The following is a 144,179-nucleotide window of genomic DNA, read 5'->3' on the forward strand; positions in this document are numbered from 1 at the left end:
TGCAAGTGTGACTGCACAGGAGTAATATTGCCTTGTTTAGTTATGAGATTAATGGATGGATGGAGTACTGAAAAGAGCAGAAGGGAAGAAAAGAATCATTTTTTTCCATGAAAGGGAGGCATCCTCTCGAAGGGACTCCCCAGGCTTCCAGCCATATGCTTCAAAGGACTCGAGCAGCTCCAGCGTGACCTGAGGTGAAGAAGCCCGCAGTGCAGGGAAGCGCAGCGCGTGGAGGACGGCCAAGACAGCCAAGGCTGAAAAACGATGCTCCGAGCCCAGCCGCCAGATCCGGCCCGGGACCGAGCAGCGGACTTCAGGGCAGCTGGAGAGAGCCGGCCAGACAGGAGGCCATTGTGAGCAGCGCGCTGCTCCATAAGCCGTCATTCGCAGTGCCAGTGCGACGGCCATTTAACTGCGTGGGGAGAATCGCAGACACCAGTGAAAGCCCAGCTGCCCCTGGTCCTGAAGACCTGCTGTTGAAAAATGGAAATGAACCGGACCGATTTCCATCATTCTGCTTTTTCCAGGGCAGTGTGGAGTATTTCTGGTGCATTATACAGCTTTAAATTGCTTCTAGTCACCATGTTTTTTATATATATATATTAACAGCACTCACGAGCAAAAGTGTTTGAAAACCAGATCAGAGCAGCTGAGACCCTTTGAATGCTTGTGGTTCACAACCCTGGTTGCATGTTTAATTATATAAGTTTCCTTGAGCTGTCAGTTGCATTTTTGCAGATTGAAGTATCTCTACATTACAGAACTCCTTAGAGGAACAGTATGCTTTTTTACTGATAAGAAAGTTAAAAGAAATAGATTGCCCCATACCTGCCCCTCAAACACACTAGTAATACTTTAAAAATAGTAAATTACTGTTTAATTATAAATAAGCTAAATATATATTTGTAATATATTTTGAGTTGTACAAATATACTAAATCAAATAAAAAAATGTATTCAGAGTCAAATGTAACTATGTACAGTGCAGTCCACACATTTTTCTAATTTTTATTCTGGCTCTGTACAGCATCATAATGGATTTGAAATAAAACACTCAATATGCTCTTAAAGTGCAGACTGGCAGCTTTAATTTAAGGCTACAGGCAGCTATTTTGGGAAAACTGTGCAGGAATTATAACCATTTTCATGCATAGCCTCCTCCATTTTAAAGGACCAAACATATTTGGGTAAATTAATATTATTATAATGAAAGTTGTCACATTTAATACTTGGTTGCAGTCATTGAGAGTGTGAAGTTTGGAACCCACTGTGATTCTGCCCTGGTCATGCTCTGCCAGGCTTATAATACTGCTTGTTTTGGTGGCTTTCTGCCTTTAGTCTTGTCTTCAGCAAGTGAAAATGGTTGCTCACTCAAAATTAGGTCAGATGCTTGACTCGTACATTCCATTTTTTTCTGGTTGATTTATTTCATTGCCTTGCTGCAGTGTAAAGTGCTGCCCACTGACATATTTTGTTGAATCTGAACAAATAAGATGTCCATCTATAACAAAGAATACATCCTAATGTTTATTAGCAGTCACCTCATCAATAAATACACTGGAAACAGTTTCAGTGGCAGTCATAAATGCCTAGACTATTGGGCTACCTCCTCCGTGTTTCACAGCTTTGTCCATAATACATTATTCCAAAATTGAATAGTTTTATAATTTACGTCTTAGCAAATGTTACACTGGCATTTCAGTTATAACTTACCAGTGGTTTGCATCTTGTGGGATTGTGCAATTTTCTGATTACAGTCATCTAGAAACACAACTGCACCCACATCCTGGAAAGTGTATTTAATCTGGTCGATAGTTGTGAAGGCATTTTTCTTTACAGTGAAAGTATTCTTTTGTCATGCACTGCAGTTGCCCTACTGGGTCTACTGGCTGTTTGGGTATGTTATGTTCTTTCTCTTTAACCTAACAGTTGAATTTGCCACACCTAATCTTTTTGCTGTGTATTACATGGTATTTTCTTTAAATAAGTTTTCAGTTTCAAGACAGCCTGCTTTACTGGCATTGGCACCTCTTTGATCACAATGTTGATTGAGGTAACATATTCCAAATGAAATGGCAACACTTAGAATGTAGAACTCCGGAATTGAATTGTGCATGGATTGACAGTGGTCCAAATACTTTTGGTCCATTAAAGTGGGGGTCTGTGTATTATATGCCTTAGAATTGCTTCACAGTTCATAAGTGCAGCATTAAATTAAAGTTGACAGTCTGATCTTGAGTGTTTCACTTCAAACCCATTCTGAAGTGTACAGAGCCAAAATAATAAAAAATGTGTCACTGCATACAATACTTGGACTGCACTGCATGAGTTTGGTTGTTGGTACATGCAAAGTCCATTTTTTTCCACCACTTTTAATAATTTCTTCCAAACTAGAGATTTGTTATTCATAAAAATGTTTGATACTCTGTAGCTTTGCATTACAGTGTTGTTCGTCTGTGTAATATTGCAAAGCAATACCTCTTCTACAATCATTTAAATAGGGGATATTTAAAGTGACTGTGATCACCTCATTCCAGGATTCAGGTGAAGGCTCCGACAAAACAGTGTTTTTGTGCTGATGAACTGGGTTTCTATTTGATCAATTCTTTGTTCAGCCGTTATGAAGGAGTGGTCATTGATTAATAAAAAACATAAACTTTGCTTTACTCATTACGAGGTGCAAAACCATAGATGGAAACATGTAAAGCCAAATGTCAAGGACAATTCATAGGTTCAGGTATGATATATTAATGTTACAAAGGAAAACTAATTAATAATCGGTATTACTGAACAGTAAGAGTAGGACTAGCACCCAGGACAGCCGGTCCGGTCATAGCTTTTGGTTTCCGTTATTGGAAAAGCTGGGTCCATCTGAAGGTCAGACAGAAGGTTGCCTTGTTCTGTCAAACCACATAAAAAGTACAAGCAGGCAGCTTGTCTATATTTTTTTAAGAAGCACACATTTTATTTGATTCAATTATATATCCTTCAATGATAGAGGCTATTAGAGAGCAGGACGGAGTTGGCAGAGAGCAGCATCCAGTCTTTGACTGGTCCCCATCTCTCTCTCTCTCTCTCCATCAGCTCAGCAATGCTCAGTTCTCCAAAGGTCTCACTCTTCATGGCTCCTCTATGAAAATGAATGCTGTAAAGGTACTTCAGCGCAATGTCCATCACATATCAGTCAGAAAAAGCTCAGATAACAGTTCAAAGCACCAGTGTAAAGTCCTGTCTGTCACTGCCACAGCTCAGACCTGAGTAAATGATTCTGATTGTGTTGATCGTTTGCGTGGGAGACAGGAGAATCATAATGTTGTTCCCTCCAACTCGAGACTATAAGAGAGAGAACATCTATAAATATTGCTATTGACAACCATGTTACAGTCCAGTGCATTTTCCATGTGTCTGCAGAAGGTGGGGGGGGTCCATGCATGTGCTTGCAATGGGAAGACCCCCAGCATCGCCATCCAGTGACAATGATCCCCCCCCCCTCAGCTCTCCCTCAAAAAGTTTAAAAAGTAACTCTGTAGCTTGCCTATTTAAACCTAAACAGTGCACTGCTGGGGCAAACCTGCTTTTATCGAAAGGCCTAAGCTGCTCTGTGGCATAAAAACACCCCCACCACACCCAACCATTTGGTATGCTCCAACTCTTCTCCCTCCACAGCAAGGGTTGGCATAGGGAATCTGTCCATCACCCAGTCCTCCTTGCTAGGAGTCTCCCAGAAGTCTCTCACATGGGTTCACAAGCAAAGTGATCCTGGAATAGTGCTGTAGCACCCAGGTGTGCCTTGCTTGTGTGGTGAAGGTGTGGGGGGCAGGAGGGGGGGGGGGCGCTGGTGCTTCAGGCCTCACTGCTGCACTCATAGATGTTATCCTCCACGAGGGCGATGACCTGCTCAAACTTGTGCTGCAGCTGCATGCGGCGGGCTGTGGGGTTGGCGTCCAGCGCGTTCACCACCTGTGGAGATTGGGGGGGGTCCGTGCTCAGCACAGAGCTGCTCACATTCAGGAGGCTCTTTACACAGCGCCCAGTGGGCTCTGTGTTCACATCCAGCTCCTCTGCTGCTCCTGCCCTGTTGGCTTCTGGCATTATCTACTAAGCGACCATTGTTCGGTTGCGAAACATGCAAGCATGCAATTAATGGAACGCTTTTGTACATGAGAAAGCTGAAATAGAACCAGTGTTCAGCCTGGCATTATGGGAATTCCTAAGCATTTACCTCTGAACTACATAGCTATTGAATTCTGATCAGCCACCATGGAGGGCAAAGAATGTCAGTGAGCATGGTGCCCATATTCCAGTGAGCATGGTGCCCATATTCCAGTGAGCCCAGCTCCGATCCCAATCTTGTTTTATGTGAAACGCAGTGCTGCATGTGTGACACAGACGGCTGATCCTGCTACCTGATAGCACCCTTTGAACACATGTCACAACACCAGCCCTATTCGAGTAGATGTGAAAAAACCCTTACCTGAGTACGATATTTCTTGGCATAATTGTAGATCTCCATCAGGGCCAGGTTTGTGTTGAATTCATTTCTGTATTTCTGCAGGAAGGGAACGAGCAAGATAATGAGAGTCTGAGAAGTCACTGTCACGCACAATAACAGACACATACAACAAAGGCAGATGAAAGGCCTAGTGTGGAGATATGTAAAAAAAAAAGTTTCCCTGGAGATAAAACATTATTTTGCAGTTAAACATCTGACCAAAAAGGGAGATATATATGCATACAATTGCATGCTACATTTTTGGATAAAGGCAATGGAAGCGTTTTTAGGCTAAAATGGTAGATCTCAATTTAACGTGATTTTGAAACACATGTAACAATCTGGAGAAGGATAGCGAAGCGAGATTACGAAACCACGCTCTGTGCAAATTACAGCAGAGGGAGAAACAGCTTGAGCTTGACATGGAATGACATCCCAGGTCGACTTTCAGACGAATGCTATGATTCACCAGTTCACAGAGCAGAATCACAGAGCTTTAGAAAAAAATGTTGGTTTAGTCCCCAGGTAAAGAAAGTTACATCTGCAGCAAAGTGATAGAGCTGATGTGCACTGTCATGTGAAAATCATAACAGAGCATAACACAAAACAATTCAGCACAGTCAGAGCCTGAATGTATGTTTGTGATCCCATCTATTTAAGGATTATGTGCCTGTGAATTGTGTGGCTCTGTTTCCTACACTTTTGTTTAAAGTGATGAATTCCAGCTGCCTGGATATATATCTTGGACTGGCTTCCTTCCGTCCATGTACTACAGTAAGTTACGATCTCTTCCTTTCTCTCTTGTTCCAGTTTGCTACCTTACTTCCACATCCAAAAGTGTCCCAAATTTCGTATGGTAATTACAGGTCACTGAGCGTTCAGTGTGCAGCCTCTGATTGCCCTCATTACAAATCCAATCTCAGGCTCACGAACGAGACTATCTGGCAGCCGCGAGCAACACGTGAAAACGGCGTGAAGCACCCCGGCGTCTCCGGGACGCGGACCAGCTGCTCGGCCTGCATGATCGGGAGTGTGCCGGACCAGGCACGGCCCACGGGCTGACGGCCCCTCCCTCACCCGGGACTCCTCTGCAAGGTGTGCATTCATCTCCTGCTCACTCAACGGCGCCATCTCCTGGATCTGCTTGTAATACCACTGCACCCGTTTCTTGTACTCCGGTATCTCCTTGGCGTACAGAAGTTTGTTGGTGGGGGAGTCCTAGAACAAAGCATTACCATTAGCTGGGAGAGTGACAATAGCTTTAGCATTAGCTACGAGGGTAACAATGGGATTAGCATTAGCTGGGATGGTAACAACTGCTTTACCATTGGCTAGGAGTGTAAGAATGGGTTTAAGCATTACCTGGGATAGTGACAACGACTTTAGCATTACCTTGCATGGTGATAACAGCTTTAGAATTTGGTAGGAGGGTAACAATGTAATTAGCATTAGCTGGGATAATGACAATGACTTTAGCATTAGCTAGGATACTGACAATGACTTTAGCATTAGCTGGGACGGTGACAATGGATTTAGCATTAGCTGGGAGGGTGACGATGGCTCTAGCATTAGCTGAGAGGGTGACAATGGCTTTAGCATAAGCTGGGAGGGTGACAATGGCTTTAGCATTAACCGGGAGGGTGACAACAGCTTTTTAATCAAGGGTTGCTCCCACACCATCTGTCAGGCAGGGACATTCAATATACTGTAAATTAATCATACCAGGTGTCTAATGCTGGCTACGAAACACAGTATCCTTAGAAATGCAATATTGTGGCTGGAACAGCAATAACAAAAAGCGCATAAGTGTAGAGTTGAGCCCGACAGAGGAGCGGCAGGTACACTGCAGACTCAGCAGCCCCCCCTCACATGATGCCCCCCGCCGCAATGAGCCAGATATACAGTCTGCGAGAGTCATTCTGTCAGTCTGCGGTGCACTGCTATCCTGGGCTTCCCGTCCTCATGTCCACAGCCCATTTCTGTCAATGCTGCATACCTTTCGTGTAGCAACACCCACGCATTGTCGGACAATAAGAGGCATGATCTCTCCTCATTACAAAGGGAACTCACCCTAACTGTTTTCCATCGAAGAAAAAAAAAAAACTTAATTTAATACTCTGGGGTTACAAAAAAGAAATGGTCCACAAAACTAAGGCTTTCTTTTCCAACACATGTTTCCAATGTATTTCACGTTAAGTGTTTTGAAATTCCCATATCTGTTACCCATGTCTCAGTAACGCCGCTACAAGCCAACCCTTCCCAAAGTGGGCTCTTATCCAGAAAGCTGGTAGACAGACGTATGTAGGGCACATGGGGGCGGAGCCAACTCAGCGCTCCACCTGATACCCGACCCCTCCTTCCTGTGCACAAGGCCACTTCCTGCAGCTCTTCCATCTGCTGGGTAACACCTGACCATTTCCCGGCATTGAGAAAACACTGCTTCCTGCGTGAAAGTGGCCTGAGCTGCATTTCCTGCTTTAACTGCTAGTTATTGCTACCCCTACAGCCTCACACCCTGCTCCAAGGAAATTTGAGTGGGAAAAAACACATGGAATCATAATTAAATCCCCCCCCCACCTTAGTAAAACAAGGGCCTTGCACATGTTTTACTTTTAATAAGACCGCAAATCGGACCCTGGCAAGTGACATAAAAATAAACCTAGCGTCAGTGCTGATGAAAGGTGAACATTGTTCATGGAGCTCAGTTCCTGAGGGAGGAAGAGAGGCACTGAGACAGGATATTGTGTCTTGAAGGTCAGGGTGTCTACGGAATGAAGTATTCTGCCAGGCCTCCCTCAACTGTGCAAAACAAGGATTTCCATGGCGGGCCATCTCGTCTTGAAAAACATGAGGAAGGGTGGAAGCAGCTGACTGAGGCGTCGGGGAGCGGGGGAGGGGGGAGACGGTGCTGGGGCCTCACCTTGCCTAACTGCAGGTCGGACACAGAGCAGGCATCGATGAAGGCTTGGGCAATGACGGACAGGCACGCATCCATGTGGTCTGTCTTGTCGATGTCGAACACGAACTGGGGGTTTTTCAAAATGTTCACCCAGAACCTCAAAGGTAAGCTGCAGCAATGAAACATGAACAACTCAAACGAGAAAGGTCAAGAACACCGTGAATGCTATCGGTTATCGATGAGTATAATTAACGCTAATGGCTGCTGCCATGCTGATGTGGAACGCGAGGCCTCGGTCTATCTGCGCCCCACCTGTTGGTCTTCCAGATGTGCAGGGTGTCGGGGTCTGAGATGCCTCGTTTATCTGCCTGCTCCTCCAGGAAGTCAAAGAAATATTTCACAGCCAAAGGGGGCTTGTCAGATGGAATGCTGAGGATGGCCTGAAACAGGTCATCCAGGAACTTCTGGAGTGTTCCCTGCAGAGAGAGAAGATCACGGGTCAGCACCTCCCAGTAAACTCAGCATTATGGGCCATATCTGACCTCCCGAATTTGCTGGCGGACCAAATATTTAGTTAAGCCCAGGACAACTGCAGCAACGTCAAAACGTCTGCGGGCTTCAAATCCAAGTTGGATGCGTCAGGTATCCTACCAATACGCCCTGCAGGAGTCCCTCCCCACATCCTCCATGACCCATTTTTCCACACGTCACTCCCATGCCAGGCCCCGCTGTGCTGAGGAGATGCCCACCTTGGTGGAGAGCAGCCGCGTGAGGTAGATCTCTGGGAGCACCTTCTTGCGGTGGCTGTGCCTGTGTGACTTCTTGGTCTCTGTCAGCTCGTCGTGTGGGAGGACCTGAGAAAATGACACGATGGGACCGGCGATAAACTCGTGAAGGCAGCTCGTGGGCCTCAATCAGGTCTTTACAACTGGCCAGGATGAGGACGTGACGGCATAGCAATCAGCCAAAAGATTTTGGCAGATTTAATTTGCCACTTATACGGAGTTCAGGATCAGGTGCACAAAAGCGTCAGCAGCATCAACACCTTCTCCATGATGCGACAGCCCAGGGTTTAAGGTTTGCATCTTATGGGTTGCAAAACAGGAGAGACACCTGGAATGAGCGCCTAATTATTTGTGATAAGTTTTTCGTCTTTTCTCTCTAAATTTTCCTTATTTTCTCCTATTTGGGAATGGCGAGATACGGCGACTGCCAGAGGTCTCCCCGTCAGCTCCTGACACCCAGGCAAGCCAGGGAAGTGCAGAACACTGGGACAGGGCTATTGTCTGTGCTGTCAGCTGCCTCTGTCTCAGGCGGAGGGCTGCGGGTTCCGCCGGCTGATGGGACATGCATGCAGGAGAGCGGGACGAGGAGCCTATTTGGTCAATTCCACCCACAGCCCTGTAGGTGCCCAGCTGACAGTGGACTTTGCTGCGGAGCGACGAGATGGGGGGGAAACAGCTGTCTAAGCAGGCTGACAGAGCATGAGCCGCTCTCTGCGTTCCAGACCATCTCTGAGCTCTCAGCGCACAGTGTGAGTCAGGCCAAATCCCCACAGCCCTGTCTGACTGACGGTCCACCTTAGGAGCGCGGAAATATGCAATTAACCGAAAAATACAAATGTCTAATATATATCTATTCATGAGAACAGTCCTCAGTCCTTCCTGCAGCATGTTCCATGTTAACAAGGCAGCCATATCATGCAATTGCTTTCCTCACTGCCATGATTCCTCTTCCACTCTCCCAGTTGATTGCATCATTTCCATTTCTGCCTCATTTCCTTTAAATTCCAGACCTATTTCCTTTCCATGATATTCCACTCGCCCCTCATTCCCACCCCCCCCACTATATGCCTTATACTCTCACTTGTCCTGCCAGCCTCTCTAACCTTCTTGCCGGAGTCTCGAACCCTCCCAGGTGGTTGACGTGCCTGCGCGTGTCTTAGTGTCACTGTGTGTGGGTGTGTTTGTACAGGGTGAGGGCACAGTGCTGCTTACCAGATGAATATATTTCTCTGTGTCCAAATCTTTGACTGGAGAATGAGAGGAGAGATAGGAATCAGTCACAATCCATCACCGTCCGTCACTGACACATCGGTTACTGGGAGATGCCCCCAACTGAGATCGCTGGAGCTCAGCCTCTCTCACTAGTTTACATCAATAACTAAACAAACCCCCTTTGCTCGGAGTACACTTAACACTTCAGTATTTGTTTGGCAGGTAGGTCCTGTTTGGAATCTCAAATCCAATCACAATACTTACTAATACTGCCTCGTTATGTGACACTTCATGCACGACTTAATTCATTTTTAATGATACGTCACACTTGGCTCGCAGAGAAGCAAAAAAATTCAAAAAAAAAAAAAAATCAGTCCTCCATAAATCTTCAATTGTTTACAATTCAAAAAGAGACCATTTCCTATAATTGCTCTTACAGTTTCTTTTTTATTGTGTATTTTTTCTGGTGTCTGTCACTAAACGCTCTTTATTATATCGGCATGAAAGCAGACTCCCTGCATAATGGGGGCATAAAATTATTTTTGTTATATATATCAAATAGACAGGGTAACAAAACAAAGGTGTGTTTTGAAAAGATCCGCACATGAAAAGAAAAGAAATCAGAGAATAAGAGGAAGAAGCAGATCTTTGAGAAGACGTAATGAAGTAAATAAGTGGCTTGGAGTGACCTCACCTCTCCCCAAAGTGTTCTCACGTCTGTCTTTCAGGCTCATTGCAAGTGAGGCTCCCTCTGGAATCTGGGGGGGTACAAAATCACAAAATCACTGAGTGTAACTGAGGACGGAAATGTTGGCACTCACTAAGGTCAACATGGCATAATGAACTGAAGGATTTCCAGTGAAGTCCAACAGCACACGCGTTCAGTCACATTCACAGCTTGCTCACACTGGTGTGCTATAAGTGTCTCTTATCAGAGGTCACTGGTCATGCCTTGTCTGCTGAGATATACTACATGCAATACTGCCCGTAGATTGAAGGTGGGGCGGCTGGAGAGAGTTCTCACTTAAAATCCTCTGGAAAAAACCCAAAAGGTACACTGGAGGGTATTTACTTTGTAATGGAAGACGGTGTTGAGCTTCTTGCGGCCATCTTCCATCACTGACGTGTTGTCCAGGTCTAGGAGAATTCGACTGGTGCTGCCAGAAGGAAACCACTCTGGAGGATTGACAAGAAAGCAGCCATTGTAGCATCATCTCTAAGGACCCAGTGGCGCTTCTCTAAAGCCTCAGAAAAAGTATCTGGATAAATATAGCTTTGCTCTAGGAGTCAGCAAGGCTGAGTGTGACTCGGTGTGGGCTGAGGTCCAAAATCGAGGCAGCTTTTCACCTAGGTCCACGTCTTCGGCACTTGGCCACTGAGAAAAGGGCAAATTCTTGTAGAACGCCTCCAGGATCTTCTCTTTGACCTGGCAGATGGTGTCTGTGTTCATCACTCGCACAGTGAGCGAGTCCATTCCTAATCCTTGGAATGATACATTGATGTTCTGCAACAATAAAATGGAGGCAGTCACATGACAGCTGTGTTGTATTTCTTTGTTCCTCCCCCCTCTGGGTTGCTACCCGATTCATTGTTACACGGCCTGGGGCCCCTCGTTCACCTGGGGCTTGGCCTCGATGTTCTCCCTCAGCAACCACTCCTCATTCAGGGTGTAGCGGGCTTTGCCGGTGATGGCGTCGATGGAGCCCTTATTTATCTGCTGTTTGATGGCACAGAGCAGCAGAAAGAACGGCTCGCCCACCGTCTCCTGGAGAGAAATCGCAGCAGCCGCGGGCTGTTAGATGCCGTCAGCTGAGCAGCAGCTAGTGATGCTAAATCCGCACATGCTATATTCAACACGAACCGCGGAGAAGCTGGCAGCGACCACAAAGCAGCCCAGCTACAAGTGTTTCTTCCTGGAGAACGAGCGCTCAGGCAAATCCTCACCGACTTGCAAAAACACCTCTACGGTACGGCATTAACTTTTACAGCATTTTTAAGAGGCTGATTGGACTACAATGAGAAGGATGTCATAAAAGGTTAAGCAGAGCATTCTTTCTTCTGTATGCACCTTCAGGTAGCTGTACATGCAGATGGACATCCAGTTGGTGAGCATCTTCTCCACTACGGACTCGGTCCTCCGCAGCATCAGCTTGGGGTTCTTGGGGGCCGAGCTGTCTATGAGGTCTACCAGCAGGTCCTTCATGATGCTGGTGTAGTACTCCAGCTTTCCGTGCAGAGCGATGGTGAGCAGTGAGGCCAGGCTGCATCTGGAGTGGGGGAGACAGGAAACCCAACCTTCTCAAGAACCGAAGTCCCGCTCAACAGCACACAGGAGGTCGGCAAACATGCTGATACTGGAAAAATGCTTCACGCAGACAGGTTGCGACCGAATGATTTAAAGCGGCCGATTTGTGAAAACGCTACATGTTCCAGAATCCCCTTTTATTAATCACTGATTTAACTCCTTGGTTTCTAAGCATCTATATATATTGCTTGCAAACATCTATGCAGGATTTTCGCCTACCCCTATGTTGCTGTTCAGTGTTTTTCAAGAGCTTCTCTAAGCCTTCAAGGCGCTGGGCCACGTTAAAGTGTTTCCATAACAGTAGGAACTAGTTTATTACTCTATCAGTGTCTGCTAGGCTGGTCGGCCTGTGCCAGACTCCTGGCGAGAATCTCGATTCCAGTGGACGCACAGGCGTTAAGGATTCACAGACGGAGCGCGTCGCACTACAACAGGCACCAGGTCAGCAGAGCAGTGGTAGGCACAAGGTGCCGCGACATTCTCCAGCAGAGGGGCAAACGGCGACAACGTTCAGAAAGCCGCAATTAGGCTGATCCTCTGAACGGCGGCTTTCAGTCTCCGTGCCTAAACAGGACGGGGAAGGCGGGGAGGCCTCTTTGGGTCACCTGTCCCGTACGGCGAAGTCCTTCTGCTGCTCCAGAGCGTGCACGAAGGTGATCAGGAAGTGCTTGTTGTTCAGCAGAGTGGAAAACAGCGTGACCCCCTCCTCCATGTTGGGCTTGCTGGTACCTGCGGGCTGTGCCAGGGAAAACACACAATTAACTTAAAGGGCCGGCGTCACCGTGGGAATCCGCGCTTCACACGTAGCCGGCACACGCTTCCACATCGTCGCACCGTCGCCTTTGAGATGGGCTACGGCCATATGGTGACACGGCGTGGTCCTAACAGAGCCGTGTCCTCACTGCCAGCCCAGCGGCCGTCCGCGCTACTACACGTCCAAGCTACTGGGAGATGATCTATGCGGATCTGCTACCATGGAGGAGTCTGTCTCCAGACGATATTACAGCAGGCACTGAATGCCGCTCTGACAGAGCCTCTCGCGGAGAAGGAGCTTGGCAGACCTACATCAATGATTAATTAGAATTAGAGGTGAGGCATTCCTGGGGGAGCACGGGCTGGGCAACGGCGCCCGTTACCTTCCAGTCCTGCAGCAGGGGGTGAGTCTCTGGCACAACACGCGGACTCAGATTATCGTTCTCGTAGACGGGCTGCACCAGGCTGTTCTTCTCGTAGTCTGAACACATCTGTGGGACGGGGGTACAGTTAGGTGGTCTGTCTAAAGGAAGGAGTCCCTTCTTTGGACCAAACCTATTGCACTTAATTAAGATGGGTGTGCTTCCACGGTGCCGGGCAGCAATGCATCACGGTAAGGGACGTGACTTCTGCTAGTGCTTTTGCCGCATGGTTACGGCGGCTTGCTGCGAGTGTGGTGGGGCGCCGAGCCCCCGCTGTGTGGGGAACAGTGCTGGAGGACAGGCCGTGTCCTCGGGCTCCCACAGACTCAGCCAGCAACACTCCCCAGTGTAAATAAGAGTTACGCCATAAATTCAGAGTCCCGGCGCAATTGTGTTTAGACAAGCACTTTAGGTTGCAGAATATCACACACAAATTATAGAGACGGGGGGTGGGGGGGGGGGTGCTTTTGCAAGCAAGCTGGGATGTTTTCTTTTAAATGGGAACTGACTCAAGCCTCTGGACTGGGGGGGGGTTGCTGCTTGTTTCATGTTAGAGGCCCCAGCGGGATGAGAAAGGAGAGAGTGTGGAGGTAACAACATTTATGTTACATTACCAGCGATTTTCACAGCTCCTTCGCCTCACAGCTCAGCCAGAGCACTGTCCACTTTCCTCCCTTTCCTGACCTAGTTTGTGTTTGCCCCTGAAAGCAGTCGAAGTCCTTCTGTGTGTGTGTGGGGGGGGGTTAGGTATATATTACATGGTGGTGACCCAATGTCCCCACAATGTCATAAAAACCTTTCATTTGGACATTATGGGGACCATTTTTGTCTCCACAAGGGGAAACTCAATTTCACAAAAAAATCTGTGACTGCAAACAAAAAACTGAAAATCTCTTGCCTTTTGTTGGGTTACTTATAGGTTAGGGTTGCCATTGTGGGGATTAGGGCTTTGCCCATAGAAATGCATGGGCGGTCCCCACAAAGATAAAAACAAAAACGTGTGCGTGTGTGTGTGGGCCCAGTGACGGCAAGGGTGGGGGCTGTGAAATGAGACTCTGTGTGTTTGCGTAGAGAGTGTGATTTGTTCTGACTCTGTGCCTGCCATTGTTCTGCTCTACCACAGTCACCATGGTAAAATGAAAAAGTGGGCTGCCCACCTTTGGGAAGAAGGTTCGGGTGACAAACTGCTTGTACTCCAGGAAGGGGATGCCCTGACTGCGGTTCAGCTCCTTGGTGAGGTCTGTCATGTCGGTCTGCAGCTCAGCAAAGCCTGTGGGGGGGGTACAGCACAGCGCCCTCGTTAAGTCCGGCCTCTCCACATTCCCCCCCTTAGGCACAAGCGTCACGCGGCACGTCCGTCTGCCAGCGTACATGGGAACCGCGCACTGCGAATGTTTGCACAACACGGCCTTCACAGGCCAACGTTAACAGGAAACTCCTTTATTTAAAGCATGTGTAGAAGTCAAAGTTAGAACCCAAGGAACTAATTCAAACAAGGAATAAAGAAAGAGAAAGAGATCTGTCCTGTTTCCATAGCCTTTATGGCCTGAAGTGAGCCTGGAGCCCATGACAGACAGCACACTCAAAACCATGCAAAGAGGCTGATGGAGACACGACTGTTAGTTGTGGCAGGAAACCCACAATAACCGGGCTCCACCACGACAGCCCAAATACAGGCCAAACACTGAACTCACTACTCTCAAGGTGTGAGGACACGATGCTTCTGACGGCTGATAAGAGGAGCGTGTTGTGCTCAGAATAGCTTCAGATTAATGCATCAATTTCTCTTTTCTGCTGTATGTACTTTTGCCCTTCGCACAAAATGGACCTTCTGACCATCAAAACGTTCCTCAAAGGGAGTAAAGCAAGTTTTTGTGAAATTTCTGCAAAATTCCCCCATTCCCAAAAATGTCTGAATCACTCTGGGAGGCGATGGGACAGAGATGGGGAAATACCTCGCCCCTTGGCGTTATGTAGAAAGCATGGGTAACCATGGTGGCTGTCATGGAAGCATGCCCCCCCCCCACAAATCTCCTTAATGCTTGACACGCTCTGAGGATTTCAGATGCACCACTGCCCCGGCCTGTGAGTCGCCCTTCGCCTCCAGTCCCTCCCCCACAACCCCCCCTGACAGGGTAGCCATAACAAAATCAGCATGACCGCTGTGGGTCGGGGCTTTTTGTGAGTCACGCTTACAGTGCACAATCGCAGAGTCTTTCATCACAGCCTTTCTTTTGCACGCACACACACACATGACTATGCACGCACACGCACACACACACACACACACACACACACACACACACACACACACAGGAAAGCCTCTTAAAAGCTCTCCCCAGTTGCAGCCTCCGTCAGCTCACCTATGCTGAACCAGAGGGGCCACGTCACACGCCGTTTCTCCGCGTCTCCGTGTCATTAGACATCAAAGGCGGATCTGACCTTCCTATCCCTGAATTTGTACGGCATTAGCTGGGACTATGAGTGGCCCGTGGTCAAGACGGTGGGTGGAGGGGGGGGGGGGGGGACAGTCTGCGTCCTCGAGCCTGGTCACGCTGGATCACCTTTGCGGATCTCCTCCCTGATCTGCGCCTCCATTTCCTCCATCTGTAGCAGCGTCTTCTGCCAGTAGCGCTCGGCACGGCGGCTCTTCGTGCAGTACACCACCAGGGCTGATGGGCGGACAGAGGGCCAATCAGAGCGGCCGGTGGCAACACGACGAGACGGACAGCTCTAAAATAAAAGGCCCCATTATGCGCCGTCGCCCCGCTAATAAAAGACCCCTGTTTCTCCGGATAGAAGCGGCATTGACAGATTGCCCTGATCCACACACAGGGTCCCACTGAGAGCGTCTGCAGTTAATCCCAGACATGCTCGGAGCTCACATCACATTGTGAGTCCATAATGATCTGTGTAAGCTGCATAATTAATAGCAGCTACGGTTTAATGCAGAAACCCACAACAAATTCCATGACAAATATACACAGAGCACAAGCAGAGACATCGAGGCAGAAGGCTAAACACAGACAGCGTAAACACGCGTGTGCTTGCACACGGATGATGTGGGAACACGTGCACAGTGCCGCACAGCTCTGCTTCAGAGGGCGGAGCCAGGGCCGGCCCGCCAGGAGCAGGTACCGCTCATCTCCTCGCACATCTGGGACGTCAACCTGCTGCCAAGACCAGACATAAATCACAGCACTGGCACGGAGGAGGGAGCCCGTCGTGCCGCCACTTACCCACGGTGCACAGCAGCAGCAGGACGCTGCACACCACGATGGACACCACGATGGCCAGCTCGCTGCCTCCCAGCTGCACCGTGGCGATGACCTTGCGGAAGTTGCCCACCTGCACCTGTAAGCACAGATCATGACTCTGAGGCTCAGCGGGCACAGACACACACATGGCAGTGCCAGGCCTGCACTGGCCCGGCTCAGGAAGCTTCCAGCAAGGGCCGCCTCCACGGGGGGGGGGGGTGGGGGGGCTCAGATCCCTAAAGAAATATGGGACGCCGCCCCACACCCTGGGTCACCTCGCTGCTGGGCGGGGGTTACGAAATGTACATGAACATATGGAATAAGTCACCAAATAGTTTTAGAATAATCACTTTCTTTTTGGAGGGGGGGGGGGGGGGGGGGTACTGGGACAAAAAACAGAGAGGAGCTGACGTCTCCCTAAATAGGATCTAGAACTGCCTATGCATCCAGCAGAAATATGACTCAACCCCCCCCATCTCATTCACTGCTGTTGTTCCATTTTAAATGTCCTGATCAATTAGTCAGATTCTCTAATGTTTTCTGTGTGTTTACATTTAAAGACATTCATCTCTGTCACTGTAATGCCTCTGTAAATAAGCCTGTCCAGTGCCCCTTCCTGTCAGCGTTCAATGTGCTTCCTCTAAGCCCACTTTGTTTCCCCATTTCTCTGTGCTGAGCTCTGGCACTCAGTTTAGCCCAGCAGTGGATTTTCCCAAACTTTCCCATTAAAGCCCCTCCCCGCAGGGAAATGACAGAAGCACAGTTCGCTTTACTTTTTCAGCCCAAAAAAAATGCAGCGTAATCTGTTTTGTGTTGAACAGTGAGCTGATGAAGAAAAGCATTGTTCTGAGTTCCTTGTTTAATCTTAACAATAATTTATCTCTGACCTGCCTAACACACGTCTATTTCCCCGCTACAGTGGAGCCCAGGGATATAAAAAAAAGGACAGAAACGATCCGGTTCCCACCCAAACCGTTTCAGCATCCCAGAAACACAAATCAGGCACAACAAAAACGGTGCCCCCGCCTGTGTTATGACATTCCATCTGACCAATGACCTGGGCTACTCCTGCCGCCCTTCCCTCTCACTAATCGCTTTTGTTGGTTTTTGAATGTTCCTCCTGCCCCAAACCAGAAACAGTCCCTTACCACCATTACAGGCCACAAAACTACTAAACTTGAAAGGATCCCTGAGACATCATTAAATAGAGCTTCTTACTTTTCGCTCTCCCAAAACAGGGAACATAAATAGTGATCTGCTCCCTGTTGGGTTATTGCCAGCTTCAGCTCTTTGCACTGATTATTGCAGTTATTTTTGTCCCAGTTCCTGCAGCAAAGAGGCTGACTGTGACTAAGACGATGCTTCCTCATCTGAGACACATTCCACCATGACAGCCACAGTGAAATGCCATATTTTTACTAGCCACAAAATAGGTGGATTTATTTACACATTTTTACAAATGAATAAAGGCACTTAAATTCCGTAAGGGAAAAAAATAACACTCATTGGGCATGGAGAATAATATTTATGGTGAAAAGTATATCTTTGTCAATGAGGCATGATGGGTAACGCAGGTCCACTTACGATGACTGGCTGCTCTCTTTCATGTGAGTTCAGGGAGCCGTTGATAGTGCAATGAAACAGCTGATCGTTGCTGAAGCTGACCTCACAGGGGATGGAGCCAATCGTCACGGTGTGTTCTTCCGGAGCCAGATTCAGTTCACTGGGTCCTTTCTGTGAAAGGCAACACCTGCACATCAGTCCAGTCAAGCCATCATAAAATAAAAGACGTGGGGAGTTGCATGCAGTCAGAGGGAAACCCTTTTTAGGATCTGATGACACGTAAATGTTTGGGAAGGGAATTGAATATATGGTCTCATCAGAATTTCAGCAGCTGTGAAATATGAGGTGTAGTATTAGATAACAACAGGGTGCTCTCTGGGAGCGGGGGATACTGGTCTGGTGAGATGCCAGCAGTTGCAGGGTTCTTACACATCCAGCTGTCGTGCAACTAGCTGGAAACCAGCAGTAAAAAATTCGGAAATGCCAGGATGAGGGCCGCATGCGTCGGGGCAACCAGGTGGGTCACCACAATGCGAAAAGGGGAGACAAAGGGCGAGCTGAGCATGTGGAAAACTGAATGTTTATTCTGGGATGCTTCCCGTTTACTGATTAACGCCGAAATGCTGGCCCCATCTCAGGATGCGAACCTCTGTATCTCTGTCAACAACCACTTCCTTGCCATCTATTTTTTACTGAATGACATTAACCCTCCTGCAAACGCCTTCCTCAAACACGACGGGAGCGGCATATCTGATCCGTGCAGCCAAAGACTCCATCTTCCCCGTCAAAGGAGAGACAAAGGCACTCAGGATCACATGTCTCTGAGTTGCTGGAACATCCTTGTGTTTTCTTCCACATGCCCACGACTCAAGAAGGAAGTCTTAGTATTTATGAAAATTTACAAAAAGCTCATTTATGAAAGGTCATCCAGTCAGCCAAGAAATTAGCACAGTTTGGTCACAACATTTCTTTGGAGCAGCGCAGTTCTGCTGGCGAACTTCAAATTAGTGACTTGAAACTCACTAAGGGCACCTGTGTTTGTTGTTTCTAATGAGAAAAAGAGAAGATGCACATTGTGACTGACGTCTGACCACCACGCTTAAGCAATTCCCTTCACAGCAACAGAAAAATCCCCCTTCAGCTGACGATCGTGAGTCAGTGAAGGACACTGATTCAGACACACACACCAGCTCCTCGCTGGTCAAGAATCAGACCCCTGTCTTTAGTCCAGAGCACTCACATTGATGATGAGTGTGAGAGGCTCTCCTGGGTGGTGTTTGATGAACTTGTCCTTGGTTGCAGTGAAGAACTGTGGGTCCTCCAGGTAGTCCATGTAGAAGTGCACCCTGTAGGGCTCCTCGTCGTCCTCAAGGTCCATCTGGGTGGCAGGACTGTCCCCAGTGTAGGGGACACCATTCAGATAGAACTCCACTGTGGCTCGCGTGGACTGAGGAGAAGCTGGCGAGGAGCATGTGATGATCGTGTTTGACCGTACAGTGCAAGCCTAGACATAAAGCGCAGGACATTGTTATACAAGCTCAATTTGCTCATGACCAAACAGCATTGTTCTATCTTTAGAACATCCCCCATATACCTCATGCACATGTTTGAAAAGCCACACACCGTTCACAGTTTCAGTTGGCGGAGAACACGCCACAGCGCAGTCTCCCACAATCCCTACAGAACAACTGCAGAGGCCCGGCAGAGACTCACGCTTTGCTCGTCCGTGATCCCCCTGACCTTCATTTCCACATCCTGCACCAGCTTAAAGCCATGTCCCTTCACCGTTATAGTCCGGCCCCCGCTAGAAAACAAAGAGCCGGGAGTTAAGGCACACGCTCCAAGCCAGAAGGCGAGAACCCCGGGCCCTTTGAGCAATTGAATTAGCCCAGACACCCACAAAGGCTCTGCATGCTACCATGCGTCTGCTTAGCGGAAAAAAAACCCTGGGAAGGCGGCCCAGCGGCAGACAGCGCCTCTGCCTCTCGCAGGCTCCCAGACACAGCGGTTTGTTTGGCTTACTGACTCGCCGCCGCTGTGTGAAGAAACTCGGGCTGCTGTAAGCGGCGCGCAGAGATACGGGGGTGACATTTCAGCCGGCGCCTCTTGCCTATTACGCCGAATGCGGCGAGTGAGCAGGATACCTCAGGTAGCTCTTCTGCGGATGGATGCCAGTGATGATCGGATTCCTCTCATAGGTGTAGGAGGAATTTTGCAGGTTTTGGCATGGAAGTTCTTCAAACTCCACGCACACGGACACGGTGGTATCGGGACGCGTGTGCTCCGCCGGTGGCATGGTGCACTCGATGGTGTCGGCGTCTTTCCTGGCAGAGAAGCAGCACAACCATGAGACAACCTGTCAGAACATGCTGCATCACCAAAGAACGTGGAAGGAGGCAAAGCAACCCGATCTGTCGAGCCCGCAGCACGACACAACAGGGTTCGGAGGAGGAACCATTACGGGATGGGAACAAGGACTGAAATTACAACAGGGTCCCAAAGGAACCCCGTCGTGCATGACTATCTGCTTTTTGCTGATATTTTAGGCAAATGTTTAAGTAAAAATAGAATAAACTATAACAAACAGAAAAACCCCCGTCAGCCTAGCTCTCCCAGATCATGCCTCTAACAGATAAATAGCGTACTGCATTCACTAGTCACACTTAGATTTGTCTGCTGGTTGGTATTCTCTCTTGCTATGTGGAGCATTCATTCATTCATCTTGCATTCTGCTTGCCCTAAGCGGGGTCGCGGTGGTCTGGAGCCTATCCCTGGAAACAACAAGTGCAAGGCATGGAATAACCCAGTATGGGGTGCTAGCCCATGGCAGCTGCTGGTACAGTGGAACACAGTTACCTAATAATAGTGCAGTCGTGGGTGCCGTTGACCCTCACTCGCACTCGGGAGCCAGTATCCAGGTGTTCGCCCTTGAGAGTTACTTTCGTGCCCCCAGACAGGGATCCGTTCCTGGGCTCCATGGATAGTACTCTGGGACTCTGTGAAGCAGAGGGGCAGCTCATAATATTATAGCATTCGATCAGTATTAGTAACAAACAGGATTAATAAAGCCTTTCAGGATAGTTAGCTTATGTTAGGCTGGTTTTTTAATTAGTCATTAACTAGCGAGTTTTAAAGAATGAACGGCATTTCTGTCCCATTAAACATGTCCCCCAGAACACAAAGGCCTTTTCAAATTCGTCCTAACATTCCTTGGCCTCCACTTGTAACTATTCTGTTGCAATTGAAAAAGCAATTCTTGCTGACATTTTTCTGGTCCACGTCTTGCCCTAGAACTTCTTGGCCCTGAAGAGCGAGGACCTCCAGCTGGAAGGCAGACCATCTGCATTCTGGAGATTTCCGGAGGTTCATGTCTGCTCGTCACTCTGGGGATAGGCTTCAGAGTGGTTCAGCACACATTTCCACTTCCCCAAGACAGGATTCACTTCCTCTACGGAAGGTAGTGGGGGGGGATCCGGGGGGGGGGGGGGGCTTCCTATTGTTTACAGCAAGCTGATTGTTGCGGACACAGATGTTTCCTGAGGACTACACTGAGCTTCAAGGAAGGAGACATGAAGAAAAGCCTCCTTCCTGTTCCTGATAGGACAGTTTCTTCATCTAAAGAATTAGGAAATATCCCAACACAAGAGAGAACATGGTGTGGAGATACAGCATCGGACAATGATCCGTTTGTGACCAACGGTGTGCAAGTGAGGAGGAAAGGGCTATATGAACGGGGGATGTGACAGGCCGGCTGGAACAAGAACTGCTTCACGTATCACACATATAACTAATAGTCTGTGATGTAAATGATTACATTTCCTGAAGTAAAAAGGAAAGAGCCCCAGCGATGTAATAATCAGTGCTGAGTAATGTTTATCAAAGGCATTAATGATTATTTGGGTGCTACCCCATGCATGTACAAAGACTTTGTCTTTGGCAGTCTGGTGAGGTCTTTTATTCTGCAAATACAATTACAAGGACCACAGCAGATATTACCAGATCCCAAATAATACATGCTGAATAAAATGCGACAAAAACAATGCTATGTTTGAAATGAATGCCTTTATATAGCTTAATCAGGCATGCAAAAAGACCTACACTGACATATTCATTGGCTGAATAAAGTCATTTAATGGGATGGGCAGGAGATCAAATACTCCTGGCTAAAACATTTATTCTAGTTGTTATGTTTTAAAAGGTAGACAAAACAGAATACACACCAGGAATGAAAAGGCTTCTTTGGACTGTCCCACGCTGCCGCCCACGGTCACCGTCACCACGTTTGCAAACGTATCTCGTGACCTCCCTGTCACACAAACCAGCCTGACAAGGGCACAATGACACGGTAAGTAAACACAACTTTTTGTGTAGCCCAGAAATGTTTCTAAAACAAACTGCAACATTAAATAAATAGTTGCAATAGTCAACAGCTGCGTATTTGTTCACCACGAGATGTTTTCGGGGTGGTCACACAAAAATGTTTTGGTGGTGAGGAATAAGGGCTGTGAGGATTTGTGTTGGCTGTTGTGTGTGTTACGGTGAAGAGCTGCAGCAGAGTGATGCAGGGAGGGTATTTCCCAAAAAGGGGCACAACTTCCCAGCTTTCACTCATTCATATGCTTTACCAGGTGGCTATTTTTGCAATTCATAAAAACTCAGCTGACCTCATGTCCGATCTATGCCTGGCCAAGGTGACAGACAAAGGTTATTAAAACATCAGGTCTGAGTGCAAGATGAACTGAGACTAGACTTCAGAGAGATCCTTGACTTCTGAGATATCCTTGGGTTCGGAATTTCTTTTGGCAGGCATTTATCCTAAAGAATGGGCGGCATAGCAAGCCCACATTTGCCTGATATGATAAAAAACAAGCCTAAGTCACACCCAGACATCAACTCATATGCTGATTCAATAAATACATCCTTAAACACTGTGCCGGGTTATATACTGATAAGCCAGAACATTATGACCACCCCCACGTGTAGCAACTAATGTCCACTATCTAACAAAAAGAGTGCGTGTCAAGGTGTGCGATATTTTCGATGGTACCCTAACACTCGTAGTTGACGTGTTGGCTGCCGAAGGAATGGGAGCCATTCCCAGGTCTAATTTAAATGGACGTAAGATACGGGCAATCGGGCATGAATTCCGTTAGAAAACTATTGACATTTGCACACATATAGCGCAGTAATCCTTGAAGAGAATCCAAAGCCAAGATCTGATATCACTGCTCCACTGCATTGAGGGACAGATCAAGGAATCTATTCATCATTTATGCCTTAATTTCAACAAAATAAGCCATTCATGCCCAAGAGACCCAAAGATGGATGTCAATCGATATAACACAGCCTAGTTGTCTCCAATGTCTCTCATTCTTTATACCAAAACCTGAATCCATTTCAGTTTTCAGTTTCAGTTCAGGCTGCCTTTGTGAAGTGGAACATGCTAATGGTTGCGTTTGAGTCAGGCTAGGAGCCTGATGCGATGTGTGGAAGAACAGAGGTAAGAGATAAGTAGAGTTGAGAGGGAGTCAGGAATGAAGAGAGATGGACGGGAACCCAGGCCACTTACTGCACAGAGACGCTGTATCTTTCTGAGAGCAGTGTGCAGGGAACGCCGCCGATGTCCACTTTGACGTCCGCGGCCCTGCGGCCCAGGTTCCTACCTTGGATAGTTAGCCTAGTGCCTCCTTCCAGGGGCCCATTGAGCGGCATGATCTATGGTCAGGACGAGAGGTAAGACAGCCAAAAACGTTATGGGTACATCTATGCACATGTGCATCATCATCATCATCATCATCATCATCATCATCATCATCATCATCATCAACATCAACATCAACATTGTCATCATCATCATCAACATCATCGTCATCATCAACATCAACTTCGTCATAATCGTTATATCATTCTTACTTGATTGCTTCTATTATTATTTGATTGTACAATCCTTGCTTCCTTTTTAGAACAATAGCTAACCTAAGAAAGCTGTCAATCCATCGAATAGAGTGCCTAATAATTTTAGAGGTAATGATTTTATGGACCACTTTAAATAAAATGAACAGTAAATAATTCTTAACCGGTACAGCTATGCACTGTATTTACACACTTCCACCTAGTAAACTAAATCCACAACATCTATACTAGGATCTATCCCCACTGGATAGCTTATAGTGTTGCTCGAAGTACTGATAAAACCCACACTCAAAACAGTTAATACCTCCCTAGCATCAGATGTTACTCCTGATCTATAATAATTGGCGGTAATCAAGCCTTTGCTTAATAACCCAAATGTACTCTGCAGTCACCGAATGCAGACATTCTCGCAATTCCTCACATTAATAAAAAGACTGTTGGCAGTAAAATCCTCAACCACAGGGAATTGAGTCTATGGAACCGCCTGCTGACATATGTGATGATGACCCCACGGTCACTGTATTTAAATCCAGACTAAATCCTATTACTTCAGCCTACATAAGGCTGGACTATACGTGTTTCTGAGTCTGTTGCTCACCTATCAGCATCCCTACTGGCCAGCTATGTTGCTGACATTTACTTGCATTATTTAGCAAACGCTTTTGTCCAAAGCAATGTACGAGTAAATTAGTTAGTAATGTTGATTCTTAATGCCATGCCAGCAGCTAAGACTATATTCATGGCGAGACCACAAATGAGTAAACAAAGGCAATTCCGGAATGCATTCATCAATTCCAGTCCAAATAAAGGAAATAGAACTGGAATTCAAATCTCCCTGGAATTTCAATTAATTTCCAATTCTGTTCCCCATAGTTTTTTTTCTGATCCCAACTCCAGTTCCATTTCCTGATTTGGATTGGAATTCATGAATGCATTCTGGAATGGCCCTAACACTGGTTGGTATAACTGTAGTTACTATTATTATTACTATCAAAGGTTTGGCATGGTGCGTCAGTGGATACCATTGTCACCTCTTGCCATTAGGGTTGGCTGCGTTTGGGCTTAGCAGGGACTTCCCACAGATACGCTGGCATCCTGTCCACAGTGTAACCCTATGCCCTGCGTTGCCTGGCATAGGCTCCAAGCCCCCTGACCAAGATAAGCAGTTAGAAGATTGATGTATAGATTATTATTAGTAAAGGGGTAGGGTGACTGTCTGCTCTTGGAGCACGAGACGGAAAACAGCATGGATTTGCGAAATTTACATTCATTTTATTTAGCAGATGCTTTTGCCCAAAGTGATGTGAAGCGAATAGCGCGCGACAAACATACTGGCTGTTGAGGAGTCAACAAGGCATAAGTGCAGCTGAGCTGAGCGTCCAGTGGATGCCCAGGTATCAATGCAAGTAATATAGGAGAAAGAGCCACAGAGCATCGTATCTCATCCTCGGGAAGCCTGGCTCTGCTTGATCTATGTAATTCTGTTATAGTCATTCTCAGCGGAAATTGGCCTCCACAAAACCCCACTAAGGGCTGTTTTATGTTTTAATGTGCCTAAAATTAAGCTCAGGTTCTGTGCCTGATGTCATAAACAGGTAGCCCTATGGGAACTTCCTGTTTTTGTCTATGCTGTTTATATGAATCACTTCCTGTCACGGGAATATTAATAGTTAGTGGTATGTACAGGAACAGCAATTGTAATGTTTGCAGGTTCTTTTCACAGCTCACACCTCAGTTATTCTCCTCACTAGTGGCTTTCGCTAATGCGTAAGTGTGAAACTTACCAGCATGCAAATGACTAAAGGCAATGTCTACCCACACTTTTTGTTGTTGCAGAGCTAATGTCATCTTCTAAGGCAGCAGAGTTTTTACTCCCTGTTTTAATATTTAATTTGCAGACAAAATGACTGCAGAGTCAGAATCCTGGTTGTGCAGACAGCTACTGGCCACCAAGAAGCACACTGTCTTATTAAGAACTCAGTTCTTCAAAAGTCTGAGTACCTAAAGATATCAAGGATATATGAGAAATAGAAATTATTTGTAATTTGTGAATTTTGGATTAACTGATTTTCCAGAGTAATCTGGTCCTAGATATTTGATTGTCCTACATCACATTGTAGAAGTTTCTGCCAAATACTTATTCATAAACGAGGAGACAGATGCCCACAGGGAACCCATAAGCACCCCACCCGCCCCCCCCCCCCCCCCCCCCACACACACACACACACAAGCACATTATAACCTTTGATTGAACATGTTATCTACAGGAAGCGGTTAGCAGGGCCAAATCAGCTTCAGACGGACCATGTTTCCCCTTTAAGACCAAAAAAGTAGATAAACGTGTCAACAAAGATATCACAGCAAAATGGAGACCAAACAAGCTCCCCAAGTCATCCTGAGCAAATTAGCCAGCAAATCTGCATGCTGAATGAGCCAGGAGGTGAGCCGGAATAGTCGAGCAGCAGAAAGAAACGGTCCTTGTCTTCGAGTCGGCTTGTGGTGTGGAGACGAAGCCAGAGGGCGGAAAGGGACACTACACCGGAGGTTCATCAGATCAAGGACCGGAAACCTTAACCGATCTTAACTGACCATAACCAAGCGCGAGTACTGTGCTTCACTGTACTCTGACTTCCACCGAGAAGCGGGTCACGGCACGTGCAAAAGGAGGAACGAGGAGGACATGGTGCTCTGCCAAAAAGCCCATCAAAGAAAGATATTTTTCTGGGTAAATGTCTATGTTTGCTCAGAAAATGAAAAGAAACACAAATTAGCATTAGAATATATACAAACTATCAGTGACAATAAAAAACAAGAATTTCTTCTGTTCTCCAAAGACTTCCTGATATCACATTGGATGGCCAGAAGAACCCAAGGCTCTCCTAAGAGGCACCCCAGCTATTCCGCGGATTTGTTAAGATTCACCACCAGCCTACATTAACCCATTGAAATTAGTTTAAAAAGTCAATGAGATATTGATTAGCTATACAAAGCGTGTAAGTGGTTAGGTCAAAAAATACATAGGTGTATTGGACGGTTGCTGGAAATAGTGGGGTGACTTTAGGAGGGGTTTGGAAATGGCCAAGCTAACACACTTTGACAGGCGTAATATCATTGTTTTACACCACATTTACACAGAATTTTCTTTGGCCGCTTCAGACTTTTGCACAGTACTGCACATGAGTGGGTTGCTGAACCTAGGCTGCGCAAGCAGCAGGAGATAAACATGCGTTCTGGCTGTTCTGGGTGTTCTGGGCGTTCTGGGTGTCGAGCCACCTACCTTCCAGATCTCTGGGCCTGGACACTGGGTCTGACTCGTCTGACACTCATCCCGGGGCCTACAGGAGTTGTCACACCAGGCGCAGTAGTGTCCCTGGTCCTCCCGTCCCCAGCACTGGGAGCAATCGGTGCTGCCTGACCCGCAGTTGTATACCTCCACTGAAGAAGGGGGCAGGTGTCTACATCCAGCATTCATCTATTGGCAGGGAGGTCCTGTGTTTTGACACCCCCCCCCCCCCGCCACCAAGTGTTTGAATGACGGTGCCGCTCACCTGTCATGGGTCGAGGACTGTCGATGTACTTGTCCTTCAAGCCGACGAGTTTCAGGGTGAAATTGAACATGCGGGTTTTTTCCGTGGTGGTAAGCTGCCAAAACAGAGGCGGGCTGGGCTGAGACTGTGCCCCCCGTGTGGATGGAAAGCCCAGCTTTCACCTTCACCATCTATCGTGACATTGGCTCTCAACAGCTCCTTGCTTTCAGGTCTTAATTCAAACCCTGTCATCATTTCCCACCCAAAGCAACAACAGTAACAGTGAATTACACAATATTATCACCTTTTATTACAAATCTCATTTTCTCAGCGCTAATGGCCGTTCTCAACTGTTGCCATGGTGCAAGTAGGTGAAAAGTTCTTTTTAATATTGGTTGTCATTCAGGGCTGCTCAGCGTACTGCATCATTAGTGCCACAGTTATATAAAGCCCACTTCCTGTCCCAGGCAGGCATAAGTTGCGAAAGCAGGCCCAGGATGCCAACCGCAAGCTTCTCAGCGGGGTGTGGACAGTGGATGGACGCAAACCAGACGAGCTCTCCGCTAACTACCGACTGTGCCAAATGGCAGGAGCTCGGGGGAGGGGAGAGGTCCTGGTGTGCGTGTGTGTGGCAGGTGGCGGGCGGGTGGGGGCGGTGGTTCTGAGGGAGAACGCTCTCGTACTCACTGTCACATCCTTGCAGCTGAGCTCCGATGATCCGAGCCACCTTGCCTCATACTGGAGATCGCCCCCAAAATCACATACCAGTGCTGTGCCCTAGACCAAACAAAGCATCACACTTGACAATTAGGGAAATGAGCCTCCTGTTCAATCAGCCTCCCGCCGGCACAACCTTCAGCGAAATCAGGGCACACCTGAGCCCATGTGAGAAGAATAACCCTTATAAGCACCGCTGTGATGACAGCTCAAAGGTCGCTCTTTTAATGCCGTTCTTTTAGACATGTGCCTTTTCCTTTGTAAATGTCATCAAACCTTAGAAAATGTTTGTAGCTGGAAAAAAATCTATTACATAACAGGGTGAATGACATCTATCATCCATCCATCTAGCCATCCATTCATCATCCATCCATCCATCCATCCATCCATCTTTAAAATGCGTATCCAGTACAGGTTCACAGGATCATATATACAGACTAAGGCCAATGGACCCAAACGACGAGTCACATGATCACTCAGGAACCAGTTCCCTTTGCAGTGCGCCAGTTTGTTCTTACACCGAGCTCACCGTTCCCAATCCCACTCACCTAACACCCACACACCTCTTCACATTCTTAATCACCAGTCAGCCCAACTTCAAGCCGTATCCTCGGGTTATTCTGACTGCTCTGAAAGCAGTGACAGACCAGCACTGGGGGCTGCGGGTTTCCCCTGAGAGAAGAGGGCGCCGGGGGAGGGGAGTGGGAGCGGGGCACACAGCAGCCCGCACGCTCCGCTACGCGCTAAAGCACAAAGGCCCAGAACGGCAGGCGAACATCACGGCACAGGCGGACCCCTGATGTCCGATCGAAGCGTGACAGAGTACCTCCTCGACGTTGCTCAGAGACACCGTGATGTTCGGTGACCTTCCAGACAGTGACGGGGGAACTTTATCATTAAGCTTCCCGGTTGGACAAGACTCCACGTCCTGTTTACAAAGACACAGGACAGGAATAGGCAGCTTAAAAATAATTGAAAGCAAAAATAGCCAGCAGTACCTTTAAATGACATGAACTACCAGGTTATTATTATTTATTTTTTTTACTGAAACTAAATCAGACAGTCCTTTCTTAATTTATTAATTTTTTGCTAAATTAGATTAATATTATTTAAATTCTTAAGTCTAGGAGAATAAACCCCTTGAAAAACTGCAAAGCTGCCAGGTCACAGTTCAGAGATTGTGATGAGTTCAGTTCAAGGGCTCGGCTGCAGTCAGAATAAATATGTCTGGTTACGTCACAGCGGCTAAAAATCTAAGCATGAGAACCTCTGCTGCATATGCTGATGTAACAAACTGATGAAGCTTTACTTCATTATTGCTCTCCACAAAACCAGGTCAACCTCCCATTGATGGTCCCTATGAGCAGAACTATTACTTATAATATTGATAAGTCACTAGCCTGCCTGTCTGGCTAAAATCTATTAGCAGCTACAAGAAGATGAGGAGATTTTGTAATTATCAAAAAATGTCACTGAAAAATCCCATGATATAAGTGTCACATTTCAGGCAAATGATGAAGGTTAGGGGCTTCAAGGTGACTCCAAAATGATTTTTCACGGGTATGACAGAAATGTACTCAATGAATCAGCAGTTATATGATTCTTCTTTTATAAACGAGGTTCTGTGATTTTTTTTTCTCTGTAATTAATAAAAGAAAACATCTTAATGTCCACACCTTCAGCAGATGGTCCTTCGTGGCATTTTCACTGGAGACACAGCTGTTCTCCTGCTGGTTCCACAGGCACTTCCCCTTATTCTGCAGACAGCTCCTGCACCTGAAACAAGGTCCCAGGGGAACTTAGGCAATGAGAAGCCGGACCTGACCTCAAGGAACGGCCTGTCTGGGGCGGCTCAAACAAGGCATCCAAGAAGGGTCACATGACGGTGCCTTTGGGTGCGTTCCTAGGTGGCTACCATTCAGGGGGTGGGAGAGACATACAGAGCATAAGGAGCCCTGGGTATCCCTGATTCAGGGTTGACTAAAATCAGGTGCCCCCCCCCCTTAATTGGATCTCTGTTTTGACAGAAGTGATCTCGATTGCTTCAAAGTGCCAAGACAAATGTTCTCACACAGGGGCGGACTAACTTCTCTGGGGGCCATAGGCTGACATGGGTGGGGGGGCCCCTAAGGGGGCCATTGGAGATATTTTTGGAGCAGAAAGAGAAACGAGAGGGAATTAAAAACAATAGAACCTGAAGTGCAGGGAGCCAGCGGTGAGATTTACCAATCAGGGTGGGGGCCGCGAATGCTGTCAGTAAAATTTGCTGATGGGGGGAGGGGGGTATTACACCAGAGGATCAATTGGTCAAATTTAATCGTTCCCTCTCTTTTGTTAAGGTTAGTCTTGAATTTTTGCATATGTTCATTTAAATGTGTTCTTTCCATGTCTGTACAAGTTGTATACCTCTCTAGCCAGACTGTATCAGACCAGGGAGATGGAATGTTAGTCTTGTATCTCATTTTCTTATTACTTTGTGCCAGTTCGCTTGGCAGTGAAACGACCAGTAGACTCCAGTGGTAAGAGAAACTGGGTAGCGCGAGTCTGGGTAGAATAGTCCATTACAGCCAGGACGGGGAGGAACTTTGTCTATCCTGAAAACTGTCGCTAAAAATACAAAAAACATACATGTTGCTATCATTTAAATGAACATATTATGTTATTTCCTTAAATGTAACTTCCGCAAATTCTGTCTTCCTGGGGCCCCTAGTTTCCGAGGGCCCCAGCTGGCTGCCTACCCTTTGCCATATAGTAAGTCCACCCCTGTTTCCACACCAAAAGAAGCTGACTGACATCTTTGCACCCGAGGACATCCTGACAGCTGACAATTGCCATGGAAGGTGCCAAAATAACCACAGAGGTCACTGTTTGGGTGCAGCGCCTGTACAGGCTCCCCAAGGCAAATGGTTTAATTTTTTCTGGACCCACCCACTGCCCACAATTGGCTGATATAAATATGACACCAAGGGGTTGGTTAGCAGTACTAATTATGCAGTTACCAGCATGCTTTGCATCACACCGCATTTTAAACATTGTCAATTAATATGTGTATTTGTGTATTTCTGTTAATAGCAAATGTTGTAACCATGTAATGTTTGCCATGGAATGTATGTGTTTTTTTAGAGTGTAACCATGAGACTCTTAAATTCTTGGCTTCCCTGTCTGTGCTGCTTCTAGTATTAAACCTGTAGTGGCTGTGAATAAAGATAGTAACTTCCATTTTAAAAGAGCTGTCATCTCCTTTATTAAAATGACTCACGCACTTGTGCCGCAATATGTTTATTTGCGCTCTGTATGTGGGTCTGCTGCATCACAAACGTTCTAAGGTTGTAGCGTGACACAGAGGGAAAAAGGTGACGGTGTCATTTTAAGTATATGCCACCTTTAGGTGCAGCTGAGAGCAAGGAAAGATACGCACCATTTTAACTTCACATACAACGCAGCATGCGTACATACTACACGTTTTCTTCTAAAACGTGGCACTTCCTGTGAGGCTATTAAAAAAACATCGAACTTCACACTTCGGAACCAATGGAGTGGGCAGACGGCACGAGGGGCTGTGTCCGTGCTGAAACACTTTCGAGAACAAACAGCGCCACGCTCACACACCAGATCTTCAGAGGAAGATGTGAAAGCCTCAAAACAAAGAATGAAACAAAAAAAAACTATTAAAGAACAATTTCCTTGTATAAAAAAAACTGAATTCAAAATATTCAGCTTATCAGCTTAACTACCATTCAACTGCAATACTACTATGCTACCGAAGGAAGCAAAGCGTGCCTGTCTTTGCAAATCAGACGTGCAAATAAATATTTCATCCACCCACATATCCACCCACGTACAAGGCCTTCAGGATTCGCTGCCACATTTCAGGGCGCTGTGTTTGTGTGTCACTTCTCCGCACTGGCCTCAGCCATAATAGGTACAGTGGTCTTGTGGTAACGCTGACGGTGTTGCAGTGGATTGTGGACGGCCGCCACTTACGCTGTGTGAGGGTGTAACAAGCCCGTCTTCTTGCAGTCATACAGAGTGTAACTTCCAGAGACAATGGGAATGCTGTTCGCCTTTATGGCCACTGGAATGGTCACGTGATCTGAGAAACGTGGTAAAAATCACATGGAGCAGAGTCGTTCGTAGCTAGAACCACTTTGTGATTCTTGAGAAATGGTTTTGCACAACATTACGACAGGATCAGAACTAATGCATAAGGACATTTAAGTGCACTATTGTCTGAAATATAAGAGAACACTATATGATGATTTTGAAGGACACTAAGATAAGCCGGGTTCAGGGAAGTTAACAGGGAAGTTAACAGGGAAGTTAACAGGGAAGTTAACAGGATTCCTGAATGACAGGGGCCCTAAAAAAATTGTAACATAACCAGAATGGCCTGTGTTGGGGGCCGAATATAATATGCTTTCATGGGGCCCAAAATCTCAACAGTAATCATGAGAAACACACAACTGACTCCCTTCTAACTTCTAAAAGTTCATTTTATCATATTTCATTTATTTAACCTTCTAACATATTAAAAGAAAATTAGCAAGATGAATGCAAGTCCGTAATAACGACCTACCCTGGTCAGGGGGGATGCTTGGGTAGTCGTCTCGAGACATTCGTTTGCAGGTTTGGATGACACTGTCATCAGAATAGAGTACAGCAGGCGTGGACCCCCCAGGACCGAAGTCACACTCTACTGAAAAGCCCTCCAGCTTCGGAACGCTGCCGTTGATCAAGATGCCCACATACTGAAAGCGAGAGCAGAGAAAGACAGAGACAATGGGCCTGGTTAGATGGTGGGGGGCATTTTCATCCCAAAGCCAATTAGGGCCTTTCAGTGTCACAAAGTGTAAGTGCTGAGATGCACTGTAATACTGTCACAAAGGTCACCATTGTCAGACTGCAAAAAAAAAAGCCTGTGAAAGTCTCAGGTTGTTTTGATAGAAGTGAAACTAGGAAAACGGTTAAATCTTATTCTTTCAGTTCTGAAAGGAAATAACAGTGGTGCAATAGGCAGCACGGTCTGACAGGCACAGAACCACTTCCTGCTAGTCACGCCTGTTTCCTGTGTGTGCGAAACGTGGGGTGAAGCTGGATCAGTTTCCTGTTGCTCTGGGAGAAGTCTTGAGAATCCATCTGATAAAGTCTAACCACGGCACTGTTGACCCTTCAAAGCATTCGGTGGCTCGCTTTCCTGAGCTAAGCTTGCGTGTAAAAGTCATTTCTGCAGCCAAAAGCTTTGCTTCAGCATGCAGGGCAAATACAAAAGTCACATTAACTGTCAGTTTAAAGGAGAAATGTGTGCTGTCACAGAAATTCAAATGTTGTGCTTATGTTCCACTGGGCATTTTGTTTTTAACCCACAACGAAAGGAATCCTCATGCAAAAACACTAAAAAAAAATAAAAATATAAACTATGGAGTAAAACCTTTTTTTTTCCCAGTTTCTGCTTGGCTTGGCCCAGGAACTAATGGATTAGAATATATTTTCCAACAGATGTGAGTAGAAATATTGGGTTTTGATAAGATGCAAGAGCTTGAGATCAGCAGTTTTGCTGATATCAAGGTAGTAGTTTGTTATATTTAAAATATAGTTTTTCAAAAATAAAAAAAATCTTGAAAAGCTATATTAAATAACCATATAGTTATATAACATATAGTGTAGGACAGTGTTTTCTAATCTGGTCCTCGGAGACCTGCAGACAGTCCAGGAGCAAAAATGGGAGGGAGCAAAAATGTGGACTGTTTGTGGGACCCTGAGGTTAGGGCACATTGGTTTAGGACACCAAGGTCTTTAAAGGTCAGGCACTGTCAGCTGGCTCGAGTTTTTCTCTGGGACCGGTGACAGATCCCACTGCGACCCCGACTAAGAAAAGCAGGTAGACGACAGTAAGATGGATGAATGGATATAAAAATGATGCGGAGGACTATAAGTGCTGGGAATGCTGGTATAATAATTCATATATAGGGCTGAAACACCCCTGCTTCGGGCCAAACCTCAGTTTTGGTGCTGATGCTGATTTCCGGGGGTGTGATGGTCATCCAAGGACACTGCTGGGGGCCCTCGTTCACACCAATCCAGGAGTTTGGCAGATGCTGGAAGGGACATTCTTTCTGGGTTGAGCACCTAAAGGGTGAGAGGAGGGCCAGAGTTTAAGGTAGTGACCAAGCTGCTACAGCAGCAGTCTGTCTCTGCCAATGTCCTCTCTTAATCATTCCTAAATAAACCCCTTTGTTCACACATGCCTCCATGTCTCCTTTAGTGTCATGTATTCACAGCATAGTGTATTTCATGTTTTTATATAAACCTTTCACATTTACAGAGATCTTGGCATTCAGGCCGTCCGAGTGCATTGGAGAGAAACCAGACTGTAGTTGCTTTCATCTTCACAGCTGTTCTCTAATAATAACAGAGCACCCGGATACAAGCAGGAGAGCAAATGATCATGGACATGTTTTCAGGCGGGCATGAGTGGGAAATAACACTGCAAATAAATTCACAGCTGTTTACATCATGCACTATTATTTTTTCTTTAATAATAGAACCACAAGGGAGACAGACTTAAGATATACTATTGAGTTTCCAGTGTAAATTTGGAAGATATCATAGAAAATTTGCACAACCTAAGAATGCAGTTTTTCTGGTTTGCCTGTAGTGCAGTGTCAAGAACCTTAGGGTGTCAGAAGGTCAGTGCCAAAGCTAAGAATAGCACAGATCATAAGTTTGGGCCTCATGTAGGGGGGGGAGAGACTCCCCTGTCTGTTGATCTGGGCGAGCAATGCAGGGAGACCCAGTACAGCAATGACTCACTGTACTGCCAACCCCTCCTCCTTCCATTCCACGAAAACACTGCGATCTCCAGTGCGCTCCGTTTCTCATTCCTGCTTCACCCCCCGCCCCCCCCCCAAAAAGATACCGCAGGCTATCCAGCTGAGCAAAGCTAGCTATAGCTTCATACAGTCAGCCATCTTGTCTCACAGCCTCCTCCTCAAAAATAAATTTTGAAGTAAAACACAAAAACCTCCCTAAGCTGTAGATAAGGACGGCGGACATTTCCAAATGGTAAGAAGCTGTGTGCTGCCCACACACGTGGAGCATAGTGAGTTTTCTAATTGTGAAGTCACAGCAATCAGAGTGTTTCTTCGAGGTGATAAAGGAGAACATCAACACACAGACTGCTTGCTTCTCAGCCCTGCCATTTTCTCCCTCTCAGACTCATACCACACTTCCTGGCCTCTGGCGTTACTGCAACCACCCACCGTAACCAACCAAACAGTGGTTGGTGTAAAACAGTGGCTACATATTTATGACTTCAGCTCAAAGGATTTTGAGCTAAATCTAACGTTTCCTTTAACTAAAGTGATTCAGAGGTGGATGGTTCAGGTCCAGGAGACGCAAAAACCAGACCAAGATTTTGTTTCAACCAGCGTATAAAGTGTCACACAAAATCTTGGTCTGGATTTTTACTTTCTGGACCCGAATCATCCACCTCTGATGTGATCCCTAAGTCATGAGAGTGTCTCTATGAGAGTCCAGCAAAGACCATCCTAAAGGCTTGAAGGCCACCTAATTCTGACAACACAAATGATCTGCTTCTAAGACAGAACATTTCAATATCATGCGAAACATTAACAAAGCCTAAGGTCTAACCGAAGGGGTCTAAATTAAGCAAGAAATGGGTGTGTTTCATGACTGACAGAGGGGCCTGTGTAGGAGAAGTGGGTCTACAAGCTAGAAGAGCGAGAGGGATCTAAAGAAGACTGCAAGCCTGTGAGGTCTGCTTGGCAGACTGATTGATTAATTGGATGATTGATTGCTCTTGTCTGGAGAAGTGAGATAAGAGTTCTTACCTGTTCATCAGTGTGCACCAACCACAGTAGGCATCACCAGTACCCAGGCACTCTTTGCAACTGGTGTACTGCTCACAATTAGCCACCTTAACCCACAGGAGCTGCAGAAGAAAAACAATATGGCTGCTTTTTTTGTTCGTGCCACATGAACACCTAGATCAGGGGTGGCCAATCTTATCCGCAAAGGGCCAGTGTCTATTCAGGTTTTTGGGATAACCTGTAGGTCAGCTGTTCAAATCCAGGTGTGAGGACTCTTCAGCCAATCAGTCCTCTAATTAGTAATCTACTTAGGGAGTTGCACTGAAAACCCGCCACACTCTAGATGTGTGGAGTTTAAGTCAAGGGAGGTGATGTTACACTTATATACCCCACCTAGAATACTGTGTGCAGGTTTGGTCACCATACCTCAAGAAGGACATTGCTGCCTTGGAAAAGGTGCAACGAAGAGCTACGAGAATGATTCCTGGTCTTAGAGGAATGTCTTACGAGGAGAGGTTAGCTGAGCTGAATCTGTTCAGCCTTGAGCAAAGGAGACTAAGGGGGGATATGATTCAGGTCTATAAGATTCTAACGGGTCTGGATGCCGTTCAGCCAAATGACTATTTCAATATTAGTCAATACTAGAACTCGTGGCCATAAGTGGAAATTAGCGGGAGAACATTTTAAAACAAATTTGAGAAAGCACTTCTTTACACAGCGTGTAGTTAGAGTATGGAATAGTCTTCCTGCTATTGTAGTGGAAGCTAAAACCATGGGTTCCTTTAAATCAGAGCTAGACAAGATTTTAACAACTCTGAGCTATTAGCTAAGTTCTCCCCAAACGAGCTTGATGGGCCGAATGGCCTCCTCTCGTTTGTAAATTTCTTATGTTCTTATGTTCACACACACCGGCCCTTTGCGGATAAGACTGGCCACCCCTGACCTACATGCTCCAAATAACATAGATCATAAAAGATTCCTAAACTTCAGTAATTTCAGCACATATGTTTTTTTGTTTGTTTTGTTTCACATCACGGTTATGAACGGAACTAAAAAAATTGATGTCTAGCTATGTTTAGGTCAGAAGTGTAGGCGATATATGAAACTGAAGCTGAACTGCGACAGGGTGGCGTGTAGCTAATTAGATCTGTCAAACATCTGTCCGGATGTTTGTCAGTTTGAATCCTGCAGCTTGCAGAGTAATGACATCACCATTAGTATCAGCAACTATGGTTAGAAACAATATTACAACTTTTACAAGATTTTGTGCAAGGTTAATACAACCATCACACAAATCAGGTATTTGAGAAATAAACATTGTGGTTGAGGAAACTGCAAAGGGAATTTCCAGTGTGGACTTATTGGCTCCTCTAATGAATCTGACCAAAACTAGTGTGAAGTCATTTTACGCTCTAACCACTTGCTTTAGTCAGGGGCTTGCATGACTATGCACAGCTCACACTTGTATTAGCTACAAAACTGATATCAAAACACTGATGCCACACTCACATGATTAGAAGTCATGAGGTAAATGTAGTCTCGGTCACTGGGGTCAAAGGTCATGATGTGGTGGACAGACTCGCCTGGGGCAACTTTCAAAGACTTCTGACTGGCCACCGTTAAATTCTGGAAGAGATTCAGCTGAAAGACAGAGACATACAGAGACTTCCTAAGCTGACTTAAAACGTACATTCATCTAAAGTCAAGAAAAGCAGAAATCTGAAATACAAAACGCAGATTCATTGATTTTCCAGAAAGGCATATCCATTTTCTAGCTGCTGTATCCAACGAAACACAGGGATTGAAGCAGCATCAAGCATAAAATCACAGGACTCACACGCAAACACAACCACACACTTGGAGCAACCCAGCAAAACTCATCATTCGTCAGGTTCACCTGTTTTTAGACGGCGGGAAGAAATCCCAAAGATCATGGCGAGAACAATGGGGCATTGCGGCACTGAACGATCCGTATTCTAATGGTACGATGCCGGAAAATAAGCAGAGTACAAAAACCAATGACAAATTAACTAATTTCCAAACAGGAAATCTGACAATATTAATTTGTTATTTTATGTAATAAATGTGACCCAACTAACAGTGATTAATGTTTGTTTAAAATAGGGTGCATAATGAAAACACTTGGAGTGCAGTCCTGATTATTACCATATGTTGCCATCACTGGAAGCAGAGGGAGTCGCTGTTGTGTGTGATGTACATTTTTCTACCAGCATGCTAATTGACCTTTTTTGTTGTTCTAGACTACCAACAATCACACAATGTCTCCAGAAATCTGGCCCGCATCTTGCCAACATGACTGGTCGTGATGGAAAAATGAATTACTATTGAACTATACCACGGCTCCCAAGAGCATTCTTGAAATAACAATATTAATTCTTGTTTCAGGTCTTTTCTGCGGTTTTCACAATAACTAGGTGCTCATTGCATCACTGCATAACCACATTCAAAAACACGATAACATTTCAATGAATTACTCCTTCACATTTATAGCATTTGCTTGAAGAAAGGAATCTCAAGTTAACACATTCTTTATGGTTCATTGTTTTACAGCTTCCTGGCTTCAGCTAACTCCTAGATCCTGGGGAGACATGTCACTTCAAGCAATGCAAGTCATCTCTTCGGTTCATCGCAACTTTTGGTGTTTTTGGTGGTTCTGCGTGCGCTTTGTTGTGCTGATGCAAACTGTTATTTCACTTATAGGAAACACCAGGTTCTCCTTTGAGAAGCTCACACTATCATAATGGAAACAGTTAATATCCAGTTGTTCACCCAACACCATTACTTTAGTTGACGTTATGCTATGTGGTAAATGCAGTGCGCTACATGCAAGGAGAAAATTCTGCATTTGCAAATGCCTGTAACCAAAGAGTCTGGCCCTGCTGAATATCCTGCCATGCTATGTCTCTGCCAGAGCAAACAAGGGGAACCACCACACCTGTAAAATGTGACACTGCAGCACAGAGACAAAACCAGAGAGGCTAAACAAAGACTAGCTCCTGGATGGGCCATTGTGCCCGTCCACCTAAAGGTGAGGTGAGTCGACACTGAAGAATTTATCTTGTGACCATGGGGGAGGAAACACAGCTGTTGCACCTTATCAAAATAAACCTCATGGAAGCCAGGCAAAGAAGTCCTAAAAAAGTTATTCTGGATGCTAGAAGAGAGCAAGCAAAGAAATTGTAAAATGTACAAATGATTTGGGAAAGACAAGTAATGATGCTGTTAATGAGCAGAGACAATGCCCTTTTTCCTGAGACCGAACTGTCAACTACGTCATTAGTGCTGAGGTTTGCAGTGGTCACTCATTGTTTTTCCTGTCTCTCAGTGTGTCATGAGGTCTCAACTGACCACCATAAAGGATGAGGAGATTCTCCAAGCTGCATTGTAAAGGAAGTCACCGGAGGAAACTTCTACTCTGACTCTGAGGTGTTTAGTGGGGAATTGAGGATGTTGCAGACAGCTGGGTCAGATATGAGGAGAAAACTGAATAAAACTTGTGCAACAATTCGAAGATTATTAAACTCATAGTCATCTTCCTTTATGCTAAAACAGAACCTGCTTAATGCTCTACTTGAGAGTAATCTGTGTAAGTGTCTCATGCAAGCCTTCCCTTCCAATGGTAAGCAGGATACCGTAGCCATAAGTATTACAACTTTATAGCGGTGGGGTTGAGTTCATTCTTTGTCAAACATAATTTGAATGATGTCTGGAAGCATGCCTCTGTGCACTGATCCTTCAGTTATCCTTCATATAAAACACAAAGAACGTGTGGAAGAATAACTGAAATATGCACTCACTCTTCACTTACATTATAAATAGAGAAACAGCATGTACCTTAAATGTGCCAAACAAAACCAAAAGAGCACTGGGCGGCCCCAATAACACCATAACTGGAAGGAAACAGGTATTTCTATCCAAAAAGTTTTTTAAATTATAGTATGGAACTTGTTTTCAAGACTGACCCCATGAGGTCTGAGTAGGGTTGTTCGGGACGTCCCGAAATATGGGTGATCTTGATTCACTGAAGGGACGAATCAAAATCAGCCATATTTCGGGATGTCCCGGACAATTCGGGACGGTTGGCAAACAGGCAAGTCAACCAAAGCCCTGGAGGATGAAAGAAACTAAATTTTAATCTTTTAATCTTCATTAAGGCACATTTTATAGCCTCTAGGTAGCTTGTGCTGTTAGTACTGCCACTGGAGGAAGATTCACAGAATCAATCAAGCCACAGCGTGATAAATATAAAACTACACTGTAGCCGTAGGCTGCATGACTCTCAGAAGCTGTATTTCTTAATCTATATTCTTTGTTGCCATCTGCGCATAGGAAGTTACACCAGACTGCACTTACTTCATGTTCACAGCTCACACAATTAACATACTCGTGTTGTGCTCCTTGGCATGGTGAACGCGATGGGTAGCTGGCGTGTCCACGGAATTCCCAGGGAGGACTATTTCAGCAACGTACAGCAGAGCTTCCCAAAACCGGCTCTCGCAGCATGCTGTGTGTGCTGGGTTTCTGTCCAGCTGATATCCTAATTAATTAGAGCTGATTGAGCTGTTGATTAATGATCCGCCTCAAACTTTTATTTTAAACATTTCAAATAAAATCAAGCAAACGACACATTGCAGCTGAATTATCACTTCAGATTTCCTTTTTTCTGGGTTTGCATTGAATTGTATGAATTATAATCGAGTAAATGGATAAAGATTTAAGTGCCTTGAATTAAACTTTATATAAAGCATATTTTATTTAATATTGACTTTTAAATTCTATAGTTACAATTATTTTCATAGATTCAGTTGTTTTCACAACAACTTGGCATCAACCCAGCTTTGTGTCTTTTTTAATAGTAGACTACAGGTACGTGTATCAGCATTTGATCTGATGACCAGAATAAATAACCAAGAAAATAAAAATACCTATTCAGACAAAGTTAATTTCTTTTGAGAAATGGTTAATAGTTGATTGCTATTGCAAATTGAGACAGTGATGTCACAAGGTCTGTCCAATATCAGTAGTTATTTGGCTTCATGTCATTTTATTTGTAATACCTCTGCATAGCAAAACAACGGGGCTATTTTACTAGTTTATTGAACCTAAGTCTATATCACAAAAAGAGATGCAATTCTCCAGCTTCATTTAACAACCTTTAAGAGAGACATCTGCAAAAAAAATCTGTTCAGACTCAAGCAAGCATTGAAATAAGCAAATGTTCTCAGAGCTGTATTAGGCTACTTAAGACGCCATTTAAATTCTTCCCAGCTGCTAAGCAGGGAATACTCATAGTATACAGCAGTCTGACAGAGTATCAGTGTATTTACTACACAGCAGACCAGGGTAAGAAACCTTGCCAGTGCGATTTGTTCCTATTTGTCCTTAATGAAATGTAGCTCTTTGTTGGAATTACAAACAAATCGCAATTTAACAACAGCTAATAGTTTGTAGTATCTAATCAACTAATTAAAAACTGATTACTCTAAATTAAGAAAAACATTCTGCTTTGTTGATATTTCATAAAGAATCTGATAAAGGCAAAGTATTTCCAAAAGTCCTTAACTGACAATCTTCAGCAAATCTTTACACATATTTAGCCACGCGACTTGAATCACAGACTGCACAAAATGAACATTCAAATGATGCCTAACCATGAGCTTAATTAGATGGAAAACCAGTGTACACGGTATGTTGAATGGGTCGTGGCTGGGAGACGTGGTCTAGACTACTCTACTTTTTTAAAGCAGGAAGTATTCACAGGAAACTGAGGATTATACATTAAAGGGGGTAAAGAGAGATCCTTTAAAGTAATTTCATGATTGCACAGGATTGTTGTTTTAAAAAGCTGACAGACACTAGAGCTGCATATGAGGAATATATACAATGAGTATGAACCATCAGGTAAGAAAAATACTGAAGACTCACAGGTCACATACTTTTTCTACCCAAAGACTCGCACACAAATAGGAACACAAATACTGCTGTTAAAACAATTAACTAAGTGCCACACACATGCATACATACCAAAAACCATCTAACTGGATGATGCCAAACTTTCCGTCACGTGACAAGTCAGCTTACAAGGCCATTCTTACCAGCGTATGTCCCTCTTTGTTTTATGCTCTAATTTCCATATCAGATGAATTAGAGACAGATGCATCTTAAACATAATGAACTTAGATGAACAAAAAAATGGTTCATGGCTTCTGTTTTATAACGATCGTAAGCAGAGCTGGCTGTAATATGACATTTGCAGCTCATTCGCTCGAAGTGACGTGGGTCCACTTTGAGCTCAGCCGGGATCAGTCTGCCGTTATCTGCACTCACCTTCCACAGCTTGCCGGCGCTGCTTCCCAGCAAGACCACGGTGCGCTTGTGCACGCTGTCTACGGCGACAGCGGTCAGCCCCGCGGTCTCGAACAGCGGGGAGGACACCAGCGGCATCTTCAGGGCCAGAGGGTGCTGCAGGTGTGCAGCCCCACAGTCCAGCTGCTCCGACTGCAGCTGCAAAGAGGACAGAGAGCAGAATGGGTTTCAGTGGCCTGGAAATGTTCAGCAGATTACAGCTGCACAAAAACAAACCCAGGTATTTAGAGACAGAAGATTTATTAAATTTAAGTCAGAGAAGGTTTACAAAACAAGTCGGAATTCATTATATCATTTTGATATAATTACCTTCACAGTCTCCACAGTGAAGAGATTATACATGCTCCCTGAGTCAGTGGTACCATGGACATGAAGTGTGCATGGTTAAGTTGCCTGCTTCCAGAAAATGAGGCAAAATGAGCTAAAACACTGAATCACTGGCCTGAATGCTCCTGGAGAGCCACTGCTGCATGCTGACTCAGAAGGAGCTGAAATGTCTGAAATCCAGGGGCGGCCAATGACTTCCCACGCATTCTGACCCCCGCACTTATCGAAAATTGTCTTTGGTCTCCCATCAATGAAAGGTTCTTAACTGTACTGAAAATATCAGATTTCGTCTGTCGCAGAAGTCTGGTTTTGGCAGCAGAACGATCCTTTAATCTCCAGTGGCACTTGATTCGACACTAACTGTATAGCGCTTGGTGTCATCTGGTGTAGGAAGCACAGCACAGAGCCAGGACCAAGGATGTTACTAAACAGGTTTCATAACACGCCAAAGCCATCGAGGGATGTAAATAGCAGCCAGTCAATGTGGGCCAGCTGATGGGAAGCCTGTAGCAGCAAAATCGACCATAAAAGCCAGTCAGTCCTACTGAGAACTTCCACATTTTGTTATTATTTGTTGCAAGAATCCATAAACTTAACAGACTTCAGACTATAAATGCTGTAACACCAAACATAGCATGGTATGATTCCTCTTGGTTTATCTGTGGCAAAAAATTTAGATATTATTCTGTTATAGCTTAAGCCCACTGTAGCGGCAGATACCATCATTTAAATATGGGTAGACGAGGGGGGGGGGGGCAGCGACATTATCTTGGAGGGAAAATCTAATAAAATCGGCATTAAGGCTGGATCATGCTGTTTTAACAGTATGACCTACATTTTTGTGTTGTGGGTTCTCGCAAAACGCAGTTCTCACAAAATCCAGTCATATTTCTTTTATAGTTACCTATTCTGTAGGCTCCCTAAAAGGAATTTTGGAATGCAATTTAAAATGCAGCAGGAAATGCAGGAGCATTTTAACGATGGGGAGATTTTGCCAGCACCGCATACGGGGAGAAAAGAGTATAATTGGAAACAAAGGTTGTAAACTTGACTTGTCTGTTTTTTTAACATTGGGCAGCCAAAAATGTTAAATGTCAACTTTTCCTAAAGTAGTTTTAGCTAAGAAAACTTTCCAGGTGGTCTACTCCGAGGTCGCCATTAAATGCATTCTACCTTGAGAAAATAGTATAACAAAATAAGACTACATGACTACATTACTGTGCAAGTAATAGTAAGTTTATTAAAATATTTTTCTCACTTACCAAAGTATTACCTGACTGTTGCACACAAAACTGTAAAAAAAACTAAAACAATGAGTAACGAAATAGACACATCATTGTAGCCCACCTGATTCTAATTGTTTAAAACATTACTGTGCTCTTTATCAGTTCCTAACGGCCAGAGATGGGCATAAATACATAGAAATGTATTTAAAATAAAAATACAAAATACTGAGTGGAAAAATGTATTTAAATACAAATACAAAATACTGTGTAAAAAAATGTATTTAAATACAAATACAGTATTTTGTATTTTCAAAGTACACAAAATACATGTGAAATTGGCCATCAAGTGCAGGCATCCCTATTTAGGCTGAAATATATCTGGACATATTCTGAAACAAAAACATTTAGATGTGTACTACCGATTTACAGAATTATATAACGAGGCACATTGTCGGCATTCCTATGGAAGCCCGTTTCCGCCACCGGAGAAAAAAATTATATAAAATTAAAGTCGAAATTTCGACTTAGTTATCTCGTTATTTCGAGTGTTACGCTTCTCGTTACTCCGGTGGCGGAAACGGGCTTCCATACATTCCACTCTGTCACGGAGTGTGCGCACAAAAAAAAAAAAACTTTACCTGGCAACGTGCAAGTGTAAATATGAATCTCCTTTCGCGCTTCAAACAGCAAAGTACAACTGAACCAAGTACATCACACTATATTATTCATTCATTCATGCTTCTTCATCCACCCCAACGTTCCAATAATTCCTGCTGCCCCACTAAACACTGCAAGGATTTATTTGCTCTAAATGACCTAGGCCTATGTAAACGATTTTGAAAAGTTTAATCAATTCACACTTTATATCATCGCTGCCTAAGATATATAAAGTTCTGTCATATCACCCAGCCCTAACATGCAGTAATGTTTTAAACACATTTCACTAGCTAGTTGATAGATTTTTAAAAAAAAAACTATCAAAACTGATTGGCTAACAGGCAGCTAACGCTATTTTCCTCCTACACGTGTCGGTGCTTTTTTATTCTTCCATGTTTACTGAAGGCAAATCTGAATGATGCACCATTTTAACTTTAATCAACACGGAATTGATCATGATGACACCCTTACCTTATGCAGAATACTGAGTAAAGTCGCTGATCCAATGCTAACTCTGCTGCAGGCAGCTCACGTGCATGAGTGTTAAGGTTGGGGGAGGGGTGTGTCTGAACTAAATCAGCACCCAGATAAAGAGGTTGATTGGCACAAAGTATTTTATGTATTTTGAAAGTACAAAATGCTCATCTTAAATGTATTTAAATACAAATTACATTAGATTTTTCCCAAAGGCTTTACAATACAAAATACAAAATAGTATTTTGTATTTCAAATACGTATTTTAAATACATTTATCTAAAATACTGCCCATCCCTGCTAACGGCAATGATCACCATTTGCCCAACTCACCCCCCAGCTAACGTTTCTTGGCTCTGTTACATCCCTTAGGCAGATCATCTGAAGAAGGCTTCCCAGCCATTATGTGATACAAATCTTTAGAAACAGCTGCTAAGGTCATGATTCATCTATTACCGTATCTCGAACATGCACTCCTCCGTTTGCACGTTTTAAAGGAGATCCAGACACGGTACGGGTTTGCAGCGATGACCGAAGGGTCGCAGCCACGACAAAGAGAATTTCTCATCTAGAATAGGACTCCTATGCATCGCATTATGCAAGTGTCTCTCTCTACCTGAGAAGACCAGCAGGTGCTCAGAGTATGTATTGCATAATATATTTATAACAGTTTGGCAAAAAAAAAAAAATGCTAACACATTCGTAAAGCAAGTGTTTTTAGTTTAAATGCAGGTTTTACTAAGCCTTTCTCTTTAAGTTGAAGCTTTACACAAAGTTTGAGATGCAACTGTTAAGACATCTAGAATTTTGCACGGGTATCATAACGACATTTACTTAAATTGTTGATTGCTCCTTCCCGTGGTAACATCGTTGTCTCACTAACCCTTTGGTTTTAGTTTTGTCTGGCGAAGTCAAACGTTAACGACACAGTGAAATGATTATTCATTCATCATTCCGTCCACCAACGATAAATGGGGAACGAGCAACAAGCGTGAAACTAAGCTAATAGCTAATACTAGCAAGGGTTTTACACGTTTAAGAATGAAGACTTTTACATACTTTGAGATTACATATGTGACATTAATGTGTTATTATTAATACATTGGCTACCCTGCTCTTCAGTGCAGCTGAGAGACCGATAGCTTTTTCATAGGTTACCAATTACATAATGAAATACATGTAATATATTTTCTTTGCATATTTCCATATGCATTATGATGCCAACTTCACTAGAATAATTATAAATGTATTCTTAATAGAAATGTCACAGTATTCTATTCTAAGGTAGGCTATATATGACATTATAAAAGTGTTATCATGTAGGCTAGACCTATAGTTTCTAAATAGTTTATTTGCTTTAGAATGATTTATATACAAATTGCAGATTAGTGTAGCTTAAGTTTATTATTTAGTAGTGTTACTGTATACCCTTTAGGGATAGAAAGAAGGTTTCATTCTGGGCCTGTAAAATTTATGTAATTTGTTCGTCAAAGCTAAAGAAAATAGCCCGGCTACTTGACTGAATCCGGCCTTTCACTGCTGATCCAAGAGATGGGAACCGGCTTACAAAAGAAAATCACAGACCCCAGTGCGGTTCCCATAACCTTGGCGTGTTTTGGCAGATCTCTCACTTGTGATACGGAAACTTCCCGGCCAGATACAGTGTGAATCATCACTTGTCTACGACGAAGCATCAGAAGGCCTAAAGTAGCGTTTATGTGCGATGGTTTGCCTAAAATTAGTACTTAGGTGTAACACGGAGATTTACAACAAATTTATGCGTAATTACAACTTAGTAACTAATTCCCACGTTTACTTTTGACACGTTGTATGGATTGTATAGTACAGGCTACAGTTCACATACATCTTACACATTTATTTGCATTATAAATCACAGTTGTAGTCCATGGTGGCATAATGAATACAAACCAGCGAAAATAATCAAATAAGTAACTTACCACGATATTCGCCTTTTGCACGCACACAGCACCCGAACCCTGGATGACACTGTCCAGCACCCGGACCTCCCCAGAGCTGGCCGAGGTGGAGCAGTTTTTCCTGCCCTGTCGGATGGTCTCCTCGATATCTGCGAACCTGAAGGCGCACACGGCCGAGTTTTTGTTCGATTTCGCGAAAACTCCGAACAAGTAAGGCTCCGGTCCCATTCCAGCAACACTGATCTCTGCAGGGTACACTGACAAAACTCTGTTATAAATGTTCTCATTGGATCCACACTGTAGGAACATTTGGATGTACGACTCCGTCAGCTTTCTGCTCTCCGAGGATAATTTCCGAGGATTTTCGGTGTCCAAACAAATTCTTGCCAATATGCTATTGGGTTGGTTTTCCTTGTGACCCGTATTGGCGTCATTGTTAATTGCAATGTAAGAATAACTTTTCTGTATGAAAGTATGGACGAAATTAAGCGTGTTTTTCTGCTTGACTTCTTGTTTTATCTTAAAGACATTGTCTTCTGAAGGATTTATATCATACGTGAAAAGCTTATTCAGATCTTTAATATCTAGAGACCTGATAGCAATCTCTGGGGTGTTTTCAAATCGTAGGTCTTCTTTGCTGTGGTTTTTCGGGAAAAACGAAGAACCGGCACCTGTATATGTTGCTCCCACTAAAAGTTTGGAGTTCCCCCCATGACTTCTGAAAATCAATCCCACCGTCGAGGCGTTAGCATGATTGGCGGCGATGTTCAACATACTGGGAAATACTGTTTTTTCCCCCTGCGGTGGAAAGTCGACTGCGATCTGAGAGATATTCTCCATTTTCCTAAGCTCACAGAATCCCTGGTATACAGATCCGCACACGACGAGCACCTTCTGGTCCGGGTCCAGCTGCAGCAGCTTGTTGAAGTTGTCGGTCGGAGCCGTCTGGTGCTCGCAGGTCGCCTGTGGAAGCTGGGGGGCATGGCACAAGAAATGATCGTTCACCGGTCCGGTTTGCCTTTGCACCTCAACCGACAGACTCCTGTTTAGCTGGTAAATCGTATTAACCGCCGCCAAATAAACTTTTTTTGAAACTTCATCTACCACGAAATTATTGGTCTGATTCGGAGATGCGAAAGCCTGTTGGATCTGCAGAGCGCCGACACGGCGCTGATGAAGAGTCCAGCTCAGGAGCAGAAACAAGACGCGGAGACACGGCACGATTATTTCCGAAGGAGGCATTTTTCCTTCTGGCTGGTTTCAGCGTGTTCTGTGCCGAGGGGTGCATTGAGCAAGGAAAAAATATTCAGATGTTTTCGAAACAACAATCCAAGAGGAAAACCTGTTTCCTGCTGTACGCCTGAGCACTGAATGACGTGATAGCGAGTCGTGCTTCCTTTTAGTAGCGCGGCGCCGTTCGCTCGGCACTTCACCGCCCCACATTTGTGCTAGTCGATGCTGAAATAAGAAAAAAATGTTACCCCATATTTTCTCACTAAATCTGTTGGCTTTCTTTTCCCGGTTTACCACATCAAGAGCAAATATATATGTTGACATCTAAAGATATATCAAAAGTCAAGTTTTGACTTCCTTAGACACGCATCTATCTTGAACATATAAGTTACCGTTGTTAAGAGTCATAGAAGTTAACCATTAACGAATAATTTACTTAAGAATACAAATGTTACCTTACAGTATACAAACTGTCCACCGACAACAGTTGTTAAAGTTCTCAGACTAGGATATACAAAGTGCATTGTTAAAAAGAAAAGGACTTCTCTGTTCCAAGTTGTGTTTAAAGATTGATATTTGGTTAGAATAAGAAAGAGGGAGGATGAAACAAAAGTCATGACATACTGTGTTACGACTTTGGTAAAGACACACTGTTCTCTGCTTTCTGGGGGTTCAGTACCGAGAATAATATTCGAAAAAGAAATATTTTATATTACGCATAAACCGATTCTGTCCTATAGATCAAGTCACGAGTGTCAGTGTCCCAAAGCCTTTTATTTTTACAACGCAGTCACTGACAGTATGGCTAAGGTTGTGTAATTTGTATGTAGGTGTGTGTATGTGTAATTTGACAGCTGTTCAGTGAAAGTAGGCTAAAGATGTGCGAAATGAAGAGTACAGATATTAGACTACATGGACACGATAACGGTCCGTATACTCATTATATCGTACTAACAAGCATTTCTGTGCATTTCGGGTTAAAAATTGTGCAGATTAAATTACATTCATTCGTAAATGCTAGAGAAGTTAATTTCTTGGTTTCATACGCAATTCAGCAAGATAAGATACCTTGCCCCTCGTCCTACTGTTTAAAATGAACAATGTCTAACAAAATTCCGATTGTGAGCTGGAAAAAGAGGAATCAGGCACATTTAAGGAAGGGAGGTGTTTTGACCATGAACAAAAATAAAAGTCTCCAGAATGGCGATGTTATCTGTACTATTTACATCTGTATTGACTTACGTTTAAGATTATCTGGTCCTAACCGATTCAAAGGTGTTTAGGGCGATTATGCGCCCACAGATGGATATACCGAAACAAATATACATTCTAAAGGCAAAAATATGGTTATGTAACAGCAAATTTCGAATACAAAGAGCATATTGACGTGTCCATTCGCAGTGACAAGTATACCTGAGTTGCTTTTTATCTAAATGATCATCTGCTGCTCTGAAATTCTTTTATTTAAAGTGCCATCACTGAAAGAAACGAGAATTTTGTTACCTGCGTGTTGTTTTCCCCCCAAACACGTACCATTGTGTTAATTTTACACACGTGGGCTATGGTTAATGCCTGGGTAGTGAAGTTATGCTTAACCATAATTGAGATTCATATAATTCTGCGTATCTTAAATTATATGAGACTCACTGAATGGTAATGAACACCCTTTAGGAAGCCAGCACATCCAGTGATATGTCAGATGCCCAATGTCCATTTGCCTTATTTGCAAAACACAATCCATGCACAAACAGCTCCCCGGAGGGGCATCCCTTTGCCCAGATTAGGCCATTATTGGACTTGATAAGCAACTGGCTGTAGTCTGTGGCTGTTTATCTTGGCCCCCGTACCGTCGCTGTTAATCGGACATCGTGATGGAGCCGGAAAGTGCCGAGATAAGGCACAAACTGGTCGTCGGGAAAAGAGCTCCCACATAAGGTGATACACCCCGCCCCCTCCCGGTAATTTAAGCGAGGGTGACACGGTTCACCGCTGTTGGGAGAGGAGGGGTGGGGGTCACACTTTGACTAAGAACTGTGACGGGGTGTTTCGTTCAGGTCACGCCTGTTCATACGTGACTGAACTAGAGCACGACACGATGTTTGCTCACTTAATCTTACGTGGGGCACAGTAAGTGCCAGCGCACGGGAAATACAAAAAATACCATAAATATAGTTTATCAGCCAGATATTGTTTAATACCTTTCGAGTTCCTACTTGCATGCCCGCACCGTTGGAGCCCAGAATAAGAAAGACTGCCGCAGAACATGGTCATCTCATCTACAGGAACCCGTTACAAGTTATTTAGTGTAATATATTTTATAAACTGTAATAGGCCTACCATGCAGTAAAACGGGTTTAGAATATGTTAGAATTTTATTAGCCACGAGAACAACGAACACGATTCATTTTTATAGTTTGTTTCTGTTTGAGTCAGTTTCTATTTGAATCGATTGTATTATAAACCCATTAATATTGAGAACTTGTGAACAGGCCACATGTAGATGGTCCAGGAGATGTTTAAGTAACGTGTATTTGTATCGGCTGTCGTAGGCCGTTAGCGTGTTAATACTCGGCTGCGTAATTCCAGAAACATACAAGTACCATTAATTTATAATAAATTACAAGTAACTTTATACTAGCCAAACACTAAACTTTATACTTATACGAAATCATACTACTTTAAAAACAAATGGAAACTAAAGATCGTTGCTGAACATTATAACAAAAGCCCTTTATTGCTCCACTACGTATGCTATCATTGTTAAACTCTATGCAACTGTATGCACCTATAATTTAGTCTTGTGTTTAAACGCAGAATTACTAGGAGCTATAATTCACAAGGCAGACGAATTGCAGTTTGGTCTCACAGTCAGCACTTTACAGCTTTACGAAACAGCACAATAAAAGATTTTTAAATGGGCACCCCCAGTGCTATACAACAATTATGTAACTATTAAGTCCACATGAACTTGTACAGATGATTTCAACAATTACTTAGGCCTATGTGCATGTATTATCTTTGGAACAAGGGATTCAGACTGCATAAAATTAACTACCGCAAAAGTGGTTAACCCGAACCGGCAAAAACACGATTAATATATATTATAATATATAGGCCTATTCCTATAGGGAAATCTCGCCAGCGTCAACTTATTTGCTAAGTGCTTACTAATTTTTTTAAACTAAAATTTGACAATTTCTGGCTGCAACGACGGTAAAAACCTGCCGACAATGCGCGCGCGGGGTGGGGGGGGGATTCCTGCCTAAATTTAATCACTTTTCCGTTTCTTTCCGTTTGGGACTGGCACGTGCAAACGCAAGGGACTAAAACGGCGTGGCCTACAAATATATACAGTAGTTTATGTTTGGAATTCCCAACCCCCCATCGTTTTCAGCACGGTCGTTTGGGGACCCCTGAGCAATGAGCCAGATACACGGAGTCTGATCACCACGGACCAGGGAGTTTCCGCATATAGATGATCACAAAGTTAAGCACCCATCATTCTTAACACTGCATTGCAGCTGTAGTCATCTGTGTCGGGTTTGGCGTGTCGTCTACATGAGTGTTTAAGATCTCGGCTATCACCTACCTGTACCTGTCTGTAAGCATTAAGCAACGGAGTCAGCTGCTGACTCATGACGTCAGACAGGGGGAAGAGGAGACATGACTGTTGGGTAATAGATTGGCGTGTCTCACGCTGCACCGACATGCTTCAGAAAGGTCTCTGTCTTAGTGTTGTATGTTATAAATATAATTAGTTTTATGTTTAAACTTAAGGAAAAGAGCAGAAAAATCCCCAGTGTGTGAACATTGAGACTGAAGAGCGGATGGCTACATCCTGCCACTCTGTCCCAAGTGACCGGTGGGGAGAGTTAGTCTGCCGCTTTTCCTTGTTGTCTCTGAAAACAGCGCCTGGTTATCCGCTCCGTGACGGAGATGAGTGGCCTGGGAGTAAAGCTCTCGACCCTCCCAGGCTGCTTCCTCCTAGATAAAACAAAGACCTCTTAGGCTTCTGTCAGCAAGGAATCTGGAGGTTATTCTGCGTTAAGATTTCATTAATACCAAAAAGGACACTGAATTAGCAACATGTACGAGTAAATCGTCAAGGACAGGCCACGGGCGGGTTATTTATAGCTTTTATAATTAGAATACCCCATCTTAGAGGCATGCTTATCATGTAATTATCGAATAGAGACGAACATGTGTGACAATAAATTGGGATGATTTTAGTATGATAAGAGTTTCAGCCTGAGGGTGTTCTGGCTTTATTCTAGGCTTGATAACACATAGAAACAATCCCTGAAATCCAAGCCAAAGATTAGTTTACTATGTTTCACTCCATATTTCTGCCAAGACAACCGAAGTTGTGTATGCCTGGCGGTTTTGGCAGTGAGCCGTCAACTTGGATCCACACATTATTATAATTTTATATTTTAACGAGGACTAGTCAGAATATCTTCTGCTAGTCTCTTCCAAGTTCATTCTGTACCTCCTACATGCACAGACAGACCACAGAGTTCATGTCAGCATTGGCCTTTTGTTCAGTCTTCTCACTGTCCACGTGCCTGTCTGAGCACATAATGCAACAGATGAGCTGCGCAGCGAAGTGTGGGTGAGAACAGCAACCAAGTAACCAACCTGTAATTCACAGGCTCTCCAGTCTCTGTTAGCCTGGGAGTAGAAGGACATCTGCTGGTGACAGTATGTAAATTCTCAATTTACAGTATAACCAAATTATTCAATAATTCATTAATCACTGTAGTGAAGACACACTTAAATGTTCACATCTGATTTTCATCTACGTTTAATATATTTAATTAATTATATTATATATTATGGCAGTGAAGTTTAAGTTACAGTATGTGTGTGGAGTTTGCATGTTCTCCCCGTGTTGTCGTGGAGTTTCTCCCTCACACTCCAAAAACATACTGAGGTGAATTGTAGTTTACAGATTGGCCACCTGTGCGTGTGCGCGGCACCCCGTCCTGGGTTATTCCCTGCTTTGCGTCCGTCGCTCCCGGGACACGCTCCGAACTCCCGTAATCCTGCACACGACAAGCGGGTATTGAAAATGGATAGATGGATGAATGGATAGATAGACTGAATATTTCATCTTGAAAGTTGCCAAGCAGAAACACATACAGTATATAGTTACCAGTGATGCGCGGGTTGACCCGAAATGGTTACGAGTCATCCAAAAATATTTTTAATGATATTCGGGTCGCGGTCGGTCGGGTCGTTTGAAATAAAGATGCCAATTATTGTGAACATTTATTTATGGATATTGTAGCCTCAGTCTTTGGTTTAGCCTACCTGTTTTTGTTCGTTTAAAATGCGTTAATAAAGACTTTATTAACATATTCTATGCCTGTATTTTGTGCTTGTGAGAGCTTCAATTGGGCATCCACGTGGCGAAATAGCCTAAGCCTACTAATACAAGTAGGTAATCCTTATTTACCTTTTGAATGTTGAGCGTTATTAATTGTTGAATAAATGCTGATGCGGGACAAAATTCCCAATTTCCCAACACGTTGAACTGAGCAATGCCATTGAATCATTTTAATAGGTTACTTTTAAACGCATATAGCTCAGTAATGTCAGTTTTATGTATTTTCTGAGAGGGGGTGGGATTTTGTTGGGAAAGTCGGGGGAGAGACGCACACTTCGATTAGACTGGATAAACACATGCAGCATCTTAATTAAGAAAATGAAATGAAATAAATTAATAAATCAAGCCTTTATTACATAACACTAGGCTATAAAAAAAAATGCGGGTCAGGAAGCGGGTCGGGTACAATATATATATATATTTTTTTGCGGTCCGAGTTGCGGGCGGGTTATTGAAAACGTCGGTCGGGTTCTGGTTGTTTATACATTGACCCGCGCATCACTGATAGTTACAGTAATAGCGCCATCTAGCGTGGAATGTGTTAACCTTAGAATAGATAGCACACGGACGTTATTCAACCGTGGGAGGAACCTGGAGTTATCAGTAGAGCCCCAAAAATATTCAAGGAAAACACGCCCCCAAATCAGCTATGACGATACACCGATAAAGCGCAAAATACACCCCCACCCCACAAAAAAGATTAATTCCAGGATACGACCTAAATATACTGGCTACTTTAAGTTGATTTTCTGAGTCAGTATTACCAGTTGCAATTAAATCGACCATCGTTGAAATGCTAACGTACAACAATAACGATCATCTTACTGTATTCTAAACAGTTGTCAACTTGACATATTTCATAAGAACCTAAATTTTGGGCATGTATCACCTTTAAGACAGAAAGCACAGATCCAGGAATACCTAACGAACAGTTTTCAGATATAGAGAAGGTCTCCCTGCAAAAGGAGCTGCACCATATTAATGAACAACTGAAGTTCTTATTTTTTTCCTTTTTAATTTATTTTACAGATGCTTTGACAGACTGCAACAAGACATGAATATAAATCTTCTTTCCCTTACAGATAGCAGCTTCAATGCTAAAACTAGTTACTTCAAAAAGCGCCATTTCGGCGCCCCACTGTCAAGCCCGTTTGTTTTTTTTCTGTTTTGTAAGTCATACATAAGCGATTAGCTATAAGACCTACGGTACTGCTGGCAGCGAGCCAGCTTGTCCACGACACGCACGAACACATGGCTAGCTTGAGTTTCTTTAAATACTATCACAACCAGCGACTGACGGGATACTTCTGAGTCTCGAGTCAAGGCCATAAAAGCTATTGCAATGGAGATGACAACATGGATTTTTGAGACAGTATCTTTATTTTTTTTGCCTCTTTCTGAGTTTGGCTATTTAGGATGTTTGATTCACAAGATGCTGCCTGGTATTTCCTCGAATCACCACTAACATGAGCAATTAATAAGCAATAAAAGAGAGAAACGTAGGAGAGGAGGCCTTAAGTTGCCCTGCTGTTTTCCTTCTTGTCTGCTGATGCCTCCGTACCCAAGGCTCCTGTCTAAGAACTTCATCACCACCTGATCTGGAAAACAAAACAAAAAAAAAGATAAAACTGAGCTGACCTATTGCATGATAAAAAACTGCAGCCATGTCAAGTGTTGAAGACAAGCTTCAAGAATGGGATTTTTGCAAACGAAGACTTGGCACATTTGGTGGGATCACACTCACTCACATGCACGCACGCCCACACACGCACACACACACGCACACACACACACACCCAGCCCAGCCCAGCCCAGCCCCGTCGCGATTTGGCATAAGTTACAACTCCACGTGTCTTGACCTGACCTTGCTGCAAACTCCGGGCTGGTTTTGGGGTAGAATGACCACCCACGTTGACTGATGCGTGCGACACAGACAGCAGGGTGTGTGCACTGCCCCGCAGGAAGGCTCCTGTGTCAGGAATGGACACCCACAGAGCAGCTCCATCCATCCATTTTGAACAAGCAAAGCAGAAAACACCAAGCGACGCGAGAACCTGCTTTGCAGTGTTTGCCGAACGTGAGAACAAGTACTTTTGGTTTCCATCCATCTGGTTCTGCATATGTACACAATGACAAACTACAGGTGCATGACTGTGCAACACCAAGCAAATACTACCTATTAGCCCACATCCTTAATTTATTATTCGCTTAAAAAAGATACTGTCTCAGCAGATAAATCAGGAATGCTTGACTTTATTATTCACACAATTATAAAAGAACAGAAGGCACTGAAAGTCCCCCCCCTGCCCCCCTCCCCCTTCCCCAATTTGATGCCCCGGGACAATAGCAGGGCCCCCGTTCACTCATGCAACCTATTGCACCTGGGCCACCAGAAAGACCAGCGTCTGCCGTTTGCTCAGCACCAGGGCTCGGATACAGAAGCATGCCGGGAATTCACAGCTGCAGCGGGTCAATCAAGCGGCTGAGGCGTCGCCATAAAAGAACCCTAAAGGGCGTCTTATCTCCTTCCCCAACAAGTTTGCCAAGTTCCTGCTATCGTATGTAATAAAAGGCCAGCAGGACGGCCAGGTCCCTAACTGGTAGTACAAAGAGCAGGTGATGTGTACTTTTAGGGTCTGAGGTCATGGCTTTAGCAACCGATATGACGGCTGCAGTGATCACACTGGCAGAACTCGCAGTGCATGTTTGTTGGGGGGGGGAGGAGCTTTCGGGGGCCATTAAGCCGCTGTGACATTCACCACTGCATTAATGGCCATTGAGTTCAGGCACGACAGCAAAACAGCTCCGCAGATTACCTTAACTTCATCTGTCAGACAGTACAAGCCTTCTTTGTAAACATCAGCCACCATCTAGCTGGAATCTTTACAGCGCATACACACCACGTAACACGCTATCACCAGTACGATTTAATGTTTTTAAAATTTTGGCACAGGGAGTGATGAACGCAACAACATGAACTCTACATTGAGTGAATGGCAGCCTTTGGTGTGACACGTGGGCTGCCCTGAAGAACATTTACGCTGACATCTGTAACACTAGACCACGGTGCTGACCACTCAACGCCCCGGCACTCAGTCAACACTGACTGCACTGCACAGGTCCTGCCTCAATACTGAACCGGCTGACATCTTTCACAGTAGCCCTCCTTCGGACTGGTGGGATGAAGGGGCAGCACAGCACGCCGATGGGCCAGCGGAAGAAAGCACAGGCTGCAGGGACACCTGTTTCCATGGCAAGAATGGAAACACTGCACCCAGATCCCCTGAACTCCCGAGATCCAGAGGGGGTCTCTTTCTGATGGCCCAGGGCCTCTGCTCTCACTACCCTTACAATGGCCTTCTGTGCTATAAATTATTCACTCATTTTAATTTAAATATTTTCTCCCCCTCTTAAAAAATAAAAAATAAAATAAAAACGACTATTTTACGGATATTAAAACAGTCTGGAAGCACTGAGTCTTTGAGCATTCTGCTCTTCAAGTATGTTCGTGTTTTTGTCTCTATTTTTTTTGCTTGTGGGAAAATAGAGCAGTCTTTAAAGGACATTTATCCTTCTCCAAACCAGGTGTTGGTAAAAATCACGAGAGGTCTTATTCCCCAAAAACAAAGAAACCATCTCCTTCAGGTATTCCGCTCCAAATTTTTCTTCATCTAAAATTCCATCCATCAGTCGCAGACAATCAGAGCCACACCCTGTGGTGAAGATCCACTCCGGTTACAGGAAACTGGGAAATAGGAAGCGGAGGGTATAAATAAATTAAAACAAATCCTTGTTTAGGTCACTGCGGAATGTGCTTGTTTTTTTGCAGGACGCACTTCCCAGCCGAAGAAGAAGTGCATGAGATCAAAGGTGGGGGAGTAAGGCTGAGAGGGATGGGGGGGCAGGCAGAAACGTGTGGGAATGAGCGCGCAATGCTACATGTCAACCAAATCAAACGCAGTAGTAGTTGTAGTAGTAATAATAATAATTATCATTATAATATTTATAACAAAAACATAACGTGATTAATTTCTGGAAATAAAATAATATTACATAATAATATTAATTTTGCGACCTCACCCCCCCTCCCCAAAAAAAACAAACTGTAAACAAATCCACTCCTTTCTGTGAAAACACAATCTAAATATAAACATCCCCTTGCTTCATCTCCTCTCTCCACTCTTGCCACAGTGTTATTGTGCTCTGTGGCTTCCACGCTGCTTGTCCTCAGCATCAGAGAGATTGTTTGATCGGGTGTTTGGCTCCTCCCACCAGTCTGCCCCCCCGCAGGTGCCCGAGCCGGTCATCTGGGGGGCTGCAGGAAGCGGTCCATGTATCCTGAAATGGCCTCCCAGTTCTTCCAGAGGAACGCCAGCACGACCACCAGGAAAAAAGTGCTGAAAGTCCGGTTGCGCGTCTTCATGAGGGGCACCACGCAGTTGGCCACTGTGGAGACGAACACCAAGAGCACGGCCATGACAGCCAGCAGCACGTTGATGAGCTTCCCCAGGAGAGTGCGAGCCGTGGCGTTCTCCAGGCCTTCCAGCTGCACCACCTGTTGTTGCTGCTGCTGGAGCTCCATCTTGGAGATGCGCGTCTGGCAGGCCTCCAGCGCCTCCTGCAGGACACACACAGAAGCGCCGTTAGATTCGTTGGACTCACACTTAACAGTCAACTCCAGGGCTTGTGCCAATACTAGCCATGCTTTTCTGAAACACAACCAGCCAACATTGCTGCTAACCCTGCCGCTCTGAGGGGCATTGTCAACAAATTTGTGCTACTTCCCTTTAAATTGGAAACAATAGTTGTGCTCAACTGGATTGTTTTATTAAAATTACTTGTGCTATCACATATACAACACAGGGACCAGAATTCCTGAGAAGTTTATTTGTGCTATTTCACCAAGCAGGGACCCTTTCCAGAGTACCAGACCTGATGCTCTACCACGAATGTGCTCCACTGGGAAGCCTAACTATCATTTGGTAAGGGTAAGATGGAAGTGGCCCATATCCTGATATAAACAGACAATGTGGACAGAGAGCCAGCAAGGGCAGCACACAAGCTCAAAATAACCACCTGTACAGAAAATGAGGCCTTGACCAATGCTGACCAAGGGAAAGGGTTCCTTACACCAAGACACACACACACACACACACACAGTAGGGAAAAGGGTTCCTTACACCCAGACACACGCACGCACGCACGTACGCACACACACACAGTAGGGGAAAGGGTTCCTCACACTCAGACACTGCTTTCAACCTGTGTTTTCTCAAATAAATTCCACAAGTATTAAGCCACATTTCTCCTCCTCGGCTGTAATTCAACACCACAGATTTCTGAGGCACAACAGCCGATTTTACAATGGGGACAATCACCGAAGCCAATGAGCGCCACCACCCAAGGGAATGCACTAAAGTCAAATGCATGTGGCTGGCAGTACAGATCATCCCCAACAGAGACAGTCAAGGATGGGGACACAAAGGGCACGTTTCATGGGGAACACGATCTGACTTTTGTTTAATAGGGATCATATGTGTATTTACTGAAAACAGTGATACTATTACAATAAAGAGCCATTACAGCTGAAGAGGCAACCAGAAGACGGTCACGTAGACTTCAGCACGTGAGCGGCCAGCTAAGTAACGAAGAGATGAACAGACTCAGATAAGGTGATGGCCATTTTACCTGGCACAATTTTGGAGTAGAAGATGACATGGACACCAGCACTAATACACAAGACTCAAACTGAGGCAACCACTACCACACACGGACAAAATATTCCACTTGCTCAGACCCATGACCGTACAAGCTAATGACAATAAGCTAAACTGACTTTGCAATTATCAGGTATTTCGTTAACTGGACATTCCTGATTTAGTTAATGTCATGGGCACTGAATAGGTTGTACTTTTGCCTCACACCTCCAACCCTGCCTCTGCTGTGTGTGTGAGTGCATATGTACAGTTGAAACCAGATATTTACATACACTTCAGAAAAAAACACAAAAACTTTTTTTTCTTTACTGTCAAACATTAAATCAGAGTGAACTTGTTGTTTTAGATCAATAAATATTAATATATTTTTTGCATTTGTTAAATGTCAGAATAAAGAAAGATTTTTTTGTAGTTTTTTATCACTTTCATCAAAGTCAGAAGTATACATACACTAAATTAATTGTGTCTTTAAACAAAAAGAAAACTCCAGATGATTCCATTCTGAGCTTAAGAAGCTTCTGATAGGTTAATTGATTCCATTTGAGTTAATTGGTGGCACACCTGTGGATGCATATAAAGACACATCTCAAACACAGATCCTCTTTCCTTGACATCATGGGAAAATCAAGAGAAATCAACCAAGACATCAGGAAAAGAATTGTGGACCTCCACAAGTGTGGCTCATCCTTAGGTGCAATTTCCCGATGCCTGAAGGTCCCACGTTGATCCGTTCAGACAATAATACGCAAGTATAAAAAACATGGGAATGCACAACCATCATACCGCTCAGGAAGGAGACGGATTCTGAGTCCCAGAGAGGAACGTTGTTTGGTGCGAAATGTGCGAATCAACCCCAGGACAACAGCAAAAGACCTTGTGGAGATGCTGGCTGAAACTGATAAGACAGTGTCATTATCCACTGTAAAACATGTCCTGTACCGACATGAGCTGAAAGGTTACTCTGGGAGGAGAAAGCCATTACTTCAAAACCACCCATAAAAAAGCCAGACTACAGTTTGCAACTGCACATAGGGACAAAACTCAATTTCTGGAGACATGTCCTGTGGTCTGATGAAACAAAAATTTAACTGTTTGGCCATAATGATAAACGGTATATTTGGAGGAAAAAGAGGGAAGCTTTGAAGCCTCAGAACACCATCCCACCTATGAGGTATCGGGGTGGTAGTATAATGTTGTGGGGCTGCTTTGCTGCAGAGGGGACTGGTGCACTTCACAAAATAGATGGAATCATGAGAAAAGAAAATTATGCGGATATATTGAAGTAACATCTGAAGACATCAGCCAGGAAGTTGAAGCTTGGGCGCAAATGGGTCTTCCAAATGGACAATGACCCCAGGCATACCTCCAAATTAGTGACAAAGTGGCTTAAGGACAACAAAGTCAAGGTATTGCAGTGGCCATCACAAAGCCCTGATCTCAATCCCATAGAAAATTTGTGGGCAGTACTGAAACGGCGAGTGTGAGCAAGAAGGCCGTAACCTGGGTGTAACCTGACCCAGTTACACCAGTTCTGTCAAGAGGAGTGGATTCCAGCAAAATTCCAGCAAACTATTGTAGAAAGCTTGTTGAAGGATACCCAAAACGTCTGGCCCAAGTGAAACAGTTTCGGGGCAATTCTACCAAATACTAAGGAAGTGCATGTAAATTTTTGACTGATGAAAGTAGTAATAAAAAAAATCCATGAAATTCTCTCTTTATTCTAACATTTAACAAATGCAAAAAATGTTAATATTTATTGGTCTAAAACAGAAAAAGTTTACTCTGATTCGCCTACATTGTGACAAAAACCTGTTATTTTGATGTTGTACAAAAATCGTACAATCGTACAAAAAACTAAAAAAGTTAAGTCTTGTATTTTGTTTGGTTATTTATAGTTAAGGTTAGCACTGGGTAGGGGTTACGGTTATCGTTGTTGGGATTAGGGTTTTTCACTGGACAGTCCTTACAAAGATATGAATGTAAATGTATGTGTGTGTATGTGCATATGTCTGTGGATTATGTTTATATTACATTGTGGGGACCAAATGTTCCCCACAATGTAGCAAAAACCTGTTATGTTATCGCTACATTGTCTGTACTGTGTGAGTGTTTGTGCCCTGTGACGGACTGGCATCCCCTCCATGGTAATCCCTGTGCTCCATTTTCTCACCTATAATTTTCAGATTTAAGTTAAAATTTGGACAATTCATGCTACACTGTAGTGGACGATAGCGATATCTAGCAATTGGTAAGCACATGTCAGAGGCTAGAGGTGAGAGGGTTATCAACTAGTCAACTCTGTCACTGTTACTGGATAATTATGTCAGGATAGTACTTGCATATTTTTCCAACAAAAAAGACGGACTTCAAAACATTCAACGCAAAGATAGTTATGAGTTTGTAACTATGTGGCCTATTTTTGTTCCCAGGCTTCTTGGAAAAGTGAGGAACTGGTTCTGCAGCTATGCAAGGTGACATTACAGTGGGCCAGCTGCCGACCTGGATATCGCGAGCTCGTTCATAAGACTGATAGGCCATCTTCTCCTCCATGCTGGCCAGTTCCTGCTTCAGGTTCAGGATCTCATTCTGGTGGAGCTCTGTCAGGTCGTTGAGCTGCTCCTCCAGCCGCTCGCACCTGCCGGGGACGCAGAGAGTCAGTGCCCCTACAGCGGGTGGGACCCCAAACATACCCCGTGTCCCGTCTGCAATTGTAGGTTTTATTATCATTACCGGCAAGACCAACATCTTTATTCTAAGACAATTAGTCATTTCTAGATGTCGGGAAAACAATATGTATGTTGAGATCTATGGGGGATCAGAAAAATTCCGATAAAGAGTTTAACTATATTTTAGTACCAAAAGTTGTTTTGTTGTGCCGGTAACTGTACTACGTATTTAAAAAAAAAAACAAAAAAAAAAAAACTTCAACTTCAGAACTTCAATAGCAGTACCTCTTAGTCTTTAAAGGCATTATGGGAAAAAGCCTCTCACAGTAGTTAACAAAATAAAAGAAGACATGCATATATTGGAACTTTTGTGGATAATAGCTGCTTAAATAGATTGTGCTTTGTAAGGCAAGTCATATCTGCTCAGCGATCAGCAGTGAAATCAATACAAGAGCAGACAAACATCAACCTATCATCAACCAATGAGATCATCACTCCACTTCACACGGCGTTCCCTGGCCAATCAGAAACAAGACTACCCTAAATGGCCATTTCAATCCAATCTTACTTGGAATACCTGTTTGTCCAGCAGACATAGGTTAACTCACAAAGGCCTTCTGGAGTGATGATGTCATATCATACCATAAAGTTTAGAGAAATTCCCTCAGCCGTCCCACATTGGGATTTGCGTGAAAAAGAAGCCTAAATGTTTTTTTTTTTTTTCAATACATATTGTGAATTTATAAGATGAAAAGAGATTATTATTTAAAACTTACTCAGCCCGTGTAATGTGTTTCCACTTATACCTGATAACCGAGTTATGACTGTTTTATAAATGACCTAACAAATCTGTCAGATAACTCAAAAGAAAAATAACTGATATCAGATTGTAAGATCATTTCCTGATGACAACAGATATGTGTTTAAAGTAATGGCAGTTAAGTATCAGTATTAGTGCATGACAAACAGGATGACCGCAGTGTCCGGACATGCCTGTGAACTCATGCGCCAGCTCATCTCAGCTGAAACGGGGGAAGTAAGTGGCACCTTACTCAGCTCTTCAACCCAACTAGAGTCATAGTTTTGTTCAAATCTTGCCATACAGAAGCCATATAGCAGGAGTGAGAGGATACAGCTGATGAGGGACTGTGTCAATGCTGACTGCTTTACTTTCTTTCAACATCAGGCTGGGAATCTCAGTACCAGACTGAGCTTTGCATGGCTTCAGCAAGTCCAGTGCAAAGATGACCCCACAAATAGCATTACAAACAAGAGGTAATCTCTGAAACTATGGGACAATTTCACAGGAGTGCTGCTGACTTTTTGATTTTTTGAGGGAAATCTAGATTCCAAACATATCAGGAGCCATAATGCTATAATGCATCAGGCCTTTTTGCTGAACAGTAGAGATTTCAGTTACCACAGTTTACTGGGAATCCACTGTCTGAGCAGTGATGACTTTGGTCACAAACATGACCCTCACAACCTCAGATGAAATTCTTTGAGATAATAAGTTGAGCAATTACTTTAGAATGATGACATTGCTAAACAGGTTATCACTAGTAGTGAGTGTCCAGGCTACAGTAGTAGACTGATTGGATTTAAATGGGAAAGAAGCCTCTCTTTTAATCTATCACCTCAATGCTTCTACTGCCATGGGGTTGTCATTACATACAAACACATGCCAACATGAAGAAATGACATGGCATCACCTGTATCGAGATGCATATCTTTAAAACTGTCATGGATAATGCATTATTGCCATCTATAAAGAAACAGTCATATCTCCCCAGCAGGACTTTGGGTAGTCTGACCTCCAAAGCCAATGACATCTTTCATTGATCTGTACCTAGTTGCCCTACAACTTCTGATATAGATCTGGCATATAAACATAACAATTACTGTAAGTGTGTATACAACACAGCATGCAAGATTCATCCAAGAACCAAACTCTACTCCCTTGATGACGGCCAAAAAAAATGCAATTTAAAAAACTACGGACCCAGGATGGTCCTCCTTCATACACTAGTCTACAGCATCTTCCACATAGTTCTACTATTAAAGCCCCCAGTGAACAGGAAGTTCCTGTTTCTGCTCCCTAACTTTAGGTTGTTCTTGCAGACAAAGATAAAAAAAAACAAAAAAACACAGGACCTTCCAAGATTGCTCCTACCAAACTCTGCCTCTATTAGTGACACTAGAAGCTGTCAAAAAAAAAAAATAGCAATAACGAGAGATGACAACATCAGGTACCTGAAACGTTCCTCTTGCAGGGCCTGCATTATGAAGGCATAGTCACTATGGTAGTGAGATTTGAGTTCCTCAAACGATTCCTCCAGGCGGCCCTGGTTCTGGTGAATCTCTCGGACCTCGTGGAAGAGTGCGTCAAGGTCTGAGTTTTGCATGTTGTCCAGCGTGTTGGTTTTCAAGCTGGGGGGCCCGGCCGGGGCTCCAGTTGTGCTGTTGGCTCCAGCAGAGCCTGAGGTGGCACTGGAGCAGTCGTCCTCACTGCCAAAATGCAGACCACTGCCGACGCCCAAGGGCCTGGTGCTTTCCTCGCCCTGCGACTCGTCTAGTGAGTCCTTCAGCCCTGCTATGTTGTCCGCGCTGCCGAACCTGTGGCGGATCAGAGAGGCAATCTCCCTGGGCTTGGAGACCACGGCGCCCGCTGCAGAGTGCGTGGCCTGTGAGAAGCTGGAAAGGCCGCCTTTCACGCTGTCTACCACACCCTCGCTGAAGCCTGTGACTTTGGCCCCTACGTCCTTCAGTCCCTGGTGCATGTCTCGGAAGACGTCTTTAGGTTGCCGGGGGATGCCATTGAGTTCCACCTCCCGGAGCTTACGGTGGTAGTGCTCCAGCTTCCGCTGCAGTTGCTGAATGCTCTGTGCAGACCTCTGGTTCCTCTTCTCAAACACCTGCTTGATGCGAGTGAGCTGCTGCTTGTCGGCATTGTGGGAAAGTTCCAGGTACTCCGCCACGTTGTCATCCCTTGCCGTCTGCTCAACCTTGATCTGCTCCGTCAGCTTGAGGATCTTCTGCTGCAGCTGGGTGATGGCCTGCTTCGTGCGCTGGGGGTCGGGGCTGCTGTCCTCCACGGAATAGGAGCCATCGGCACCACAAGCCACTGCGTTGGGCGTCTGCACCAGGCCACTGACCTCTAACCGCTCGATCTGAATGGGTGAGATAGAGAGAAACAAAACTTGAACCATGCACTCTATAATGGGGAACAACAAGCCAAAACAGTTTAGCGCTGAAGTTATTTAAGGAACTATCTTCCACTATTTGATACTTTTAGACTTCAAAAATAACATTAAATGTCAGTCAACAGATACTGTGGGTAGAGGTTCTGCGACAGTTTCTTCCACCAGACTATCAGACTGCTAAACTCTGGTCAATGAACCCTTTCACTGCCATCAACATGCATGCACATCATTACTCACTCATATTTACACTGTGCAGTATATTTATTTTTTTATTATTGTTTTGTATACTTCGTATTTCCATTATTTGTATTATTCCCTCACTGCTGTTTGAACCTTTGCAGACACGTTTTTCACTCACCTGCACTCTACTAATACTACTGATAAAGTGATTTGATGCTATTTGAGGCACCAGAGGGGCTTCAGCCCCCCTAAAATGTTTCTATCCCACCAAATAAATGTGTATTTATTGTGTCATGAATAGTTTGCCAGCCCCCCGTTCACTTGCCGTCTATTGCTAAAGCCAATGCTGGCTTTTTATTCATTAGCATTCTTTAAAAATCTATCCTTAAATAGAACTTACTTGCAAAAGCCTGTTACAATTGCTGAACAATGGTAATTACTGAGAACTCTGGACTGAACATTATCTATGAGATAAACTTGATCAATAATTACAAATCAAGAACTTCACGCATTTTTTCCGGGCTGCAAACATCTGCTGTACCAGCAGTTCTACAATGTACATAATTTACAATAATTACTGAATCAAATCACTGTTAATTCTAATAATAATAATAATAATAATAATAATAAGTCTCCTTTCAGAAATCTTAGATATCTAAAACATAAACAAAATAGAAGAAAAGTTCTCCAGGACAAGCACTCTAGTCAGTGTACACTTCAGGGTATAACGCAATGAATGAAGACAAGAACCTGAAATAAAAATTTAACCGCTGTAATTGCCGACACCATTTAAGCGATACAAAACAAGCCACTCGAAATAAAAATGGAATTATGATCGCCACTGGGATTTATATAATAAGGAGCATAACATCTTTGACAGATCTATTTTAATCACGACGTTGAAAATAACGTTTGAACGCACGAGACGCGTGCGTGGTCTTACCTTTCTTAAACGGAGAAACTGTTCCCAATGCATTTTCCATATAATTTAAAAACATGAACATTCAAATGTCATATAGGAATCAGGCCACTAGTGCCGTTCACATGAAAATGTCATATAAAATGCCATAAAATCCGCGCCCCTACAGCCGGTCTCTCTCCGTCGGCTTTCGCTACTCATTCGAAGTTTTCCCGAAAGTTGTGCTGCACCTGAGTCTCTCGCGGACATCGGGCCCCTCCTCTTGTGGGCGGGCCACCCCGCGACTGCGTCACCCCTCCGAACGCTCGCTGTAATTAAACAGAAACTTCGTCTATCTGCATGTGTTTTTTTACGACGATACTTTACGGAAATAGAAAACCATGAAATTCATGTTTTCGCATTCGAACTCGCAACAGCGTAGATTTTCAAGACATATTTAAATACCAGCGTTATTTTGGGATATGTTGTTTTGAAGCGTACGCGTAGTACTATGATACATCTGATCATAAGTCTATGGTATGATTTAGCATTTAGGACAGGGACTAACAGAACCTCAAACTATGTTGAAACCTGCATCATTACCTGTAACTGCAGACATTGATTATGGAAATAACTGGAGGTTTTACGCTGATCCTGAAGCTGTCAAAGGAATAGATTCTAAAGTCAGATCCAAACACACAGGCAATTGACTGTTAGGATAATACTAAACAAACAACTGGAAAATGACTGAGACTCAAATAATGTAGCTCAGGCACATCAAGATTTAATCTGCAAAACAAGATTTAATACAGACGGTCCAAACCCAGCCTGTGGCATACCTCACTTGGTTTCTGGAAATATACTGTATGGCAATAAGCTAAATGCTATCAGAGTGGTAAACATGAACAATGTCATGACAGGCAATACCTGTCTGATGTATTTCCATTAGCCCAGCTGCTTACATTCTTGACCCCCAACCACAGACTCGCACACAGTGTGTGTCGTGCACCTTGTTTATTCCGAAAATGCATCCCTCCTATGTCTCAAGTCCATTCCTACCCACAATGCTGTCAGCCCCCACAAGCTGACATTCCATGATTAGCACAACACCAGTGTTACTGAATGCCAGGTGGAATAAATGACTGATATTAAATACCCTGTAACTTAATTCAAAGCGAGCCGCTCTCATTTAGGATAACCATCCAGGGTGGGGAAGGGCAGGGGGCTGCTATGTCAGCTGATTGCCGTGATTAAAAGTGTTTCCCAGTGAAACACAAGAGTGGGATTTTCCTTTTAATTTGGATTGATAAAAAGAGGTCAGCCTTCTACGTACTGGCACAGGGCGGTCAAACGGGAAACTCCTGCTTACAGAGTTTGATAAAAAAGAATGGGTCTGGGCCTTCCACAAACTGGGCTAGGGCGGTCAAACTGGGAAACTCTGTCTTGCAGATTTATTAAAAGAAGCCTAAGCTCTCCAGACACATCGTTACAGGGTCAAAAAACCTGAAAACCCCCTTCATTTTCAAACGTCTGTAAACACAGCAAAAACAAACAAATAAAACTAATTTAATGACATACGAAACTGCCCTGATCAGACAAGAGTGCCCCTGAGTACAGTACCTGACAGTGTGGGCTGAGCCAGTGTCAATCTGGAGTTAATGATTGTTAGCATATGTAAATGGAGATACTGTGAAACCATACATTTCTGGATGAACACATCCGCTAACCAAATGAAAATAATTACATATAACTATTTAATACTTCACAATTATCTAATGGGGGCAGTGGGTTACAATGCTGTCTGTGGTCAGAAGGTTGCTGGTTCAAATCCCAGGGTCAGCAGACTGATTTCACCGCTGGGCTCGTAAGCAAGGCCCTTAACCCCCAATCGCTTCAAGGACTGGCTAACACTGCTTTCTCTAAACAAACAAACAGACAAAATTATGTATGTTACCTTGGATAAAAGGCTCTGTAAATAAATTAACTGCAGCACTAAAGCTAAATCTTTGCCTAAGAGGTACTCATATAGTGGCAAGTTTGATCTCTTATAAAGACATATTTACTCTGAACCACACACCAGTAAAGGATTCCATCACAGACAACCAGTCAGACAAGAAATCTGAAATTCCCCCAGCTGTTATATTTTAAGGCAATAAACCCTTTTCTGAAACACTCTTTGATAAAACTGCAACATGATACTGCTGATAATGTTTACAATCTTAACAACGCAAACGTAATGTTACTGTAAACAACATAATTACAAGGGTGAGAACTGGCATGAAACTGCAATAGTCTGGACTGTGCCCTGAGAGCTCCCTCTGCTCACCGGAATTGGCATTACGCCTTAGTGCCAGGCAGACAGTGTCATCGGCCAATAAGGGGAAAGCCCCTCCCTCTGGCACCTGGCAGCTATGGAAAGAAAATCTGGATGATTGCGGTAACACAGTCGGGTAAAAGTCAATTCTGTTGTGATCGTGACAGCGGGTGTGTAATGACGGGGAAGTATCGGAATTGGGTGGAGTGACATCACCTTCCATTTTATTTGGCGGGTCGAGGCAGGTCTTTCCAAATAGGACGTAGGCTGAAAACAGCCGAGCTAAACGGCCTGCTGGCCGCCTGCGTTCCCCCCAAAAGCATCCTGGCTATATACACAGAAAACAGGCCTCGTTAATGCAGCTTGACATATTATTGCTCACTGTGCCAGGAAATGTGAACTACATGGGAAAATAGACTAGAAGATCAGAAGGTCCTGCCCGTAGAACATGGAGGCAGATACCCCACATGTACCCCAAACCCCTGTCCAGGAGTCCCGCTCTGTGAAGAGACCGCAGTAAGACGAGCCACGGCCACCCAACTGGGCTGGAACTGCAGCAAGGGTGTGGCTCATTTCCCCGGTGCGAGACAGTAAATACGCTGTTTTTCAGTCAAAGGATTTCAGGCTCACCTTAAGCCTGGAGAGGCTGCGCGCAGATGGCAGTTCACTTGCGATACTGCAGCCCACTTCCCAAAAGCAACAACAGGGGAACTATGCTTAAATCCGTCTCTCAGAGTAGTGCATGTGCGGGGCGAGTGCGGGCCAGTGAATCAACCAGTGAGGAATCCTGAGACGGCGGCTCTCGGCCCCGCCCAAGGTTTAACTCATTGTTACAGGGGAAGGATGTGGTGTTCTGGCCCAGCCACGGAACAAAGGCCCAACCCATCACACCAGCAACGCCAGGCACCAGGTGGAATGTCTTCACCCCTCAGAACTGCCCAGGAGTGTCAGTGCGCGCTAATATGCTGGTTACATTGTAAAAAACTGACCTTGAGGGAAGGAGGAGGAGCATCCGTCAGGCCACATCAGGTGATATTTACACCAAACAGAGGCCACATTAGCACGTTCGACAGATGATAGCCTTTGGCAGTCTATTTACTCAACAAGAGGGCAGATTCATAACGACAGGCCTCTCAAGCTCTGTGTCTGTTCTGTTGCTCTTTGAATGCTGCTTATGCAAATCTAAACAGATTTCAGGCCAGATAATCTGGCTAATATGCAGAGAGAGCACAGGAGAGAGGCAACAAAACAAGAGCATACATTTGGGAGGGGAAGAAACCTTAATCGTATTAGACCATGGCTTCCTGCTATGAAGACAAACAAAAGCATCAGCTTTAAAAAAAAAGTCTGAGAAGCTCACCCACTTCAGTGCTGGGAGAGTATCAGCTGCATACGTAAGGCTGGTGGCAGATCAGTACCCCTTAGGCCAAGGACACTGATATCCAGTGTCCACTCATAAACTCATTATGCCCCAATACTCATCTCCCTGTCTCCATTAGCCGGCTCTTCCTTATACGAGAAACCTGTCTCTTTGCACGTATTCACTGATTTGCAGAAACCCCAGCAGACCAATGGAAAGCAGACCAGGTGCGCTGTGAAATTATGGGATGGATACAGCAAACAGGCCCTTTGCTGTGGTTTGCCTTAATGGGATCTGGCCATAATTTTTTCTGAAGTGAGGCAAGAACAATAGACGCTGAACAGTAAAACAACACCAAATACCACATAGTCAAACGGCCTTTGTGGGAGAATTTATATACTGGCTGCAGGATTTAATGGTTTTCGGCTATTTTAATTAAGACTAATCTTGAGACACCTCATTAGTAAAGACTCTAAAGCTGGATTCTTGTTTAATTACCCTGCTTCACTTTCAGGAAATTGGGTTGGTTTCCTGAGAATGTTTAATAATGTTACTCTTAATTTAATACACACATTAAATCCAGTGTTATTTTTAACAAATCGCAAATTCACAATTACATTCAAGTCCGATATAGTATTCTGTATTATGCTGATCAGGAAAAAAATTAACATTAAATTAAACATCACATTTAATTACATCACTGATCAGCTTACTATGTGTTTCTTATATGGATAGCTAACCTAAAAGCATTTTCTCGTACAATAGCCATTGCATTCATGGTGACATTTTAAAAAATGACTTTGCATTGAAGACTACTGGATGTTTAAGAGCAAATAAGCCCATCACTTAAAAGGTAGCTTTTAGGGCCTCTGTCCCATCTGCATGCTTGAGTAACAACTCCTCGAAGAGTCAGACTCACCCTTGGTCTCCAGTGTATGAGTCATACATGATCCTTGTCTCCTTTGAACTTAACAGGCTTTAAACATGGGATTAAACTGGTAAAATGCAGAGGAACATCATGGGCTAACAGGCCTCTACTCTCACCATAGAGACAAACCAGCTGTCGCATCCAACTTCAGTCCCTACTTAGAGTTCAGAGACAGTGTGGACAAACATTCCAGTCACAGCCAAATTAAGACACTGTAATATTTACAAATAAAAAGGGTCATTTAGTAGAAATCCGGTTGTTTTTCTTTTTTTTTTTGGAGGGGGGGGGGGGTCGCCAGCACAATAACCCCATTCAGGATTTATGGACAATTACGTAACTGTGCATGACTGCCGGCCATGCAGCATTCAATCTGCTTAAGCACAAAAACTATCAGACCATCATCCCTGTATAGAAAAAATACACACAGAATAACAATGCATGATCTCAAAACTGAAAATGAGATTGAGGATATACTACACTCAGATACTTTAATTCTACACTAAAAGCTTTTATGTCTACAGCCACAGTTAATGCCTGTTCCTGCCTCCTGTTTCTTAGCTGACTGTGGATTTCATCATTTCTTAGGGCCTCTCATTTGTGCGAGGGGACAGAACAGATTAATTCTACAAAATTGCCCCTGGGCGGCCAAAGTCTGACAGATGACAGAAAGAGGAAACAAAAATAAGGACTGTATCAAATGCAAACACAGCATAAATGGGAGACACTGCAGGTCTCAGGGCTAATCCGTATCATTCCATTTTTCAGAGTTTCTGGAAATCAGGCACATCAATGAAAAACCCAAAAATTATGGTTGTCAAAATCAGACCCATTATCTAGCCAGTCATGTTAAATAACTCCATTCTCAAGCAGCATTATGCTCATTACACAAACCCATACTCACCTAGTCATCATACTAGGTCTACTCACAAGCTACAGCGGGAGAATCACAGACAGCTCGAGCATTTCAGCCATGAGACTGAGAAGAACAATCAGCAGTTACCAGACTGAGAATGACTTCCATGGGCATCTCCCATCCAGAGAGACTTCAGGAAGAACCACAGCGGTCAGTGTCGAGGTACAGATGGGGCACCCGCATGCATATGAGGGAATTCTTGAGCGCAGGAACAGCATGGTGCTTGGCACGTCCCTGCATCGCTGCCCTCCCGCGGCACAAATCCAGCGCCCCTGGCACGAACGCTGAGCTCGAACGGCCTAGTGAAGGCGAGGACAGGCAACACGGTGGCAAGCTCCTCACGGGTGGATATGATAGCCGTGAAAGTTTATACGCCAGTCTTCAGAGAAAGAGAGGGAGAGGGGGCGGAGGGAGTGAAGGAAGAGGAGGGCATGGGGGTGCAGAGAAAAAAAAAAAAAAACTGGGCATGGAAGGGGGAGGGGGCACAATTTGTTTTCCCCCAAAGCAGTTTCTGGGCCAGCACACCCCCAGAACTGATGCTACAGTTCAAAAAATGATTTGAAAAGGGGGGGGGGTGTGGATTACAGGAGAAAGATGATCTTTCTAGAAATCACAGAGGATGTTCCGTTAGTGTGATGGAGGCAAGCCAAGTGAATCGGCCATTACGGCCAGCAGTTGGTCTCCTTTCCTCCTTTGACCCAACACACAGGCTCAGCAAAAACATTCGACTTTCTCTTGGATCCCAAACTCCTGAAATTTTCACTCCACCGGGACACGATGCATAAATCACTGTCTGAATGGAAGGCCAACTTTCTCTCAGATCAGAACCCTTCCTGTGCGTGGGAGGTCACGTGACAGGGCTGGAAAGATTGACCAAAGCAAACATGCTTGAGCGCGCGTGTGTGGTGTGTGTGTATTTGTGCATACGTGCTGTTGACAACAAATTAGGGGGAGAGACGAAGCAGGAAGTACAGTGGGGGTAACAAGGGGCTCCTGCTGCCAAAAGGGCTGCATGGCCATTGACGGGCGGGGGTTTAATGAATGGGGTTAATGAGGGAAAGACTGCAATGGCAGCAGGACTCAAAAAACAAGTTTAGAGGAAAGGTAACTTATGTAAGACTTGCAACAATTGTACAATCTTAAGGACTCGACATTAAAAGGTTCATTCATGAATACCCTGAATCACCCCAAGATGAAATACGTTAAGCCACTAAAGCACTGTTTCCCAAACCGGTCCTCAGGGAGCCCCAGACAGTCCATGTTTTTGCTCCCTCCCAGCTGTCGGAGGGAGCAAAAATGTGGACTGTCCTTAGGACCGGGTTGGGAAACACTGCACTAAAGCTCTGTAAAATATTACACACCACAGCGGTGGTTCAATACTGACTGCCTGCAGTACTTGGATCTGTCAAACGGACAAAATGCTTGAAAACCAATATACATGAGTGTCGAGCCTAAAAGCCAGTTAAGAGATGCAACACTTCACATCGATAGAACAAAACACCCTCTTCACCTTTTCCTGTTTTATCATACCCCATGGAAGGTAATGTTTTAGTGAGAGATGATTAACCAGTTATGTGATCCACTCCACAGACTTTGTCCTGGTACCAAGACATCATGGCAGTCTAATCAGATGGTATTCTAAAGTCAGCTGTGAGGGAGGGAAGACAATGGAAGGGATTCTTTCAAGCACATTTCTTGAGAAAGCTACGAGGAACCACGTGCAATAAGCAGCCCTTCCCAGAAGCTCCTGCACAGTGGTCCTCTCCGAGTGCCAGGCAGCTCTCTGTAAGCTGTTTGCAGATTACCCTGCTCAAAGTTACCTACTAAACCTGGCGATTAGCTGATGAGCTGAATAAGGTGTGTTTGAGTAGGGAAATCTGCAAACTGTGTTGCTGACCGGCCCTCCAGGACCAGAAGCAGGGAATCCCGCCAGACATCCAGCCTTGACACACATCTCCAGCACAGAGCAGCAAAAGACAAGGACCTTGAAGTCATGCATTCACACCCTGTACCTTAAACTCAATGGCCCAATTAGCCATGGATGCATTTTTTAAAAGAAATATTTTTGATAACATTTTAAAAATGATTGATGAATTTTTAGTGATAATTAAAGCAACAAAAAAAAAAAATCACTGACTTATTCAGAAATATTCAGTTTCAATGCGTAAATAACACAGCTCAGCACAACAGTGGGTTAAAGTCACCACCAGGGGAAGTCCTACTAAAGTGTATTAACCTTAAACATCTGCCCCACAGAGCACTGGGGGCCAGACAGACTCCCGGGGGAGACAATGGACGTTTTCATCAGAAGATTGAGTCAGCATGTGGAATGTTTCAGTGCGCAAGTACAGCAGCTCTCATGCACGGCCTTGAGAATTGGTGATATCCTAGGGCCAGGGTGTACTGGGAAGACTGGGGCGAACTCAGCGGTGCTGAGTAACAGGCGGCACACCACAGGAGATTCGCTCCTCAGGTGTCACTCGCTCTGTGTCACTCGCTCGATATGCAGAGAGCGTGCGGACATGCAGTGACATTAACGCCCCCATTGAAACACAGTGCTGCTACCTACAAGCTAAAGGTTAGGATGGGGCTGGAAGTTGAGTACCTGTGGCAGGGGCTGCTTGTTGTTCCGCTGTGGAATGTTAAGTCCGCATGAGCTGTGTGCTTTACAAGAGGCTTGAAAAACAGCCTGATGACACACTTTGGCCAGCCTTCAGAGGAGACATACATATCAAAATCTGAAATGTGAACATTTCCTAAATTACAGCACCACCCAACTCAGCTGCAATCAGAAGCAACTCCATCCAAACCAGTGCAAAAACAATGGATTTCACTGCAGATACAGGGAAGTTTACAGTACTGCAGAGACACCACTGCACAGATGCTGTATACGATGGCCCAGTTGAGGAGGCCCCACTTACAGTCTTGGCCTAGGCATTCCTCCGATGCTTATGTAACATACAACCGGCATGCTGGGTTCCCACAGTGCAGCGCCAGACGACAATACGGCCAGTAAGACGGAAAGGGCATAAAAATGAAAACCCTGGCAGTCTATTCAGCAGCAGGAAGTGATCGGCAGCAGGCTTGGGGCACCCTGCATTCTAGCCCGCGCTCGATACCCCTCCTCTTCCACCCTGCTGGCCACACTCATCTCCCCCTCCCAACCCTGCTGGCAGTGGCCAGTGCCTGAGCCCAGAACAGCACAGAGCACAGTGCAACAGCACAGCAGAGTGCATTATCCCAGGCTGCACCACACTGACGCCCAAAGGATGCCGCACCCACATCGCGGTGTAAACATGACAGGCCTGAATCCAGATAACGGAAATATTGCTGTGTCAATGACCGACACACTTGACCCAAGCAAAAGCTATTAATATGCACAGAGCAGAGATTATGATCATGTGACTGACAGAAAGATAGCTTCGATTAAGCAGCTCTGGTGGAAAGGATAACGAGCTGAGTATTATGGTATGTCATCCCATCCAATACACCCCAGATGTGTATCTATTGTCTGTGAAAACACCTTTGTGGAGGTTCATCAGCGGGCGTCCCAAACTTGGGTGTGTTTTCCTCTGGGGTCTTACTTAAAGGCAGGTTGAAAGTCCTTCTCCAAGAAGAGCAGAGAGTTAATCACAGTGCCCATTAATGTCAGTACTGAGGGCATAAACCAAAAGCAGTGTTTCAGCACTGGGTGCATGCAGCACGTCCCTCAGGGTCGCGATGGCAGCGGTGTGGTGCGGCGCTCACACACTCACACACTCACACACGTGCTGCTCGAAGGCTCTCTACCTGTCTGATGGCAGTTTATTATCTTCAGTCTCATTCCCCGATTGTTCTTATGCACTTTCTGGTCCGTGAATAGCCTTATTTAGTCCTATAAGCTGTCGAGCAGCCCCTGCTCAGATACTGCTTACACATGTACCTGGGCTTTCACTGGAAGCTCGGTCTAACTGCACTTACGTCTAATTGCCTCTTCAGCAGCAAATATGTTTGCAATGATCTATTTGCTGCACTTCTACGTCGCTTTGGACAAAAGCATCTGCTAAGAAAGCATAAATGTTTCCTGCTGTAAAAAGCTGTATTATGGTTTTCAGTTTGGTGGACGTGCCCATTGCCTGTTTGCAAATAGCCAACGCGTGTGCTCAGCTGAGCCCGAGATCATGCGCTCCCCCCTGCTATGGCTCCCTCTCCACCTATATTTACTCACATATTTTTTATAAGCAGAAACAACTTGAAACCACTTGTAACTTAAGTGTGATCTAAAGGAGGGTGTGAGTATCAGTTCTGTGGGAATTAAGCAGACGGTTTCCATTTACTTTATTTAGTGACGGGGTCATTGCAAGCAGGGGTAAAGTACCTACATCAGGGGTCTCCAACTCCGGTCCTGGAGAGTTACTATCCAGTAAGTTTTCTATCCTACCTGGCTTCTGATGAGCCACACCTGCTCCTGGTATTTACCTGAGAACTAGTGTGGCTCATCAGAAGCCAGGTATGATAGAAAACCTAGAAGACCCCTGACCTGCATGCATCAGCTTTATGATAAAGGTGCTTAAAATACCCTTTGCTTCTCAAAATAACTGGAAAACTTGTGATGATTAGTTTCATTTCATGGTTTTGCCCTTTGGATTAACCTTTCAGTTTGACACTGTACTGTGCGGACATATAATAATAACAAAGTAGTTTCAGTTACGCTTGACCTTCCCAAAATGACAGTTACCCTGGGTTACACTGCCCTCTTGTGGACATCTGAATGACCCACATTTTGAAGGAATGCAGTACACCATGATCACATTACTTCATTATGGGCAGCAGAGTACTCCCACTAGTCTATAAAACCCTTAGCCAATTCACACGATGGCTACTGGAGACCACAGGGCGCTGACCTGTCCATGCAGATATCTGGCCTTTCTTATGGTGAGCCCTGCAACTGCTGTACCATGGTTCAGCTTGCGTCCTGCCTGAATGCTCAGCCGGGCACGTTCACCTTGCATCAGCGCTGGAATAAATAACCAAACACGAAGCCTGGCTCGGGGGTTTAAGGTGATGATTGAGTTGCCCCCTAATGGCAGCGGCGCATGACGGCTAGGTGGCAGGCTTGGCACTTCAAGCTCATTATGCCGGGCTCTTCATTTGGACGTCTGAATCAAAGTGGTTTCGTATGGCAAAATCTTGCATACATGTTGTACTGGTCTGCAGGGAACCCAAGACAAGTTTTGTTTGAGACATTCCGACACTCTTGGTTCCCTCAGCAGCAATGGGCCAAGGGCAGCCAAGAAAAACACCAGTAACAGGGTGGTTAACCAGACCAGGTCAATTTAGACGCAAACATACACAAAACCATGCCAACAAGTAAAGGGTCACCTAAAGAACATCACAATTGTCTCAAATGGCGCTTTTCCACTGCATAGTACGGCACAGCACGGTTCAGTACAGCTCACCTTGGTTTGGCTCAGTTTGCATTTCGACTGCAGTTTAGTGCCGCTTTAGAGTGGGCGGGATTATTCACGTGTCGTTATAGTTGCGCCGCCTCTATTGCCGTGACATCATCGTAAATGCGCCACAAACAAACACACAACAATGGAGCATATCGACGGAATGGTGTTCTTCATTTTCGGCATGTGGATGTTTTTAACAGCAAGACCATTTTTAGTTAAAACAAAATGGTGCGTCCGAACCTTCGCTGGCTGTGCTAAAAATCTAGCGGGTCTGTTGTGTCTCGTGTCGCAAGTTCAGTGACGCAGTAATGACGATTTTCTCCGGCCAATCAGTGACCAGTAGAGTTTACACGTCACGTTTTGGTAACGGTTCGGCGCGCTTGGAACCTCGGCTGAGGTGGTACTAAAAAAAGGACCAGGTACCAGGTACTGTTCCCAGTGGAAAACCCCCCAAAAGTGAGCTGAACTGAACCGTGTCGTGCCGTACTATGCAGTGGAAAAGCGCCAAAAGTGACCCAAAGTGGCACGTGACACAAAGCCTGTGGAGTCAGCAATGAAAGCCTCAGGGGTCCAATGCATAGCCGGACAGTCCTGAGAAGGATCAGCAGTTAAGGGCAAGGCAGCAGAGGTCCAGTGGCCTGCTGGTGACACCTGATGACAGCCGGACAGTCCTGAGAAGGATCAGCAGTTAAGGGCCAGGCAGCGGAGGTCCAGTGGCCTGCTGGTGACACCTGATGACAGCAGGACAATCCTGAGAAGGATCAGCAGTTAAGGGCCAGGCAGAGGAGGTCCAGTGGCCTGCTGGTGACACCTGATGACAGCAGGACAATCCTGAGAAGGATCAGCAGTTAAGGGCCAGGCAGCAGAGGTCCAGTGGCCTGCTGGTGACACCTGATGACAGCCGGACAGTCCTGAGAAGGATCAGCAGTTAAGGGCCAGGCAGCGGAGGTCCAGTGGCCTGCTGGTGACACCTGATGACAGCAGGACAATCCTGAGAAGGATCAGCAGTTAAGGGCCAGGCAGAGGAGGTCCAGTGGCCTGCTGGTGACACCTGATGACAGCAGGACAATCCTGAGAAGGATCAGCAGTTAAGGGCCAGGCAGCAGAGGTCCAGTGGCCTGCTGGTGACACCTGATGACAGCCGGACAGTCCTGAGAAGGATCAGCAGTTAAGGGCCAGGCAGCAGAGGTCCAGTGGCCTGCTGGTGACACCCCATGACAGCAGGACCGTCCTGAGAAGGATCAGCCATGAAGTGCAGGGGTGGGGGTACGGGGTTGCTACATTATTTAGACACCCTAGCTGACCCTCCTGAAGGAGCTCTGTCCGATCCACAGGCTGTGATTTCATCATGTTTCTTCTGGATCATCACCGCTGCTCCTTTGAACCCTTTTATGCAACTTTATTCAAGTGAAGCAGACTATGAAAAGTGTGTTAAAGAGCCTGGGCCTTTGTCCTAGATGGAGAGAGGCTGGAGCCTGGAAGCGGACCTGCTCCAATGCTGGGCAGAATTCCATTCAGAAATGGCCAGAGCTAATCAGATCAGGGGTCGCAGGCTTGGGCAGTGCATGATGCCAGCCTCAGGGGGAAAAGACTGACTCCAAAAACTAATTTCTGAGCAGGGTGGGGGCTGTGCGGGGCAGCTGGAGAGCATTTCAGGGAACATAAGGCATCTCACCCCACTGGACTGTAGCCTTACAGGTCATGAGTTACAGGCAACAAAAGTAAGATTTTTATGAATGCCTTGCTTTATTTTGTTGTAAATAACTTAACTGGCCAAAAAACCCTTAAGTACTGATGATAAAATAGAAATAAATACAATAATTAAAGAGGAAATAAAACAGAAAGTGATAATTAAAATGACCAGAGTCAACAAATGCAGCCTTGAAACAAATAAACTTTCCAAGTGCATCTCTCACACATACAAAATGACCAGCTGGGGGCTTCTCAGTACAACGCTGCAAATGCACTCCCAAAATACCAAGCCAGAGGGCGCCATCCTCATCTACTGGGTAAGAACCATCTTCATCTACCAGGACAGAACGCTCCATTGAGATGGGACCATCCTCACCAACCAGATCAAAATGTACCATCAATTTGGGACCATCCTCACGTACCGGGTCAGAAGGTACCATCAAGTTGGGACCATCCCCACCAACTGGGTCAGAAAGCACCATTGAGATGAGACCATCCTCACCTACCACGTCAGAACGCTCCATCGAGATGGGACCATGGTCACCTACCGGGTCAGAACACACCAGACAAGCCCTGTACAATCAACATTTGTGAAGCCGAGACCTTTGCCAAAAAGCCTGACCAAATTGGGCCACAGTATCACACAGACAGGCGAGCAAACGAGAGCACATGCAGCCACACCTCTGACGGATGGCCTTGATGGCCTTGATGGCCTTGATGGCCTTGAAGGCCTTGATGGCCTTGATGGCCTTGATGGCCTTGAAGGCCTTGATGGCCTTGATGGCCTTGAAGGCCTTGATGGCCTTGATGGCCTTGATGGCCTTGATGCTGGGGCTCCTTCAGGCAGCAGGTCCTGCACACAGCGCGTTTATGCTAATGTGCGTCAGCAGTGGATGTACATTCAGAAGGAAGTGTTAGGCTGTGGCCCAGCCTCAAACGGGGGCTCCACTGGGGGGAGTTCGATGAGCAAAAAAACATTTCAAAAGTGTGTCGCCCCCCACACTTCCACGGGCGCTGGGGGCTTGCGGCCTGGTTCCCGTAGTAACAACTGCTTGATAATAATTCACCCTGCGTCCCAGGCAAAGGGAGGCAGCCGGCCAATACGGGTCATCAGTCAGGTGGGAGACATGAAGGGCAGGGGGGTGTGGTGACTACTGGGGTGGGTGGGGGAGGGTGAGTGGGGAGTTCCCAGATGGCTCATTCATTATTAACATTGGCGGGGGTGGGGGGGGGGTTACACAGCTCCTAATGGAAGGAGTGTTAGGTGGGCAAATCCACTGAGAAAGTCCCCTGGACAGGGGAGTAATGTAATGATGCAAGACTGTACATATTTTTAACATAATATAATATAATATAATATAATATAATATAATATAATATAATATAATATACACACATTAAACATACGCAAGCACATAGCTGGGAGCAAGCAAAAGCTTTTTATCCACCTACCAGACTGCTATGGATAAAATTTGCCAAACGGGGAGACTAGCAACCAACAATCATTAGAAACTTTATTATAGAACATTCAGAAAATCATCTTGCGCCCCACAGTTTTAAAATTACTTACCTGTACAAAGATCCACAGAAAAACTTGAAAAAGGTTTGAAAAAGATCCATATAATATGTTTCCTTCCTTTCCTAAATATACACATATATTTTTTGAGAACCACTAATAATGTCCACATACTATTTGACTTATAATCACAAGGTAAGACGTTATCTGCTTTCATACCTTCCTTCACTGCCACTAAGTGGCGTAGCTTCAATTTCATTGCAAATGTGACACCCAGACAACAAAAAAAGAACCATCAAAAACACTGAGTTATCGTCTTAATAGGATCAAGTGTCAAAACTGCCCTTTGTTTGGCCATCACTATACGGTACTGCCGCAGGAAACACTCTCGCTTTCATCAAGTGTCACAACCAGCTTTGCCACGCAAAACATGAACATAAATCCTGGGCATATTTACAGTCGGTGGGCCCAGATTATCATGTCCGGTGTGGCGATATGACACCAGGGAGGGGGGTGGGGGGGTTGCGGAGCCCAGCTGTGTTTGAACATCACCTAGTCTCCACAGATACGGGTACTAAGCACCTCCTGTCTAATCAGGAGAGGGTGGCTGCACCTGATAAATGAACAGCCTGGAATGGACAGAGGGAGAGAAAGAGAGAGAGAAAGGCGGAGGCTGGTATTCGGCCACATCAAAGAGCGTCTCTCTTTACACAGGCAGCAGCCCAGTGTTAATTATTAGCTCTTAGCAGGACAAACACCGTCCTGCAGTATTTTCCCACGAAAGAGGCTGAGGCTGATTCTACTGCCTGACACAAAACAGAAACAAAGCAGCAGCATTCCCAGGTTAAGAAAAACCAAGTCATCCTTATTTTCAGAGAAACGCCAAAGCTGGGGGAAAGTAAAATTCAACAGGAAGTGAGAATCATACTGAACTGTGCATAGTGCTCAATGAAGCAGATAATAACCGCAGATGACATCAGCAACACTGCCAAATGCCGGGCCTTATGGGAAGAGGCACCAGCACCCCGCGGTCAGGTCATGTAGACCACAGCCACATGGGTTCTGATGCATATTTAGCTTATTTAGTGCACACCGACCTCAAAGGTGCCTTCTCTTCGTGCTGCAGGTGACGTTAAGAGATGGAAAGCAAAGGTTTCAATTGGACCGAAAAAGTGACATCACAGGCCTGCTTGTTTATGTCACTTACCCGTGTTGGCCATATTTTGCTTCATTGCAATCCAGCTTTAAAAACGGAGCTTTCAGTCACTGTCTGTACAGGTCACGGGCTACCAGAAGAAAGGCCGTGCATAATAGTGTGCAGTGTTGCAGCACCATTTTCCAGCCCAAGGTGATTACACACCAAAAAGGGGGCTGGCATTTCCACCCTGCATAGTCTGACTGTCAGCTGCCACCCCCTGCTGTTCTCACTAAGGTAGGCTGCCATGCACTGCGCACCCGGCCGCCGCCTTGGGTCGCTTTCAGGGCCCAGCTGCAGACAAGACTCACAGGTTCCTCATCAGCAGCCTTTGGCCCTGCAGCCTGGATGAATCTGGCAGGGAATCACACCCACTGCGAAGCGGCGAGGACTGATCACACCCACTGCGAAGCAGCGAGGACTGATCACACCCACTGCGAAGCGGCGAGGACTGATCACACCCACTGCGAAGCGGCGAGGACTGATCACACCCACTGCGAAGCGCAGAGGACTGATCACACCCAGGCTTAGGCAGTACCTAATTTTTCATATCCTCATACAGTCCAGACATTACACCACAGTACGTACACAGTATGTTGACTAAAAGCAATGCTGTTTCCCGATATTTTGAAATATTTGCCATAAAAGTATCATAATACAGTCCAAGCCTAACTGGATGCGTTCTTGTCTGAGGAGCTCCTGAAAGCATCCCAGGTCCCACAGGAGGGCAAAGGAGGCATCTATGGTAACAATCTATGGTCTCTGGCTGCTGCCGTTCATAGGGCTCATCCTCTAGGCAGCAGGCAGGACTGGCAGCCTCTGCATCTGCGAAATACAGAGATACAAAAGCGGAGGGAGCGGCCACTGAGGAAACCACAGAGCCAAGCCTTCTGACAAAAACAGAAGTGGTTAGCGTGTCGCAGTGAGCGCACAGGAGGCCCCCGTTGGCGGCGGCCGTGAGAAACGGCGTGTCGCTCTGAAGAGACAGAGTGGGGGAGAAGGGAGCATGGGGGGGGGGGGGCACCCTGCCAGGCACGATGGTGAGAAACACGCAGGGAGCAGGGGGAAGGTAGCAGGGAGAAGGTAGCAGGGGGAAGGTAGCAGGGGGAAGGTAGCAGGGGGAAGGGAGCAAGGAGAAGGGAGCAGGGGGAAGGTAGCAGGGAGAAGGGAGCAGGGAGAAGGTAGCAAGGGGAAGGTAGCAAGGGGAAGGGAGCAGGGGGAAGGGAGCAGGGGGAAGGGAGCAAGGGGAAGGGAGCAGGGGGAAGGGAGCAGGGAGAAGGTAGCAAGGGGAAGGTAGCAGGGAGAAGGTAGCAGGGGGAAGGGAGCAGGGGGAAGGGAGCAGGGGGAAGGTAGCAGGGGGAAGGTAGCAGGGGGAAGGGAGCAGGGAGAAGGTAGCAAGGGGAAGGTAGCAGGGAGAAGGGAGCAGGGGGAAGGTAGCAGGGAGAAGGTAGCAGGGAGAAGGTAGCAGGGGGAAGGGAGCAGGGGGAAGGGAGCAGGGGGAAGGGAGCAGGGGGAAGGGAGCAAGGAGAAGGTAGCAGGGGGAAGGGAGCAGGGGGAAGGTAGCAGGGGGAAGGGAGCAGGGGGAAGGGAGCAGGGGGAAGGTAGCATACACAAACTCCACCCCGGTCCCATGAAAGGACAGCGCAAGGGTGTCATAGAAAAGCGAACACAAACACTGTGCAAAATGCCTGTGACTGGAGGGCGGAGGGAATGCCTGTGACAGGGGCCAGGGGGTGCATGAGAATCTTAAGGTGGGGTATCTTAATTCAATTCAATTTATTTTCATATAGCTCCATTCCATTCACAACGGAGTCACTACAAGGTTCCATGGTGACATGGGTGTGCAGTGGGGTTTATCGATACACTCAACTCACGATTCAATATGATTCATTCGATTTTCTCACGATTTTTTAGCAGAATGGGCTGCAGACAAATTTATTCAAAAATATTCCTTTATTTATCTTTCTAAACTGTGCAAAACATGTCCTCTTCTTAACAGTGCAACTGAAATTGAATAAAATACTGTTTTACAAAAATCCCAAATCAAAATAAGTAAATAAAAAAAATAAAATACAAAAATAAGTAAACTAAGGCTTGCACATGCAGCTTTTTAGCGTGGTTTGCCCTTTTAATAATCTTCGCTCTGGCGGTGGTGAATTGAGCTCACTGTGGTGCCGGTGGACATGCTGAAGCATATTCGTTGTGCTATTTGTGCATGTTGTCAGTCTTTTACAATGTGTGCATGCAGTTAGTGTCTTGTCTGTGCTTTTCTCGCCGTTTTCGTTTGTGATTACCAGAAAGCTAAAATGCTGCCACACCGCCGATTTAAGATCGGGCGGTGTGTCCATCCATCCATTTTCTGAAACCGCTTAATCCCAACTGGGGTCGCGGGGGGGACTGGAGCCTATCACAGCAACAATGGGCGCAGACGGGAACCAACCCCGGGCAGTCGCCAACACACCACAGGGTGCGCACGCACGCACGCACGCACGCACGCACGCACGCACGCACGCACGCACGCACGCACGCACGCACACGCACACACACGCACGCACCTACCTACAGGGTCAATTTAGACTCACCAATCAACCTGCCCTGCACACTTTTGGACCGCGGGAGGAAACCGGAGCCCATGGCAAAAACAGGGAGAGCGTGCGAACTCCACACAGAAGGGGCCCCGGGCCAAACCCAGGACCTTCTTGCTGTGAGGCAGCAGCGCTAACTACTGCGCCACCACGCTGCCCGGCGGTGTGCCCGGCGTTGTGCCCGGCGGTGTGCCCTCAATTTCAAATTTGCAGTCAAAACCAAAATCTGACGTTCGACGTGAATACACAGTGACATCGGACTGACGTTGTGAAATCAAATGTAATATTACACCAGTTTTTCTGTTAAAGTACAGTGAAGTACTCCTAAATTCATTTTCCACATCAGCCGGTTTAAATCGTCATACATTTACATTGATTTTTAACGATTCGCAATTCACCGTTACATGCCTAGTGTGCAGCAGTATGTTACCACATCATTTCTACTGAATAATACACAAAATGGGAAGACAAAAAAAGAATGACAGGAAAAGCCAGGAGACAACAAAGGAGAGGAACCAAGGAGAGGAAAACATACATATGGGGGTCCAAGGTCAGCTGACTGCCAACAGGAGGAGCTCAGCTCGGCCCCATAACACCCCTCTCCATCTTTATCGATTCAGACCCAGCTGCTAGTTACAGGATAACCGGATAAGAGCCCTGAGGACCTCACTAATCATGCTCTACCTCACAGACGAGCACAATGCAAGAGCACAAGCAGGAATTAACAGAGAGGGAGAGACACAAGGCGAGACGAGGCAGCAGGACTGTATCCTCATTAGCTCATGATGTATTAGACTGTGACACTGTTTAATCTAATGGAAAGAACGGTTTTTCTTTAGAGTTTCAGTTCCTGCCACCCTTTGGTCACCAAGGCCAACTTCCCAGATGGCTAATATGGGCTGATGTGTGAGGTCAGCGCAGCGCAAACAGCGGGGCAGCAAGCCGGGGTAGCCCACGGAGCGGGGCAATTAGGGCGCCTGACGGGTGATATACTTAGAATGAAAAAGCCGGACCTGAACAGCGCTCTTAAACTTCACACCATTAATGGAAAATGAATTAATGCCACCAAAGTGTTTTATATAACACTGCTGAAAAGCCACATTTAAGTATTTATGGTGCATAAAAAAATGTAAGTGTAGTAATGTTTTTGTATGAATGCCATGTTTTAAATAGACCACACAGCTTAATATGCAGCAGAAAACCTTCCTTTTATTGCACTGCAGACTGCAGAGTGAACCTCGGTCAGAACATGCACCTACCGCTGCAGGTTCTGTCGGAAACGGGGGTCTTTCTTACAGCAGAAAACCCACAACCCTCTGGAGACGGACCGCTCAGTAGATAACCAAGGGCTATTCATTATGCTTGGATGAAGCCTGGGATTTTAACAAGCCCCCCCCCCCAGTACCCACGTCTCGACACCAACTGGTGCCCAGTGCTCCAAGGCAAGGCAGTGCAGCATCCCAGCCGCATCAGAAAAAGCCCCTCACTGCCTTCCCAAGAGAGCCCAGCGAATCCGCCGCCCATTCAGGGTCTTCCTGACTACCCTTCCAGGCTGACTGGAGCTTACAGAGACAAAGGGACGCAGCTGAATGTCAGACATGCATGGGAATAATCCAGAGTGCGACGCTTATAAAACACGCTGCCACACTGAGATCTGAGCCGAGAGCTAAATGGGCCCGTTAGCAGGCACTGGCATAGAAAACGAACAACGGTTAATATGTGGGACGGCGCCCCCCGCCAGCGGCGATTCGCCATGACAGCATGCAATCGGAAAACACGTCCGATGCCAAAAGTGCTTCAGGAATCCGACCACAGCCTTGAGCAACACACGATTATGACAAAAGAGCTGGTCAGAGCTGGTTTAAAAAATACATATATATGTTACCCTGGTTCTGAAAGAAAAGACAAATGTCACCATGAGCAACGGTCACATCTCTGATGGAAATGGATGCAGCAGGAAAGGAGCTCAACACAATGTGGACATGAAGACCATTTCAGTCCCTCAGTGTGCTTCAAGCAGGGGGTCTGAAACAAAACCTGACAGCAAAGGGGCCACAGCCACTCTGTGAGCAGCACTGCTGTCTCACACTTCCAGGGCTGGGGGGTTACCTTTGTGCTGCATGCCCACGGCAGCCTTCCCTGTGCCGCATGCTCGCGGCGCCCTTCCCTGTGCCGCATGCTCGCGCCGCCTTTCCCTGTGCCGCATGCTCGCGGCGCCCTTCCCTGTGCCGCATGCTCGCGGCGCCCTTCCCTGTGCCGCATGCTCGCGGCGCCCTTCCCTGTGCTGCATGCTCACTTCGCCCTAACACAAAGCAGCGCCCTTCCCTGTGCTGCATGCTCACTGTGCCCTGACACAAAATGGCACCCTTCTCTGTGCTGCATGCTCGCAGTGCACTACCCTGTGCTGCATACTTACAGAGTCCTTCCCTGTGCTGCATGCTTATGGCACCCTTCCCTGTGCTGCATGCTTATGGCACCCTTCCCTGTGCTGCATGCTCATTGTGCCCTGACACAAAGTGGCACCCTTCCCCGTGCTGCACGCTCATGGCACCCTTCTCTGTGCTGCATGCTCACTGCACCCTGACACAAAGCGGCGCCCTTCTCTGTGCGGCATGCTCACTGTGCCCTGACACAAAGTGGCACCCTTCCCTGTGCTGCATACTTACGGCACCCTTCCCTGTGCTGCATGCTCACTGTGCCCTGACACAAAACGGCGCCCTTCTCTGTGCTGCATGCTCACTGTGCCCTGACACAAAGCGGCGCCCTTCTCTGTGCTGCATGCTCACTGTGCCCTGACACAAAGCGGCGCCCTTCTCTGTGCTGCATGCTCACTGTGCCCTGACACAAAGCGGCGCCCTTCTCTGTGCTGCCTTCTTGCGACACCCTGACATGAAGCGGCTGCATGCTCACGCATTCTGCTCTGTGGATTCCCCCCACATAACGTCTGCCCAGGTCAGGTGAGGCCTGTCCTGCCCGTTGCCTCCACAGTCAGCAGCGCAGAAGCGGCGTGTGCCGCTCTTGCTTACGTAAAACCACACATGCATGGAAACACTCTGCGTCTCTCATGCACATGATGACCTCCCTACCCCACACAGATACCGCCCCCCCCCTGCTGTACCCCACACAGATACCGCCCCCCCCCTGCTGTACCCCACACAGATACCGCCCCCCCCCTGCTGTACCCCACACAGATTCCGCCCCGCCCCTGCTGTACCCCACACAGATACCGCCCCCCCCCTGCTGTACCCCACACAGATACCGCCCCCCCCCTGCTGTACCCCACACAGATACCGCCCCCCCCCTGCTGTACCCCACACAGATACCGCCCCCCCCCTGCTGTACCCCACACAGATACCGCCCCCCCCCTGCTGTACCCCACACAGATACCGCCCGCCCTTGCTGTACCCCACACAGATACCGCCCCCCCCCCTGCTGTACCCCACACAGATACCGCCCCCCCCCTGCTGTACCCCACACAGATACCACCCCCCCCTGCTGTACCCCACACAAATTCCACCCCCCCCTGCTGTACCCCACACAGATACACCATTATTCCTATCTTTCATTCATCGCTTACCTTAACACTTTTATAATATTAACTTAATAACTAATAATAATTAATAACTACATAACTACAATAAAACTAACAGAACATGTCCCAAATAATAAGCTTATATGTAAACTGTTTCACCACAGTTTAAACTGCTGTTAAAACACCATTAACAATAGTAAGTGTAACTGTTTTACTAGTACTGTCACAGAATCGTATTATAAACAGGTACAATGCCGGCTGCCGAAGGTGTTGCTGGTGAACAGCAGCTTACGCGTGTCATCCTGTTCTCGTTTGCTTTTGAGTCACTGAAGTGACACTTTATCTTGTCATCCCAACAGAATAAGACAAACGCATGAGACACTACACAGACAAAGGTAACAGACAGAGGTAGCGTGCGAGTCAGGGCCGCGCACAAAGCAGCGACTCCCCCAAATGCCCTCTTGCCTTACGGACAGCCGCACTATTAATAGCTCATGGAAGAAGATGAAAGTTGAGAGCTTTTGGCTTTAAAGCGGTGAGCTCCGCGACTCGGCCGGCTGCCCTGGCCTTCTGCACAAACGGCTGTGACAGAACACTGACTGTCTTTGTGAAATTGATACAGATTTCCAGCCACAATATCGGCATTCCTGGGATCAGGAAATGCCACATCAGCCAAGCAGTTATTCAAAGCACTTCTTCAAACACAGATAAAAGCACTGGCAGTGCCCTCCGCTGTGTGTTCAGGAGCCCATAGGATTTACTCAGGAGCCCATAGGATTTACTCACACCTCAGACGAACCCAGCAGTCATGCAATACCGATATTGGAGAAAAGGGGGACAAAAATAGTAAGATGTAATGGAGATGGAAGCTCCCTTTCTATATACCTTACTGGGAATGACTGAGCTCCCAGCTCGACCCTCTACTGCTTTGTCCATCCGCCCACCAGCTCCTCGTGGCTCTGTGCCTCTTTATACGTGCCTGTCCATCCCTGTCTCCCCAGCCTGGTCCCAGTCCTCCCCCATCCACTTACACCCCCAGCCCTGTCTCCATCCTCTCCCAGCCCAGCCCCCATCTATGTCCCCCCCCAACCTCGTCTCTTAGCCCCAACCTCATCCTCTCCGAGCTGATATCACCATTTCAGTAAATAAAGGTCCGCTTCAAGGCCAAGCGGCCAGAGACGCCCCAGCAGGTCCCTCTGTCTGACAGCCAGACACGCAGCAGCGTGCAGTGAGCTGCCACAGACCCTGGGACCCGCCCTGCCCAGAGACAGCGCTATGCACCCATGACAAAGGCAAGCAGGTGGTCAGCTGGGCTTACCTTGGAGTACTGCCTACGAAGACTGAACCTCTGCACCATCGTCTCGGCACGTCTGCGTCTACCTGCCCTGGAGACGGTGAGCCTATGGCCGCGGGTGGGGAGGGGGGGGGGGGGTTACCAGGTGCTCCACGGGCCAGCAGGAATAGCTACATGGTGGAGGGGCATCGGGGCCTGCAGGCCCGGGTGGAGCGAGAGAAGAGAGAGCCGGCTGCTGAGATCCGCTGCACACCCAGCCTCGCACGCGCACAGGGCAGACTGCGCTCCGACTTCCTGTCAGTCAGCCAAGCGCCACTGGCAGGGGGGCCGTTACGGGGGAGGGGCCTCATCACGGGCCTCCCCATCCTGTCCCCGCCCCTACTTCTCCTGTTCTGTTGGGCTCCTCCTCCTCCCTGTGAGACAGCTCTCTCCCCCACCACATGAGAACCCAGAGCAGACATGAGCAATCCATGTGGCCCAGGTACCCGACCCTGCTTTCTGAAGCCAGGGCCACCGTGAACCGACAGCCTGAGGCCCATCTGACAGCAGCTCTCCCCGCCGCCTGGACGCCCAGATCTCTTCCCACAGGATACGGGTGACATTCCGAGACAACAGAAGGTGCAGTGTGCCTGAGAATGGTCCTCGGCGGTTGGGGTGGGTATTGTGTCACATGGCGGCCAGCCTGGCATTAATACTGCCACACAGACAAGTATATTATCAAGAAACACTCAAAGGAAGAGAGGCCACGTCGAGTCACTTTATGGCCAGGTGCCCGCAGGAGGTCTTGATGGGCAGGATTCTGCCTGTGTTTGGCTAGACATAGCGTGAGCCACCAGCCCCTGGAGGAGAGAGAGCCGACCCAGGAATCACCCAGGCAGCCCAGGGGACCCTGCTGGAAGCGGCTGCAGCACTCAAGACAGACCCCGTGCTCCACAAGGAGGTGGGGCTCCAGGATCCAGAGGCGCTGGCTCGTCGCTGCGTCTCCATGGCGACGTGGCCTCCTCAAAGTGCCCTCCGGTCGTTGTCACCGCGACCGCCAGCGCACGCGCGCCCTATTCATGTACGCCGGCTGCCCTCACTTAGAGGGGGGACGCAGAGTGAAGTGTCTGTCGGGGGGGGCAGTCTGAGCGCAGTGGCAGCACCGTGTGGGGGAAGTGGAAAGCGCCCCCCCCATCCCCGTTGTAAGAGCAGTGCTCTGGATGGGGCAGCTTTTCAAAGACGCAATCAGCCCCCCCCCACGCTCACGCCGCCCAGGAGCTCACAGCCAAAATGGGAATTTTAATTAAAAACTAATCAAATCACAAAACAGAGCATGTAACTAGAGGAAATTTTTAATTATGTTACCCAAAAAAAACTATGTTCTTAATAAAATACATCATCTATTTCAGCATTTGTGAAACCTTACATTGGTTTGTCCTTTAAGGGCAACAAAAGAGCAATCACCGATTCTCTGAAAAATGTATTAATTTAGAAATGTGTTGTAAATTTTTTGACTTGCAGATTTTATTTTACACCATTAGAAAAAGGATTCTTTACCTAAGGGCTTTTGGGTTTTACACGGCTTTAATTAAAATGTTTCAAATTAATAAAACATACGAGATTCATTCAATCAATAGCTCGATTAAGCCTAATTAAAGGACCAGCCAGACCACAAAACTGCCATGAGGAAAAGGGTAAGTGAATTTCTGGCAGAGGGGGGCGGACAGGAGTTGCTCTCTTTTCTGAGAGACAAACACACACAGGGAGGGGCACACACATGCGGGCGCGGTGGATCAGCGCTTCCCCCATAACTGAGGAGAGCTCGGGCCTCTTCTTCCTCACAGACATGCAAAGGCAACAGCTTCCTGAGAAACCTGCGCTTGTAAAATGCAGCTCAACATTAAGACATAGGGACAGCTGAAATCAGCGCCACGTCTCGGCCGCTACCAACAGCTGACCTTACTCCTGACCTCTGACCCTAAAACATAATCGGCAGATCCATTTCTTTGGAAAGCAGTAAGGAAGGGCAACAGCCAAGGGGCAATTTGGTGACCTTGGCAGAGGGCTGAAGGTTAAATACTGGATCGAGAGGCTTGTCTGCTCCTCACAGACCATCAGTTAAGCAAGTCCTGCCCCAGGCAGTCGCAAAGGCAGCATGAGCACAGGCTGACAGCCAAGGTCACAGCACAAATGAAACTGCAGGTTCAACTCATTAAAGAGATTAAGTTAATGCCATCTAATACCCAGCTAGTATGTCAGGGTGCTCATGGGAGTTTTTCATACACAGTAATGTAAGATAACCAATCAGACTATAGAGGAGGTGGGTCAAAGCAACTAGGGGAGGCGGGGTCAACCAATCAGATGTCTTGGTGCCGCCTCCTCTAGGCGCTTAAACCCACCTCCTCTACAATCTTATTGGTTATCTCTCTGAACCAATCATTTTTCATTCTCTGCCCTTCTGTATCCATCAATACAACACACATTTACAGCAGGTTTTCCCAACCCGGTTCTCAGGGGCCCACAGACAGTCCGCACTTTGTTCTATCCAAGCTCCCTGCCAGTCAGTCCACATTTATGCTCCTTTACCAGGAGCTGGGAGGGGGCAAAAACGTGGACTCCGTACATAATAAGTAAATATGGGTGGGGGTCCTGGACGTACCGCATGTGCGTCACTGGCCTGCGCAGCTGGAGCAGACATACATGCTACAGCCATGAAAGGCTGCGCCAGGTCAGGGCTGCAGAGCAGGCGTGACACAGCAGCTTCCCGTGGGCACGCCGGCCGTCCCCAGTTCACCGCATCTCCGTTGGTCTGCTGCTCTCTCCCGACCAGCTACATCGCTGATCAAACAGATTCAGCGTGACGGCGACGAGACTGATCCCTCCCTCTGTCACTGGTCACTCTTCACCTTGCATATTGCTCTGTGCCACAAAGAAGAGGAGTAGCTTTACAGACTCGAGGGGGCCCTGGCTGACAGTGAGACAGCTGAACGTCCCAGGGCTGTTTTAAGGGAGACCCTTCACTCCTCACGGTGTTAAACAGGATCACTTTTCACTTTTAATTAATCGCTACCCCCAAGTGTTGGTGTATTTTCCAGATACGTACAAATTACATCTAAGTTTAGGAAATATATTCCGAGCATAGACAATGGCTTGTGTGAGTGCACCCCCCAGTGGTGAGAATAAAAGAGACCACTCAGGCAACTTAACAATGGAGACGACGTTTCCAGTCTTCCCATGAGCCCCACACCACCTGTACAACCACCTAAAGAAATTTTAATAACAGAAAAACATAAAATCGTTTATATTTGCGCAAACAGATTCATACCCACAAGACAGAACGTAAAGCTGTGTTCTGTTTATATAATAAGGCAGCAAAGCAATGAGAAGAGGCAGGTCAAGATAAAACGGGCACCTTGGTCCAGACAGAGCAGTGCCGTGCCCAGACCCCCCCCAGCAGCGGCTGGGCAGGCTCTCTAACCAACACTCCCCCGACAAAGGGAATGCTGGCTACGTCCCGCTCTCAGCGCCCAGGCTGAAGCACACCCTAAAACTCCCTAGGCCCAGCAGCGAAAGCTGTATCTCAGTGCAGTCGGCTGACGCACACCCTAAAACTCTCTGGGCCCAGCAGCGAGAGCTGTATCTCAGCGCCCAGGCTGAAGCACACCCTAAAACTCCCTGGGCCCAGCAGCGAGAGCTGTATCTCAGCGCCCAGGCTGAAGCACACCCTAAAACTCTCTGGGCCCAGCAGCGAGAGCTGTATCTCAGCGCCCAGGCTGAAGCACACCCTAAAACTCTCTGGGCCCAGCAGCGAGAGCTGTATCTCAGCGCCCAGGCTGAAGCACACCCTAAAACTCTCTGGGCCCAGCAGCGAGAGCTGTATCTCAGCGCCCAGGCTGAAGCACACCCTAAAACTCTCTGGGCCCAGCAGCGAGAGCTGTATCTCAGCGCCCAGGCTGAAGCACACCCTAAAACTCTCTGGGCCCAGCAGCGAGAGCTGTATCTCAGCGCCCAGGCTGAAGCACACCCTAAAACTCTCTGGGCCCAGCAGCGAGAGCTGTATCTCAGCGCCCAGGCTGAAGCACACCCAAAAACTCTCTGGGCCCAGCAGCGAGAGCTGTATCTCAGCGCCCAGGCTGAAGCACACCCTAAAACTCTCTGGGCCCAGCAGCGAGAGCTGTATCTCAGTGCAGTCGGCTGACGCACACCCTAAAACTCTCTGGGCCCAGCAGCGAGAGCTGTATCTCAGCGCCCAGGCTGAAGCACACCCTAAAACTCTCTGGGCCCAGCAGCGAGAGCTGTATCTCAGCGCCCAGGCTGAAGCACACACCCAAAAACTCTCTGGGCCCAGCAGCGAGAGCTGTATCTCAGCGCCCAGGCTGAAGCACACCCTAAAACTCTCTGGGCCCAGCAGCGAGAGCTGTATCTCAGTGCAGTCGGCTGACGCACACCCTAAAACTCTCTGGGCCCAGCAGCGAGAGCTGTATCTCAGTGCAGTCGGCTGACGCACACCCTAAAACTCTCTGGGCCCAGCAGCGAGAGCTGTATCTCAGCGCCCAGGCTGAAGCACACCCTAAAACTCTCTGGGCCCAGCAGCGAGAGCTGTATCTCAGCGCCCAGGCTGAAGCACACCCTAAAACTCTCTGGGCCCAGCAGCGAGAGCTGTATCTCAGCGCCCAGGCTGAAGCACACCCTAAAACTCTCTGGGCCCAGCAGCGAGAGCTGTATCTCAGCGCCCAGGCTGAAGCACACCCTAAAACTCTCTGGGCCCAGCAGCGAGAGCTGTATCTCAGCGCCCAGGCTGAAGCACACCCAAAAACTCTCTGGGCCCAGCAGCGAGAGCTGTATCTCAGCGCCCAGGCTGAAGCACACCCTAAAACTCTCTGGGCCCAGCAGCGAGAGCTGTATCTCAGTGCAGTCGGCTGACGCACACCCTAAAACTCTCTGGGCCCAGCAGCGAGAGCTGTATCTCAGCGCCCAGGCTGAAGCACACCCTAAAACTCTCTGGGCCCAGCAGCGAGAGCTGTATCTCAGCGCCCAGGCTGAAGCACACCCTAAAACTCTCTGGGCCCAGCAGCGAGAGCTGTATCTCAGCGCCCAGGCTGAAGCACACCCTAAAACTCTCTGGGCCCAGCAGCGAGAGCTGTATCTCAGTGCAGTCGGCTGACGCACACCCTAAAACTCTCTGGGCCCAGCAGCGAGAGCTGTATCTCAGTGCAGTCGGCTGACGCACACCCTAAAACTCTCTGGGCCCAGCAGCGAGAGCTGTATCTCAGCGCCCAGGCTGAAGCACACCCTAAAACTCTCTGGGCCCAGCAGCGAGAGCTGTATCTCAGTGCGGTCAGCTGACACCTTCCCTACACCAAAAGGCGCCATCAAACACGAGGACCATCTCAGGCCACGGAGCTTATCTGAAGAGCATCACGCACGGCTCGGCTGGGGTTAGATACTTCACCAGGAATCCGGAGGGGATGATCTGCACACTGTTACGAACTGTTACTGTCTTCATGCGTGATCCCCGTTTAAACACACCGTCCTGCTGACTGTGATGGACAGGGCAGCTCCATTCCACCTCTTCAGCGAGATTCAAAAATACACGGGGCTAATATCAGCTAAGCGGTTCAGCATGCTGCCTGGACGGCCGCCAAGGGCTTCAGCTCAGGCGGTACCCGGAAGGTGCACCTCGCTGCAGCCTGCACTTGCTAAGACCCACGGCTGCACACTGCAGACTCGAGACAAGTACCAATCCTCAGAAATACACTATTAGCCCCAGCATGCAAACTGGATGCGTATAGATGCAGAAACGGCCCCATATTCTAATCAGAGTTGCGGGTGTTTCAGAGGCATGTCAAAGGGAGCACTCAGGGGAATTGAACACCGTAAAAATGATTAAAGGCAATGCTGGACCGTATAGGCTGGGAAACCTGCATATTAAAGGTACTGTATCACTTCACAAATAAGCAATATTTATGCAACGCAATTTTAATATATATTTACAGTGTTTCAATTTGGTGTGCAGTAACAGCACATTTTTGTTGAACTTTTGCTAATAATCATAGCAATGGCAGGGCTAGACATAAGCCGCGGCACCACGGCCAATGGCCGTCGTGCCTTTCAAAATTGGCCGCACGCCTCCTCAAAATTGAAGTACCTTACGGCCAAGATTGGCCTGCCTTTAATGTTTGTCTGGCCGTATGCCCCCTTTTTACCGAAAGTAACGTTCATTACACAAAAGACTTGCGCACGACACGGTCCACTTTACCTCGTCAACAATCGATGCATCTGTACTGAACCCGAACCCAACCTTCGATACGAGAAACGAGGTCGACCCGCACATCTCGTAATTCCCAACTACTGAATGAACCGCAATGAATTCTGGACTAATACGATCATGTGTTCGTCGCATGATTGGCTGGTACGGTATGTATCGTCCAGCCTACTATGGAGCCACAGCAATGACAATGGTGCATCATCGGGGGTTACGTTTTTTGATTGGAAAAGCCATCTGACGGTTTCCGAATAACAGATAGGTGTCCTCTTCGGTAATCATCGTGTAGTCGTCGTCTGCTGCTTATGCTGTCACCATGCTTCGCAAAGATTGAGAACGTAAAAGAAAGCAAGCTGAACTCGCGGCTACTGCCGCAAAATGTTGCAAATTATCTACTTTGTTCAGGTAAGTGTCAGATGGTGTTGTAAAAAAACATTTGCCGAGGCAGAGCAGATTTGACTCAGAGAAGTACCAAGCTCTGCTGGGAGGATATAGGACTGGTAGCGTGCAGTGTGCAAAAAACAAACGTCAAGTCAATTGTCATGTACACTAAAAGAATACGGGTGTTCTGAGCAAACAAATACAAAAATATTGACGGCTCCTTTATTGTTGGATTTTGTTTTTTGAAATAAAGCTATATATATATCTATATATATATATATATATATATATATATATATATATATATATATATATATATATATATATATATATATATATATATATATATATATATATATATATATATATATTCTGTTTCAAATCGAAGGTCGTATTGCGTAGGTTGTCTAAACTTGGTAATTACAGTAATTGGTAATTAGTGACTCAGTATTGACCCAATGCCTTTTTGGAAAGTTTCTGCTTTTTTGAAAATAAAAAAATGCATCCTTTATGGAAATAAAATTCCTCCACAAGGCCCGAGGTGTCCTATGAAATTTCCAGATTTTGGCCTTGTGCCCAGGCTTAATGGCCTTGTGCCCTAGAAAAAATATGAATAGCCAAGGCCAAAGTGGCTGTGCCCTCCTAAATCCTTATGTCTAGCCCTGCAATGGTCATGTTACCACAATGGGCCAATTATCTACCCGGTTCTGATCAGATACCGGACTCTGTATGGGGCCCCGAAACCAAACAACTGAAGATGCATCGGGCTACAGACAAAGGTAGGTGGGCAGGCAGAGGAAAATGCACCGTGTGTGTTTTTAGTACCAGGAAACCCACCAGCATTTGGTAAAAATCAATCTAAATAAATCAATTAAGTAGCCTGTTCACTAGCCCCACCCACTGGAGATCAGAATCACTCTGGGCGACTGTGCGGGGTGAGCAGAAATGGAGGAGACACCCATGTACAAACAGGTCAGAGCCGCTTATCTGGATTAATAATGCTGGGGGGGGCAAACGGCCCCATAATGCAGCCCTCAGTCCATTAATCCGAAATCGAACAGCAGAGCCAGAATGGGTCGGCCCTTAGCCAGGACACGACCGTTCTGCTAATGGACCCTTCCGGAAGGTGCTGGCATGAGTAAGGGGCTCGCCGAGGCTGCAGAGCCCTGCAGAGCCTGATTAGCAGAAGGCGGGCCGGCTCAGGAGCGCGGGGGCGCCCGTGTCGGAGGGCAGCCAGGCCTCCAGACCAGCAGGAGGGGGCAGCATGCAGCTTCAGCGTGGACGGTCACTGCAGCAGAGGGCGCCGTCTCCCCCATCCCCCCACTACACATTCATCTGCGAATGTTTCATGGTTTAACATACTGACTCAGCGGATGCTTTGCGCGAAAGCCGCTCCGATGGCGGCCGCTGATAACGGCACAGACCTCCAATGCCTTTCTCCTTTACATCCATCACAAGACTATTTTTAGCGATGCGAGGACCTCCGGAGCTGCAGTGCGCTCTTTCACAGCGTCACACGTGCCAGCTTCTCTCCAACCCCACCAACCGCCTCCCAGGCCCCCTGTGCACCCAGACTCTGCGGTGACGTGCCCCCCACCCAACTCTGCACACCGTCACCAGAAGCCCAAACGCTGCGGCTGCAGAAACATGGCCCCAGCGAGGGGGGAGGATTAACATCTTCACACTAGCAATAAAAAAACTAATTCAAAACTGTTGGGTTGCTAAGCTACACTAACAGGACCGGACATGCTCGACAGGCCCTCCTTTCCGGCAGACAGACAGCCACCCCAGATGCCCGGGAGCACTCCCTCTCACAGACCCCCCCCTGAAAGCTGCACGGTAATGTGAGCCCCCATCTCCTGACACGTCAGAAACTCCCCAGGCCCTCAGTTGGTTCCTTATGCAGATTTGATATCACATAGATTTACTAAATGTCACAAACATTAACCGGCTTGTTCTGCATTCATCTCCCAGCCAGTTACCCTGAACAGGGTCATGGAGGGTGGGGCCAATTCCAGGCAGCAAAAAGGGGGATTAGCCTGAATGGGATGCCAGTCTACCACAGGGCACACACACACACACAGGTTCCTATTCCAATCATTGTGGGGACCGTCCATTCACTTCAATGGACAAAACCCCAATCCTAATTATAGCTTAACTATATTTTGGACATGCAATGCTTTTTCTAAACTCTACCTGGATGGGCTATACATGTGAACGCAAATGTCTGAATCAGTTGCGCCGGACATTAAATGTAAGCTTCCCCAGTACAAAGTCTGGGTCATTTCCCATTAACTCCCATGTGTGAATGGAGCAGGAAATTGTCTGGAGAATTCACCAGGAGCAAGTGGGTGTGTTCATGCGACTGGTGCAAAAACGCCACCCCTCATCTAAACCAACCGGAGCATTTCTATTAGGGTGTGAACGCGTCTGACATGTGTGAAAGGGCAACTGCAGGAAGCCTGATTCTCTGGACAATGTCCAGAGTTTGTGTGTGTAAACTTAACCATAAGTAACCAAACAAAATCACACACACACACACACACACACACACACACACACACACACACACACACACACACAGAACGATTTATAGATACCAGTTGATCTAACCAGAATACCCAGAGTACCCGGAGAAACCCCACATCACATGGGGAGAACATGCAGCCTTCACAGACACAGCGTGTTGATGAAATTCGAACCTCCAACCCGGGAGGTACAGTGCCTGATGGTTAGGGACCTGCAGACTACAGCTTTAATGCTATCCATTCTCTTTCGAAAAAAATGGCAGACCGCAGACAGACATGTGCCAGGGTGTGGAGAGAGGGAGAGGGCAGACTCCCCCCCAGGCATGGCTGCCACCCCCCAGGCCCCGCTGAGCCGCACGGGCTCCCTCCCCACCCTTAACGGGGTCACTGCAGCTAAGCACCACGCCGGCACCTAGAACAGCTCACTGAGCTCCAGCACATGGTGACACCGCACCGCCCGGCACCGCCCGGCACCGCCCGGCACCGCACCGCACCGCCCGGCACCGCACCGCACCGCCCGGCCCGGCACCGCCCGGCCCGGCACCGCACCGCCTGGCACCGCACCGCACCGCCCGGCCCAGCACCGCACGGCACCGCACCGCCCCGCCCGGCACCGCACCGCCCGGCCCAGCACCGCACGGCACCGCACCGCCCCGCCCGTCCCGGCACCGCACCGCCCCGCCCGTCCCGGCACCGCACCGCCCCGCCCGTCCCGGCACCGCACCGCCCCGCCCGTCCCGGCCCGGCACCGCCCCGCCCGGCACGGCACAGCCCGGCACCGCACCGCACCGCAGCGCCCGGCCCATGTCGGGCACCGACGCCAGCAGCGGGGTCTCGGTGAGAATGGGGACACGGGGACTGACCAGGGGCAGTGCCAACCACTATGTAGCAGGGGGAGGGAGAGCGAGAGGGGGAGAGAGCGAAAGGGGAGTGGGGAGAGAGAGAGAGAGAGAGAGAGACAGCATGAGAGCGAAAGAGGGAGGGGGAGAGAAAGAGAGGGAGAAAGAGAAAGAGAGGGTGAGAGCTGTTCACAGAGGCGCTTTGTAGAGGGAGACCATCGCTATTCAGCCCAGATGCGGGTCAGGCTGAGAATGGCCCTATTCACACCATTAGTCCAGTTGGGGGGGAACCAAGCAGCAATCTACAGAAACACGAGCACTGTCAGAGACAGGGGGCGCCATGGACCGAATGGGCCAGGGCCAGGACCAGGACCAGGACCAGGACCAGGCCACGTACCGGCTTTCCTTTACTTACAGGAGTCACATACACGCACACGAGCTGGTTTCCTGAAAGGCACGGTGCTCCCTGGGCTGTGGGGGCACGAGTGAAGACCGCACCCATCTGCCCCCAGGGGGCAGCACGTTTCCGTCACATGCCCCACGACGATCAGACGTGCCCACCACCACGCGGGTGCCAGCTGGAGGGGAGCGCAGGCAGGCGAGCACACGACACACTGCCGTCTACGCTTACGGCGGGCGTGCCAGGACACCACGGTAACGATAAAGACACTGGCAGACACACACTGGCAGAGTCGCCCACTGCGCAATCACAGCTGACTCAAAGTGTGTAGCCCTGCCACAAAGCCGCAGGCCCGGCTGCACTGGAATGCGGGTTACTGGGAGGAGTCTGGGTCAGCTGATGCAAAACAGACACACCAGTGGGTGGGGCCACACCGTCGGCTAGCTGAGAGGCAGAACGTGACGCTCCAGAAAGGTAATGGGAGATGAATAAAAAGATCAGCATGACTGTGGCGTGTCAAGATCGCGTCAGACACCGGCATCACGCGTGGACAGAGGCGGCGGAAAGGCAAGCACTCACCCGCTCGGCGTCTTCGGCCCCAGCGTGGCCCCCGCCCGGTGGCGACTCGGCGGGGGCCGGACCAGGGCTGCTGGGCGTCTCTGTGGTGGAGGAGGAGCGAGGTCGGCCGGCCAGCAGCAGCGCCTCCTGCTGGCTGCGGCGAGGGGTTTGGGGGCTGCATCTGGGCGCCTCGACAGAGGCAGGCTTGCTGCGGCGGTTCTGCAGGCTGCTCCCTCGCTTCATGCCGGGGGGCCCACGGATCTGCTGCAGCACGCGGCTCAGAGCTGCGGAGGGGGCGGGGGGGTCAGTGTCAGCCGGGCCCGGGGGCGGCTCCCCGAGAAACGAATCCGGCTCAGGGGGCTCTGAGCCGAGGGGCGTGGCGGAGGGGCGGCGCCGCTGCAGCTGGAAGAGCTGCTTGAAGCTGAGGCCCAGCCCACTGACATTCCCCAGGGCGCCGTGCGTCACCCGGGACTCGGGAGCCGACGCCCTCCGGCCCGCCGCCGCCGCCGCGCGCCGCGCTCCTCCTGGATCCGGCTCCTCGTGATCCAGCTCGCTACTACTGTGATCCATCGGGGGGCGCCCTGGGGTTGGTCTCGCCACCGGAGTCACATGGAGCAGGGAGGGGTGGGGGTGGGCTGAGGGGCGGGGCTGGCAGCAGGGTTACGGGTACAGCCTCTAGGGAGAGCGTGAGAGGCGTGCGCTGGCATTCAGATGGAGGACGTGGGGGTTCATGCTTGTCTGACACAAGAGGAGATACAAGGAGTCATGACGTGATGATGCATTAAGGGTGACAGCAGCAAGGGGCACGACACTCATTCCTTTGGTTCAGCTGTCTGACGTGTACGTTTCAGCCCCGACTGAACAAAGCTGATTTAAACTTCACCTGGACCTGAAACAAGCACATCACACAGAACCAAACACCAGCTACAGAAACAGCCTTTAAATGTAAATTGAATGAACGGTGTGGAGACAGTCAAATAACTTCTGATGCATCCCTTCAAAGCTTTTATTCCCATCGATTAAGAACAAGACCTTAGTTGCTTCCTACAACAAAATGTTTTCTTCTAAATTTAAGGCTTAGGGACTATGAAATGAAAACAGGAAATTCTTATTATGGGCTTATCAGGGAGTGGGGGAGGGTGGGGACTGGACAGACAGCTCAGAGACAGATATAGCAATGAGAGGTCATGGGATCTGGCCCTCTGCCCAAGGATGCAGAATTCAAGTAAGTACTCCCTCCTGCAGGGGGCAGCAGAGACACCACCACTGCTTTGTTACTCTGCACCACCAGCACATTCAGTGTCGTGACTCCCTGGCTTTTTCTTATTATCTGACATGGAGGATGGGACCAGCCCTGACTGTGAGATGATCAGAGTCTCTCAGGCATGGGAATGTGTTGCTTTTTTCTCTTTAACACGCCCTCGCAGCTCGAGGTGTGAGCAGCAAGTTGCTTGTCGTGCATCACAAATTGCAGTGACGGCTCGCTGGGGAGGTAAAAGCATGACGCTAACTAGGGCTGTCGCGATCACGTTCCGATATAATCGCGATTATTTGGCGCATGCGCAATAACCACCAGGGCTTTAAAAGACAGGTGAAACATTTGTCCGGACGCCGGCAATTCGGCACGTTATAGTCATTTACTCATACCCACAGTTTGGTACACAGATCAGGAGTGTGCCTAAGATAATAGTAAGATTTGTATTGTGAGGCCCAAAAGTCAGTAGTCTGTATAAATTCAGCATATCCTTATGCTATTTAAGTTCAGTCGCCACATGCTATTGTTTTAATAAATCATGGATGCAATAAGCACTGAAGTGGCACTGAAGAAAAGAACAGCTCAACAGCTACAACATCTTTCAAAAGAGGAGATATTGTGGATAAACAAGGTAAAAGATGTTGGTGGTGTGCTGGTACTTTTTGCAGTTTCAAGTCCCGTTACACGTTACACGTTGATTAAACATAAAGATACGAATTTATACAGATCACTAACTTTTGGGCATCACAATACTCTCATTAATATTTCAGGCACACTACTAAACTGCTTACCAAACTGTGGGCAGAAGTAATCGTCTGTATAGTACCGAAAAGCCGGTGTCCGGACAAACGTGTCACCCATCATCTAAAGCCCTCGGTGATGATTGTGCAAGCGCCATATAACTGCGATTACACTGCGATTGTACGTCACGATTGCGACAGCCCTAAGGCTGACACAACCAAACCTGAGGGTGAATGATGGAGACTATTCAAGCCTGTTACGGGGGGGTCAGTGGAAGATTATGGGGTGCAAAGCAGGGTCCGGGGGGGAGGGGCAGGGGGGAGTCCTTAAGGAGAGAGAAGAGGGAAATGGCACCTACCATCGGCCTCACTGGGCCCGGCTGGACTCACTGCAAGCGGTCACCTGTAGAGAGGAAAAAGGGGTGGGAGTGTATCAGTATCACTGTGCCTTAAGCTCCACCCACTGGACACACAGCAAGGGGGCCATCTCATCTCATCTGTCACTGGTCAATATCCCGCACCCACTTCAACTCACTGGCGACCATGTGACACGTTCACGCGGATTCCAGAGACCCACCTGTTCCACCAGGATGTCAGCCTCCTCCTGCTCCTTCCCCCAATAATTCCTCCACTCACTGCCTCCCCACGTTTCATACGTATTTTATAACACACATAAACAAGGGCAATCCTGCTCCCCCCAATGGAACCCAAACATTGGATACGACGTGACTTTCACACAACGTGTGAGACCTTTTCATCCTTGTCCGTTACCGCCCCCCCCATCCCAGACAAAAGCAACAGCCTCCCTGGGCTGATCTGCCAGCAACACCCCGTGACCGAGGAACACACCTGTTCGTAGAAGCACACTCGTAATTCTCGGAGATGCAGTTAGCTTTCGAAAGCTTTCCCCACCCAGAACACTCTGTACGAGGCTAAAGGGGAAAGCAGTTGAGCAGGAACTTCAGTTTAGCAAGAACGACAATTTGGGCGGGACACAGTCTCTTCTGGAAAGACGCATTTGGACTCCACGAAACCAGAGCAATGGAGACCATGTGGTGATCACAGAAAAGGAACTCACTTCTGATGAAGGGCAGCGGAAACAGCAACGGGTTAATATTTCAACCCCCCCCAGAAGGAAGTACATGGTTACCACACCCTCTTTTCAAAACCTACATTAAACAAGGAAACTAACAATACCATAAACTGCTATTATATTCATAATATAGACATGCGCACAAGCACACATAGCTAATTTTTCAATAAAATTTAACCAAACTGGGAGGAGCACAAATATTTCAGAGAAATTCCCCTGTCAAACTGGTCTGACACCTCACCTGCTTTCTGTAAACGCACCTCCAGCTTTCCGTGGAGAGATTCCTTTCCAGAACCGGATCTCTCAGATATCACTTGTCTATGTCTATGGAGAACTGAAAGACGCACAGAGTTCCTGCGGTGTGACGGACAAAATCCGAACCTCCTGGGCAGCTTGTTTACCGTGTGTGTGTGTGTCCCGGCACACAGAAGCCTGCTCCCTCCGTCACTAGACATACCTCTTTAGATCGAGCACAAGGACACAGACAAGCAGTCCTTGTGCTCCAGGTTGCCACAATAATGCTCATTTAACGTAGTTTCCCCGTGTGGACGAGAGCCAAAGACATCGGTAAGGGCTGCAGAGTCAGCAATCTCAGACTCTCCTCTCTCTGCCATGGTCCCCCCCCCCCCAGCAGAAGAGACACAAGCCAGATCAAAATAAACCCCACAGGAGGAATTTCACTCACCTGCGCCGCTGACACCCTCATGGCCAACGCCCGAGACGGGGTGACTGACTTCCAGCTCCAACAGCGACGTGGCACGTTTTCATGACCCGGAACTCCCACCCTGACCCGGTGCGCTTTAAAAACAGGGACATGACCGCAGCGGGCTCTGAGGCCACTACAGACACCATCTACGAAGCCATGGACCTCTTCACCATTCATCCCATGAGTACGCATGGGGGGGCGGAGCCAACGGCATGTTGACGCCTCTCCCTTGACACACACACGTGCTTAGCAGTCGCACTGTGCTCTATTTACGAATCACCTGCAGTTAAAGGACCTGAATGGGGAAAATGAGAATTCCCAGGTGTCTTTTTAGGTTTAACTGCACAACAATAGCCAGACCAATGTAGATTTAAAAATAGGTTTTTTTGTATTAGTTACCCGTGGGACAAATAGTTTGGTTTGACTGTTGACTTTGCTGGATGCTACACTTGACGGCCTGAGCCTTTGGGAATCCTCACCCACGAAGATGCACTTCCTGGATTGGCGGCCATCAGACGGGACGAGTCACATGGTAACGAAACCTGCACTCAGCTTCTGAGTCACCGCAATAAAAGCCAGTAATCTTCCACTCTCAATCCCAGCCCAAGGATCCTAATCTGGAAACTAACCCATGGTGACATCGTACGGGTGAAGGTGATGGCCGGTTGCCTTAACAAGTGATGCCATATTTGGGAGCGATGAGGCCAACATCTGGCAGCATCCAGGGCACTGGCAGCAGCTGGCAGGAGGAGCCCCCTGCTACTACAGCAGCACCATGCAAACCTCATTCCTGGGGGGGCTCCCCCTGTAAGTCACACGCACTCCAACACAGGTGCCACAAAATGCTTCAGGAACAAACCCAGTATTGGCTTACACTTTAGTACTGGTTGACTTTGATTACTGTTTGCTACACTGAACCTAAGAGTTGACATTGGTTTGTATCTTCAAAGGGATTCCTGTCTGCACAGCTGAAAAGAGTACAAATCTGTTTGTTTTTAAAACACTGCACAAAAGGACAGCCTTCAGTACCTTCAGCAACTGGACCCGGCACTATGTGGTGACACAGCTGCGGGTAAGATAGCTGGGAGGACAAGGATTCTTTCCCTGGTTTCATATGGAAACGCACAAACTCCAGACAGGAGAGCAGCACCGTTTCCCACCACCGTCCGATTCCTATTCCAGGAGGCCTGCATTTCATGAGAGTGGTGTCTAAAGGATGAAACAACGTTAAGTAATATTTCTGTGGTCCAAGTGCCGGGGCTCTTCTCTCTCCTACTCACTTGAGAATGATGCCAATTCCGAAAAAAAGAAACTACGGACAGCAGACAGACACAGCTAACACTCCCACCTCCAGATAACAAACTTGTTAAGAGTCTGATAAACTCGCTCACCTCAAAGGAATGAGTCAGGACGGCTGTGAGCTCAATGCGGCCATTATCACAGAAACAGACCAGGGACCGTGGGACCAAAGGGGCACAAGGTCCCAGGCGGGGGTGGACCTTCAGAAACACAAGGCCGGCCCAGGAAGTACAGTCCCACAGGCAATTAACACACTCGACATACAACAGAGTCAATGATGCAACACCACATGCCAACAGTGAAGTGAAGAATGTGGAGCACAGTCAGCCTTAGAACCCAAGAGTAAGCATAGACCACAGAGAGAACCTGCTTTACTTCGGTCTCACCGTTACTGCAGGAAGTATTACTCAGTTCTTATCAATGAAACAGTAAATAATTTAAGGCATGCTACTCAAAGCCGAAATGTGCCCTCAATCACAGGGCACCTGAAACAGACACAAGTTGCTAAATCGCAAGAAGGTTATTTTTGTTACATCGCCGAAGAATTGTCAGAAATACCATGCCGACAATCATTTCTCTATGAAATGCAAAAATTTGCAGTACGTCTGTAAAATTTGTAGGATGTACTTTATTACGGAAAATATGAGTTGAATATTCTTACAAGAAAAGTAACTTACAGGCAAAATGTAGGCGATTCATCAGTGTTTCCACATTCATGTCCTCAAATGCAAATGCACAAGATAATGTGCTTTTTACCCACGCAGGTACATTTTTTTAATAACACAAATGAACTGACATTCAAGACACAAGCTGCTGAGTGCCACCCGGCTTGTTTCTGTATTGTGAAATGAAGCACACTGATAAACTTATCGCCTGAAAAGGCAATAAGATCAAAATTTAAAACACACCTGTCACGCTCTGTCTTCCTGAGTAATCGCAAAACTTGATTCCTCCTTTTCCGAAGTTAAAAAAAGCACGTATTATACATACCTCAGTATCGAGCATTTAGTTTAATCGGCTGGTCTTTGCCAGCAAGGGCGACCGTTTTCAGTCCGAAGGTATGCCAACTCCTTTTATTTTTTACTGAAAAAAAAAACGTGCAGTGATCGATAATACGATAAAAATGTACTGCCAGGAGCCCAAACAGCGTTGTCATTGTATTTTGTAATAAGAGGCACGTAACAAAATGAAAAACAAGGCTGCCTTGTTCGCGGTGCTCATTGTCATTTGCACAGAGGATCGCGCCGGCAGTCTTTGGCCGTTTTTCCGTGCTTAATTCATCATTTCACAGTTACAATGTCTAATTCAGCGCACACTGAATAGAGTCCAACGTGTACACACACTGTTTAACGTTATCTGGGTCATTCACTCGGGAATTTTGGGAAAAACTATTGTCACTCTCCTATGTTTCGTGAATGAAATGCAAAATGAACTTAAGTTCACGTCTGAATGCACTGTATTTAAACAGAATGGTTAACATGGATAAGTTGCCATTCCCGAATACACAAAATATTAATTTTCAATATGTGGCAAATTGCGCGTTTTCGTGTAGATTTGGTTTATCACTTTCACTGAAACTCCATCCACTGCGTAACATTAAATACACCAAGCAGTAAAAAGCATGGGAGCATGATACACGTTACAGTACTAGCTGGAATGTCACCCATCTAAAGAACAAACTACTGAGATTCATATCATAACTATAACAATACAGGACGGTAATCTGGAGTTTCTCAGCTGTATCCATAATCAGTGTTTTTCTTACAGCTGTTTTTTTTTTTTTTTTTTTTTTTTTTTTTGAGGGGGGATACTGGCCATGCAGTCATCTATACAGCTAGAAATGCAGGCTGCCTGTGGCAATACGCACAGGACACAGCATCGTTTCCTAACACAGATATTACATCAACTGACAGCTTAAACCTGAGATGCAATCCGCGCCCAAAATGTGAAAGGCTTCCGTGGGAAATGCCAGCGCACACGAATCTTCCTTTCCATCATGTTGAACTATGTGCATAGCACCGGCTGAGACACACGCACACAAGTTGAGCCCGTGATTTCTAACACGCTAGCTCGATAGCAAGGTGGCGCCTACACTTATAAAACTGCCTACGTTACACATATAAATCCGACACTGACACCCGGCTTCCATATAAACTATGCAGCGAGAGTGAGCTACATGTTTACTTCACGTGCGTTAGTGAAAACCTGGCATTCTTTTTTTTTTTTAAAATAAACACTTACAGAAGCGCCGTAGACTGTGCCGAAGAGTGGTCATATCGTCTGATGGAGCACTCCCACGATGACGCCATAGGACGTGCTTACGTAAGACGCGAGGAGTGCAGGCTGGCGGGAGGGGCTGACCTTCATGGGCGTAACTTCGGGCATGAAACTAGGCCGGAAAAGTCGCGCACGTAACCGGAAATTGCTAATATGTCGTGTTTCAATTGGTTCGGTGCTTTCGTGATGCCAAATATTTTTTTTAGATTGTAATGAATTTGTTCATGAACAAACAATATTAAAATTAAGCTGCCTGATTATCACCTAGTCATCACCTAAATATATGTACCTATCTCTATTGGTGACAAATTATTATTTTCTATAAAACTGAGCCAATTGTTCTCTCTGTGAATTCTTGATACTAATATGTTAGTTTTTTTAAGCCTTTAGTTTTTTTTTTTTCTCTTTTGAACGCACTGCAATTAAATCCTTTACTGCTGCCTATGTAGGCCTACTTAATCTGCAACCAGGTGTAATCATGGAAACAGTCTGTGCTTGTGACCATATGGTTTCAATTCTTCTCTGTATATTTGTGAATTAAACATTTTAGCGATATTTTTCAGCAAAGACTTTCACAGGTTTTCATTTCCAATGCTGTGTTATTGTATGATTTATTTGATCCATCTAATCACGATAATTTATGTTTGCTGACAGTATCTTAAATGTAACCCAGCCAAAGTACACAAACCTGTTATGAATCATCCTATATATCAAGGATTTATGTGTGTGTGTGTGTGTTTTGTATGGTCCAGGTATACATTACGTTGTGGGGACCAAATGTCTCCACAATGTGATAAAAATCTGTTATTCTGAAGTTGTGGGGACCATTTTTTGGTGCCCAGAAGGGGAAATTCAATTTAATAAAAATCTGTGACTGACTAAGGTTAAGGTTGTTATTGTTGGGATTAGGGATTTGCCCATAGAAATGAATGGAAGGTCCCCACAAAGATATGAGTATCTCTCTCTCTCTCTCTCTCTCTCTCTCTCTCTCTCTCTCTCTTTCTCTCTCTCTCTCTCTCTCTCTCTGTACTTCAGTAAATTGCCCTTAGTGTGAATAGTTTAAGGAATTTAAACCAGTAAATTTATCATCGTCCCCCATAAATGCTTATTGTAACACATCTATTGATCATTTAGGGAGAGAAACTGATAATATACTAAGCCCTCCACTTGATGATGTTTGTAAGATATATAATATAATATAATATAATGGGGCGGCAAGGCTGTTGCCTCGCACCTCTGGGACCTGGGTTCGAGTCTCTGCCTGGGTTACATGTGTGTGGAGTTTGCATGTTCTCTCCGTGTCATCGTGGGGTTTCCTCCGGGTGCTCCGGTTTCCCCCCACAGTCCAAAGACATGCTGAGGCTAATTGGAGTTACTCAATTGCCCGTAGGTGTGCATGTGTGAGTGAATCGTGTGTGAGTATTTGGCCCCCCATCCAGGGTTGTTCCCTGCCTCGTGCTTCTGGGATAGGCTCCGGACCCCCACGACCCAGTAGGATGACCGGGTTGGACAATGGATGGATGGATAATATAATATAATAGATGGCACATTAATAGTTCTTCTGTGTGCTAAAACTGATCTCCTGAGAATTTTATTTCTTTCTCATTTCAGAATTACACTCACCTAAAGGATTATTAGGAACACCTGTTCAATTTCTCATTAATGCAATTATCTAATCAACCAATCACATGGCAGTTGCTTCAATGCATTTAGGGGTGTGGTCCTGGTCAAGACAATCTCCTGAACTCCAAACTGAATGTCAGAATGGGAAAGAAAGGTGATTTAAGCAATTTTGAGCGTGGCATGGTTGTTGGTACCAGACGGGCCGGTCTGAGTATTTCACAATCTGCTCAGTTACTGGGATTTTCACGCACAACCATTTCTAGGGTTTAAAAAGAATGGTGTGCAAAGGGAAAAACATCCAGTATGCGGCAATCCTGTGGGCGAAAATGCCTTGTTGATGCTAGAGGTCAGAGGAGACTGGATGTGGAGGTCAGAGGAGGTGGCCCTGGAGACTGGAGACTGGACCCCACCGGGTACCACTCATCTCCACTACAAATAGGAAAAAGAGGCTACAATTTGCACGAGCTCACCAAAATTGGACAGTTGAAGACTGGAAAAATGTTGCCTGGTCTGATGAGTCTCGATTTCTGTTGAGACATTCAAATGGTAGAGTCAGAATTTGGCGTAAACAGAATGAGAACATAGATCCATCATGCCTTGTTAACACTGTGCAGGCTGGTGGTGGTGGTGTAATGGTGTGGGGGATGTTATCTTGGCACACTTTAGGCCCCTTAGTGCCAATTGGGCATCGTTTAAATGCCACGGCCTACCTGAGCATTGTTTCTGACCATGTCCATCCCTTTATGACCACCATGTACCCATCCTCTGATGGCTACTTCCAGCAGGATAATGCACCATGTCACAAAGCTCGAATCATTTCAAATTGGTTTCTTGAACATGACAATGAGTTCACTGTACTAAAATGGCCCCCACAGTCACCAGATCTCAACCCAATAGAGCATCTTTGGGATGTGGTGGAACGGGAGCTTCGTGCCCTGGATGTGCATCCCACAAATCTCCATCAACTGCAAGATGCTATCCTATCAATATGGGCCAACATTTCTAAAGAATGTTTTCAGCACCTTGTTGAATCAATGCCACGTAGAATTAAGGCAGTTCTGAAGGCGAAAGGGGGTCAAACACCGTATTAGTATGGTGTTCCTAATAATCCTTTAGGTGAGTGTATATTGCTGCATATAATTATATTAGATGGTTGTGGGCCGCATATTAGATATTGATATTTTTAACTTTTTTGAACCCAGAACTAGCCAATTCTTGAGAAGCATATTATATAAATTACATTTAGTATGTAATTCAACAACTGTAATACATTAATTGTGTTAGTATATTAGGTTGAACATCACCAGGATGATATAAGAGGGACTGAAATCCTGAAAGCTCTGTGTCTGTAGCATCTGTTGAAAACATTATGTTCTAGCAGTCTAAAATCAGGTGTGTTAAAAAAAAAACGTCAGATTTCTTTAACACATCCATTTATCTACAGTAGATCAGAGCAACACAATTTGTGTTAATTTTACAAAATCCAGTGTTTATCCATTTAACACAGGCAGTCATTTAAGTTTATTTGTATAACTACAAATCTCTCACATATTGTGTTTTGCTGTCATACATCATACATTATTCTGGCACTTACTGTTCTCCTTGGGAAAAAAAACTAGTATTTCTACCCATATGGCAACCCATCGAATAATAGTTACACTGTCAGTAAAAAAGATTACCAATTTGTACCCATGACTTGGTCTCGCCTTCAAGACCCTCAAGGGTCTTTCAATTGTATCCTATAGCTATAGAACATTTTTGTATCATTGGGTTACATTAATGTTGTTTGTTTCTTGGGGATATTCCTCAAAGTCCATTTCTGTGCCTTAAATTAAAGTAAAAGGTATACATTTACCTACAGCTAGGGTACAATTGGCACACTCTACATTGGGGTACAGCCCCAGTTACAAGCAAAGGTACAAACTGTTTTTTCTGACAGTGTACCTGAGATTCACCTGTCCGCCGCTGACATGAATAATCAAATGAACTGAAAAGTGAGAGTGAGTTACCAGGCAGGTATGGACAAATGACAAACTCGCAGTCTACAACGCAATTTGACAAATGTTCAATGCAAGTAATTTGTTACTTGTGTAGTTTTTTTATTTTATTTTAATTTTAACAAAAAATTAAGGTAACAAATTGTGCTAAAGTAGTTATAATACAAAAAACGTGTTGTTTAATAATAATAATTGTTAATAGTGTCTATAATGTGAAATCAAGGTGTCATATGGAAGAATCTGGGACTTAAAGATTCTTAAGCGCAAATAATGGACTGGTGTTCAGTATCAGAACTACGCTGTCAAGAAAAAAGTACCAATTTGTACCATTGAAGGTACAATTATTTGTCATTGGGACTGTACCCTCAAGGGTCTGTCAGTCGACTCAGATGTATCATTAGCTGTAGGTACTGTAAATGTACCTTTTAAGGTCCCTATGACAAGACTATGATTAGAAGCACTCTTAGTCACTTTTACTTAGAATATTTGGGGTATTTTACTGAATCATTTAATATGAAAAGGAAAATGTTTCATGATGTTCGTTTAGGTAAGTTTATTGCACAACGCCAAACATTGTACAGTACAGATTTAAACAGTCTGGGATTCCACTGTTCAAATATTTAACACTAGAGGGAGCAGCAGCACTAGAAATAGTAAAAACCTCCAAGATCTCTCAGCACGTAATTGCCACGTTAGGATAATTTTTTTATTCTATATTAAATACGAAAAACACATTTTTATATTGCACAGTTCATCAAAAAAATATCTAGATAATAAATTTAGTCTTACTTTTAAAGTATTCACAAAACTCTCTAAATGGATAACTTGAATTAGCCAGCCATAACAAGAAGTCATTTATAAGACCGAGGGACATCCTATACAGTTCACAGTGGCTCTAATTGGATTTTTACCTCCAGGTGGCCCTATTGTAAAATTAACTGCTTCGAAAATAGTGTAAATAATAGCTGAATGTATTTCTGAAATAAAATTTTCATCATAGCGGAGTGTGCGATGGGTTGGCGCCCCATACTAGGTTGATCCCTGCCTTGCGCCCTTAGCTTCCGCGATAGGCTCAGGACCCCGCGACGCCGACCAGGACAAGCGGGTACAGAAAATGGATGGATGGATGTTTGACAGCCGAGTAGTACAGGAATACAGTACGACGCTTGACGTGGACCAACCTCAATGTGCAACACATTGCTTACCTATAAGTAACGTCACGTTCATGGTGAAAAACAATTGGGCCGTATTGTTACCTTTCCACCTTCGTATTATGGTAAACAATGATTTCACAGGTTGCTGAATTTTATAAAGGATACTTGTACCATATAGCCTACACCATTGTGGGTAATTTCCGAAATAGATTATTACCGATGTGCCACGTGTGACTTTCTAATTGTGTTCTGTTTTTAGGCTGAATGAGAGCTTCGCATTTAAAAAAATTGTGTTTTATTACCATAATATAAATGGTTGCATACATATATAAATAATTATATCGGATTGTAGTGTAGTAAATAAACTGGAAAAGTCGGCTAGTAATTGTAAAGAAATGTTTTCCGTTTAGTATAAACCTATACCGAGAAAAAAAATGTTTTGCCCGGGTGTCTTACGGTCTCTGGGTAGCAAAATATTTAAAAAGTGCAATGACATGGATAACAAAAGTGAATGAAATCAATATTTCACAAAATGTGTGACTATAACAGGAAGCAGAATAAGTATCAGCCTCGTTGTTAATGATGTCGATCACTCGCAAAATAGCCCAGGTCTTCTTATACATTTATGCTGTGCAGACTACCAAAACAGCTTTTCTTGCTCTGCGTCTCATAAGGTGATATTCCCTGAACTTAATAATTAACTGGATAGTTCCCCGAATCATAAACGTGAACTTTAAAAAATCTGCCCAGACCATGAAAATTCGAAATCCAGCTATTTTTTTACATTTTATATCACGTCAGCGCCCACATTACTATGCGATCCGACTCTTTATAAGAATTTACCGATCAGCTCCCGTAGGTGAAGTGGTCTATTACAAACTCCGGATCCAGATACACATCGAAACGGTAAAATCTACTAGACCAGCCTAGATACAATGGTTCATAGCAATTTGATTTTACAGCCTGTCTGTGATTTCACTGCCATGGATTGTGCTTGTTTACCCGAACATCCCCTGGATGGAATCTAGGGAAGTTTGTGGCTGTCAGCCTTTCTTCTCCATGGCTAATATTACCGCGGTGCGTGGGCTCAATGCACTGACTGCAACACACTCTAAAACCCGCACCACAACCTCAGAAGATGCAGTGTTCTCTGGAGTGCTTGTTTGTGGAGCAGAACACGGAATCGGTGTATGCATACAATTTGAGTTTTGGGGATTTAAAAATGGGGGCCATGTTTCAGATGCCCTGGTGTAAGAGATTTAGGGATGTTGTCCCTGTGGTCCAGGCAGCCGTTCCTCCCAGAGCACCTAGTAATAGACCCCAAAGTTAGACAGAACAGTTAAAGGTCAAGAAAGTGGAATAATGCGTTGCTTGCTACTATCGATCCTCTTAATGTGGTTTTATATGAAGAATGAACAGTCCTCAATTTAAATATTATGCCTAGAGACCACTTGCTTGTGGAGCACTGGTCAGTTTATCCTGCTGTCTGAATTCTCATTGCACAGAAACCCCTCTCAAGTTCTAGAAGGTGAATGAGGATCATAATCACGTTGTAAGCACAGGAATATCACCCCACGACATTTTTCACATCTCCCATAAACACAATTCTTTGGAGTGAGAGTTTAATAGGCACTTAAGTTCTGACAACATAGCACATACTTTGTCATGAAAAATTTGATAGGAGAAGAAGTATCTTTTGATAAATTCCATTCATTTCATTCTTTAAGCTGTTTATTCTTTCTGGTAAATCAGGCCAATCCATTTAAGGCGCTCGTAGGTCAGAACGATTTTCGTTTATTCAGTGCCTCCTGGGGACCATCGCCCTGGTCAGACCGAGTTGTTTTCTTCTACTCGTGTCATGTGTGTGCCAGATAAATCTTTTACACTGTTTGCACTCCCAACTCTGATAAAAATAAAACAAATCTTCAATAAATCCGATCCTCTACTGTCTCTGAGTCTGGCCTGTAATGACCAGCATAGCATTCCACTGATGTTTTGTTTAATTCAAGATGACCTGTCACCTCTTAACCTTTGATGAGAAAATGTTCCACCAATCATAAAGTCAAAATGTGGAAAAAGAGAGAACAAGCAAACTGAACATGAGGATAGAGACGATCATGATGGAAGAAGGATTACAGCCAGTGAAGTAGATGGTGAGAGGAGGTGACGTGTTGCCAAGGTTAGCCAGTGACAAACGGCCCTCTGCTGGGAGCTGGGCAGCCTGCTTCCTCTGCTGCTTCCTCTGCTGATTCCTCTGCTGCTTCCTCTGCTGCTTCTTCTGCTGATTCCTCTGCTGATTCCTCTGCTGCTTCCTCTGCTGCTTCTTCTGCTGCTTCCTCTGCTGATTCCTCTGCTGATTCCTCTGCTGCTTCTTCTGCTGCTTCTTCTGCTGATTCCCCTGCTGCTTCCTCTGCTGATTCCTCTGCTGCTTCCTCTCCTGCTTCCTCTGCTGCTTCCCCTGCTGCTTCCTCTGCTGATTCCTCTGCTGATTCCTCTGCTGCTTCCTCTGCTGATTCCTCGGCTGCTTCCTCAGCTGATTCCTCTGCTGCTTCCTCTGCTGATTCCTCTGCTGATTCCTCTGCTGCTTCTTCTGCTGATTCCTCTGCTGATTCCTCTGCTGCTTCCTCTGCTGATTCCTCTGCTGCTTCCTCTGCTGCTTCCCCTGCTGCTTCCTCTGCTGATTCCTCTGCTGATTCCTCTGCTGCTTCCTCTGCTGATTCCTCTGCTGCTTCCTCAGCTGATTCCTCTGCTGCTTCCTCTGCTGATTCCTCTGCTGCTTCCTCTGCTGATTCCTCTGCTGCTTCTTCTGCTGATTCCTCTGCTGCTTCCTCTGCTGATTCCTCTGCTGCTTCCTCTGCTGATTCCTCTGCTGCTTCCTCTGCTGATTCCTCTGCTGATTCCTGGGCATAACGAGCGCATGTGTTTACATGTAGTGTTGGGAGAAGCTGAGAAATGCTGGATTACCAAAAGTGCCATCAGGGGAGCATTTATTGCATCAGCATTGCCATATGTATTGAGTACAGTGAATATGGGTTTGATATGTTGGGGCAGGCAGGCGTGTAGTTAGAAAATTGCCACCTTGGACCCCCTCAGTAGATTTTGTCAAGCAGGGCCCCTCTGACGGTAGATTTTGGGGCCCCAAAATCTGAATCTGCCAGGGTTTCCATGCCCCTTATCATAGGAACATAGATTAGATGCATGTGAGATATTAATGTACTCACTTTTATTGTCTAGAACGGATGAACTACTGAGTGAAAGTCTTGGGTCACAAGTTCCTTTCAGCAGTGCAGTATATTAAATAAGCAAACTGTATGTAAAACAACTGTACAACAAAATACAACTTTACTTATGCACAAATGAAACTACAAAGTATAGTACACATACAGTGCAGCATACATGCAGTATGCTTACAATATACCATGGGGCAGACAGACAGACTGTAGGTGTAATACAATACAGTTTAGTGAACCAGAGGCATTCACTAGTGCAGTGGGGAGTGGAGGTGGTGACCTGGGGATGGCTGATATCAGTTGGAGTTCAGCATCCTGGTGACCTGGTGGAAGAAACTGTCCTGGAGCCTGCTGGTCCGGCTCCTGAAGTTGCGGTACCGTCTGCGGTGAGCAGTGCGTGGCCAGTGGTGGCTGGGGTCCCTGGTGATTTTTGCAGCTTTCCTCCGGTGCCGCTTGGTGTATATGGCCTGAAGGGGTGGGAGTTCCTTTCTGATGAGAGGTCCATAACCATCTTTACTCTGGGGATCAACCTGGAGGAGATCAGTTGCTTGAAAGCAAAATCAATTCCTAGGTCATTAATCACTCATTGTGGTATATTGTTTAGAGAATATTGAGAATAAAATGCTGATGAGAAGAACAAAGCAGTTTTGAAACTGTATGATGCCTCCAGAATTTTGATGAAGCATGTTTATATTGCCTGTTTAGAACCTTAATAGGCAATTACCGTTTCCAATTAAGAGGCAATGAATTTCAGGTACTTGAAATATATAAATATGGATTATACATTATAAGAGATATACTGACAGAGATTGCTGGTATAATATACGGTGTTTTCATCTGGGAATCTGACACACAATTTCAATGCTTATCTGAATCATTAAGCATAATTAGTGGTTAAATTGGTATTTGTTTTAGAGAAATTGCTTAAGATTCAAAACAATTGCTTGTATATGTATATATGTATGTATGTATGCATGTATGTGTAAGGGCTATGTGTGCAGACAGAACAGGAGGGTTTAGCATCAGAGGGTGATCTGAAATCCGTACCCCTTTAAATCAGCCTGAGTGACGTGGACGTGCACAGCACTGCAGTAGCATGGGGTTTCTTGTGACTCAAACAGTGTTTCTATATATAGAGCCCCAGTTCCATGTGTAACCATCATGGGATGTCCTCCAGGTTCTCCGGATTCCCCCTACAGTCCAAAATCACATTAAGGTGAATTGGAGTTAGTAAATTGTCCATAGGAGTAAATGGTGTGTGCGAATGGTGTGTGAGTGTGCCCTGTGACGGGTTGGCAACCTGTCCTGGGTTATTCCCTGTCTCATGTCTAGTGTTTCTAGGATCGGCTCCTGACCCCCGTTTCCCTGAACAGGACAAAGTGCCATGAAAGATAGGCTTGCATAGAAAGCAATTATTCTAATTGGAGCATACAGTAGCGCCACTTTGACTACCATCATCTGGTTGGGTAGAGAATTGGTACACGAAGGCCCATGGGCTGATAAGGAGATATGGAGCTGTTATTTTGCCGGCTGATTGGGCTGCTGTCCAGGGTGCTGAAACCCCTCATTGGCCGAGCGGCTTCCTGAGGATTGCTCTGCTTAACTCTCTGCCTTTGGTCATCTAAAGGTGTTGATACACAGGGCAACATTTTGAACAATGTTGCTGCTAATGTTGTTGAACAATGTGGCTTGGGCACTTTCCTACTGATATTAGGCAGCAAGTTTCAATTTGAAAAACTTTAATCGCCAATGGGCAACTTTTTGCGATCATCCAGATCCAGAGGAGTTGCCCTTTCATTCTCCTGGTTGCCCCGTGTATCATCACCTTAAGTGCCTCATGGCCCAACTGGCCAGAATGTCACCATTACTGAAAAAAAGGTAAAAGGTAAAAAGGTTTTTTCTTATCTAGTCAACTGTTTAAGAATTGAAATTCTTATGCATGATCAGTTAGACAGGTTGTCAACAGCTTTAAAAACAAAGGGTTGCCCACCATACTATACAAATCTGAAGGCAATTCAAATAATAATATTACGTTATCTGTGAGAATCGATACGATTCAGCTGCACCTACCTATAAACTTAATAAACCCAGCTGTACTGACGTTGAACCTGGTTACACGTTCCATAACCCTTAGAGATTTATATCGAATAAATGCTTCATCTTACTTGGGGAAATCAGGTTACTTTCTTTGCTGGAGTGGATATTGTATATCTGACTGCATTCAGAAACATGTCAGGTTAAAACTTCGATTATATAACCATTTGAAAGGTAAGAATGAGATAACTCTGTAAGTTACTGTAATGGTGGATGGGCTGATCCTTTTCAGCTTCACTGAGGGAGATTTCATCTTACTGCCCAGTGTTGACACCTGCTGCAAATTACCGGTATATTTTCACATTAAGTCAGCTGTTATTTGATTTAAATTCCACAGCCGTCATACGTGAAATAAGTTGGCACAGTGAAAACTTTTCAAATTTCTCCCAAACGACCGCAGTGGCTGCGGTGCTTGACATCACCAGCCGCGTGTGCAGACGGAACCGGCCGGTTTAGCAAGGAAGGGTGCTCTGAAATACACGTCCCTTCAGTTCAGGCTGAGTGACGTGGTTGGGCATAACACTGAAATCGCATCAGGTTTCCGGGGGCTCACACACTGTTCCTGGGTGATCTGAGTAAGCCAGGAATACCCCGGGGTCTCATCAGTTCATGGTCGGTGGCCTTCAGCTGGCGTTTAGACAGACCACTGTGACGGATGGTGCAGGGTGATGCAGCAGGAAGGTGATGGATGACCGGCAAGGAGAAAGGGAAAATCCCACATCTCTGAGCTCTAGCTAATGAGGAACCTTAATACAGAGCCGCCGTGAGGTGTCACATCATCTGGGTAGCATACAGGCTCCAAACCCCGGCACCGGCGGGACCAGATGCGTCTGGAGGGACGTGCCTATTAAAGCAAAGATGGCAGAGACTGTCAGGGAACCTTGGGTCACTGTCTGGGTGCGGAACCTTTAATCTTACACCCCTCTGTGGTAACTCAAGCCCTTTTTCATGCATCTTTGCAACTCAACTGTTCAAATGAGGGCGGTTTGTGAATGGGGTGCATTTCCTATATGAGTCTGCGATTACTGCAATCTTATACCACCTATACAACCCTGTTAAACTCAGACAGCTGCTGGAAAGCTCTGCAATATAGCCCAGAGGCTCGAAGGAAAGAAACGAAACCGGCTGTGTTTCTCCATTTCTGAAGAAAAACTAAGAATCATAGACTGAGAGTGAAATAAAAGAGATATTTTTCATATATATATATATATTTGCAGTTATTTTGTTAACATCTGTACGTATCATTTGTGTTTTGTGCTTGTAAATGGGAACAACGAGCAGCATATGTAAATGTGTATAATATATTATTTCATAGCCTTCCGAGATGCATTATGGCTGCCTTTGAAGTACAGGGAGGGGTGTTCTTTTGGGAGCCCAGCAGAGCTGTAAATTGCTCAGCTGCCTGTACGTGAAGGAACTGATAATTGCAATGATGAAAATGTTCATTTTCGTATTTTGGATTTAATTCAGTATTTCAAATAAAAACAAATGAAATACTGAGCATGAAATATCATTCTTAACATTTTACATGGCGGGGAATAGACCCTTTTCGTAGAGGAAATGCTTCCATGGTTATTTGTTTTGATAGATAATGAATAGCACATTCCATTTTCTTTGTCCTGCTGGTGGTCAATACCGTCTGCGTGGCATGGGTGGTAAAATGAAATATGCATATATCCATTCATCTTCTAGCTTATCCAGTATTGAGAATATCATTGGAAGCACATGGAGTATAGCCCAGGAACCACACAGAAAATATCCCTGGAATGACAAGAAGAATAACCCAGGGAGCACACAGGGAATTTCCTTGGAAGCACATGAAGAATACCCCTGGAATGACAGGGAGAATACACCAGGAACCACATGGAGAATACCCCTGGAATGACAGGGAGAATACACCAGGAACCACATGGAGAATACCCCTGGAATGACAGGGAGAATACACCAGGAACCACATGGAGAATACCCCTGGAATGACTGGGAGAATACACCAGGAACCACATGGAGAATACCCCTGGAATGACAGGGAGAATACACCAGGAACCACATGGAGAATACCCCTGGAATGACAGGGAGAATACACCAGGAACCACATGGAGAATACCCCTGGAATGACAGGGAGAATACACCAGGAACCACATGGAGAATACCCCTGGAATGTCAGGGAGAATACACCAGGAACCACAAGGAGAATACCCCTGGAATGACAGGGAGAATACACCAGGAACCACATGGAGAATATTCCTGGAAGCAAACGGAGAATAAGCCTGGAAGGACACGGAGATTAGGGAGAACAGAGGGCACAAGGCAGGGAAAAACCTTGGATCACAGGGCACACTCTCATGCAATCTATAATGGGCACTTTAGAAACACCAGTTTGCTAATTGTACTTTTTTTGGACTGCAGGAGAAAACTGGAATTCACGGATGAAACCTACAAACACAAGGAGAACTGCATGCACTCAGAGATGAGGTCAGGATACCTAAAAGCCAGCAGCTGTGAGGCCACAGTGAGCCAGCATATCACCCGATATCTATATCCATTTATATTTATATTTTCGTATTTTAACCAAAACATCACAAAGCCAAGCAAACACAGGGAACTGTACACTGTCTCATTATCCCTTTTAACACATAGTCCAGAACCTCTGCAAGTCCACCAAGCTGAGCCTATTCACATCCTAAGACAGTCAGCAGCTGAATCGGGCCCAGTGGAGTTTTGTTTGAGCCGAGGATGGTGATTGATGGCTGCATACAGCAGAGCATTGCCTGCTCTTTCTTTGGCCCACTGCTATGATTATAACATACAAATGAGAGGCATGTCATACACAGGCTGATCCCGGATTTTTGACCTTAACCCCTACCCAGCCCTAACCTTAACCATGAGTAACCAACAAAATATGCAACTATTGCCATTATTAATTTTTTGATTGCATTCACAGATCTTTGTCAAAATAACAGGTTCTTATTACATAGTGGGGGTCTTCTGTGATACTCTGGCTATGTTGGTGACCCGTCACTGCATTACCCTTAAGCAAGCCATGGATTTAAGAAATATGAAAACGCACAGGATTCAATTGCATTCCATTCATGTAGGACAGAGAACTGGGGTCATATATATTTGCATTTACTTGGAGAATTGTGAGATCGATTGTCCAACCTGTCAAACGGGTTGACAAAAGCCTCTGGAAATGACACATTCACATTCAGGGGGCGTCCTGGCTGCTGGGTCAGACGCCTGGGTCAATGGAAACACAAACAGGAGTGACGAGGGGATCAAGAGGCAAGAAGCTGCTCCAGACCTACAAGAGTGCCGGGCTCAGAGGAACCCTTAAAAGGGTTAGGGCAGCTCTGTCTCCCCTTGTTAGAGTAGCGCCCATGATGAGATGCACGCTAATAAGAGTTAATTATTGTTCCTAAAATACACAGGAATCTATTAGCATTATGCTTGACACGGTCTGCCCTCCGTGCCAGGAGGCCTGGAAGAGGCCATTCCACCATTAACTGCCAAGGCCTGCATTCATTTCCATCTCAGCATCTGAGTGAGTGTTACAAGGGTACTCTGAGCTCATTCCAGTACTGGGGAGACAATGAAGTATCAGCGTGCAAGAGTTATACAGGGAACACACATCCAGTGCTCGCTGAAAGTCTTGGAATGCTTGCTTAATTGAGTAAAAATATGGCTAATTTATTGGCTTTATAACTAAAATCATTACTTTAAGCATTTGTCTACAAAACATATATATCACATTAGAAACAATCGGTAATATTAAGTAAAACATTAATTTCTAGCAATAATAAATTAAACCCAAATTATAGTTCTAGAAGAGCTGTTCTCATTTGGTGCTTTTTACTTAGTAACAGCTTTGCAATAACATAAAACACCAAACATTTGTGATGAGTATCTTTTTTGGAAGCAAATGACTACAGTTAATAGCTTAAAGAGTTGACATTTAAAAAGAATATGTATGTTGAACATTGCTTGCCCATGGGGTTTTATTATGAAACCAATAAATAACATTTTTACAGAATTAAGCAGGCGTCCCAAGACTTTCTTTGAGCAATCTATGTATGTTTATTTATACAGTGAATGTTTTTTTGAACAGCACATGTTCTTAGGGATCCTGAGATAGATTTGTATCAACACAGCAAACCCTGCGGGCTTCGTCTGCCAGCTGAAAGATTTTAGAAACAATAAAGGAACAATTGTTTCTGATGCAATAAGACTCTTAATACATCAATTGATCTTCCATAACTGCAATATAGGGTCTCAGCGTGCCTATCCCAGGAAGCACAAAACAAAATGCAGGGAGCAATATTTATTACTCCAAAATCTGGGAAACTGTACACTCCAAGACTCCAAAACATGCTGAAATACACTCAGTGACAAAAAGAGTTAAGCACCCAGATGTAATGGTCTGATTTGTATGTAATTTGGTACACCTGCAGACCAGCGATGAGTATGTAAATGATTCGATTTTCAAGGAGCTGTCACATCCAGTCACCAGACACAGAGGATGCCTTGTAGACGCATTAGACAGCATTACCAGCACTTGCCGGAGTTTGATAGGGGTGGCATTGTGGGTTTGCATGAGGCCAGGTGGTCGTATCGTGCAATTGCCCAGCATGTGGGGCATGCAGATGTTGGAACCAATGGGCATGTGAAGGCGCCCACACAGGTGGCGCCTCGTGAAGGTTCCGGTCGCCCAAGATAGACCACACCAACAGAGGATCATCATATTGTGCACCAAGCATCACAGAACCCCATGACATCTGCGCTTGCCATGCAGACACAGGTATTGGACTCTCTACAACACACCATGCCATCCCACACCGTGTCTTGATGACTGGCATCAGTCGGACTACAGGTTCACCATGCCATGCATAAGCTGCCATTAACACCAATGCAGAGACGGCTGCATTTGCAGTGGTGCCGTAACCAGGAGGCATGGACTGATGACAAGTTTACCATGCTCAGCAATTAATGTCGGTTCTACATTACCACAGATGACCGTTGTGTGCGCATATGGTGGCGCTGAGGGGAGAAGACCAATCCAGCCAATGCTGTATGGATCAGAAGATAGACACTGACGCAGGTCAGCTTCAGGTTAAGGTAACCGGGGGGCAGAGCCAAAAACCGCGGTTGGTAATCCGGACGAGGGTCGGGTGATCGGCATCGGTTCCAGGAGGGTTGAGGCGAAAGTCGAGATCGGTGTTCCAGGGAAGGGTCGGGCGATCGGCATCGGTTCCAGGAGGGTTGAGGCGAAAGTCGAGATCGGTGTTCCAGGGAAGGGTCGGGCGATCGGCATCGGTTCCAGGAGGGTTGAGGCGAAAGTCGAGATCGGTGTTCCAGGGAAGGGTCGGGCGATCGGCATCGGTTCCAGGAGGGTTGAGGTGAAAGTCGAGATCGGTGTTCCAGGGAAGGGTCGGGCGATCGACGTCAGTAATGAGAGGGATGGGCAGAAACATGGAATCTAGGAGGCGAAGCAGGAGTTGATACACAGGGAAACGGACACAGGGAAATTTGCTCAAACTCAGGGCACACCATGAAGATCTTGCGTGGATCAACAAACCAGGTCACCAGAAATAGAGAACTGATCAAGAGAGAACTTGAAACAGCTGGGAGATGTGTGTCTTAAACCGGATCAACCGGCAAAACCAGAAAATGGGGCAATAGGGCTCGTCACCTCAGGGAAGCCCTATCGGTCGGAATCCCCGGGGGTGGGGCTGGCATGATGACAAGGATTCCGCAGAAACAATCCATGACAGCCAGTGTTTTGGAGAGACACACTGGTGTTACTCCTGGCATCATTGTGTGAGGAGCCATAGGGTATGACATCATGGTATGGGGAGCCATAGGGTATGACATCATGGTATGGGGAGCCATAGGGTATGACATCATGGTATGGGGAGCCATAGGGTATGACATCATGGTATGGGAAGCCATAGGGTATGACTTCAGATCATCTCTGGTAGTGATTCGGGGACCCTGACGGCACAGCACTATGTCAGTGACATCTTTTCTACAAGATAACGCCTGTCCACACACAGCACATGTGTCTATTGACTGCCTGTATCGTGTTGAGGTCCTTCCGTTGCCAGCCAGGTCCCCCAGTCTTTCCCCAATCGAACATGTGTGGATCAGCTCAGACGTCAACTCAGACCCAGTGCCAGTCTGCAGGATCTCGAGGGCCAGTTACAACAGCTGTGGGCCAACTTACAGCAGAAGAGGATAGAATGGCTGTATGACTCCCTTCCGCACCGTATCGCTGCATGTATCCAGGTCTGGGGGGGAAGGTGTCATAACCTACTGACATGGGACCAGCAGTGTGCCCATACTGCCAACTCTGTTGTCCGTTTGATTTGATATTATAATCATTGTGATACAGTCACATGACCTTTCACCACGTGCAGATTCATCTCATTTCCACTCCATCTGGGTGCTTAACTTTTTTTGTCACTGAGTGTACTTGCTGCAGACAAATACAAGGCAAGCCCTGAACACAAAGAATTACATAAGAAGAGTGGAGAACAACAACTTGTTTGTGCATCTGAACCATTCGCACACAAACCTAAAAAAGACCACCGTTTATTTGTCTGAAGAGAAAGACAAGGTTGTTTACTAGGAGCAGGTCCTGAAGACACTATCATCAGGAACATCCTTAAACAACCAGTAAACGTTACATTTACTTTACAAGGAATTAGCTAATTTGATCTGAAATGACTAAAACTTCCTGTAATGAATTACCACCTATGTCCTATTACACAATGTAATCAGTTGTTCAAAAATTAAATCAAAATGAAAAGAAGCTGGCACATGATTACTATAAACGCAGTGCATCTGCAGAAAATAACTCGTAATGGCCCACTTTCATGAAATTTACACATACACATTTACACACATTTTTTCCATGAATGGGTTTTAACTTCCCTTTTTTTATGGAGTAACATCATTTGTTATTAAGGCACAGCCTCCATGATGAGAGGCAACAGATAATTGCTGGAGTATTGGGGTAAACACAATTAACCATTACAATTTGTGGTATGGAACCCTAAATTACTACATTTATTTAGAACCAAATAAATAATCATAGTTTCTTGTCTTATGTGACAAACAGTGCTGTTTCCACCACAGTGGGTCTTTGTTTTGATCTAGGAAAAATTATTTTGAAAAACTTCTTTCCAATGGATTATTACAATTGATCCTTTATGGATCTACATATGTAGGAATGTGAATTTCCTGTTCTGATTTCTTTAGGTGTGGGGTGTTCCTGTCTCCTCAGAACAGGCATATGTACTGTCTGAGTTTGTGTGCCATTTGAAAGTTTAGCATGAAACTACAGAATCTTGAAGGAATGAGTGTGAAAAGTGGCCAAAAATGCAGAAACTTGTGGTAAATGATATAGACCTGCAGTGCTTATCGCACATATTATTTTAGGTGATTGGGCTGTATATTAAATTGTGGATATATTCCTCTGGCCTTAGCAGTCTGCAGACGGCTTTCAGAGGTGTCGCTCCTCTCCTTACCTGCCTCGCTTGTTTCCCCAGGATGCTGTGAGAGGCAGCCCTGCAGCGGGTGTGACCTCTCTTTTGCACGGTTTATTACGCTGTTAGGAAGCACTCTGGATTTCCATTATGCCGCCACTCGCCTGTGCAGCACCGTGTGCTTACTTCACTCTCCAGCTTATTATCTCGTCCCACTTCGCCATCTCCCCAAACACACACTCGCAGCCTCCACCCGCCACCCCTTCCAAGACACACACATACACACGCCCCCCCCCCCCCCCCCATCAGTCCCTACTTGCCTTCCTCATAAACACACACCAACCCCCCCCCAGCTCCCCCCTCCTGCCACCCCCCTCCTCCCAACACGCTCACATCACCATGGGTCAGATCTGTGAACCCGACTCTTAAGTCACGGTGCACTTTCATTATCAAGTTCTCCCAGAGTGAAGTGCAAGTGCTTGGGAGGCCAGTGCTGAGTGGAATCAGCTTTATGGAGACCGGACTCTCTCTGTCCTCATCTGGGGCCCGAAAAGCACAAGTGCACTGATGAGCCATGCTCTTGCACCGCTCCCTCTTCTCTATCTTTCGCTCCTTCATCCCCTTATCCCTTGCTCCATCTTGTCCTCCCCTATATCTCCCAATCCTGTGCAGCGAAAGCACGCTGTGACCACATCCATTAAACAAATGGGAGAAATTGCAGGCCTGTGGCAAGATTGCAGAGCGCCACCTGGGGGGCACCAGGAATGAGCACAGTCAGCGCTCCGTGTGGGGTCAGATCCTAAAGTGGTATTCATGAAGCCAGAATGACACCACCGCCGGACCTGTAACATGGCTGTATTCCATCTTAAATCTTAAATGAGCCTATTCAGCAAACTCCGGTCCTGCTGGCTGTGTCACAGAGGAGCAGACGGGGTCAGTCCGGTCTGTGTGAGGAAGGTGATGTTTTTGATAAGAGATGCATTAAAAACTGCCACATTACTGCACCTCAAGGTGCCAACACATATTCGATACAAATCAACCAAAATAGATGTTCACTGTTTTTTTAACCTTTTGAAATGTTTAAAACCAGAAAGAACTGTCTAAACCAGTTAACTCGTTCTTCCTGTTTGACTCTGAGACCTCCTGGTCCTGTGTAATGGAGAGGGCACTGATCCATGTGAATCCAGAGGAATAAAGGCCTTCCCCATTTGTTTGCCATAGTAAAATCACTCAAAACTTTTTTTTCTCTGCCTACTTAAAAATGTCACAACATTAGGAGCTCATTCCTTGAAAACAGTAACTTTTAGCCATAATACTCAGAGAACTTTATAGGAATGACATACAAGGCATCATGTCTTTCAATATATTCAATTATTTCGATATATGAAACCACTTTAAAATTTTAGAATTTCCCTTGAAACATTCATCATCCATCCATTTTCTAACTGTGGCCAGGTTTACCATGCAACCTGGAGCCCATCCCAGGCAGCATAGGGCACAAGGCATGGGTGCACCCCGGATGGGATGCCAGCCAATGGCAGGGCACATACACACACAGTCACTGGGCAATTTAGAAACACCAGTTAACCTACCCACATGTCTTTAGCCTGCGGGAGGAAACTGGAGTAGCTATAGGCAAGGGAGGATTAACTTATCGGGGAGTCCCAGGATGACATCAGCACAGACACTCAGGTTTTACCAAGTTAACTAACCATTCCATTTTTCTGAGGTGGGGCACGGCCCAATGCTATAACATAAGATAGCCAATGCATTAATTCGCACCAGATTTTAGGCATCCCACGTGGTCTATAAAGCTCACATTACTGAGTTCTAGGTTTTTAAAATAACAAATGATATTAATAACTACTGCTGAATTGTACTACCTGACAGAGAAAGAAAAGAAGAACAGTACATTTGTTTACCTAATACACCCCCAGTGCCCTTACAGCTGATGACTAACACAGATATATAGAATGTTCTGGAACATCTGACACCTCTGGCAATACGTCCGCATTTGACTGGCATCAGCGCCTCACCTCCCTTAGTATACCCTAAGGCAACCAGAGAGAAGCCTGTCAATGCACATCGGAAATATTCAAATGGATGAGGACAGATTCTCAGAAAATGTAATTTTTCTCAACAATAAAAAATAGCTTCAACAATGGATGAGTCGACATTTGTTGTCAAAAGAAACTACCCAATAACAATTGAAATCAGTTAGCTGTTACTGGCTGAAGCAAGCTTTCAGGCACAAGGGCAATTATCCTAAGAATGTAAAAGGAATACCCAGCATGCATCAGCTGCGTGGTAAGGGCCACCACATTTTGAGCAGGATATTGCAGAGTAAAAAAAATATATCAGCAGCTTATAAAAACTTAAAATCGGAAACAGATAAAAAAATAAAATAAAATCAACAAAACGGAATACATATGAACCTTTACTTTACTCTCACTTCCGCCTACATTGATTTTTGAAACGGGTGGAAACGCGGGCAAGTTCTCAAAAGGCACCAAGTGAGAACCAGCCCAGCACTGGCATATGTGACGGTTTTTAGATAGGCCTGTAAAGCGGAGTGATACAGGTGATGTGAAACATCCACGTGTGGTTGTGTCTTGGTTGGAACTAACTGCTGTGTGTGTGTGTGTGTGGATTATATTTATATTATATTGTGTTCCCCACAAGGTACTAAAAACTTATTTTGACTTTGTGAAGACCATTTTTCAGGTCCCCACAAAGATCTGTGAATGCAATCACAAAACTAAAAATGCCAAAAATCTCGTATTTAGTTTGGTTACTTATGGTTAAGGTTAAGGCTGGGTAGGGGTTACGGTCGTCATGTTGGGATTAGAGTTTTGCCAAAATGAATGGAGAGTCCCCACAAAGATATCATTACAAACCTGTGTGTGTGTGTGTGTGTATAAATGGTCCTCCTGAGTTTAAGCACTTGAGTAAATACTCACAGGTAAATATCGTGAAGTTTATGTAATTACAAGAAGTGAGTGACCTCGAGTTCACTATCATGAAAAAGAACATCTTTCAGTGTTTGCTCAGAGGTGACAGAGTGGAGGATGGGGGGGTGACCATACGCTTTACACGGTGACTCACAGCTGAGGATGCGTAAGTTCTGGAGGCCAGCAGAAACAATGGCAAATTTAAGCAAGGCAGAATTAAACCAGCAGAGTTTAATTCTAAGGATAACAAAAACAGCAGCTGAGCTTCATCCTGCCGCTGAATGAGAGAATATGGGGTGAAAAAACCCGAAAGACAGCCGGGAAGGTGCGAAAAAGAGTACAGAAGCACAGGAGCCGCTAACAATGAGCCCCGCATGGCGTGCGAGCGGACAGTGAGCAGGGAGACAGTGAACAGGGGGACAGTGAACAGGGGGACAGTGAACAGGGGGACAGTGAGCAGGGAGAATGTGAGCAGGGGCACAGTGAACAGAGAGACAGTGAGCAGGGAGACAGTGAGCAGGGGGACAGTGAGCAGAGAGACAGTGAGCAGGGAGACAGTGAGCAGGGGGACAGTCAGCAGAGAGACAGTGAGCATGGAGAAAGTGAGCAGGAGCACAGTGAACAGAGAGACAGTGAGCAGGGGGACAGTGAGCAGGGGGACAGTGAGCAGGGAGACAGTGAGCAGAGAGACAGTGAGCAGGGGGACAGTGAGCAGAGAGACAGTGAGCAGGGAGACAGTGAGCAGGGGGACAGTGAGCAGAGAGACAGTGAGCAGGGGGACAGTGAGCAGGGAGACAGTGAGCAGAGAGACAGTGAGCAGGGGGACAGTGAGCAGGGGGACAGTGAGCAGGGAGACAGTGAGCAGAGAGACAGTGAGCATGGAGACAGTGAGCATGGAGAAAGTGAGCAGGAGCACAGTGAACAGAGAGACAGTGAGCAGGGGGACAGTGAGCAGGGAGACAGTGAGCAGAGAGACAGTGAGCAGGGGGACAGTGAGCAGAGAGACAGTGAGCAGAGAGACAGTGAGCAGGGGGACAGTGAGCAGGGGGACAGTGAGCAGAGAGACAGTGAGCAGGGAGACAGTGAGCAGGGGGACAGTGAGCAGGGGGACAGTGAGCAGAGAGACAGTGAGCAGGGGGACAGTGAGCAGGGAGACAGTGAGCAGAGAGACAGTGAGCAGGGGGACAGTGAGCAGGGGGACAGTGAGCAGAGAGAAAGTGAGCAGGGGGACAGTGAGCAGGGAGACAGTGAGCAGGGGGACAGTGAGCAGGGAGACAGTGAGCAGGGGGACAGTGAGCAGGGAGACAGTGAGCAGGGGGACAGTGAGCAGGGAGACAGCGGTTCCAGGCACTGCAGTCCGAGGGCTCCTTAATCAAGCTTAATTAAAAGCAGCTGCACAAGTGTTACAAACACAGGGAGCCGATGCTGTGGAGGGATCACGAATTAGCCATACATAAGTCATAAGTACTGTGTTACAGTTTCAAATATGGGCTTTTCAAAGAGGGGCTGTGCCTACAGCCATCTTCATCCAGTCTCTCCGCCTGTGCCTTTAAATGACTGCCATCATCCCTACAGCAACCCCCCCCCCCATCTTAATGATTGCTGACCTGTTGCCCTAACACAGATGGTTATTAAGGCACTTGCACGTACTGTATTGTTCCTGTACATCCATTATTGGATCCACTTCAGTTTGCCTACCGCCCCAACAGGTCTGTGGGTGACTTCATCAGTCAAGCACTGTACAACATTTTCCAACACCTGGAGACACCGAATACCTCTGCATGTATGCTGTTCATGTAGTTCAGCTTGGCTTTCAGTACCATCAACCCCCTTACACCCCTCACATGTCGAATGGGAAGGGTCACTCACATTGCTTTTCACATACCTCACTTTACTGCTCTCTGTTGTGTATCTTGATTGCCCCCAATCCATCCATCCATCCATCCATCCATCCATCCATTTTATAACACACTCTCTTATGCAAATTACCATAAGATTTAATAATCCACTTGCATGCTAATTGTCCCCTGTAGATAAGTCATACATATATATTGATTCTTTTTTGTTTGTGTGACTTTTCTCATAAAGTTGCAGAAACAGTTTCTGTCTGGCAGAGTGTAATGCAATAATTCTGAAGCTACAGTGTTATTACTGGACAGGAATAAAATGAGAAAGCTTAAGACTGCAATAAGAACCTCTTCTGAGAGACAATTAAAGCTTATTACATAACGGGGCGTAAAGCAGCCTAGCAAATAACCAAATTAAAATACTAAGACACAAACAACAGCTTTTCTTTTTCGCCTGACAAGTAATTTTTCCTTTGGTTATATTGTTCACTGGGAAATTCCTTCACCTTGCCCATATATACTCAGTTTATAACACATTATGGATAATAAGTTGTCGGCTTGAAACCGTATAATGACCAACAAACAGAAAACAAAGGTGCAGATCGAGAATTCTGCAAATGAACATGGAGGTATATATTAAGAAGCACAACTTGCTGCTAAATGACTCACCAAGGGATTATTGCTGCATATGTTTGCATAAGTCATAAAGGATGTGAATTCATGGTAGACACATAAGTTCACATGAAAAAATATTGGTAGTCAATCCCTAATAAAGCTGAATTCTTTCTTTTAATCCCAGGGTGAACAATTCCCGACCTTGCACGCCTGGACTGTGCTGGTTTCTGTTCCCAGTACACTTAAAACTAATTAGCCATAATTAGCTGTTGGCCAAAGAAATTAAAGTTAAACCAAATATATTGGCTGGGTACAGCATATCATTCAGTTTGCATTAGTTGAAGAATATTTATAAGCCCTATAATAATAAAAACTACTAAAAAATTAATAAAAAAATTACTTGAAAAGATCAAATAAATACAGTACATTAGCCAGGTTTTCTCCATTTTGGAATCTGCACTATCCGCAGAGGTCGTGGACATTGTTTCTGTCAGAAACCTTCATGCAAATCTGTAATAATACTTCAGGACACAAAATCTATAGCTTTATATTAGCTGTGGTTCTATAATCTGGTCAGTGCAATGTGAGACACTCTTCCAGTGAAAACTATGGCCACAGATCATAACGTTCACAGGACTGCGCCATTGGAAGCCCGTTCATTGACATGCTTGGACATACACCTTCCATACCGCCCACTTGAGCATGAGCATTGACCTCAGCTAATGCCATTTCCCCCCATAGCTCTCCACAGGAGTACAAGGGACTCTAAAGGTTTAAAAGGCCAGTTAAATCAGCTCACCAATGCTAATCACAGCCATTACTTGGTCAATCATTCATAGACTCTTCTGTTTATCCCCTTAATGAAAAGCCAAGTGATACAGCTTTGACTCCTCCTCCAGGATGCCCCCCCCCGCCCGAATCCTAGGAGATTTAAGAAATACAATACTAGTAACTGGCATAACAGTTCCACATGTTGTTTTCTTACTTTCTTAAAAGAAAAGCAGAAACAATGATAAACTATATGATAAAGTTTCTAACATCACTGAAAATAATGAAACCTCTCTCAGGCAGAACACAACACAGGGCTGCAATTCACTCCGAATGGGACTGAATTAATATCTAGTATGGCAAAAACCTAGGCTGGCGAAAAAAGATCAATTTCGGTTCACAAACTAAACCTCTCACCTCTAACAAGTCATGTTAGACAGTCAGTTGGCAAACAGAAAACTCAAGAGGCTTTTCTTCTGAACGATCAAATTGAGTTCAGCAACACAATCATAAAAAGTTTTCCGGTTGTCTACAAGCGTGTTGATTTCAGTAATTGCTCCCCTTGGCTCTGCAATGCTTGTCCTGTAGGTCCTAATAAGAGTAATTATCTTTACACTAATGAGATACCAGAAGAGAATGTTCACAAGCCCACAAACTGGTACAGTCTCCAGTTTCTTCATATTCTCTGTAACAACACAATGCACTAGTAACTATTTGTTACAGCAATATTCAAAGCATTCCAGTGCACCATAAATTGCGGACTTTTTAAAAGAATTTCATTTAACCTGATTAACTTGAAAGACTGAAACTAGAAAATGTATGAGCAATCACTATATATCATTCAATATCAAATATGTAGCACAATAATAGTTAGTAAACAGCCATATCCTGTGGAATGGAATGGAATGGATGGAAAAGTCCTTTGACTCCAAATGATGGGGTTAATTCAGTTCCAATTCAATCCCTCCTTCCCTGGGTTAATGCGGTTGAGCATTTTGGTTGTTTCATCACTTATAAACCCAGGTGTCCTTGAACAGGAATACAACATTTCTTCTGCACAAGTCCCCGTATCACACAGTGTTGTTAATTTAATCCTCCACACCAAAGCCTTTCTCAACAGTGGGTCAAACACTGCTAAGGAAATAGGGGTGAAGTGGATTGCATGTCTTGATCTTTCTGCCATGTTTACATCTAGAAATTCCTGTTTTCTGTTCCTTTCATGAACACATATTCTGCCCTGCAGACCCAACTATCCAAACATTCACTCATGCCTTCATTCATGCATTCATTCATTCATCCATTTCCATATTCATTTGACCTACGTAAGGTCACGAGGGTCCGGAGTCTATCCCAGAAACAGCAGGCGCAAGGCAGAACCATCACAACCAAACAAACATATGATGTATATTTTCAGCAACAATGAAATTAATTTATTTACTTATGGATCAATGAACACATTTATCTTGTAATGTGTGCATCGCCTGCCATCACTTATGCCTCTTTAGAGATACAGCTGATGAAAACACAGCCCTTATAAGCACACCCTATCGCTTATGTGCTTGTTTATCAGCCTCCAAGAAAAATTGCATATTCATAAAGAAGTTTTCTCATTTTTTAGCTGCAGTCTTGCTTCAATAGGGCAAAATTTTAATTATAGTTCAGCCAAGGAGACCTCAATAGTTGGACTCGACAAGAGTGTTTATTTGTTGGAACAATTTCAATGTGTATGAGAACAGTGATTTGGCGAAGCTCGTCTCTTGGTCGTCGGTTCCATTGTCTCTGAAGCCGGCAGGTCTGGCTGGGCGACCAGGCAGGAGGCGAAGGAGCCAAACCCCGGACCAGGACAGGGAGCCGAAGGTGGTGGGGGGAAGGAGGTGGGCTGACCGAATCGCTGTAACGGCAAAGAAGCGGGTTAGATTTACTCCTTATATAAAAATCTAGACTTTTCTTGAAATTTTAACATCCACATCTGTTGTCCTGATAAATCTCTTGTAAATGAATTTCTGCACTTAATTGATTACTTTGATCTCATCCAGTGGCACGGTGGCGCCTCCCACCTCTGGGACCTGGGCTGAAGATTCTGCTGCAGCTCCCTGTGTGTGGCGTCTGCATGTTCTCCCCGTGTCATCATGGGGTTTCCTCTGGCTACTCTGGTTTCCCCCCACAGTCCGAAAACATGCTGAGGCTAATTGGAGTCACCAAATTGCCCCTTCTTCTGATATTGATATCTGATATCACGGATAGGACTTTTTTTTTATTAAATGAGGATAAAATTGAAATGATTTTTTTTGGATCCCCAGATTTTAAGGGCCAGTGTTTCAGCAGCTTTTGGCCCAATTGCATCGTAAGTCAGGCCAGTCGTCAAAAACCTTGAGTATTATTTGACCATGTTCTTAAGTACGTCAAGCAAGTAAATTCAGTTAAAAAGGTATCAACTTCATATTCTATCTAAGGTTTGTCTTTTAGAGGCTGTGATCGGCTGGCCCACGCTTTTATATCTTCACAAATGGACTACTGTAACTCATTATAATTCATTTCTGTATCAGATTTGTTTTTGCTTTATGGTGCCATGTTATGTCTTCATTTCTTTTTCTATTTCATATGTTTCTGAGTTTGTGAAATTGCACAGGACTTTGGTCAGCTGGGGCTGTTTTTAAATGTGCTATATAAATAAATACTGACTTAAATGACTTGATAACTGCTGGGGATAAAGGGCAACGTGTGGTAGGCTCATCAGGGTGCACTGCATTGTCTGATTGACTTGGTATACTTTGTAATGTGTTCTCCATTCACAGCACTGGAGACGGTAAGAGAGTGATTATCTTAAGCCAGAACAAGAGCCACCACTAATGGCTGCTCTCTGGCACCAACATAAATTACACTTCAGATTGACTTTGTTTTTTCCTCACATTACGTAGTGGGGGGGAGGGGGTGTCTCTCATGCTACTTTCGTCCTAGACTTGTTCCTGCAGTCACTGGCCTCAGCCCCTGTCTGACGTGACCTTCGGACAGTAGGTTATTCCACTGACTTTGGTAGACAGCCGCAAATATATGAAGATTAAACATTTAAAGATTCCTTCAAAATGCCTTCAAAATACGATTCTTGCAAAGCAGTAAGTGGCGCTAAAGGTCATAGTAACATTTCCTAGACGACACCTGTGAGAAATGCACGGGATCAGCATCGAGCGAAATGTTGTGAGACGTCTGAACTTTAGAATGACACTGATAATGATGATTAAGACATTAGAGGTAAGACCAAGGTGAAAAATTTAGATAAATTTGGAAAAAAAAAATTGTAGGTCAACTAGACATGTTTTATTAAATATGTATTTTATGTTTTATACACACACACACACACACTGTCACGCCCAGCTCGTGCGATCCTCCTGTGTGCCACACCCCGTCATTTACCTCGTGTGAAACCCCAATTGTAATCAGCTGTTTCGTGTTATCTCTGATTAGTCCTGTGTATTTTAGTCCTTTTCCCTAGGCCTGTCATTGAAGTCTCATTGCGTAGTGTTGCCGTCCTTTGCCTGTTCCATGTCCCTACTCCCTTTGTCGATTAAATCCCGTATTCCCCAATCCTCCTGCTTCCCTGTCTCGTGCACCGCTACTGATCCTGACACACACACACACACATATATGTAATTCAGTAAAGACATCTTGTCTTAAACAGCAAGAAAACAAAGAAAAGGTTACTTTATTTTTAACGATGTTTTCCATGTCATTCTTAAAGTTAATATTAATAAAAGCCCTTAAATGTTGAGACCCAACATATTCAACAGATTGTCATGGATTGTTTAATATTATTTACCAACCTACTATGACAATCGATCATTTCAACCAAACACAAAAACATATTAATGACCATGGCAAAATGCAGAATGAGTGCAGAAAGGAAACCCTTCCATGCCTGAGGCTTAGCTGCAGACTTTTGGCAGGTTCAAGCAGACATCTTATTGAAATGCAAATGTCATGTCAGTATCCTGCAGTGTGACTCAAGAACTCATTCATACAAAAAGAACAGATTCATCTAAAGCATCACCAGTCTCCTCTAGCCGCTCTCTAGAAGGAAATCCTTATAACTTAAAAAAGTTTACCTTTAGAAAGTTCTGCACCAGGTATAATAAATAAAATAATCTGCTTGTATGTTTTTCCACTTTGGGGCCAAAAAGTTTGGCTGCCTGCTTGACTGTTTGCTGGCTTGCTTGATGAGAGGGAAAGATGGGAGCGCGTGCAGCAAGATTGGAGAGGGCATGTAACATGGATGCATCACTTTCTGTTCACTTTCACTGCCACCCTTCTGGAATCATACCTCCTTTGTGGGCAGTACGCATGAAAATTGGTTCAGTCGATTTTCTGTTGCGGCACACAAGCACAAATCAGACGTCCTTGGTAATTGTTACTATTCTTTAAACATTATTTTCTGCCAGATGTTGCTCAATTTGGAAGCTTTTGTATTTCAGATCCTCGCCATACACCAGCAACATGTACCGCTCTTTAAACTGCCATTTTCTCATGTGAAATGACAACAAATGACGAGTCATTGGATCAGTATAAGTAAACAAATAAAACAAAACCGCAAACACAAACCACTGGATTTAAACTGGTCATCTTCAAGGCAAGTTTTTTCTTAATTTAAATCACAGCCATTCAGCACAATCAGGTGGCTCTGTATTCATGGTCGGCCGAGGAGAATGGGCACAATCTGAACAGCTATATAGCCGATACAAGTGGCAAGAAGCCAGTTTGACTAGGGAGGGGTATTTAAATGATCAGGTGGCCAGTGAACATATCTATGGCAGGGACAGTTTCTGCAAACAAACACATGCCTCTTTCAAATCCCATCTCCTGCAACCATTAAGTAGGAAGTTCTTCCTTTGCATAGTTCCACATGTAAATGACTGTATTTGATGTCAGGACCAATGGTCTGCTCAGAAAGAAGGTGAGCTCTCATCAAGCGAGAACCTCAGGTAAAACAGGTCAAGTTTCAGGCTGCTTTGGACCCTAAAGATGCAGGAAAATGTGAATAATGAGAACCAAAACTGAACTGAAATTAAAGGGATATTAATGGTATACTTTCCTATTTTACTCATTAATGGGTTTTTGAGAGAATTCTATTCATCTATTCATCATTTCAGTCTCCTAAATATATAACAAAAAAACACTTGACCTTCTAGATATCCATTTGCCTTTTTAACTTGACCTTTTTGGAATTACTAAACTACAAAATCAGGATGATGCAGTTTAATTCACTTTAAAATGAAGTAGTGTAATATGATGCAATTTCAAATATTTTGGCATTACTTTTACGGCCATTTGCAGAGATTTCCTTGTTGAAGAAATAGTGAAGCTCAAAGTCCTTGTTACTACAAAACAATAAACCTTAAAGACAAGCAGATTGTTCAATCACAGCACCCAGTGGGGTAAGAATAATGCACTTATCGCCATATTCATTGCAGTCTGCCATTGTCTACTAAAGCTCATTCAATTTAAAAAAACTTGTCCACATCTGTCTGGGATCGAATGCTTTCATGGATGACAATGAAAGGAGCTCTAATTCAAAGACTGGCAAGACTTACAAATAAGTCCAGTCGTTTGAAATATAACATTATTCAAGGTTCCCCCGAGGCCTTGCCTTTCAAAGTCATTGATTGGTTCTTTAAAAAGCTCAGTGGTGCCAAAGATGACTTAAAACCATACATGTCAGAATTTAATTATTGTTTCTGCCATATGTTACCCTATAGTGTTGACCAATGTGCAGAGTAATTTGATAAAAGAACCAAGTGGGTCGTTTACCAAAAAAGCTTCTATCTTTAAAAGTCATATATAGGGATGGGGTGTGGGAAGGGAGCTGGGGTTGAATGAATGAAAGTGCACGAGTCCTGAGTGCCCCTTTTAGAATTATGGTGCCCCCCCCCCTGCAAGTTTTGCCGAGTGTCCATTTTCATCCACTGATGAAAAACGCAAAATTTACCAAGGGGGACACCTCCAATCAGCAAGCTTTACTGACTGCACATTTTCAATCAGTGATGAGCACACAGACTTTACTGGTCGAGCAGCCGTCCAAAAGTCTCTGCTTGGGCCTGGTCAGATACAGAGCTCATAGTCTTTGGACACTTAATTCAGTAAAAATGTTGCAGATTTATTGGTTTCATAACAAGAGTCCATTGACAAGGGTTTTTTTTTAATGTATCTGCACATATCTTCCAGGCATTTTACAGACATTTTCTTTTCATCAAGTGCCATTCAATTATGTTCTTGTCATTTTGCTATTCATTGCAATTGTAGTCATTGCCTCCCAAAGGTATAACAGAAATATGTTACTATTTAAAAACCACCCAATAAGACTGCTTGTCAATTAAATTCATATATATATATAGAAGCGCTTTGTAAAGCGCTTTGAGTACTCGTAGGAGTAGAAAAGCGCTATATAAATGCAGTCCATTTATATATATATATATATATATACTAGGGGTGTGCAAAGCAGCCGGTATTTGTATCTGTATTTGTATTTGTTGAGGGGGGAAAAGTATTTGTATTTGTATTCGTATTCGAGTAAAATTCAAAATAGGCGTAAAAATCCAGTTTTTTTGCGTTGCACTTCTAATTTACGTTATAGTGTAAGTATTCTTTAATTATATCCATTATAATAATTATGGATATGCAGTAGACAGAGTAACTTAAACGTACCATATAACTCCTACAAGTGCATACAATTCGACACAACTACACAAGCATTGTTTTAACCTTTTTAACCAAACGTTAACGTTACTCTGTCAACAGCCTATTGTCTAAATTACCGAGCTAACAGAGCTACAGTACGTAAACAGAGCGAACATGAGAGCACCTGACTGCAGACGTCAATAATGCAGCGTAATGGAATAATCTCCCGATCAAACTCCGCTTCCCGAAAGTTATAAACTGCCTCCGGAACCCAGTTAAGGTACAAAAATAGTGATACAGTTAAGTCTTTTTTCACTCAGCCGAGCCTTCTCTGTTGCTGTGTGGAGCAGCCTGTGTCAGTCACCTCTTTTACTCCCCCCCGACTCCTGAACTCACTCACTCATCCGGGCATGCACTGCGGTCTCAAGAGGAAACGCAGCTTTTTGATATAAAGTTTTTCTTGTTCCCGAATACAAATATTTTTAAAGTATTTGTTCGAAATAAGTATTCGTAAAAAACACATTATTTGTGCCTTTCCGAATACCGAATTCGGGTTCGGCTCCACCCCTAATATATACTAAAGGATTATGCAAACCTCCCAAGACTTTCTGTGAGCATTGCATGGGAATTGGCAGGGTCCTTAACATGAGAAAAATAAAGAATGAACATGTGAGAATTACTCTACTGTCACAATGATTTGTCTGTGATCTTGCTGTTTATGGGGTATTTGCCTGGAGAAGTCATCTTCCCTTAGTGGTTTTAACCTTGTATTTTTCATCCTTTTGATCTACAACCAATTCCTGTTAGACACCATAAATATTCTCTGGTGCAATAAAGATGGGATATGATGGCATCCATCAACTGGCAGATGCTGAAACTATTATCAACCAGAATAACAAATAGTTACCCATCAAAGGAGAGGATGATGTGGCGGAACAAGCTGACTGACTAGTGAAAACCATACTGAAAAGCTGGGACCTGAGACCTGGTGTCGATTTGCATCTAAAGATTTAATAGTAGGGACTTTTAATCACCGTAATACCCTGAGGATGTGCTATATTGAGAAGTCAGGAAAATATCTGTGGGACTGTATTTTATTTGGCTGAATGTGGTATCTCTGGTTGCATAGACAACACAATGCATTAATTGATTACAGTGAGGTTGAAAGTTGCACACGTGAATTGAATCAAACGAGGGCAGGACTGAGAAATGAGGCGATACTGGACTTAAGTGTCCCTGTGTAGGCTACGGGAGGAGCGAGCAGTTCCCAGGAACATCGATTCTGGTGCCAGCTCGGAAACTTACTGGAGCTGGGCTAATAATCTGGGGCAAAGGACAAAGAGCCAAGGGCTGGAAAATAGTTTTTGCCGTCATGGGCATGATTCACCACTTCCATGCTAGTGGTGGGTGCCACCAGCAATGCACTCCGATTTTGCTTGCGCAAAACGAGCACTATGTCAGAAATGGAGACATATGTATCCGCCTCAGGCTAGAAACCAAATCAGGATTTCGCTGCGCACTTTTTTCTACTTCGATTCATCTCTCTTCGGCTGCTATACTATATACTTTATATAACATGTTTATTTCTTATAGAACAATAGTGAATCGGATCTTTCTTTGGAGAATATAAAGATCAGAATGCGATGATCGAAAGATGAAGAAACATCCCCCTTTTATATTTGAAATCCCTAATCCAAAGAGGCGTGTTTGTACAGTCTCTGTGCGCTCAGAATGACAGTGCCGACAGAACGAATGGGGGGTGACAGGGAATTAACTAGAGAAAGTGACGATACTGGATGTGTCCCCGGAAGGGTTGCTGGCCATGACAAGACATAGCAAACGATGACATGTGACTGGCATAATAACAAACGGGACCCACAGTCCCCTCTGAGGACCCTCTGGGTTCACTTTCGTCACCTTGGGTAGGAGTGCTGTGTAATAGTTAAATTCCGAGGAATGATTTCCCGCTTCTTCTGATTCTGAAGTTAATCTGCTTTGGCACTGTATTGCATGTGTCCTCTTTAATGAGGAAGGAGGCTTGGAGCTGCCCACCCACGTAGCTGCTCTCCGCTTTCCGCCAGCCGCAGGATTCCGCAAAGACTTCCTATTAAAATTCACATTGGGTTTGACTGCAAATAGCTTTGAGGCACTTGTTTTACTGACTGACAGCCAAAAGCGTTTTGTTGCCTTAAATAACTGGGGGCTTTCCCTGATGGATCTGACTGCAGGGAACGAATGTGCAAATAGAAATCAGCATTAATAATATTAATGAAAAAAAACAAGTGATTAAATTCCTCATATTGGAAACATTATACCCCAAAATTTACTCTAATGCAAAAAAACCTTTGTATCATAGCTGCACAATTATTCATCAGTTATACATATTTAGCAACATGTAATAATAAACAAAATTTCAATTTCAGTGTATCCTGGCGTAAAAAATCAAGTTTAAAGGGCACTTTATAGACACCCATAGGTGTGCTTGATACCTGTAACCTCAATGAGACAAATATCTATCACCTTAACTAGAAACCTGAAGAAAAAAATAATAAAAAGAAAATAGGCTTCATTCTTTCTTTTAAACAAAGACACCAATGAGAGTCTATGACTAAGAAAGCGTGTTGGAAAAAGTAAATGAAAAAGCTGCTCTTTTCTTATAGAAAGCAAGTCGGTTGACACCACAATGCTGTAAGAAGCTCGGTATAGACTGAGGCTGTACTGGGAAATATAACGGCATACGTCTCCAGCCCTGTCTCTCTGCTTTATTGATTTTTGTCATCGTAGGCGACATCCTCCCCGCATGGAACTAAAGACGCGGGATTGATTTCTCCTGGCTGCTGCTCACAGTCTCGGATCTGACGGCGAGAGCCTCGCGGGCAATTCCAAGTCCTGACGTCAGAGGAGGGCAGGCACAGGTGCTAATACACGTTGAGTTTCTAAAAACTGTCTTTGGGATTTGTCCACAACAGGAGAGAAAAACAAGAAGTGAAACAAAGCGACTCTTGAGAGCCTAATTGCATTCGCTTGATGAAAACGCTCTCCACATTTAACGATTTATTAACACTCTGCTTGGTTCATTTTAGTATCATTGTATGCTTAACGCAATAACTTCAGCTTAATAAGTAATGTTTTGATAGATGATAGCTCTTTCAAAGTTACAAATGGGGTTTCTGCACCAAAAGTTGAACCCATTTTCATGTTATGATAAGCCCAGCTCTCAGAACATGTTTCCATCATTTTTACACATTGCATTTATGACACATTAGCATACTGTAGGGGCGGTGGTGCCATGGTTAGACCTGGGTTCGAGTCTTTGCGTGCGTGGAGTTCGCATGTTCTCCCTGTGTCGTCATGGGGTTTCCTCCAGCTTCTCAAGTTTAGTTGGTGCTCATCCTGGGTGATTCCCTGCCTTGTGCCTGTTAGTTCTAGAATAGACTTTGGCCCCCAGCGACCCTGCATAGGACAATTGAGTACAGAACATGAATAAATGGATAGTATACAGTACAGAGGAATCCTCTTTTTATTTTATTACATTATCTTTACTAAAGCATGTGTTCTATGTTTCTTTTGATATGGCAACAGTCCTGAAAAGCATGTCAAAAATATTGCATATCAGTATGACTTCTTTCACACCTTCAGATATTTTGACAAGATGCTTTGCACACGATTGTGCCAATATTAACACATACTGGAGTCACTCACTTGGTCTTGGTGAGAACTGAAGTCTGGTCTCCCATCATAACCTCATCACAATTGACCAAAGAATATACATTAATAAGAAATATTATATGATAATAACAAACATTCTAATTGTATAATCATACAATTTTTTTAATTAATGTATATTAAAGCAGTTAAGGTATGTTATAATGTTATGGTATAATTACATGCTGCTTATGAATGTTCTGTGAATGCACTATGAAGGTGCACTGAATATAATGGCATTATAAAGGCATTGTGAAGGTACCGTTAATGTAAAGCATTTCCAAATATTGTTGTTCATAAGCCTTAATATAGGCTATTTTAACTTGTGACTTGGTAAACTGCTCTTTGATGCTATGCAGAGTGCACACCGTGTCCTCCTGTCCACAGGCTCCTATGGTCAGCAGAATGCCTTCTGCAATCATCCATCACACACAACCTACCTCTGAGTTAACCCCGTATCCAGCCAGTCGCTCAGATCTGGCAGTTGTTGACATGACCCGGTCCACTTCAGCACATTGCTGAGGGGTGAAACGTCATTCTGCTCCTTAATCTAACCAGTTATCCATCGGTTTATTTATTTCTCTCCAAAGATGTCTACCCACATTTCAGTTGCCCTTTGGCAAAAAAGCAACAAAAGCATTAGTTTTATTTCCGTCAAACATTTCATTTTTTCACTTGGTTTTAGTCACAAATTTTCTGTTTAAAATGTTTTTTGTCTTCATTAGTGCAGAGTGAAAATTCTTTTTTTTTTTTGTCCGACTGATTGGTCACAGAAACAGCCACTTCAGCCCCTAAACCCCCTCGTATCGCTAAAGCATGTGTTTCTCAGCATAGAGAGCTGAAACCGATCTAGTCCATTAGCAGCATGGAGTGTAAATAAATTAGGACATCGCCGGACGGAGCACGTATATCCACCAAGTGTGCTGCATGTTTACTTGTATCTATTGCACAACATTTTTTTCCCATTCCTTCTCGTGAAAGAAAAAATGAGCATGTGCTTACAGGGAGACATGTCATTTCTACAGTTTCTTTTCATTGCTTTATCTCACTGTGCTTATACAAGGAAGCCGCAAAGAGCCCGGCCTCACATTAGGTCTTAATTTTCACCTCCTCACTGTGGAACATTCATTGGAGTGTTGCGGACATCATGTGTGCCACTAGCTAGCTTTAGTAAATCATCAACCATGCAGCACAGTACAGTTCTATATTCCCCAACCTCTGCCATTATCCCCACAGCAGAGATCTATACACATAAACATAAGGCCACGGCAAAGTGGTCGCAGGTATAAAGAAAACTACCAGAGAGCAGCCTGACCTAAGGCCACGGAGCCTGGTTATTATAAGAGATAATCTCTATTTGCCATTTACACAAGTACAGGTACATTGCAATGCTTCTCTTCACCTACCCGAACTTGCTCTCAATATCTGGGGGGGGGGGGAGGTGGGTGGTTCACAGTTCAGGGTGAGCCAATGCATAGCACCTCTGGAGTTGGGGGTTAAGGACCTTGCTCAAGGGCCCAAGGACATGTGACTGTTCTGCTCAGGCCAGGGCTCAAACTTACAATTTTCTGATCATGTGCACAGACACTTAGCCCGCTGAGCCACTAACTGCCCCATGGTGTGATGCATTGTCTCTTACATTTAGATGTTCTCTGCCATCCCAAGTATCACCTGGTCCTTCAGAAATCCAAGCCTAAAAAGCTAAAGACTTGGGGAGAACCCAATGTTGACATTCTGACATCAAGCCAAGCTCAACATCACTCTCCAGAACGTCCTGACTTGATTTTTTTCCCTTTAAATATGAAGCAACTTTCATAGAGAACAACATATGGCGACAGTACAGCATAAAGTAATTTCATTTTAAATTGAATTCACTCTTATTTAAGCATTTTGGTAAATAATACATAAAATGCACACAACCTATATGAGGTCTTGATTTATTATCAAAGACATTATTTGTCACATAAATGTCGGCCAAAAGTGGAATATCATAACCAGGTCATACCATAAAATGTTACAACAGACATCTACTGAGATGTATAATGGATATTTATGTGAAATTATCAAATCAATTCAATTTATTTTTATATAATGCCTTTCACAACATCATTGCCCTAAGGCACCTAACAAGAGTGTGTAGCAATACATTATTGCATCATGGATATTAAACTGTTCGTGAAACAGAAGAACCAGAAGGAGGAGAGTAACCAGGGACAACACAATAAGGAGAAAAAAATCCTCTGGGGGTCAGTTGGCTGCCCAGACCCTAGATCAGGGGTGAGCAATCTTATCCGCAAAGGGCCGGTGTGTATGCAGGTTTTTGGGATAACCTGTAGGTCAGCTGTTCAAACCCAGGTGTGAGGACTCTTCAACCAATCAGTCCTCTAATTAGTAATCTAATTAGGGAGTTGCAGTGAAAACCCGCATACACACCAGCCCTTTGCGGATAAGATTGGCCACCTCTGCCCTAGGGCATGCTAACATTACACCATGCAAAGAGAATGATTGTGCTTTTATTAATATAAGGTGTAAACTGTGTCCAGTGTCAATGTCCATCAGTGAGCCTGTTCTCCATGCAGATCTATGGAAGCTGGCAAATCACAAACTGCATCCATGAGGTCACATTTGGACCCATGGGCTCCAGCTCAACTGGTGCCCACCCCAGGCATCATCCGGACATGTGGGAAAGAAAAAAGTCCTTGATGGGTAATGTAAGCTCTATGTTGACAAACATAAAGGAGCTTTCAGGCATGTAGGTCGGACGTACCATTCAGGAAGGGTAGGTACCTGCATGGACCCTCGAAAACTAGGATCCCTGTGAAGATGGAATTTCCAGAACTTACATTTAAAGATACAACATAATATGATCATTTAAGCAATGTCTGTTATTTTAATTTTTATCGATAGTTTTTAGGATAGACAATGTTGTCCCCTTCCTGCCTATAATGGACTATTCCTATTTTGAGACCCAGCCTTCTTTTCACACTGGAGTCT

General features: G+C 45.5%; 4 protein-coding genes across 13 annotated transcripts in view; 2 read left to right on the forward strand and 2 right to left on the reverse strand.

Annotated features, from left to right (window-relative positions):
• The window catches only part of LOC111847767 (rhodopsin), a 6,333-nt gene extending 5,345 nt beyond the window's left edge, over positions 1-988 (forward strand). Inside the window, exon 5 of the mRNA XM_023819243.2 lies at positions 1-988. This exon is cut by the window's left edge and continues 1,579 nt beyond it. The gene's annotated coding sequence lies outside the window, so the exon portion shown is untranslated.
• A 1,650-nt stretch (positions 989-2,638) lies between these two features.
• plxnd1 (plexin D1) lies at positions 2,639-48,124 on the reverse strand. The gene is made up of 36 exons (XM_023819263.2): positions 46,703-48,124; positions 42,022-42,198; positions 37,183-37,314; positions 35,695-35,795; positions 33,841-33,970; positions 32,421-32,592; positions 31,829-31,937; positions 29,521-29,620; positions 28,671-28,772; positions 27,815-27,904; positions 27,149-27,242; positions 26,878-27,035; positions 23,257-23,402; positions 21,908-22,010; positions 20,544-20,683; positions 19,832-20,011; positions 19,401-19,491; positions 18,928-19,191; positions 17,709-17,858; positions 16,107-16,221; positions 15,432-15,539; positions 14,025-14,137; positions 12,829-12,936; positions 12,298-12,428; positions 11,456-11,654; positions 11,006-11,152; positions 10,735-10,891; positions 10,460-10,563; positions 10,082-10,145; positions 9,388-9,422; positions 8,140-8,244; positions 7,703-7,866; positions 7,412-7,559; positions 5,569-5,709; positions 4,474-4,548; positions 2,639-3,959 (listed from the first exon to the last, which is right to left on the reverse strand). Exons 1-36 carry the CDS (start codon positions 47,921-47,923, stop codon positions 3,843-3,845), a joined length of 5,691 nt encoding a protein of 1,896 aa, XP_023675031.2. The 5' UTR covers positions 47,924-48,124; the 3' UTR covers positions 2,639-3,842.
• Positions 48,125-56,015: 7,891 nt separating this feature from the next.
• Positions 56,016-107,091, reverse strand: tmcc1a (transmembrane and coiled-coil domain family 1a). Of its 10 annotated transcripts, XM_023819254.2 has the most exons (7): positions 103,875-105,714; positions 103,455-103,770; positions 102,036-102,079; positions 99,703-100,419; positions 63,940-64,856; positions 61,520-61,655; positions 56,016-57,921 (listed from the first exon to the last, which is right to left on the reverse strand). In XM_023819254.2, the coding sequence occupies exons 4-7, from the start codon at positions 100,249-100,251 to the stop codon at positions 57,607-57,609; spliced, it is 1,917 nt and encodes a 638-aa protein (XP_023675022.1). In that variant the 5' UTR covers positions 100,252-100,419; positions 102,036-102,079; positions 103,455-103,770; positions 103,875-105,714; the 3' UTR covers positions 56,016-57,606. The 10 variants fall into 10 exon arrangements, with proteins under 10 accessions (XP_023675022.1, XP_023675025.1, XP_023675023.1 ...); XM_023819257.2 differs by lacking the exons at positions 103,455-103,770; positions 103,875-105,714 and adding an exon at positions 107,016-107,091 and having other exon boundaries at positions 99,703-99,965; XM_023819255.2 differs by lacking the exons at positions 103,455-103,770; positions 103,875-105,714 and adding an exon at positions 107,016-107,091.
• LOC140591827 (uncharacterized) lies at positions 103,536-114,735 on the forward strand. Its single transcript, XM_072713263.1, has 2 exons — positions 103,536-103,659; positions 114,038-114,735. Exons 1-2 carry the CDS (start codon positions 103,536-103,538, stop codon positions 114,733-114,735), a joined length of 822 nt encoding a protein of 273 aa, XP_072569364.1.
• The last annotated feature ends 29,444 nt before the right edge of the window (positions 114,736-144,179 follow it).

This window comes from Paramormyrops kingsleyae, chromosome 6 (genome assembly GCF_048594095.1).
Source record: "Paramormyrops kingsleyae isolate MSU_618 chromosome 6, PKINGS_0.4, whole genome shotgun sequence".
NCBI lineage: Eukaryota > Metazoa > Chordata > Actinopteri > Osteoglossiformes > Mormyridae > Paramormyrops > Paramormyrops kingsleyae.

Excerpts from the sequence above, each read along its gene's own strand:
- LOC140591827 (XM_072713263.1), top strand. The coding sequence starts at position 103,536 with ATGACCCGGAACTCCCACCCTGACCCGGTGCGCTTTAAAAACAGGGAC. Across the intron at positions 103,660-114,037 it reads CTTCACCATTCATCCCATGA|CTGGGCAGCCTGCTTCCTCT; the intron begins GTACGCATGGGG and ends CTCTGCTGGGAG.
- plxnd1 (XM_023819263.2), bottom strand. The coding sequence starts at position 47,923 with ATGCCTCCTTCGGAAATAATCGTGCCGTGTCTCCGCGTCTTGTTTCTG. Across the intron at positions 23,403-26,877 it reads CAGGCCCAGAGATCTGGAAG|ATCATGCCGCTCAATGGGCC; the intron begins GTAGGTGGCTCG and ends TCCTGACCATAG. Across the intron at positions 11,153-11,455 it reads GCATGTACAGCTACCTGAAG|GAGACGGTGGGCGAGCCGTT; the intron begins GTGCATACAGAA and ends ATTTCTCTCCAG.
- tmcc1a (XM_023819255.2), bottom strand. The coding sequence starts at position 100,251 with ATGGATCACAGTAGTAGCGAGCTGGATCACGAGGAGCCGGATCCAGGA. Across the intron at positions 64,857-99,702 it reads GGGCCGAAGACGCCGAGCGG|ATCGAGCGGTTAGAGGTCAG; the intron begins GTGAGTGCTTGC and ends TCACCCATTCAG. Across the intron at positions 57,922-61,519 it reads AACGAGCTCGCGATATCCAG|GAGGCGCTGGAGGCCTGCCA; the intron begins GTCGGCAGCTGG and ends TGTGTCCTGCAG.